Source organism: Taudactylus pleione, unplaced genomic scaffold (genome assembly GCF_031769625.1).
Source record: "Taudactylus pleione unplaced genomic scaffold, aTauple2 ptg000615l, whole genome shotgun sequence".
NCBI classification, from domain to species: domain Eukaryota; kingdom Metazoa; phylum Chordata; class Amphibia; order Anura; family Myobatrachidae; genus Taudactylus; species Taudactylus pleione.
In genome coordinates, this window is record NW_028285017.1 from 6,404,058 (window position 1) to 6,548,236 (window position 144,179).

At 43.5% G+C, this 144,179-nt stretch overlaps 2 protein-coding genes across 5 annotated transcripts; one reads left to right on the top strand and one right to left on the bottom strand.

Moving 5' to 3' along the window:
• Window positions 1-34,249: 34,249 nt before the first annotated feature.
• On the bottom strand, window positions 34,250-87,702 carry AP4B1 (adaptor related protein complex 4 subunit beta 1). Of its 2 annotated transcripts, none has more exons than XM_088454440.1 (11): window positions 87,451-87,702; window positions 80,665-80,862; window positions 75,882-76,106; window positions 69,856-69,986; window positions 50,355-50,502; window positions 48,769-49,265; window positions 45,276-45,359; window positions 43,214-43,317; window positions 42,757-42,964; window positions 37,937-38,206; window positions 34,250-36,466 (listed from the first exon to the last, which is right to left on the bottom strand). In XM_088454440.1, exons 2-11 carry the CDS (start codon window positions 80,775-80,777, stop codon window positions 36,048-36,050), a joined length of 2,199 nt encoding a protein of 732 aa, XP_088310566.1. In that variant the 5' UTR covers window positions 80,778-80,862; window positions 87,451-87,702; the 3' UTR covers window positions 34,250-36,047. The 2 variants fall into 2 exon arrangements, with proteins under 2 accessions (XP_088310566.1, XP_088310567.1); XM_088454441.1 differs by lacking the exon at window positions 87,451-87,702 and adding an exon at window positions 84,404-84,520.
• Window positions 86,609-115,917, top strand: LOC148479698 (5' exonuclease Apollo-like). 3 transcript variants are annotated; one of them, XM_088454443.1, is made up of 6 exons: window positions 86,609-86,710; window positions 103,171-103,387; window positions 106,263-106,428; window positions 107,153-107,332; window positions 111,759-112,811; window positions 115,752-115,917. In XM_088454443.1, exons 2-6 carry the CDS (start codon window positions 103,199-103,201, stop codon window positions 115,850-115,852), a joined length of 1,689 nt encoding a protein of 562 aa, XP_088310569.1. In that variant the 5' UTR covers window positions 86,609-86,710; window positions 103,171-103,198; the 3' UTR covers window positions 115,853-115,917. The 3 variants fall into 3 exon arrangements, with proteins under 3 accessions (XP_088310569.1, XP_088310568.1, XP_088310570.1); XM_088454442.1 differs by lacking the exon at window positions 86,609-86,710 and adding an exon at window positions 87,397-87,500; XM_088454444.1 differs by lacking the exons at window positions 86,609-86,710; window positions 115,752-115,917 and adding an exon at window positions 87,397-87,500 and having other exon boundaries at window positions 111,759-113,378.
• Window positions 115,918-144,179: the final 28,262 nt, after the last annotated feature.

Below are 144,179 nucleotides of genomic sequence, written 5' to 3' on the forward strand. Positions count from 1 at the left end.
ATGTCAAGATTCGCTGCTGTACTGCTGTCCCACCGATGCTGCTTTCCCCAGTGGTGATTCTCTGTAATGTTCTAACCTGGTTTATTATGCTGTTTGGTGATCTTTCAAGTTAGGACGAAATGCGTAGGGTTGGGGTGCCACTTATAACGTCCATGTTTATGTTCAGCCAGGGAATCCAAAAATCAAAGGGATAATCACAAGGCTATCGCTATACCTTCATGTTGGCGTTATCAACGACACCTCCTTTTATACATGTGATGTAAGCAATTGCTTTTTACGTTAATTTTTAACATTTAGTCAAGAATCACATTTTTCTGATGAACTAATATTTGGCCATTGGCCACATTGTTGGGTGATTTCTTTGGTGAGTGGGTATGTTCACAGAACCAAATGGACATCTCACACATTGAATAAGAACCTTGGTGGCCAAATCAGCAGAATTCTTCAATGCTAATATTTGCTGAGAATTTTCAGTGGCATCTCCATTGTGGGTTTTTGTATTGGTATTAAATTGTACAAAGCATTCCATTTGTTAGTGCCCTCTAAGTATTGTGTTTGGATATAGATACATATATACATCCACAATAATGTTCGCCACTCCACAGGTCACTGCGGATCAAATACCTTGCTCCTGGTGCTCTCCTTGGTGGGTATGCACCCCCTCAATACAGCTGAGCAAATAGGTGGCACTCCAGAGACTTCTACTTTTGTTAACAAGTGTGCTTTATTGTTTCTTTTGAAACAATAAAGCACGCCAGTTCACAAAGGTAGAAGTCTCTGGAGTGCCGTCTATTTGCCAGGCTATATATATATATATATATATATATATATATACATATATATATATATATATATATATATATATATATATATATATATAAATTTCTATATCTATATCATCCAGGATACAAACATATACAGTATATGCATATGTATATATATATATTCAGCCTTAATATAAGGGCACGACTGTGTCTTTATAATATATATATATATATTTCACCCAGGATATCTCACCATTTAACTGTGTTACACTATGGTATTTTGTATATGTTTACATATCGCTTCTACAAATCAATTGAGAGAGAGATTATAATTGACAGAAATGTCAATGGTGACCTTAAAATTCTGTTTACCAAGTGCATTTGAATGAAGTACTTCACTGGGGATATATCTGAAGAATTAGAATGGGTGGTGTGCCATATCATGAAACTATTATATTCTTCAGATCTTCTCACTGAGGGTATTCCAATATATTACACCATTGCTTATATTGTTGTTTTTAACATATCCTCTTCTTGGAAAAATTCTAAAGGGAAAAAGGACCCATGATGTCGCATTCAACAATCTATAAAGTGAAGTTGTCTCTTTTTCTATGGTATATTGCATGTTCAGGGCCCAATGTTACACCTACAGTATCTATTTGTTTTTTTGTTTACATATTGTGTTCTGGGGTGGAATAGTGGCTATGGCACATTGCGAAGTGCTGAGGCCTGTCACATTACTACTTTTATACTTAGTATGGAATGTTAAATAATGGATGAGTGCAATGCGCTTGTGGTGTAAAAGCAGCTCAGTATTATTGATAGTATATAAAAATGAGAATGAGCGCTATATGGATAAATTAGGCATAATAAACGTGTAACATAAAATAATCATAAATGATATTGATGTTTATAGTCTTTTGACTAATGTGGGAGGAAAGTCAGGACCCGGTCTGGGTGATGGTCCGGCTATGCCCGTACTCCCTGTCCCTACCTTACCGCCGATCTTCTTAGGGGTTACCTCCGTCGGGGACTTCCCTTTGCTTCTTTGGCGGGGACTTTTTGCGGGCAGTCAGCTGTGCCGCGGCGCTGGTTGATGACATCTAGCGCCCGGCGCCAGATGTAATACTCGAGTCCTGTTAGGCGTTTGTCAGAATTGAATGTACTGCTTCCTCTTTCCTCCTTGCTTCTACGCGTTTCAGACCATCTAGGTCCTTTCTCAAGAATGGGAGAGACCTCTCCCACAGCTCTTTAAATAGGTAAAACTTTATTGGTAATTAGTTTAAAAACCGGATGTGCCTCAGGTTTTGGCGTCAAGCACATGTTCCTGGGCCAAATAAACAAATAAAAATTTTTTATTTTTTTTTATTTTTTTTAAATTGTTTAGAAATGTTAAAACCATTTATTATGCTTAAATTATGTGTGACTGTATGTGTTATAAAATGGATTTGAGTTCTATATCTATGTTTAAACCATTCGGTTCCAATGTGTTTAAAAGAAAGATCCATTTTGTTTCTGTTCTCTTCAAGAGGTTTACCACATCTTCTCCTCTCCAATGGGGTAATATCTTCTGTATTGCCATAAATTTTAGCCCTTTGGGGTCTTTGTTGTGATGGTTGAGAAAGTGGGCCGATAGACTGTGGGTGGTAAGGCCCCTTCTTATATTGTAGATATGTTCTGATATCCTTATTTTCAGTTTACGTTTTGTTTGTCCTACATACTGGATCCCACAGGGGCATTGGAGTAAATATATAACTCCTTCACTCTCGCATGATATCATTTCTTTTATTTTGTACTCTTTTTTGGTAATTGAGGATGTAAATATCTGTGTTGGTTTCGTACTTGAATTTTGGTTCTTACAACCCATGCATTTTGTACAGACGTGGAAACCTTTTTGCCCTATATTTATTGATGTTTCAGATTTCGGTAAGAAGCTCTGTGTCAAATGCTGCTTTAAATTTTTTGCTTTTTTGTATATTATACGTGGTTTCTTTGTTATTATTGTTTTAATATCATTATCCAAAGATAGTATGTTCCAGTGCTTCTGGAGAATGTTTTCTATTATTGCATGGTTTCCATTAAATTGGGTGATAAAAGAAATTGGTCCGTGATCTTCTTTGTTCTTTTGTTTATATGTGATGAGTTCTCTTCTTTCTAATTTAGATATTTTTTCTATTTCCTGTTGGAGAAAACTCTCTTTATATCCTTTTTGTATGAATCTTTCTTTCATCTCTGTAGTCTGGTGTTGGTAAGTGAAGTTCTCGGTACAATTCCTTTTTATGCGTCTGAATTGTCCTCCTGGAATATTATGAATCCATTTCCTATGATGGTTGCTTTCGATTGGTAGGATATTATTCCCGTTAACTTCTTTTATGTGATTACGAATATGAATATGGTTATCTATGTCTTTAATAAAAATTTCCAAGTCCAATAGATGATAGACGTCATCAACCAGCGCCGTGGCACAGCCGACTGCCCACAACAAGTCCCCGCCAAAGAGTCTTTACTTTGTGTAGTTGTAAACTCCAGATTGTATTTATTGTTTCCCATGTGTAGAATGAATTGTTGTAATTCTTCATTTGAACCGTTCCAAATAAAAAACAGGTCGTCTATATATCTACGCCAGCATATCAATTTGTCTAAAAAGAGATTATTTGTCCATTTATTATTGTCTTCCCAGTACGCTACAAATAGATTAGCGTAACTCGGTGCAAATGAAGTCCCCATGGAGGTTCCCTTGATTTGTAAAAAGAATTCATCACTGTTCCAAAAATAATTGTGCGTAAGAATAAAATCAATGTTTTCCATTATAAAATTAATTTGTTTGTTTGGGATGTTTGTCTGTGTGGAAAGATAAAATCTCGTAGCCTCACATCCATCTTGGTGATTAATTACCGTATATAAGGATTTAATGTCACTTGTGCAGAGTAGATAAGTGTCTTTCCATTCTATTGTTTGTAATACTTGAAGAATGTTTGTTGTATCTTTTAAATAGCTCCTTTGCATACTAATTCTTGTAAATAGGCGTCAACATATCTTGACAGGTTTGCAGTCAGGGACCCTATACCTGACACGATAGGTCTTCCAGGTGAATTCTCCAATCTCATATGGATTTTGGGTAAGTGGTAGAAGGTTGGGATACGTGGATGTTCTGCATAGATGTAATCGTATTCTCTCTTCATCAGGATTCCCATTTGCAAACCTTCCTCAAGATGCTCCTGTAGTTGTCTATTAAATTTTTTGGTAGGATCGTTCATTAACCTACTGTAAGTTTCTGTATCTGAGAGGAGATTATCCGCTTCTTTTTTATAGTCTTCCACATTCATTATTACGATGCCGCCGCCTTTGTCTGTGGCTTTGATTACGATGGTTTTGTCATTTTTTAATTCTTTCAAACTTTGTTTCTCTTTCATTGTTAAATTTAATGGGATTTTTGTTTTTTCTGGAAGTTTTGATATTTCCTCTTCAATCAGACGCTGGAATGTCATTATATGCGGTCCTTTAATATGGTTTGGATAAAATGTAGATGTGGGTTTGTGATTCGTATGTATATATTCTTGATGAGAGGGAATAATTTCTTTCATAATTGGATTTTTTTGGAAATACTTTTTAATACATAATTTACGAATTAGTTTTTGAGTGTCGATGTACAAATCAAACTTGTTGAGTCTGGATTCAGGAGCGAACTTAAGTCCTTTTCTCAATAAACTTATTTGATCTACTGTGAGTTCTTTCCTGCTTAAGTTGTATACTGTTTCTTTTTGTTTTTCGTTTGTTATTTCTATTTTCTTTTTTCTCTTACCCCCTCTTGTTCCTCTTGTGCGGAAATATTGCGTCTTTTTGTCTGTGTTTGTTTCCTGTAATCTGGGGTTTTTTCTGAGCCCCAAATTTCGGCTAAAAAATCCTCGCCTGAGTCGTAGTCACTTCCAAAGTTTTCTGCATGATTTCTTTTTTGTGGTTTTTTTCTTCTTAATGTATGATCTTCTCTGTCTTTTTCTTCTATGATTTGTAGCAATGTTTTAAAGCTTGTATGTTCTTCTTTCTTACCCAAAATCCATAAGAGATTGGAGAATCCACCTGGAAGACCTATCGTGTCAGGTATAGGGTCCCTGACTGTAAACCTGTCAAGATATGTTGACTCCTATTTACAAGAATTAGTATGCAAGCAAAGGAGCTATTTAAAAGATACAACAAACATTCTTCAAGTATTACAAACAATAGAATGGAAAGACACTTATCTACTCTGCACAAGTGACATTAAATCGTTATATACGGTAATTAATCACCAAGATGGATGTGAGGCTACGAGATTTTATCTTTCCACACAGACAAACATCCCAAACAAACAAATTAATTTTATAATGGAAAACATTGATTTTATTCTTACGCACAATTATTTTTGGAACAGTGATGAATTCTTTTTACAAATCAAGGGAACCGCCATGGGGACTTCATTTGCACCCAGTTACGCTAATCTATTTGTAGCGTACTGGGAAGACAATAATATATGGACAAATAATCCCTTTTTAGACAAATTGATATGCTGGCGTAGATATATAGACGACCTGTTTTTTATTTGGAACGGTTCAAATGAAGAATTACAACAATTCATTCTACACATGGGAAACAATAAATACAATCTGGAGTTTACAACTACACAAAGTAAAGACTCAGTTATTTATTTGGACTTGAAAATTTTTATTAAAGACATAGATAACCATATTCATACTCGTAATCACATAAAAGAAGTTAACGGGAATAATATCCTACCAATCGAAAGCAACCATCATAGGAAATGGATTCATAATATTCCAGGAGGACAATTCAGATGCATAAAAAGGAATTGTACCGAGAACTTCACTTACCAACACCAGACTACAGAGATGAAAGAAAGATTCATACAAAAAGGATATAAAGAGAGTTTTCTCCAACAGGAAATAGAAAAAATATCTAAATTAGAAAGAAGAGAACTCATCACATATAAACAAAAGAACAAAGAAGATCACGGACCAATTTCTTTTATCACCCAATTTAATGGAAACCATGCAATAATAGAAAACATTCTCCAGAAGCACTGGAACATACTATCTTTGGATAATGATATTAAAACAATAATAACAAAGAAACCACGTATAATATACAAAAAAGCGAAAAATTTAAAACCGAAATCTGAAACGTCAATAAATATAGGGCAAAAAGGTTTCCACTTCTGTACAAAATGCATGGGTTGTAAGAACCAAAATTCAAGTACGAAACCAACACAGATATTTACATCCTCAATTACCAAAAAAGAGTACAAAATAAAAGAAATGATATCATGCGAGAGTGAAGGAGTTATATATTTACTCCAATGCCCCTGTGGGATCCAGTATGTAGGACAAACAAAATGTAAACTGAAAATAAGGATATCAGAACATATCTACAATATAAGAAGGGGCCTTACCACCCACAGTCTATCGGCCCACTTTCTCAACCATCACAACAAAGACCCCAAAGGGCTAAAATTTATGGGAATACAGAAGATATTACCCCATTGGAGAGGAGAAGATGTGGTAAACCTCTTGAAGAGAACAGAAACAAAATGGATCTTTCTTTTAAACACATTGGAACCGAATGGTTTAAACATAGATATAGAACTCAAATCCTTTTTATAACACATACAGTCACACATAATTTAAGCATAATAAACGGTTTTAACATTTCTAAACAATTTAAAAAAAATATTTGTTTATTTGGCCCAGGAACATGTGCTTGACGCCAAAACCTGAGGCACATCCGTTTTTTAAACTAATTACCAATAAAGTTTTACCTATTTAAAGAGCTGTGGGAGAGGTCTCTCCCATTCTTGAGAAAGGACCTAGATGGTCTGAAACGCGTAGAAGCAAGGAGGAAAGAGGAAGCAGTACATTCAATTCTGACAAACGCCTAACAGGACTCGAGTATTACATCTGGCGCCGGGCGCTAGACGTCATCAACCAGCGCCGCGGCACAGCTGACTGCCCACAAAAAGTCCCCGCCAAAGAAGCAAAGGGAAGTCCCCGACGGAGGTAACCCCTAAGAAGATCGGCGGTAAGGTAGGGACAGCTAGTACGGGCATAGGCGGATCATCACTCGGACCGGGTCCTGACTTTCCTCCCACATTAGTCAAAAGACTATAAACATCAATATCATTTATGATTATTTTATGTTACACGTTTATTATGCCTAATTTATCCATATAGCGCTCATTCTCATTTTTATTAGTATGGAATGTGCAGGGATTATAGGTGAGTGTGCGTGAATGTGAGTGTGCATGTATGCTTTAATAAAACTTTACTTTCACGGCGTGTGTGTCTTGTAGTTATTTCAATATTTGTTTTGCAGGTACCAGCAGGCCCTTAATTCCCCGCAAGCTGGAACTTGTTGTTCTACAAGTACCAGCATGCGGGGGAGGCTTGCTGGGACTTGTAGTTCTCCAGCAAAAGACAATATTATTACATCTATCTTTTGCACTTCACTTTAACACAATCAACCCAGCATCCACCAGCCAGGGGTGCCGGGGATAGCCCCAGACTATCAGCCCAGGCCTGGGGTGCCCTGGTATTGGGGGGTGTCCACCTCTCAAGGGATCTCCGGCCTGGGCTGACTAGCAGTCAGGTGTTATGCTTTGGCCGGTGAAAGGGTTACACATTTCTTCCCCTGAATTTTAAGAACCAGGACCAACTCTACAGAGACCGGTGATGGTTCTTAAAATACAGGAGACCTCTATGCATTTTAACCCCTGTATTTTAAGAACCAGAACAGGCTCTACAGAGCACATCATTTTTATTTTATTTTTTAATGTTTACTTTTTTTAAACACACAGAAACACGCATGGATCTCATGGATATGTGCATGTCTCTGTGTAACTCGGACCTGCTCAGACTAGACGCGCTAGCCTGAAGCTGGTCTTTTTTCCCTGAGTTTTCAGACAGTAATATACTCACAACGGCAAAACATCTGGATGCGTGTTTTGCCATTGCAAGTTGCAGGGATGTGAGAAACATGAGACTTTGCATGTTCTCGCATAGTATTACATCTGCAATTTAGATAAAATTTGCGAGTTTAGCACTAAACTCATACATTTGACTAAATTGTAGCCCATTACATCTGGCCCCAGGTGTATAAGGACACATCCATATATATTTATTATAATTTTGCGGGGTTACTATCTCTTGTTTCTAGCATTGCAGGTTTTTTCCACCGCCTATCTTCCTCCAATCTCTCTCCCTTTTTCTCCCATCTCTTTCTCACCCTGTTCCGCCCATCTCTCTCTTTTCAGATCTTCTCTCAAAATTGAACCAAGTGATGTCACCAGTGTCTGTTATCGTCACAGAGGGGTGCAGGCCGCACAAGGGTGTCACGCGCTGAGGGGTGACACCAAGGTGCAGACTCCCCCTCAGTGACAGGAGCCGAGTGCCGCACTGTAGTATTAAGTGCAGCACTCAGCTTCTGACATTAGGTCCCCCTTTCCGTGTGGCCACGCCTCCTGCCCATGAGACCATGCTCCCTTTCTGGTGGAGCGCGGCATCGCCACGCAAATACCGTCCCCCCCGCACCGGGTGACACCGTGGGGAGGGACGCCACTGCCTGAAAAATTATACTTTTTGGAATTTACACTTGTTTTTACTACAGTACATGTAACATTTAAGGCCTTCTAGCACTTCAAGACGACTGCTTCACTTATTTCCGATTTTCTCTATTTCTCCTAAAATACTGCATATTTTACCTCCACTAATTATAAGTCAAGTTTTTGACTGTCCTGATTATGTCTCACTTTTGTGCTGCTACGAAAAATTTTAACTTTACATTTCTTGCAAAATTTGTGAACCTAGGGCCTGAATCAGCATGGTATCGCAATTGCAACCGCTTACGCAGATCGACCAATTGTTGCATACTGCGCGTGCACGGTGCTCACACTGCGATTACGCACGCAGTCAGGAATCCATCGCAGAGTGAGTGACAGGCCATGAGGGTTTGAGGGTGATGATGGGGGATTGGTTGCAGAAACAAAGGCGTGCCTGTCCATTTGAACGCCGTTGCATGGGCGTGCATAAATTAGTCACTGCGTTTGTCTATGCAGCTTGAGTACTCACTGCGTGTGACGAGACTTGCAATTTCTGCGATGGGTGAGACCTTCTCTAATTGTGCGTGACGGGCCGATGTGCTGCGATGTCACCGATGTATACGCAGCACTGTGAGGTATTATGGATGTGAGAGAGCAGTTAGTGGGCACCTCTATGCTGGCTGAGCTGTTGCAGACATTAGCATATTTCCGCAGCATCATTACATGCGATTATGCAGCTGCGATCGCAATTGTGATCCATGCTGAATCAGGCCCCTAGTCCACATTCTGCAATGAACGCTTATGATCTGCCCAAGTACTCAGTGGTGTATCTATAATGGGTGCAGGGTTGGCAGTGCATACAGACCCTTGGCTCCAGTGTCCGAATACCCTGAAGCCATGTTCTCTAATGCTAAAGGTGCCCATACATAGTGCGATGCACTGTGTATGGCGCCTACCGATCCATGACAATCGTGCGGTCACCGCTGACAGCACGATATGCCGGCTCCCCCCTCCTCCATCTGAATGGGAACGTACATTGCATCCCAGACCAGATGAACCTGCGGAAAGATCTGGGGATGCGATGCACGATCCCGCGGGAGCATGTAGCACGATATCAGGTACGATATCATGCCCATACACAGCACGATAGAGCACCTATATCGTGCCGATCCGTCGGATAGGCACATATATCGGCCGTGTATGGCCAGCTTAAGTTCTCCTGAGTCCCGCAGCGGCACACTGCACAAATCACATAGAAAATGGCATAGAGGCCATTTTCCTGGTGATTTGCACATGCACAGTAGAAAAATCAACTTAGCTGTGGGGGCCCCCTTCAAGCCACACAGAGCCAAGCCTACTCCCCTTAAAAAAAAAAGGCCCACACAAAGCCACATTCCCTCCCTCCCTTCCCCCACCCAGGCAACATGAAGATAAGGGCAAACACACACATTAACTAAGGGTGAGCGGGTTCGGATTTCTGAAATCTGAACCCCCCCGAGCCACCCCGATCCGAGGCTGATCCGAGTCAGGCTCGACTTTTCCCGCCTGACTCGGTTCTGAAACCGAGGCAAAACGTCATCATCCCGCCTTCCGGGTCTCGCGGGTTTTGGATTCTATATAAGGTACCAGCGTCGACGCCATTTTCTCACTCGGCTGTGGACAGTGAAGAGGGAGGGTGGGAATTAGGGCTGGCTGGGCTGTGTAGTGTAGTGTAGTGTTGTGCTGTGCTGCTGTTGTTCATAGGGGCTGTGTCCACTCCTCCAAAGTCCATAGGGGCTGGTTGTGTTGTGCTGTGCTGCTGTTGTCCATAGGGGCTGTGTCCACTCCTCCAAAGTCCATAGGGGCTGGCTGTGTTGTGCTGTGCTGCTGTTGTCCATAGGGGCTGTGTCCACTCCTCCAAAGTCCATAGGGGCTGGCTGGACTGTGTTGTGCAGTCAGTTGTCCATAGGGGCTGTGTCCACTCCAAAGTCCTGTGCAGTGTCCCAGTCCTAAAGAGGTGCTGTAGTGTTGTCCAGAGGGTGCTCTGTCCATCATGGGTGCTCCCCCCAAGTGCAAAAAAAATAAATATTTTTTCTGTGTTTGTGAATTGTGTGCGCAGTAGCCGCACCTGCATCAACAAAGTAGTACCAAGCGTGTGCCTGTGTCATAAGTAAAGGGCTGGCTGGCTTGACCGTTAAAGGGTGCTGTAACCTCCAAAGTGCACTCCAAACAAAATAAAAATATATTTTCTGTGTTTGTGAATTGTGTGCACTGTGGCTGCACGTGCATCAACAAAGGAGCAGCGCCAAGCGTGCGTCTGTCTGTTAAAGGGTGGTGTAACCCCCAAAGTGCGCTCCACAAAAAAAAAAAATTATTCTTTTTTTTCTGTCTTTGTGAATTGTGTGGGCTGTAGCTGCACGTGCATCAACAAAGGAGCAGCGCCAAGTGTGCGCCTGTGTCCCATAAGTAAAGAGCCGGCTGGCTCATTTCTTAAAGGGTGGTGTAACCCACAAAGTGCACTAGTCTCCAACAAAAATAAAAAATTATTTTCTGTGTTTGTGTGCGCCTTAGCCGCACGCATACATCAATATAACATAAATGGAGGACAAAACTTTCTCCGATAAAAATAAAATAGGGAAAGATCAAGAACCACTTCCGCCTAGTGCTGAAGCTACTGCCACTAGTCATGACATAGACGATAACATGCCATCAACGTCGTCTGCCAAGGCCGATGCCCAATATCATAGTAGAGTGCACATACAATCCCAAATGACAAAGTTCAGGAAAATGACCTTAAAAAAAACATTTAAATCATCTGAAGAGAAATGTAAACTTGCCAATATGCCATTTACGACACGGAGTGGCAAGGAACGGCTAAGGTCTTTCTCTATGTTCATGACTAGTGGTTCAGCTTCATATGACGATGGAAGCCCTCCTCCCGCTAAAAAAATCAAACGAGTTAAGCTTGCAAAAGCACAGCGAAGAACTGTGCGTTCTAAGAAGATATCAAAAATCCCCAAGGAGAGTCCAAGTGTGGTGGCAGTTGCGATGCCTGACCTTCCCAGCACTGGACGGGAAGAGGTGGCTCTTTCCACCATTTGCACGCCCCCTGCAAGTGCTGAAAGGAGCACCCACAGTCCACTTGCTGATATGCAAATTGAAGATGTCACTGTTGAAGTACAACAGGATGAGGATATTGGTGTAGCTGGCGCTGAGGAGGAAGTTGGCGAGGAGGATTCTGATGGTGATGTGGTTTGTTTAAATCAGGCTCCGGGGGAGACAGTTGTTGTCCGTGGGATGAAAAAGCCCATCACGGTCATGCCTGGGCAGAAGACCAAACATTCCACCTCTTTGGTCTGGCAATATTTCTATCCAAATCTGGACAACAACTGTCTTGCCATATGTACCATATGTAAAGGTGAAATAAGTAGCGGTAGGGACGTTAACAACCTAGGAACATCCTCCCTTATACGGCACCTGCAGCGCGTTCATAAAAAGTTACTGTCAAGTTCAGAAACTTTGGCTAAGACCGTAAGCAGTCCAGGGACACCTAAATCCCGTTGTCCTGTTGTATCCAAGCGCCTGCAAACCACACCGTCAACTCCCTCCTCGTCAATTTCCTCCTTAGTCAGGATCTTGCCTCCGTAGAGCCAGTTTGTGCAGGGACAGATTAATTGCCAGCTTCTTTTGTGGGGGCCCAAACGAACCAATCATTTCAGCCACAGATGTGTGTCAGACCTTGGCGCTGAAATGATTGGTTTGTTAAAGTGTGCATGTCCTGTTTATACAACATAAGGGTGGGTGGGAGGGCCCAAGGACAATTCCATCTTGCACCTCTTTTTTTTCTTTGCATTATGTACAGTTTGGGGCCTAGTTTTTCAAACTGCCATCCTGTCTGCCACTGCAGTGTCACTCCTAGATGGGTCACGTGTTTGTGCCGCCCACTCGTGTCGCTTAGCATAGTCATCCAGCTACCTCGGTGCAACCTTTTGGACATAAAAACACTATTGTGAGGTGTGAGGTGTTCAGAATAGACTGGAAATGAGTGGAAATTAAGGTTATTGAGGTTAATAATAGCATAGGAGCAAAAAAACCCACAAATTCTGTGATTTTAGCTGTTTTTATGCTTTTTTTAAAAAAAATACAGATCCAAAACACAAAACCCAGAACCCAAAACACGGAAGGGTGGTTTTGGCAAAACCAATCCAGATCCAAAACACGAAGAAAGATCCAGATCCAAAACCAAAACACAAAACACGAAAAGTGGCTGGTGCACACCCCTAACACTAACACATATATACACAGTATGCACACTAACTCAAATGCACAATATCACTTACATACATACATACACACACACTAAAACAGTACACTACACATACAGACTGTACTTACACTTGATGCAGCAGCAGCTGCTGCTGGCCTGTTGCAGAACTATACAGGTTGCAAAAGGACCCGGGCACCATGGCTCTGTGCTGCTGCATGCAGTCTGTCAAACAGCCGTGGCTCCAGAGCTTCTACCCTGTTCTCAGCAGGGTCACATCGACCCTGTGTGGGGACCCCTCTGTGTGTGTTGGCCCAGGAACGACCGCCCCTGTCACCCCCCCTTAATCCGGCCTTGAGCAGAGGCCGCAGGGAGGGGGGCGGGACCCACGGCCAGAAGCAGATGATGGTCATTCAGTGTGTATGAACGACCATCATCTGCAGATATACAGAATACAGTATATGTGCAGTGTGTACTGTGCCCACCTTAACACACACATTTGTAGTACAAATCACCATGTCACCTGGTAAGCCCTTTGGAAGGGATTACAAAACCAGGGAATGGGTTCTCTCTTCACTATAGTTTCTCTTTTTACTAAAAAATCAATACAGTACTGTATTGATTATTTAGTGAAGAGAGAATCAAACTATACCCTGGTTTTGTTATTATTCCTTCCCATCGTAGAGACAATCTACCAGGTGACATGGTGATTTGTAAATTGTACCCCCTTTTCTTTATTTTTAATTGAACATATAATATATATAGCCAGCGGCCAGCACTGCAGCCCGCTTTCTGATCAGCAGCACCTCCCGCCTGTCCCCGCAGGCCGCCCGCGGTCCTCACCTCAGGCTCTCGCTGATTAGATCAGCCCTCTTGATAAGGACCCTACGGTCTTCAACCTCACACATCAATGGCAGTCACTGCCCAGCCCTGTATCACCGTCGGTGATTCACCAGCTCCCAAGCACCCGTGGCCTGCTTGACAGGCTCTCTGGCAGCAGCTCAGGCACATCAGTCATAAGTAAGTACTGGGGTTAGGGGGAGGGTTAGGCACTAGGGGAAGGGTTAGGCTGCCGGGGGTTGGAGGATAAGTTTAGGGTGCAGGGAGGGAGGGTTAGGTTTAGGCACTAGGGGAGAGGTTAGGTTTAGGCACCAGGGAGAGAGTATTAGGGGTAGGGATTAGGAGTACAGATTGAGTCTCCCATACCCAAATTGCTTGGGACCAGGGGTATTTTGGATATCGGCATATTCCGTATTTTGAAATAATTGCATATAATAATGAAATATCTTGGGAAAGGGACACAAATCTAAACACAGAATGCATTTATGGGTCATATACACCTTATACACACAGCCTGCAGGTAATTATATACAATATTTTCAATAATTTTGTGGGTCAAACAAAGTTTGTGTACATACATGAAATTAATTTATATTTCATATACACCTTATACACAAAGCCTGAAGGTAATTGTATACAATATGTTTAATAATTTGTGCTTTAAACAAGGTTTATGAACATTGAACCATCAATAAGCAAAGGTTTCACTCTCTCAGTCATGCTAAAAAAATTCTGTATTTCGGAATATTCCATATTTCTGAATATTTGGATATGGGAGACTCAACCTGTACTTACCTTTAGGCGTCAGCATTGTCACCTGGTCAGGATGCCTGCATCAGGATTCTGACCGCCGGGATCCCGAGTGCCAGCATCCCATACCCAACCCCTTGCTTAGGCACTGACCAAATATAACAGGGTAGTGCCACTGTGTGCGTATAAGTAACTTTCCTTTCGGTGTGACTGGGAGATGTAGCACAGCAGACCATATATTTAAGACACAAATATTCTATAGATCCTGCTTGTTATTAAATGTAGCATGGTGAAACGAATATGGAATATTGCAGACAACACTTGGCTTTTTTTAATTATTGGAAATAGAAACTAATTTAACCTGAAACAGCACAGTGATGTTTTCCAGGAACAAAACTGAAACTGTTGTATTAATGTGTTATAGCAGAACCAACACCAAAAACATCCAATATAATGAAGGTAAGAAAATAATCACTTTTACTTTAAAAAAATATTATTGTTGTAATATGTAGAACTTTCGTTTATGTATCCGAGGTGTAGAAATAAGGATGTTGCATTATTCACATTGAAAATAACTGGAAGTGAGAAAAAACTGGTTTGAAGTTGTTGGTTCATCTTTACAAAGCAATGTAAGGGCCCCAGCTGGGGAGGGGAACCGCAAACACTGAACACTTTTACATGAACTTTGTAGTTAGTATCATAGTAGATGTGTTTATAATATCATATAACAAAATCAGCAGGGTTTTAAGTATTTCCTTTAATTAAAAGCTGCAATAAAATATACAAAATACGTTATAAATAGATAAAGCACAAAATCATAATGAATGGCTGACAATAATGAAACTCTTCTCTCCCTTCCTGAAGGCAATTACAGAGAAACATCTATCCCTCATTTCCTAATTCAAGTCTTGGCAGTAACAATGTATCCTCATACTGTATTTCATTACTCAGCCGCTGATGTAGGTAGACAAGGATTTCTAAAATAATGGATTTCACATTTGTTTCTTACTAGTTCTTTTTCTGAGCTCTCGGTTGCCTTGTCATATCCCTGTATGTCACAGAGAAAAGACAGAACATTTTTATATCTAAGAAACTGAAACCTTCAAGAGTGATTGAGAACGACAGCAAGTCATGGAGTAATTATCATTAGCACAAAGCATAGGCGGTCGTTCTGAATAAACATTCATGATCACGCATCCTGTATAATGGGAGAGTCATAATGCCGGCAAAGAAAATCTAGACAATCATTAGGTTGACACCAAAATGTTGAATTTCATGTCGACACCCAAAATGTCAACACAGATAGTAGGTTAACTTGGTTATTACTTATTCGGTCAACAGATAAAATGACGACATAGTCAAAATGTCGAGAACAAAAAAAGAAATTTCAGTCACCGCTACAGTCATTTATTTTTACATCATATTCAAATAATTAAAATAAAATATATTAAGTAAAATGTTACATAAAATCATTCTCAAACTCTGCTAGAGAACTATGTAGAGACTAATTGTCTGAGCAATATGTGCCACACCATGGAGTAAAAATTGCTGTGACCACTGCTATAAGCCACGTCACAGTAGCGCAGAGCCCTTTTGTAGTTGCAATAAATGAAAGATAAGTAAAATAACTTTCATTCACTTTGTCTTACTGTATGTTGTGTGTGTGTATATATATATATATATATATATATATATACAGATGTGTTCACATACATCTTACTTCCTTGCGCGTTAAACAGCCGTTCTAGTCGTGCCATGCCATGGCATGACTTGGTAGCTCCAAGTGTCTTTTTGCATTCAAATGCAACTTATTCAGTATGTTTCTTCTGATTAAAATGATAAGTGGCATGCCTATATTGTGTGTGCGACTGCGGGTGTATCTGCATATGAAATGTTACGTTACAGTGTCAGTGCCACTGACACTTGGCGCTACCGAGTGGCACAGTACTCCCGCGTTATATTTAACTTGACTTGTAGCGCACGAAGGCAAGATGTATGTATAAAGCAACTGTATTCTATTGAACTATAATAGGTGTATTCAGTGTGTAAAATGGTCCTGTGAAATATATCAAAATGCATGGCTGACCCTATGCCCTGTAGATGACCTAAGTCTGTGCTGCAGAGGGGCTGATGGGTAGAATGAGGTTTACAACCGCTGAGCCCTATGAAACCAACCCAGACTAGGAAAGTGGCATATAACCATCTATGTCCAGACTGACAGAGCTTGTGTTCTGCTGCAAGCTCTCCCAAAAGAGTGGGTGTTATGCAGGGGCCAGGAGATAACCGTTTTATGAGGGCTATGCCTAAGCCTATGTAAAGCCAGAGCATGACAAGATAGTCACAAAGATTTGTGGTATGTTAATAAACCTGCATCCCATCTCCTGGGTAGCAGCTACAGAACACTTCAAATAAACCCTCTGCAAACATGTGAAAAACTGGCCTGTGCTATTCTTACAAAAGAAGGGATGTGAGTCACAAAATTCATTAACATTTGGTACTGAGAGAGTTAACCAGAAGGTGGGCGCTAGGAAACCCCTACATAGTGTCGAAGTCAAATAATTGGATATGATCGCTTGCAATTATTATCTGACGATCTAGTCGTCGATGGTCTGATAAAGAATAAATCAGACGCTACTTTGTGTCGGCGCAATCCAATGCGCACAAATGTGAACCCACCACACACATACACTGATTCACATAACGCACACACATAGACTTATATGCATACACATAGACGCTCGTGTGTGTATCCACATGCGTACACAGACGCTCACATGCGTATTCACATACATATGAACATTTATTATCTCAATGCACAGACGCACATATGTGAACGCATATGTATAAAATGGTTCCTATCCACAATAAGTAATAACTAGAGTTATTAAAGGTCTTTTTAACAAGTAATTATGATGAAATGTGTACGTAAATAAGATCTAAGGTTTAGAATATAGTGGACATGTCATGTTTGGTATCATACTAAATCCCTGTTTATTTGCAGACTCCAGTTCCTATCGGCAAAGGAGTTGCATCTCGCATCCCCTAGTTATGGATGATAGGGATTTATTGCATAGAATGTTATAATCTGTATGCAGTGTTGTAGCTAGATTTAACCAGTTGTTCGACGGGAATCTACACAATGTAACCGTTTGAGGACTAAGCCATTGCCCTGATGACACCGTATGAATCGACCAATGACCAGCGTATCCAGAAGCAAGAACCAATGGAAACCTGTAAACTAGTTCTTTTGTTAACGTCGAACTCTGTAAGGTATATAAGTGGTGTTCCGGTCCCAGTGTTCAGCCATTTTCTTGGATGACCGCAGGCGTCTGGATTGATGACTGTATACTGGGACCAGTGGGCACGCCTATGTATTGGCTTCTACTATTTTATTGCTTTTTACTCTAAGTGTTAAATCTTTTATCGTGTTACTTTTCCATTACATAAATAACTTTTTGTGCTTTGTAACTACACGATTGGACTGGAAAGCAATTCTTTCTTAAGCAACTTGCAGCGCTAAATAGCGACTAGCGACTATTAGGAATCAATAGATGGGGCTGTGAAGTCACGCTACCGGAAATTACTCAATGCTACCGGATTTCGATTCCTCAACAAAGGGTGGACGCGTCACATACGGGTAAGAATGCAATGTGTTTTAAGCCTGTTTTGTACTCAGTGTTGTGAAATCGAATATCCGTTTTTTGGGTGATCTAAGAAGCGCTGATTAGGACCTAGGGACAAGAGAGAAAAGTCAGTTTCTTGTATTGTCATTTTTGTGCTGCAAATAGGCAATTCGCAAATAGCATATGCGTCTTCTCGGTATTGCTGCCACATGGTTAAACAATTGTTTTGATAGATAGTCTTATATCATTGTCTTAGAACACCTCTGAATAGGTATTGCCAAGGTGAAAGTATTTTTCTGGCCAGAAAACAAAGGTATATGAGTGTGAATGTATGCTTGATTGTGAATGTATGCTTGATGTGATAAAGGGAAGGAAAAACGGAGAAGGTTTTTCCTCACTGTCAGTACGAGGCAGGAGAGACCCGGTAGAGTGTCTGAAGAGGTGCAACGACTACCAAGTAGGTATACAATAACAGGTATACTGGCAGTGGAAACAGGGATTGCTGTTTCCGGCGAAAACCGGAAGGGGGTTTTCGGTAGGCACACCTGATGGTAATCGCAAAGATTATTTATAAGTGAGTATCTATAAGTTGGGCGATTGGACCGCACTTTTGCGTACACACTGCATAGTTGTGTATAAAACTGTGATTATGAAAGGGTTGTGCTGGAAGGCAGAGAACATCATAGGCTGTTTTCTGTTCCTCATTGTGTAAAACTGGCAAAACGAGTAGCGGTTGGTTGAGCACAGTGGGAGGAAGCGAGTGACAAAGCTTGTGAATTTGTCCCGGTGGCAGAAAATAGCATAGGCTATTTTTCTGTTCCTCATTGTATAGAACTGATAAAACGCTTATCGGTCGGTTTGTGCACAGTGGGTGGAAGTGAGTGGATGCAGCTTGTTTAATTCGTCCACCGGTCAAAACCTCTAGCGAAAGTAGCCAAGTGTTGTCCCAGATGGGTGCTAAGCAGTCGCTAGGGAGGGTCGAGGAGATGCTGCTAATGGATGGGCCTGCCGGTTTGGCAAGGTAAATAATGAATGTGAAATATGGTGCGTACGCGACCATATACTGCGACAAATGGGTCAAATTGACCAAAGGATGTATGAAACCCTTTCCCAAAGTTGGCAGTTTCGATTTGGAGGTATTGAATAATGTTAAAGATAACATGTTTAGTAAAGTCTCTGAAGAAAAGAGTGAAATATAATGATTGTTTAAAGTTATGGCAGCGTGAAGGGAACATGTGGCACAGTGGTGTATGCATGTCGCAAAGCAGCGTACTCACACCGCTAGGCAGTGTGCACACACCGCAAAGTAGCGTGTTCACGCCGCAAAATAGCAAGCACATGTGGCATAGTAGCACGCCACAAAACAGCATACTCATGCCGCAAAGCAAGGCTCTGCCCGGTAGCATACACACACTGCAAGGTAGCGTCACGGTGCACAAAGCAGAGAGCGCATGCGCAGCTCCACCGCCCTATGCGGTCGCAGGTGCAAATACACCCGATACTAAAAATAATAAAAAAATTGTAACAAGTAACTTATACCCTGTTTTAAGTCACCTACAGGAAAATGGAATTATAGAAGATGATGAACCCACTGTAATTTCAGCCCTTGCCCAAGCTGTTAATCTGTTAGATATTCCACAGAGAGAAGGAAAGGCAATGATCCAAATAGCAGCTGAAATTGGGGAGACGAGTGCAGAGCGTAGTAGGAGAGGGAATGCCCTTAGTACCGAAACAGTAAGCCCGGTAATTGATCCTGAAGATGGTGATGAGGTAGGTGTACATTCTGTCCCTACCATAGCAGTTCCCAATGGGAAACCGGACAAAGAAGGTGTAGTTGCCATCAGGAATGTAGCAATGCATTGTCCATGGACGAGAGCAGAATTACATTCAATTTTGTCAGACTTCCCAGACCTTAGGAAAGAGTTAGCCAAATGTCAGAAATTTATTAAAGATTTCGGTAATGCTCACGAACCAACTAATAAGGATTGGTGAGTGGTGTTAAGGGCCTGTCTTCCTTCCAATACTGATGCACAAAAGTTTATTACCAATGGTGTATTGGAGGAGGATGAATCCTTAACAGATGAGGATAATCAGGTGAATATCAAGCATATAATCACACAATTGGCTATATACTTTCCAGTGGTAGTGAACTGGAGCAAAATTTTCACTATTAAACAAAAAGATAGTGAGTCTGCAGCAGATTATTTTGCCCGAGCGCTGCTAGCAATAACACAGTACACTGGGATAGCAGATATAAAGGATGATGTACACCACCGGGAAGTAGCTGTAACGGTGCTAATGGATGGTCTCAAAGACAATCTAAATACCAGGGTGCAAACCTCTCTACCTAACTGGAGAGGAATTACTGTAGATGCACTCAGAGAGTCAGCCATAGAACATGACAAAAACATTTGCAGGAAGAAAGAGGCCCAGAGTGAGAAATTAATGGCAGTGAGCATTCAAGCTCTAGAGGGATCATATACACAGCCACAACCTTACAACACATACCAGCAACAGAATTATACAGTAAGGTGTTTTAATTGTAATAAAGAATCTCATTTAAGAAGGGAACACCTAGGTACATGCAGAGAGGACACTCACAAAACTCACGAAAGTTCCAACAGTTACCTGCCCACATAGTGACCACAAACGCTTTACTGGAGAATGATAGTCAGTGCTAGGGGTCAAGTCATACCTGTAGTCTACAGCCAGTTAGGTTAACTGAGAATACTAGGGAAGAACCTACAATGACAGTTGATATATCTGGTATTAAACACACTTTTCTCATAGATACAGGGGCGACCAGATCAGTGATAAATTCTCCATTTAATTTACAGGTTACTAACAAAACCATAGCAACAATGGAAGTAATGGGGAGGGTACAGCATTACCCTTTAACCAGATCTGCAGAAGTTACTATCGGGGCGCTGTAAACCAAGCATTCCTTTCTCCTGGCAGCGGCGGCTCCTACTAACCTGCTGGGAAGGGATTTGCTGTGTAAAATGGGATGTGTTATATACTGTACCCCTGATGGTATATACCTAGAAATACCAGAAAAGTTTGCGCATGAGGTACAGGATATCTTAGATACACAACAAAGGTTAATGTTACACTCTGTTGTTCTAGAAGAAATTCCATCCCAGGTAAAATAAATGTTGGTTCCCTCTGGACCAAAGATGGACAAGACACTGTATTAATGGCAAATGTATCTCCTGTAATGATAAATTTGAAGAATGGTAGGCAGGCTCCAAAAATCCCTCAGTACCCTTTAAAGCCAGAGGTGGAGCTAGGGGTTTATCCCATAAATGAAAGGTTACTGCAATAAAGGATTTTAATTCGTACAGCTAGTCCAGCCAATAGTCCCATTTTCCAGTGAAGAAGGCTGGGGAGAGGGGCTATAGACTAGTACAGGATCTTAGGAGTGTTAAAAAAGTTGCAGAAAGCCAATTCCCCATAGTGCCCAATCCAGCTGTCATCCTCATGCAGATTCCACCGTCGGCAACTCATTTCACTGTTATTGATCTATGTTCTGTATTCTTCTCTGTTCCTCTTCACCCTGGCTGTCAATATCTATTTGCATTCTCCTACAGAGGGGTACAATATACATGGACATGATTGCCCCAGGGTTTCATAGATAGCCCCAGTATTTTCTCTCAGGCCTTACACGACTGTTTGCAATCTTTTCAACCAAGCAATGGGTCTGTCTTAATTCAATATGTAGATGATTTGTTGTTGTGCTCTGATTCATTTATGTCATGTATAAATGATACTAAACTGTTGTTACTTCATCTTGCACAAACAGGGCACAAGGTTGCAAAGGGCAAATTACAGCCATGCCAGACTAAGGTTAAATACTTGGGACTCTGTCTAACCCAAGGGCTAAGACAGTTGACGACTGACAGAATACAGGCCATACAGACCGTGACACTGCTGCAAAACCAATAGCAAATCCGTACCTTCTTGGGCATGTGTGGATACTGCAGAACTTGGATCCCAGGTTTTTCTATTTTGGCATTACCATTGCAGGAATTGGTGTCATCCTCAAAACCCGACCGTGTCACACACACTGAGGAAACAGAGCAGGCTTTCCTTAACCTTAAGGATAGTCTGACAAGAGCACCTGCCCTGGGAATACCAGATTATGAAAAACCCTTTGAGTTATTTTGTACAGAAACTGATGGCTGCGCAGCAGGTGTCCTCACACAAAAACATGGTGACGCTAGCAGACCTGTGGCATACTACAGTGCACAACTGGACACTGTAGATAGATCACTCCCAACGTGTTTAAGAAGTGTAGCCACAACTGCTCTTCTGGTAAATAAGAGCAAGGATGTAATATTAGGGCATGATACAATTTTCTATACACCGCATGCAGTATCTCTTCAGCTAGGTTCACAAAATGGAAACTAGCTCTAATGGCACCTGCAAACATCACCATTAAATGGTGCAATACATTAAATCCAGCAACGTACTTACCATATGTGCCTCGAGAAGCACAAAGGGTGGAGGAAGGTGAGTCTCTGGTTGAAGGTGAGTTTTGCAGGTATACTGACACACATGATTGTATGGAATATTTGAATCAGACCTTTATGGCAAGACCAGATAAATGTGATACACCATTAGAAAATGTAGATTTGACATTGTACATGGATGGGAGTTGTCATAGACAAACTGACACAGGAGAACTATGCACAGGTTATGCTGTTGTAGATGATGAAGATGTTGTAGAAGCTGCACCACTTGGTTCACCTCACTCAGCACAGGTGGCTGAACTGGCGGCATTAAGGAGAGCATGTGAACTGGCAGAAGGTAAATCCGCTAACATCTACACTGACTCCAGGTACGCCTTCGGGGTAGTGCATGATTTTGGGGCTCTTTGGCATCTGAGAAATTTTATGACAGCAGCAGGTACACCAGTCACACAATCACACCACATAAAAGGACTCTTGACAGCAATCCAGCTACCAAAGGCAGTAGCTGTCATCAAATGTAAAGCCCACACATGTAAAGAAGACCCGGTGTCAATGGGCAACAACAGAGCAGATGAAGCTGCCAAATGGGCAGCAGGGTTACGCATAAACTTAACAACTGATAGAGTGATGGTCTTCCAGTCAATAGACACACAGAAATTAATTGAGATGCAAACTTTGTGCTCCCTACAGAAAAAGGCAGTCTGGAGATTGAAAGGATGTGTTCAGGAGTCCTCTGGACTCTGGAGAGATGGACTAGGTAGGCTGTTGCTCCCAAGGCATATTACCCAAGCTTGGCTGAGGCAGCGCATGGTCTGACTCACCTGGGCAAAGGAGGTATGTGCAAGTTGGTCAGAGCATATTGATGTGCACCAGGCTTTTCTTCTCAAGCCGGAACAATAGCAATGACCTGTCTGACTTGTTTGAGGAAAAATGTCGGGAAGACAATCCCCACCGAGCCATCCCATATCCCTCTGACAGACGGTTCTTTTCAGGTAATGCAAATTGATTTCATTCAATTACCACCCTGCAGGAATCTCAAGTCTGTATTAGTTTGTACTGATGTATTTTCTAACTGGGTAGAGGCATATCCAGCTGCCACTAATACTGCTGTTTTTACTGCTAAAGAGATTGTTCAGGAATTTGTATGCAGATATGGTATCCCTAGAATCATAGAAAGTGATAGGAGTACTCATTTCACTGGTGATATCTTCCAGAACATGTGTAAGCTTATGGGTATCAATAGTAGACTTCACACCCCCTACCGACCGCAAGCCAGCGCCAAGGTGGAGAGGGTAAATGGTACTATTAAGAACAAACTGAGTAAAATCATGGCTGAAACTGGATTAGGACGGCCAGAAGCCTTACCGCTAGTCCTCCATAGCATTAAGAACCACTCCTAGACCTCCTCTTAATCTGTCCCCCTTTGAGATACTGTTTGGGAGGCAACCTCATTTGATTATAAGTCCACAGGATGATTTGAAGAGTAATAATGAGGTTACTGTGAAATATCTTATAAAAATGAGTAAACAGCTGAACCAGCAGCAACAGAAATTGAAAATGTAGTTACCCGATATGCCAGAAACAAACTGTCATGATGCTGAACCTGGAGAATATGTTATGATCCGAAATTTCTTATGCTCAGGTTGTTTGACAGATCGGTGGGAAGGTTCATATCAGGTGTTGATGACAAGTACGACATCCTTGAAAGTAGCAGAGATAGATACCTGGGTCCATTCCACTCACTGCAGAAAGGTCAACTATCCGAAGGAGGTACAAGGCGGAGTCAAGGCAGATAACATGGACCTGTCTATTGCGAGCCTATTCTGGGAGAGCTAGAGACTGCAGTGGAACACCTGAGCTATAGAAATTTTGCAGACCACTATTCCAGCAATGGAGTGGCGGGCTGGGTTTGTGTTTTTGCTTCCTTCCAGGGTTCTCATCATCCTCATTTGTTTCGGGATTTCCTGTTTCTGTGATGGAAGACAGATGACGGAAAGGGAAGCTGTTGGTGATGTCGATGGAGTAGGTTCGGGAGAGAGAGCGATAAAACAATCAGGGCGGTATATGGTCAAATTCAGTATAGGAATTGCTAAGAGATCTGTTATCCAAGAAACTCAGAGACAGTGTGAGGGGTTATTGTCTGAGGAATATTGTATTTTTGAGTACTGTGGATCCCTAGTTAATGAGAAATGTATCCAACGATGCCAGTCCAAGAGTAACCTGTATTTGGGCAGGCATCCTTTAGAGGATTACCATTCCTTAGTGGGTAAGGTCTTAAACCAGACTGAATGTTGGGTGTGCTCACAAGTACCTCAAGGTATAGTAACTCGGGATTAGTGCCATACCCATTAAAGTTAGCAGAGGTACTTGAATTACATGGGGGAAGAATGGTGGACAAGAAATGTTATATATCTAGACCCCCTAGTCTTAAGCTCCACCAGTACCACGTAGATAGATTCCTGGTATGCTTAAATCTCACAAATAACAGAAAACCAAGAAATTGGGAGGTGACCAGGAACAATCAGACAATGACCTTTTCACACAGACTGATAGTGAGCCTATTGATTCTGAACTTGTACGCAGTATTATTGCAAGTGGGAGATATTTCTGGTATCGGTACACGCGTAGTTACAACAAATTAGTGGTTGGCAGAGTAGCATTAGGATACTGTGCAAATGTTATACAGCCAGAAACGTGTACCAGTCAAATGAGAGAAATAGGAGTAGGATCCTTTGTTAGAATAATGTGTTTGTACAAGTGGCTCTCTCTGAGTTCTGAAGGTTTATGTTATCTTTGAAGGTTGGTACCAGAAATTATGACCCTTACACATGATGAAATGATTGGTATCCATTAAAACCACACCACCTCCATACATACACACACAGTATGAGCCTCATGACAAAAGAAATATGATCCATGGTGAAGAACATATAGCCACACAGTTGATTAGTGAAACTGGTTTCCAAATTTTGGTAGCGTTAGATTTCACCAGGATCACTCGGGGAACTTTAAATTTTAGATATATTCAAGACCTGGCTAAATTAATATACAACATCACCGAGATGTATGATGACACTTTCAAGTATACTGGTAAGGAGCTACAGGCTTATAAACAGGAATTGGTACAACATAGGCTACTGTTACACTACCTAACAGCTGTTACTGGTGGATATTGTGTGACTTTGGCCACCCAATTTGGTGTCAAGTGTTGCACGTACATCACCAATAATACTGATGACCCCAAAGAGGTGATAGACCGGAAAATGGATGAAATCATACAACTGAAGTGGGAGATTCGGAAGGATCATAATACTTCCTTGTATGAGACAGAGGTAAAGGTAGAGAAATGGTTCTCTTGGTTAAACCCTGTAAAATGATTCACCGGTCTGGGAGAGTGGTACAGGAGATGGTTGCTAGTATAGGTAAGCTTCTTATTCTTATACTTGTTGTCATCTTAGTAATTGGTGTATGTGTCAGATGTGTTCTTACTGTGGTAAAATGTGGAAAATGTAACCTCAAGGTAAATCGTGAAAATGAGATCATGATGGTGGTGGTATAGGTACTAAGGTTAATGAAGAACTGCATTACAATCCTTAAATTGAATGTACTATCAGATAATAATATGTGAATAGGCTAAGTCATGTATAATAGTGATTATTGTAAATGTTCCATACAACATCATATATAATGTAGTCTCAATTCCCCCAAACTTCCTTTATAGGTTTGATGAGATCCCACATCCTACCAATGATCCCCTATAGATCCACAGAAGGCATATAAGGGTTGTTTTACCCTTCCTGAAATGCATTATTGACGGTTCAATTACCAATTTGAGTCATACTGTTTAGAACATTGAATAATAAATTATTATGCATGACTGGGAAAGGTTAAGAATAGAAGGTGATAGTTTTATATTTGCTATCGAAGTCAAATAATTGGATGATCACTTGCAATTATTATCTGACGATCTAGTCGTCTATGGTCTGATAAAGAGTAAATCAGACGCTACTTTGCGTCGGCGCAATCCAATGTGCACAAATGCGAATTCACCACACACATACAATGATTCACATAACGTGCACACATAGACTTATATGCATACACATAGACGCTCATGTGTGTATCCACATTCGTACACATAGACGCTCACATGCGTATTCACATACGGTACATATGAACATTTCCTATCTCAATGCACAGACGCACATATGCGAACGCATATGTATAAAATAGTTCCTATCCACAATAAGTAATAACTAGAGTTATTAAAGGTCTTTTTAACAAGTAATTATGATGAAATGTGTACGTAAATTAGATCTAAGGTTTAGAATATAGTAGACATGTCATGTTTGGTATCATACTAAATCCCTGTTTATTCGCAGACTTCCGTTCCTATCAGCAAAGGAGTCGCATCTTGAGTCCGCTAGTTATGGATGATAGGGATTTATTGCATAGAATGTTATAATCTATAACAACCAGTTGTTCGGCGGGAATCTATACAATGTAACCGTTTGAGGACTGAGCCATGCCCCTGATGACACCGTATGAATCGACCAATGACCAGAGTATCCAGAAGCAAGGACCAATGGAAACCTGTAAACTAGTTCTTCTGTTAACGTCGAACTCTGTAAGGCATATAAGCGGTGTTTTGGTCCCTAAATAACGTTTTGTGCTTTGGAACCACACGATTGGACTTTAAAGCAATTCTTTCTTAAGCGACTTGCAGCGCTAAATAGCGACTAGCGACTATTAGGAATCAATAATAGCATAAAGAGGAATCTCTGTCAGGAATTGTTGTTCAGTCTTTTGGAGAAGTCTGTGCAGACTAGATTGGTCCATTCTTCATAAGTGTCTTCTCACAGCAGTACTTTTCATATTTCGTTCTATTTTTATTCCTATTCATTTTTTTTTTACTTATTCTGCATATTAATCTGTGTACTCTTTATGTAATCATTTTTGTATTTGACTCATTGGAGTAATTTTGTACTCAGATTAAACCCTTAGGGGAATATTCTATTAGCCCCAATAAATTATTGGGGGAGAAAAAGAGAGGTAGCAGCTATTGAATTGGGCTCCCTTTTTCTCCTAGTACCTATGTTACCACCCGTTAATTAATGGGTTAACGGGGTTATCGTGCATAAACACCAAGAATCTGTAAAAAGGTCACGGATTTCAGCATTAAGTGGCTGTTATCCCGTTAACAGCACACTTATCGGGAGAGGAGGGTGGTTCGGGTCTCATGAAACCCAAAAAGAAATCCCTGTTAAGTGAGGCTAATTGAATAGCCCCCAGGAGATCAATTAGCGTGCAGTAATTTACCACGGCTAATTGAACCCCCCCTATATCTTACCGTGCATTTTGAAGTTCTTTCAAGGTACCTATATGCCTGTAGGATTGCAAGATCTATGCTACGTACATACAGATGTGTCTGTACACATCTTTTCTGCAGTCACGCTAAAAAGACTCTCTCGGAGTGTCAGGTCCTGTGAGACTCTGCTAGCACCAGGCGTCATTGTTGCGTATTTTTTTGCGAAAATGCTTCTAAGTCACAATACGATGCAACTGAGACGCACCAGCAGACTGTGCTGATTAATTTGATACATGACAATTGTATATCTGTGTGCAACTGAGTCTCTGAATCTGTATATGAAATGCTACAATGTAGAAGCCGTAGCTTTTTTCATATCAAGTTCCGCTGTGTTTCATATAGGTGCACATACTGTAGATATACAAGTGTCTCATATCAAATTAAATCAGCACAGGCTGCTGGTGCGTTGTAGTTGCATCACATTGGAATTAGGCGCATTTTCGGCAAAAAATGCACCCAAAGCTACCAGCGCAGCACGGGACCAGGCAGTTCACTCATGCCAGGCAAGTCACACTGTGTGGCGTATTGAGCCTTGAGGCACATCTGTAGGTCCTAGTGATTAGTTATTCCAGCAAGTTCCTGGTTTCTCCAGTGCTTCAATGTTTCCTACATCCAGTTCCAGCATTCCTTATTCAGTCTTGGCCTGTATTGGTTTCGCCATGTCTTGACCTGCTTATTGATTTCCCTTGAACTGTGTCTTGCTTCATCTGAGCCTCATTGTATACCGACTTTTGCCTGGGTCTTGTCCAGCTCCTGGATTTCCCTTGAACAGAGCCGAAACTAGGATATCTGTCACCTGGTGCAAGGCAGCAATTTTGCGCCCCCTCCCTTCCCGTACCTGGATTTTGTCCTTGCTCCTCCATAAGGCAGTGCACTAGTCAAACGTCCCTGGTATAGTGACACATACATGCTTGTTGCCAGGGGGTTCCATGCTCGTTGACAGGGGTTTCATGCTCGTTGCCAGGAGGTTTCATGCTCGTTTCCATGGGGTTTCATGCTCGTTGCCATGGAATTTCATGCTCGTTGCCAGGGGGTTTCATGCTCATTGTCAGGGGGTTTCAAGGGAGAAGATGCAGCTTTCAGCACCTTCTACCAGCACTTGTGCTGGCCTAACAGACACTAGAGGTGTCTCCTCCTTGGTGGTGGCCATTTTTGGATGGCCGTTTTCAGCAGAGTCCATGCGGACGGCTAGACCACATGGAATCTGCTGAAAATGGGCATCCAAAAATGGCCACCGCCAAGGAGGAGACAGACACTAGAGGTCCAGTAAGGACCTCTAGCATTTGTCTCCTCCTTGGCGGCGGCCATTTTTTAATGGCCGTTTTCTGAATCTGCAGCCCCCAAGCCACCGTGAGTCAGCCCTTTTTCACCCCCTGCATTTTGGCACCCGGTGCACGTGCACCTCTAGCCCCCCCCTAGTTGCGCCCCTGCCTTGAACCATACCTTGACTTATCTCAGTCTCCTTGTGTACTGACTCCTGCTTCTGTCCTGATCTGTTTGGGAATCCTATTCATTATAACAAGGAGAAAAGGTACTTTAAACTTAATTTGTGACAGATTTATGACAGTAACCTTCTGCAACCAACGAAGAAATGTACAAATGATCCTGCAAAAACATTGGGTTGTCTTTATCACGGATACAGATTTGGCTGAGATGTTCGGTGACTGTACAAACATCAGTTGGAGGAAGTCACCAAGCCTAGAGACAGACTAGTGCATAGCCATTTTACAGCTGGGTACACACTAAATTATATATTGTACGATATATTGTACCGTCATGAATCGAAATGACATATCATATACATCGTATAGTGTGTAAGCTTGATTGCGCGTTCACAACAGTCTTTCATCACATCGTCCCATCTCCTGTGCTGTAAGGCAGGTGGGTTAATATGACTGACGACACATCGCGCTGTAGTACACCGGATCATGCAGAGTGAACATTGGGCCTGATTCAGACCCACTCGCGAGCGGCTGTCCGCTCGCAAGTGGGTCGATGGTGTGCACTGAGCATGCACACGACGGAGGGAGCTCCGTCGTGCGCATGCGCCAGACGCGACGAGCGAAGGACTTTCCTTCGCTCGTTGTGTCTGATCAAAGGGGGCGTGCTGTCGATGTTGATTGACAGCATGCCCCCTTTGGTGGGCATGCCTCCCAGACAGGGGCGTTCCCAAGGGAACGCCTACCGTCAGAAGCCGGCCCACTGACATCACTAGTGATGTCAGTGGGAGTGATTTTGGCTCTGATAGAGCCAAAATCACTCTGGGCCTTGCGGTTGAGAAACTCAACCGCAGGCTCCGGCTCGCAGTGGCGATGGTCGCGATGGTCAAGACCATCGCGACCATCAACCTGCACGCTCGTATAGGCTGTGGGTGGTGACCCACAGCTATACGAGCGTCCAGGAGGACGCTCCATTTTTATGGAGGACGGTCCTCATTCTGAGCGTGCGCTCTGCTCAGAGCGTCCGGCTCTGAATGAGGGCCATTGTCTCGTTACATTGCATCATTTCGATGGCTGGGCCACACAACGTATAGTGGGCTTGATTCAGAGATTACGCTAATACAATCGCAGTTGCGATTTCTCATGGACCGCAATTGAGAAAATATGCTAATACTCCAAAGCCTACCTAAACATAGGGACGCCAACTGCTTTCTTCTCATATCTGTACGACGTACAACAGCGTAAACATCATGGGGGTGATGCCGGCTTCTCGATCACTGCTGGCCAGCAGTGATTGGGACATACAGGAGGATGAGCTGAGGGTGTAGAGGAACCAGCAGGTTGTTCTGACATAGGTGGCTGCAGGAAGATTAGCTTCCCGCAGCCGCCTAGTGGTCATTTCTGACTGGTCGCATCAGATGCGACCATGTCAGGGAGAGCCCAGTCTGGTCGCATCTGATGCAACCATGCCAAGCAAGTGGTAAAAGGTAGCAGTACTGTATAAGAGTTATAAATTCCCCAGGAGTTTTTACTCAGCTCATCATCTTGTTTTACTTTCTCACAGGTGCATTAAGTGGTAGCTTTACTGGTATGACACATCCAGTTTCAGCACTGGGGCACAATCAGTTTAATTAGGGGTTCTCTTTGGTTTTGTTTAATAACATGGGTAACGGGATTGGGGTAGATTATATGTTTATTTTAAATTAAAATGCTTAGGTTACTGGAACTATATGTTACAGCAGACCCTAGGTGCCAAGGCAATGTAGCCTTAGAAGTGTCAGCATGCTCTTGCAGCCATGGCCATGCTGGAACTAATAATTTTACCAAGATATTTAGTTCCACACAATTAATGTTTAAGAGTGTTTTACTCATTACCACAATGACCCAAACAGCCTCAGTGTGACTGAAAAGAGCTCTAGCACTACCCAACACATGACTGGATTTCCTTTGGTAAGGTGGGGAACTTTTATGCAGATCTGATTCCTCTAGGGAATTCTGCACTGTCCTAACCAAACTGGGGCTGGTGTATATTATAATAAGGGGATCCCATGCTGTGAGTCTCGCAGTTATAGTGGGGGAGACGTATGAGCGGGCGCTATGGGGGTTTAGTGGCATCAGCGCGTATCACGTTATGTGCGCTGATACCGCTTCTCCCCATGTACTAATGTGGGGTTGGGTGGTAGACACCCCGTCATTATCGACACTATCTCCAAGATATCGCACCAATATGCTAGGCAATGTATGAACGTCAGTGGCACCGACCATCCCGACAGCGGCGGCGATCGTTTTCAACAGCTGCAGCTGTCATTGCCCTAACACCACAACAGGGACAGCACTGTCCCTGGCTGCGGCGGCTGCCGGGCTACATGTGAGATCTCCCGAGACTTGCGAGATCTCGCGCAAGCCCATTGGAGCCAGCTAGGAGGTGAGACACAGCGCATCAGTACTAGGCTAATGCGCTGTGGGCTCTGGCAGGGAACGCTCCCCCACTCCGGCAGACTAGCATCTCATCGGTAAATAGGCAAAGCAGGAAAAGTTATAGCTGCACAATGTGTGCCGCTATAATACCCCTCCCCCAGTGTGACTAGCCCAGTCTAGCAATAGTCTGGTGCTGGTGGCTTTTGTTTCTCTCCCGGCATATGAACTATACAGATGTGGCCTGTGTCAGGGCTCAGCCGGGGATTGGCGCCCGCTTACCGCACCGCCGGCTTCCCCTCTCATCCTGGGTGGTCGGTCGGCCTGCGCGACGGCGGGGGAAAAGCTGAGTATTCTCCCCGCATGCTGTGGCTTCCTGGAGGGCTGGTGTCCGGCATCGCAAATCCGGACATGGGCGCCGCCATGACAGTCGGCCCATGTGACTGGATCCTTCTCCCTGATAGGCCCGTTTTCAGCTGATGCTGTGCACCTGTCTAAGGGTTCCCCTGGGTATAAAACTGTTCCACAGGTTATGGGAAATTGCCTGAACACCGGTTGTCTCCTAGCGTGCTTTAGTGAGTTCCCGGTCCAGGTTCCTATTCACCCGTACAGCAGCAGTGTTACCACCTTTACCTGTGTGCCTATATGTCTCTGGTGAATACCCGTGCAGCAGTGTTACCACCTTTACCTGTGTGCCTATACGTCTCTGGTGAATACCCGTGCAGCAGTGTTACCACCTTTACCTGTGTGCCTATACGTCTCTGGTGAATACCCGTGCAGCAGTGTTACCACCTTTACCTGTGTGCCTATACGTCTTGGGTGAATACCCGTGCAGCAGTGTTACCACCTTTACCTGTGTGCCTATACGTCTCTGGTGAATACCCGTGCAGCAGTGTTACCATCCCCACCTGTGTGCCTTACGTCTCCAGTGAACATCCGTGCTACAACGTATACCACCTCTACCCGTGTGCCTTCTATCTCTGGTGACGTCTCAAGTAAATGTGAGTTGCTTCCCACTTGAAATCCTTATTGACATTTGATCCTCGTGTCAAGGTGTTTTCTATACAGTGTTTTAAGGGACTGTTTGGTGCCTAAGCAGGCATATCCTCGCTGGGCCACGGGTGTAGTGTCTCTATCCCTGCAGGGCTTGGGTACCTGGTCAAAGGACCGCGCCCTGCTCACGGGGTGTAGCTAAGCCCATATCCCAATTGGGGGGGTCACTGGCGAACACCATCCTGTGGGTTAGACTCCGCACCTTTGCCCAGGTCTCGCCAACACTCAAGACCTGTGGATGAGGAGAACATACATCCAGGCCCCTCGTCTCCGCTTCTTTCCCCAACTTAGGCCCACCACGTCCTCTTCTCCAGTCTCGGACGTGACAGCCTGCTACATCTTTGCTCATGGCGCAGCATTCTGGATTCTCGGCCGCGGCATGTCAATATGCGTTAAGGTGTGGCCTACTGTATGCCGCAAAAGGCTACACACCATGCAGTACAGTTTATCCGCTGGGAGGCGAATGCTCCACGGATGAATACTACAGTACTGAATGCAATACTGTAGTGGTGGACGGTGATCCGTGAGAGGCTTACAATCACGTTCAGACAGTGTAAACAGTCACTTCTCCAGGTGTTTGAAATGATCACTTTGTATCAAGATTGAACCACTATGGACATTACAGTATACTTATTACAGGCCATCCGTACTGTATACTGTCACTACATGGTGTAGGGCAGGGGTGGGGAACCTTTTTTCTGCCAAGGGCCATTTTTATATATAGAACATTATTCACAGGCCTGGTGCAGTCCACGTCCCCTCTGTGTGGCATCACACGGGGGCAGGGCCACAATCGCCGGTGATTACAGAAATGCCTGTAGCTGTAAGGGCAGCGTTGTGACCGTCTGAAGCATCCTAAGGACGCTCCAGGTGGCACTGCTGCATAGATTCTGGCTGCAGTGTGCCATTCTAGGCACCCTGCTAGCCAGATGAGGCTAGCAGAAAAAAGCTCTGAGGGCCAGACCAAATGATAGAGGGCCTTATAAGGCCCCCGAGCAGGAGGTTCCCCATTCCTGGTGTAGGTTATGTCACCTAGCTGTTTTACACTCTAAACCGCTATAGACACTGTATCGTACACGTTACAGGGGCGTCTATACTGTACAGTAAACTGTCCTTACATGATGTAAAAAGCATGGGAAATTTATCATAAAAACAGATCTTTTCAGGTTCAATACTCTTAAAAACACTCTGTTGTACAGTATGTCACCCAGCTACATTACACTCTAAATCACTATTGATGTTTGGTTGCCCCCCAGCCATTGCTGCTGGCATTGGCAAGTGTGTATACCAGACTGTTCGTCGTAACGATATCGGTACACACTAGACATAGTCTAGTGTGTACCGGCCTTTAGAGCGCCAAGCACCAGCACGGCGCCACTAGCATGGCACGCTACATTGCGTATGGAGCAAAGATGTAGCAGGACACATCTGTACACACTGGTGCTGGTTGTTCTTTTAGATGTAAGGTGGCTTTTTTGTCCTTTTCACTTATTCATATAAACGGGAATTGAGCTTAAAGAATTACTTTCGCAGTCTATCAAGTGCTACTCCTGGAACTACATGCAAAACAGTAATGCTGGCAGCTAAGTTAGAATGTAGCAATGGGAAACTAACTCGAGAATTGAACTACTCAGTAACATCATGACACAACAGTTGTATACCTGTTTAATACAAGACAACTTATATTTCAGGTCTAAATATTATTTCAGCTTATAAGAAACTATGAAGTGAGAAACACCTGTATCAGTGATGTAAAATGTATACAAAGTGGGACAGTTCATATTGACATGTATCTTTTCATAGTGGCCAAAATTATACATTTCCAAAGGCTATTGATGAGTAAACAAATGTACAATAGATTGTGTGCAGACATTGTATATATACATACTTACATATATACATATAATGTACATATTATAAATCTTTATGCCAATATTCACTGCATGAAAATTAAGCAAACAGGCCACAGCCCATTCTGACATTAGAAGAACTGTATACTTTGCTATCTGTAACTACTGCTACAGGCAATGTCACCCTCACTGTCAGTGGATGCACCTCGTCACTGCTATATTCTTTAAACTCGCATTGGTCTCTCTGGCAGCATGCAAGCAAATCACATCAGTATTCAAATGGCTCTTGGATATCTGAGCCATGACCTGTAGCATATATTACCTTTCAGGTCTGAGGTCTGAAAATTAGCTAGATGTATTGTGCTGGGCTGGACCCTTAGCTGCTGTTACCAAAAGCGCAGGTTACCACTATTTATTAGTGTTTTAGTATTGTGCTGGGAGTAAGGATGATATTACAATGTTAATGAATGATATCATTAATATATAGACATTCTTACAGTATTTCAAAGTTCCCCATCACATATAAAAGCAAAAGGCTCATGGTCATGAAACCTCTTTATTACTCACACTATTCTTATAATTTACAATAGGGGGTACATTATTCTAAATATGTTATACATATTCATACAATATTGGAATACTGCAAATAACCATATACGATAGACCATGTACTTATGACAATTCTGTGGAATATTTTATACAAAACACAGAATTATATATATAGGGAAAGAGAACTCTGATAAGAACATTTTTCCAACAATTCCCTGGGCACAAGTGGCAAATATGCAGGCTAAGACCTTGGCAGAACCATCATTCTCTGGGTACTCGTCATCACTGTAACTCTACCTGCAGTGCATGGAGAACATTGATTCCAGATAGGCCTGTAGTCAAAGTGTTATCCAATCAGCTTTACAGGAACACTGATCCATTTCGGGAAGGAACATTTTCTAGATGCTGTTGCCTGTAGAACATGGGCAGTTTATAGGTGGGGAATCTGGTGCAACAACAATACACAACTTTTTCCATTTGCTATACAAACTAAATAAGGCTTAGCTTCGATGCCACAAAACATTGGTCACAAAACAGGGGGAGCAGTAGCTTCTAATTGGTCTGCTGAGACACTCTGGCCTTGTCTTTACGTACAGCTCTAGCACAGAACCCCGAAGGAACTCTGTGCCAGGGATGCCCCCACAAAGCTGGTCCTATGTAGAATAGTGGTAGCAGGATTACTTTCCACCAGTTTTATCAGCTTTAGGGTGCATGAGTTTATTAAATAAAATTATCCTGGAGCAACTTTCGTTATTCATGATGTTCATGTATATAAGATAGGATCAGATAATTCAATAGTTCCGTATTTTTTCCTCAAATTGCTTTGTCTAAATTATCTAGTGCAAGTACTTTAAAAAGTGTCAGCATTTCATGTCCCATCATCTCCAGTTGAAACCTTTTTTTTCCTACATTTGTGTGTTGGTCGCTCTATTACGTATTATAGTAATTTGCTTACAGCACAATAACTTCACACATACATGAAACTTTAGGCCACACAGCATAAATATAATACTGCATTGTGCATGTCATTCTGACACCTGCATCTTCTGACAGTAAGAAAGTAACAGCCACTGGATATCCTGGTAGCCTGTGCTATTCACCTGGACAGTTCCAAAACTGTTGATATTGTATTCTTCAAAAGTGATACAAAGTTGTCAAGTACATCTGTATTGTCTGTGCCTTGTTTCACTGTAGTCTTTAGGGAAAGTGAGTCTGTACATAGCATTAACTCTACAAGAAAAATATTTTCTTCAGTGTCTTGTGCATAAAGATAGGATTTCCAGGGCTGTGTACCAGCTTTGCTTTTAGCAATGGTGTAAATGTTCAGCACATGAAGGGAACCTTGTAGGAGGTCTGGCTCTACCTCTTTCTTCCATTGGATATCAAAGCTATCTTCTGTAGCTGAACAAATCCATGTTTTCTCAAACAGCTCAGGGGTGATTGCAGTGTTATTACTCAGTGTGATCGGCACAGGGGGCTCTTGTGATACTTCCAAGTCCACTGATGAAGTTAGGTCTATTGTGAAACAAAGCATATGAAAATAAGTGACATAGTTTTGCTTAGCAACATAATGCAGCAAACACCTCAGAGGGATATCATTAACCACTTTGCTGTGGAGTCCCACTTGGTATCCGCATGTATACTAAAACTGCAGATGACAAGTGGGACTCGTCATCTGCTGTGAGGAAACAAGATTTTTCTTACCTTTCCCACTGGTCCAGATTACCGCTCTTTCAAATGATGTGGTTATTGTCTGGTGATCAAATGCAATCTGACAATGTTAGCCTGCGCTATGGGGGGTGGGCACTTTCATTCCCCTTATTGATATACAGGTATTATAATTATTATAATATAATGACACCAGCACACTGTGTGGGCACCCATATTTGAAAGAGGGGAATCCGCTATTTCAAATAATGTGGCCCACTAGTAGCTTTTGTCTGGTGATTGCTTGTGACAACCAGACAATATTATCCTGCTCTACCGTATATGGGTGAGAGGGCACTAGGTACCCTATCACGCCCATAATTACATCCATTAACAGCTAACCTGTGATCACCAGACAATATCGCCCAGCGCTATGAAAAAAAAAAATGTTTCCATAGAGGGGGAAGGGAAAATCGTGCCCTATCTCTCCCATGCAGGACCACACACACACATGGCGGCAACCTAACATGAAAGAGGGGAGTCTCCTCCTTTAAACGATGAGCCCCCCTTAGTAGTTATTGTCTGTATATAACTGACTATAACTGAAGCAGTATACAAATTAATTACTTTTCCACAGATGATGGAAGGGGGGTGTCTAAAGCTTATATCTCCCCTCATTTAATGTGGTAGGTTGTCTAGTTTATAAAATGGTAGGCCTTGTTGGACTACCATATTCTTCTTACATAGAGTAAGCCCATAACGAGACAGCAGAATTGTAAAATAAGAATTAATTTGCCTTTCAACAGCAGATTTTGTCAAAACCTACACATAGAATCCTGCATTTTATTATTTTGGAAAGGTGGATTATTGGTGAAACAAAACTACAAAGTATGTCGCTGTGGTGTTTATAAGACGAAAAAATTTCATATTTGCTTTTGGTTGCTTTTCTTGAAGTTTTAAATACAAAAACGCTATTTTGGCCATTTGGTTTTGACATTTAGAATGTGTAAAAAAACTACTACTATTTTCTGAATATACAAAGTCTTATAAATAAAACCCCATGGTATAATTTGTGTGGGTGCCGCTTAAAAAAATCATTGATATTGATGCTGGAATGTGACTAGTGCAGATGTGTAAGAATTACCTCAGCACAAGGGTTAGAAAACCCTCAGCAGCACAGGGGCTAAATCAACTGTATTGGGAAATTCAGACCTATAGTGGCCTAAAGCTCAAATAACTTTAATCCTATGAGGCGTATATTAGAGAGTACAAATTTAAAAAGTACAGAGGTTACCAAAATATTTAATAAAAAAGATTTTGATAAAGCAATTATCCTACCTGCTACAAGCTGTTTTGTAACAAAGGGTAGTTCATTTTTCACTGAACTGGCAGTAATAGATTTGCAACGTTTGTTTTCATATAACGGAGCCAATGTGTTAAAATCCATAACCCAGCTATTAATTGGCTGTTTTGTGTGATCTACCAAGACTCCCAATGACGTGTCCGATTTTGGACTATTAAGCACTCTCTGCACCTCCTTTGTTCCAGCCGATAAGAGTCTGTAATATAGAAGACCCCGATCTCGTATAGCCATGTTCATTTCTTCTTCTATGGAAAAAAGTACAGAAATAATATTGAGAATTAAATAAAAATGTAATATAAAGTGAAAGAAACAAGCTTTCAAAAGGAATTAAATGAACATGATGTCACCATGCACTTTCATGTGACAGGGAAGCCATCCGTGCAACCTGACTACATGGCTTTTGAGATGAAAAGATTAAGGGCTTAGGATGAGTAAAGGCATGTTTTTCCCCAAACACTCTGCAATAAGCCAGTAAAAAAGTCAGCTCTCTACATGTAAATAAAACACAAAAGAGTCTGCTAAGGCATCCCATAGCAGAGACGTCTTGATGTGGCAGGTGGCTTATATAATTGCAAATGTGTGTGACGGCGCCTTCTGCATATTTTCATGTAGAGTACTTACTTTTTTACTGGCTTATTACAGTTAATTTCTTTGTGTCTTTTCTTGTCTTGATTAACTGCCACAGTTTAAGCAACTATGTATACTAGGGATGTGCGCCGACCCCCGTGTTTTGGTTTTGGATCTGTATCTCCTTGTTTTGGATCTGGATTTGGTTTTGGATCTGGATTTTTAAAAAAAATTGATAAAAACTGCTAAAATTACAAAATGTGGGCTTTTTTTTGTTCCTACAGTATTAGTGACCTCAATAACATTAATTTCCACTCGTTTCCAGTCCATTTCGACCATCTCACAGCTTACAATATTGTTTTCATCCGATTTAGGCCCAAAATTTACACCAAGCTAGCTGGCTGTCTAAGCTAAGCGGGAGCAGTGGGAGGCACAAATACGTGGCAGTTCAACTTCCAATATGGCACATAAGGAAACATATGTTTTCATTAATCAAGAGGCCTGAGTAAGATGGAGTATGTATGTAGTTGAAGGCAGGGACAGGAAGGGTTGATTGGTAGTATACTTTAATTTATTTTTTTAATTCCGAAGCAAATTTATGAGAGGAGGGGAGAGCATGGGTGAACAATAGCCAGCAGTGTCAACGAACAATAATAGCGCAGCTAAGTTGCTAACACACACACAAAAAAATTAAAAAAATATATATTTTTTTATTTTTTGAGGAATGATAATTTTATTTCACTTTTATTTTTTTTACACTGGAGGAAAAGCACCCCTGGACGAGGCAGCAGCCCCTTGATGAACAACACAGCACCCCTTTATGGACATTTTTTTTTTTTTTTTAGGAATGATAATTATTCATTTTAACTTTTATTTTTTTTACACTCTGGAAGAACACCCCTGGATTGACAAGAGCACCCCCCCTGGACAACACAGCACCCCTTTATGAACTGCAGCCCTAACCCCTTGATGGACAGGACAACACAGCAGTAGCCCTTTATGTCTTTATGTACTGCAGCCCCTGCCCCTGATTGACAGGACACCAGAGACACAGCAGCACCCCTTTATGTGCTGATTACTGAAGCCCCCCTTTATGTACTACAGCCCCGGCCCCCTTATGGATATCACAGCAGCAGCCTGCAGCCCCAGCCCCCGACAGGACGACACAGTGACACAGCAGCAAATGAAGAGACAGAGCAGAACGTCTGTCCTGTACACTCTCCACAGCCGGAGTGAAAATGGCGCCAATCACAGGGACCTTTTGTCGAAACCGAATAATTGGGTAAGACAGAATCTGTTTGGCAATCAGGAAAACCTGCACGACGCCATCTTGTGAATGGCAGCAAGATTCCATTTTAGAAAAGAAAGCTTACACAAGCGCCATTTTGTCAAAAATACATAGTACACAATCCACAGTGCAAAATTGATAAAAGTAGCAATTTTGCTACTCACAACGCAAAGTTGCTAAAAAGTAACACGAACAGCTTTTTAATAATCTTCCCCAACACATACCGACAGTTTTCAGCACACATAAAAATGACTTCCCAACATGATAAAATCTCACAGCACTATTTTGTAAAAAAAATAGATAGTCAGCCTTCCCTCAAACGCATGCAGACAGTGTTTAACACATAAACACTAACTTATTAGCATTTGGAATCCTATACAAAGCCCATCCTGGAGAAAATCCCTATACCATAACACGACACAATATACCGTGGTGCTATGAACATTTTTACATAAGAATATATGAGCTTTGGCAATTGTAATGTAGCCTAGCTATGGAGCTACACAATTGAGTCCATCCCCACAACCAAAACAAGCAGAATAAAGAGTGAGGCTCCGACTGCACTGCTGGAGCCTCCACCCTGTATGAGAACTAAATTCACTGTATAAACACATTTTGCAATTGCAGTTTAAAAACATCAGAAAAATGCATGTGTGCTTGTGTATATATATATATATATATATATGTATGTATGTGTGTGCATGTGGCCCATCATGCATGGACTTACGTGTATAATATCACACAAAGACTTATATTTGAAAAGTAGCAAAATTCCCTGCAACTCATACACACAATGTTAAACAGAACACAGTCAGCTTTTTAGTGATCCTTCCCAAAATCATACTGGCATGGCCACACACACACATAGATGCCCTTCCAGCTTAGTGCTGCTCGCTGAGTGCCCCACCGACCCTCAGATGCACAATGCAATTCAGTGCTGTTTCTCCCCGCATACATACATTTAAAAGCAATGGTCCCGTAACGCAAAAAGGATAATTATTACTTGGTTTAGTCGCAATGCTAGCATATAAAGAAATGAATGTTTTCTGTAACTATGGCTTAGTAAATGACAATTGGACCGTGTTTGGTGCCGTACTGATCTACTTTGTTCCCACAGCGTTCCGGTGGCATCGGTGAGAAGATCAGAACATGCGGCTATGAAATATGAATGTTAGAGAGAATAACTTCTTGAAATGTTGTATGCCATAGTTAGATTAGATTTATTATGCAGCGGGAAGGTGAACACAATCAGGCTGTTAGAGGCTGGGTTGTGTCTTTACACTGACCTATGAATTGTACCGTAACGGAAGAAGCAAGAAGAGGAACCAATGAGAACCTGCCAACGTATTCTATTGTATTGCTTATCCCAGTACGGGTATATATGTGAGTGCTCTGAAACAAGATGCCAGTCTGCGGTGTTCCTGTTATGCTGTTCGACGGAGGTCTCATTATTGATGCCGGTATCTGGTCCCAGAGCGCACGCGTATGTATTGACTCTACCTTATGACCTAATGTTTGTACAATTTATTTTGCGCTCATTGTTAGATCATAGCGTGGTAACATCTGTACTTTTACCTGAATAATAATCTTTAGCGCTTTGGACCATTATTCAGCTGTCTTAGAGTTTTATTAATGGTATAATTAGAACACAGCGCTAATTAGCGACATCTTGTGGTTTTAGAAGGTATAGGCAGGTTTTGTCTTAGAGGTTCTAGGCAGGTGAATCTTAGAGGTTTATAGGCAGGAAGGTACTAAAGGTTTATTTACGATTCAACACTTTACAATCCAAAACCCACGAGAATCCGACACGTTTTGCCTTGTTTTCGGATCCGAGTCAAATGGGAAAACCCAAGCCGGACTTGCATCTCGGCTCAGATACACGAAGTTCGGGTGGGTCTGGTTCCCGGAGAACCGGACCCGCTCATCTCTACTGTAAACCAATAAATTGATGGAGCAACTTGCATTTTGTAAATCATTGTTTTAAGAGGCATATATGGGATCAGTACCTCCTCCTAAGTTAGCTCTCAATTTAAAAACATATGACTGCATAACACAACACAGGGGCTCTTATTGTTTAGCGTTAGGACCACCCTTAGCAGAGACACATTGACGTTGCAGGTGGCTTATCATATATTTGCAAATGTGTGTGGCAGAGTCTTCTGCATTTTATTTACATGTTGAATTAAGTCTTTTATACTGGCTTATTAAAGTGTGCTAAAGGATAACTTTTTGTACCTTTTCTTGAATGAATATAATTGCGTCTGGTTAGCTCCTGCATGGAGCAGTAGTTAAAGTGCCTGGTTTAGTACGTGCGGCCTCAAAATAGCAGTAGTGGATGCAAAAATAAAGCACAGAATTCATACACAGTAAAGTATATGTTTTTACTAAGTTCAAATCAATAAACACATCAATCACCTTCCCCTTTAAAAGATAATTTGGAAATGTGATTTATTGTTGCAGAACGATTGCTAATCTCACTGTAATAAAATGAATAAATTGCAGTATCAACATTAATAAAGTATTACTAAAGTATTAGCAGACGTTGAATGGATTTAGATGAACTCAGCCAATCAGAAGCATCACCATCATAAGTTCATGTATTGTACCAGGGATGAGCCATTCCTGTACCTTGTGACCACTTGCAAGCCCCCTCCAACTCCCAGCCCATCCACTTTAGTGCAAGGAGTCATAAGCTCAAAATACTTCTTGTTCAGCAATGGTACAGATGTGAAGTATTTGGTGTGGATGTGCAGCTTAAAGGTGTATTTTATGGGGGTGGCGGTGTGGGGGGGATTACATACAACTCTACAAGAGACCCATAATCTTTACAATATACTGAAGTTCAGAGTAGAGGGGTTGATCCACAGCAACAACAGCAGAGACACAGGGCATTGTAATACGATGAATAACAGTATCATCTATAAGAAGAACAGTACTTACCAATACAATAATAAATAAGACGCCCCAGCATGTCCTGACACTCTGCAGGACGGGAGAGGAACAGCCGTACAAGAGCAGTAAGCAGCTCTAACTTTACTGTTGGGGAGGTCTCTGTCTTAACATTATCAACATAGTCTTCCAAGACATAAGGTGCATTAGGAATGAGCTCTCCGTGCATCCCCAGAATCCATATTAATGCCTGCTTTCCCTATGGATAAATTACATCTGCTCACATTACACAATAAGCAATCATCAGCAGGTTCAGAAACCATACACAAAGTTTTGATATTCAAACACTGCTTATGTATGCACTGGATTGTGTTTGGCTATTTTAAGACGAGAGATGATTACAACTATTTATAAATATGTAAAACCAGGATTTTATTTATATACTGTATATATGAAATAGGCAAAAAGCCTTTTCTGTCCTGGACCGTGGAATTACATTATACCTTACCTCATTATCCTGAACTTTGTCTTCACAACCAGGAAGGCTCTGGCACACTGACTTTGTGCACTGAGGACATAGCCAAACGAGGTCCCGGAAAGTCTGTATGACAGCTGTAACACACAAGAGCTTATCTTATTCCCAAGTATTTTTCCTTGAAGTAAAGCTCAAATTTATATTATTATGAAGTTAACTTTTTGTCTATTGCAAAAGCTTAAAGGGCAAGTGAAATGTTACTAGTTTATACTACATAACTTCACATAGCCAAACTAATACACTGAAGTGCCAAAAGTCATGGGCTAGCAGTATGTAAAGGTAATGGTAGGTTGCGTCACCTCACTGTGATGTCTTGGAAATGTCCAGACCTGCATCAGTTGTAATCTGACATCTTGTGAGTCTGTTTGAACCCCAGCTATTCTGCTCATGACATGGCGACATGAATTATCGGAGTTTGAACAGGGCTTGATGGTTGGTGCCCAATGGATGGGACATTCCATTTCCAAAGTTGTGCGGACATTCAAAATTCCACGATTTATGGTGCGACATGTGTACTGGGAATACCTCATGGAAGACATTACCACCCGCCTTGGACAGTGCACTGGCCGTCCACGGGTGGTTAAAGATCGTGATCAGCAGCGTCTTGCAAGAATATTCACAGACGAGCGACACTGGCTCAAATCACAGCCACATTCAATGCAGGAGGTACTAGATGCATATCCAGCAGGTCAGTGCAGCATTCTTTAGCTTCCATGGGATATGGAAGCAGAAGACCTACCAGAGTACCCCTATTCACACATACCAGACACAGCACCTCACCTCGGCTCGTGATGTCGCTAAATGGACCCTGCAAGACTGTCAACATGTGACTTGGCCCGATGAGTCTCATTTCAGTTGCGTCATCGATTACAAGTTGTCCAGAATTGGTTTAAGGAGCATTCTGGAGAGTTCTGACAAATTGTGTGCCTACCACGTTTGCCCGACATGAACCTAATCGAGCATTTATGGGACGTGGTGGAGAGGTCCATGCACACCCAAGATCCTGCCCCTACAAATATCAGGGAGCTGTGGGTAGCTATCCAAATGGCATGGATCAGCATCTCTCCAGAGGTCTTCCATCCACTCGTGGAATCGATGCCACGTTGAGTTGCTGCACTTTGCCGGGCTTGAGGGGATCCTACACAATACTAGGCATCTATCCCATGACTTTTGGCACTTCAGTGTATAACCCATCTTCTATATTCCTTCAATGATCTAGTTACATACACCAGTTACTACCTAAGAAAGGTTTGAGTCCTATACCATTCACAGCCCCCTGATGTGTCATCACTGACTTGTATAAAAATTGCCAGTGCCCAATTCACATCATCATTCATCTAGTGTAAAGAAATTTACACTGTGCAAAAAGTGATTCAAGGAGACAGATGAAAAACATCATTGTATAGTAATGGAAGTATTAAAAGGATAACTAAAAAAAATGCATCTGTGGGCTTGATTAAATTAATTGTGGGTGTTAGTAGGTAAATGATGGGTAAAATTGTCGACTTTCTGGCTGCCCCCTACAGGAGGGCTCATCCAAGTCAGTGATGCGTGGTGGGGGGGCGGGGGCTTGGCAGTGTGGAACTGATGCTGCACTTTTGTCATTATGGCCTGTCTCCCCCTCCCCATTTAGTGCCGCAATGACAGGCATTGTGAAGTGGGAGGCTAAGCCATTATGATGTGATTCACCCCAAATTGCATCATCAGCCACACACTTCATTCGAGAAGTGGGCAACCGGGGATGGCCTCCAGGAGACTTGTTCACTCTTCCGGCCATGCGGGAGAGCCACCCAAGATTCTGGAGTCTCCTGGACGTCCCGGGACAGAGGACAAGTATGATCATGGGAAGTTCAGAACCCACTTTGGAATTTGAAATGTTGGATGGCATGTTTAAAGGTGAAGCGTGGTAGAGAATATCGCTACAAGAGAAATCACAAAACACATCTCTTAGCTTGTACTCAAGTATAAAAAAGTCACTTTTTCATTGTATTTTTTCCAATTTTAAAACACACTGTTTGCAAAGTCAGGGACGTACCTGACGTAATATGCTCTTGTTTAAACTCAAGCAATCCAGCTAATATTTTCACACACTGGTCACTGTATGTTCTCGCAATGCGGCCTATAAATCAAAAAGTATAACGATACATGCATTACAAAAACAAGTATATACAACTAACAGCCCTCATGAGCAGTATTATTACCCTTTCTTTCTACAGCGCCAAATTTCATCGTTGTACAATGAGTTCATTCACATTGACCCCTGTCTCAAGTTTACAATCGAACTTCTGTACCTTAGGTACACACACTTAAGGCCTCCCCACAAATTCCATGTAGACAGATAGCAAAACCATAGCTCCTGTGCTACAGGGCAGCAATACTAACCACCGTGGTACCTTGTTAGAAGCATCACCATGATTTCAACTTGAGACACCATTAGTAAATTTACCCCGTAGATGTCTACACAGGCCCATAGTGACGCCATATAGAGAGGCTAATATTAAGTACCGTCTTAACGATGAAACTGTAAAGCATACTAGACAGTTACTAGTTTGTTAATTAAAAAACACTGAACTATCACGTTAAACTCTAGCATGAGTTCAGGTTTGACAGAGTATTATTATTGTTAATATTTTCAGAATCTGGAGTGTGAGAGGAAACCAGAGCACCAGGAGGAAACCATGTAAACTTGAGAGATCAGACAAACTCTACACAGAGAGGGTCATTAATTGTAGCTTTCCCGCTAGGCTGGTTTAGTGGGGCGCAGTGCCCTGCCCGATTTCAAAAGGACAGAATGCGCCTTGCCCTTATGGCGGCACCCTGCTAAAACAAACCCTGGGTGCCGTCCCCACCCACCGGGGGGCAAATAGTGGTGCAACGCTCACCCCCGGTGAATAGATGCCATGAGGTAAGAGCTAGGGGGCAGCACAGCATGTCCTGTATTAAATACACAACCTCTTTTCTCGTGGATGTTTGTCCATGCAAGATGACGTTTAGCCTCTTTCTGAGTTCCGTTTATTTGGAGGGAAAAATCCGAACTCAGCGTGCAAACTCGAACCTATCCGAGCCTGCACATCCCTATTTTACACCAGAGCAAAAACCTGAGTTTTTGCTGGGTCTACCTCGGTCGCAGCTCAGTGTACAAGGTTCCATGAAAATAAGTGACCCGGCAATCCAACCCAGGTAGCTACCAGGGTTGGACCCAGGATGGACCTGGGTAATGGTGCAGTGTAAAAGGTGCAACCCGGGTTATCCAACCTGGGTCATGCCTAAAATGAGCTGATTGGTGGTTGTGGATCAGTCACCTCCCACTTTTTACAACGTCACAAGTTTAGCAGGGCAGACCCAGGTTCAGTGTGAACGGGGCTGACCTGAAAATAACCCAGATCGATGGTGCTGTGTAAACGGTGTCTGACCTGGGTTGGATCCATGTCTAATACCCCTTTTCCACCAAAATTCCGGGTCTGACCCGGAGTTGGAACAGAGTTCCTATACGGATCAGACCCGGAATTTAGCCAGCGCCGACTCGGGATATCCCGAGTCGGCGCCACTCACACCAGAGTCGGGTCTGCATAGACCCGGATTTCCCGGCGTGAAAGTGGACGCTTGCAGATGACGTGATCTCCAAACGCCAATGAAGCTGGACCAATCGGCCGGCTTGCAGCGCACTCTAGGTCATCGTGACCCGGAGTGCGCTGTTCTCATAGCAGGGTTTCACGGGCTACGCCCGTGTTAAACCCTGTTATTTACCTGGGTTGGATTGCCGGGTCACTCGACCCAGCGATCCAACTCTCTTCCCTTTTACACCAGGGAGCTGCCCGGGTTAACCCTGCAATAACCCGGGTTTTAGCTCCCGTGTAAAAGGGGTATTAGTATGAGGTATAGCTCATGACATGCTGAGGCAGTAATTCTAACTGCTAGGTCACCATAAACATCTAATAATGCAGGTTTTTTTTAAAAAAAAATACAAAGTCACTAACAATTTTGCACACTTAGGGCCTGATTCAGCAAGGATCGCTATTGCGTACGCAACTGCGAATTCATACAGAACGTAGCTACGAATGTATGCTAATGCCTGCCATAGCCCATCCGGCATAAAGATGCCCACTGCTGCTTTCTCATATCTATATTACCTTGCACTCCTGCGTATACATCGTTACTATCAACAGACATCGGTCCATCACACACAATTTACACCAGGTCTGACCAACCGCAGAAAAAGTCTTCTCTCTCACATTGAGTACTCAAGCTGCGTATGCAATCGCAGTAGCTAATTTATGCACTCCCCAATGGACAGACACTCCTGCGTTTCTACGACCACTCTAACATCACCACCCCAAAACGCTCACAGCCTGTCAATTACTCTGCGATGAATTTCTCTTTGCGTGCAGTGTGATCGCAGCCCACGCGCAGTTGTGAAGAAATCGACCGATGTGCGCACGTAATTGCAACTGCGTACACTGCTGAATCAGGCCCTTAATCTGTCATCTGCATTATCTTCTAAGAAATCAAAGTGCCACAAAATTCTAAGGTTATTCGATACTGAAAAAGAAAAACTCATTGTAATACTGGAAAATGCACATACTGTATATGAAAAGGTTCCCATACAATATCAGGAGTCACAGATATAGCTGGTATGTACTACAGCACTTTGGCGAAACATACTAAACTTTAAATGTAAACACATTAAGGAACACATCACATTTCCTAAATAAAATAGTATTTTAGCTCTTAGATTAGTAATTATCCCCATCCTAACCTGCACTCAATCAATTTAATATTTACTTAGAAGTCCACTGCACCATCCTGAACTTGTTATATCCTTAATCAATTGTTAATCAACACATTAGTTCTGTTTATGCAAAAAAACTACCTGGGTAACCAGTATAATGTGTAGGAGGAATATTTTCTTAACTCAAAGCCTTGATTATCAGCGGGATTTACCCCTGGCTTTAAAAACAGCAATAGCAATAAATGCAAACCAAGCCTGATCTAGAATTCATTACTATTGTGGTTTTAAATTCATTGGTCAAAGACACTAAAAAGTGTTAAGTAAATAAACCTCTATGATTTAGCAATTGACAAGAACTATGACACAGTGGTTAGCATGGTTGCCTCACATGAGCCCAGTCCATGGGTTCGACTCTAATGAGGGCACTATCCATGTGGAGTGTTCTTCGTGTGTTTCCATTTAAGCCTCAGGTTTCCTATCAAGGTCCAAAAACACACTGGTAGGCTTATTGATTGCTGACAAAAATTGATCCAAGTGTGTGTGTGTCATTAATATATAGTTCAAGCACTTTTATCTGTTATCGTTTCCTTTACAGTATAAGCCTTAGCAAGCTAGGCCTTGTCACCTGCAGTTTTTACAGTGTTTATTAATTACTACAATTTAAATAAGAGATAATAAAAATACTATATTCTGCTTATGACATTGTCATTTAACACTGTATTTATAACAGCATGTACCAAAAAGTAAAACAAAATAAATTGTTAAACTCTTAAAAAAAATGTTTTGTTAGTATAATTACCAATTGCAAAAATTGCAGTGTGGGCAGGTTGTACTGATACATCTGTGCAGCACACTCGGAGTTCCTCTAGTACATTATGGACGTTTTCATCATTGACTAGTTCACACAGGATGTCAATCTTCTGGTTCTTAATATAGTGAGGATCATTATACGAACAGAAAAACTTTTTGTAATAGCTGCTAAAGTGCTCTTGTAAGCTGCAAAGGATCTCTCGAACATGACACAATGCTGCAAAACACATCTCTCTACTCTCCGACGTACAAGCTGCAAGCAGTGGACTTTTCAGTCGAACAAGGACATCTGTCTGGACATGAGAAAACTCTTTTGCTAGAACCAAGAAGAGTTTGGTGGCTCCCATGACCACGCTGATGTGAGTGCTCTTCAGATGGTTATCCAGTATGTTCAGGATGTCAAAAATCTCCTCTTCGCTTTGTGGTTTATATCGCAGAAGAAATGTTAGGACTTCAGTTTGTCCCCACTGATCCAAATCAGCCAACCTAAACAATATATAGTTGAATTAATGACTGAAAAGCTATAGTGAATTGTGTATAACTTTTTTTTTCCATGGAGTGTTTCTTTAAATCACAATCCAACAGCTGAAACATCACTCATCAAAAATGTAACAAAAAAAATAATCAATTAAATTAGAATTGGTGTATACAGAATGGCAATTAACAAGACATATACATATACCACAACCTCCAACAGTCTAGTTAATCAGTGTGTGACTGGCCTACTGGACCTGGGAACTCAGTAAGTCCCACTGCATGAGTGCTCCGCCCCCTTTCCCTAGGAAGTGGGGCCCAGGGTGTGCCTCCTTCCCTTCCCCTCAGCACCTACAGAAAACTTCCATGAAGCAGATAAGAGTTTACCTTAAGCTGGGCACACACTAGGTTGACGGGTAAAAATATAAATTTTCAATCATTAATGGAGTTCTTGACAAAATATCAATTAACACCAAATATAAACTAATCACAAACATTTTAGTAATATTAATTGTACGACAGTATAACAACAGTTGTATTTATGAAAAAAAATATTTTCTAACTGGAAACTCTGGATCATACTTGCCTACTCACCCGGGAAGATGGAGAGCCTCCCGAAAGTTGGTTGACGCTCCCGGCCCCTGGAAGAATGGGCAGGCCACCTGCCCGCACCCCTCCGCCGTTTTTTCGCTTCCCGTCTCTCGCTGGCATCCGCTCCCTTTTGTAAATAGGTGGCCAGGGGGAGCCAACGACGCGAATCGCTCTGAAACACGTCATCGTGGCCCGATCCCAGCTGCACAATGCCGGTAATCTGCCGGTAATCTCTGCATTGTGTAGCGGGGCTGTGGCCGCGATCGCGAAGTCCCGCCCCGCACCCAAATACGCGTCACTACCCCCTGCTGTGCCGATCTGGCTGCCTCCTTCCGGAAGAGGCAGCCAGATTGTCGGCAACTCTGCTTTGGATGCAATTCTTCAATGTCATAAGAATATAGGGTGCATAGCCATTTAGATATAACACTGCCAAAGACCAATTACTAAACCTTAATTACACTGTATTTCTAGCATGGCTGGTTTGAGAATGAGACAGTGAGGATAGAGAACCTGTTAAGCAGATGATGAGCGATGGGCTTGTTGATCACAACTCCACCTTCTCCTTTCAATATTTCTTCTAAGGCGCGTAAACAGTTTACTAAGACAATAGGGTCGGGGTCTCGTAGTAGGCTATACAGCTCATTAACAATGGCTCCATCTGAATAGAAAAAGATTAACATATGAATACATTAAAGATTTTGAAATTTTAAATATCATATTTTATTTTCTCCAAATTTTTGCAAAACATACGAGCAATTGTAACTCAAAGGCAGCAAATGTTATGATTTTCCCTATGATCATTTCATCTGAATCAAGAAATAGTAATACCGACTTTTGCTGAATCAAGAAAGAGAACGGATCAGGGTCAGTTGTCTGTTATATATGGTTAGAGTACTAAGGCCCTCATTGAGAGCCGTACGCTCTGAGCAGAGCGCATGCTCTGAATGAGGGCCGCCCTCCATAAAAATGGAGCGTCCTCCTGGACGCTCGTATAGCTGTGGGTCACCACCCACAGCCTATACGAGCGTGCAGTTTGATGGCCGCGACCATCGCGACCATCGAAACTGCGAGCCGGAGCCTGCGGTTGAGGTTTTCAACCGCAAGCCCCGGAGTGATTTTGGCTCTATCAGAGCCAAAATCACTCCCACTGACATCACTAGTGATGTCAGTGGGCCGGCTTCTGACGGGAGGCGTTCCCGTGGGAACGCCCCCGTCAGGGAGGCACGCCCACCAAAGGGGGCGTGCTGTCAATCAACATCGACAGCACGCCCCCTTTGATCAGACACAACGAGCGAAGGACTTTCCTTCGCTCGTCGCGTCTGGCGCATGCGCACGACGGAGCTCCCTCCGTCGTGCGCATGCTCAGTGCAGAACATCGACCCACTTGCGAGCGGACAGCCGCTCGCGAGTGGGTCTGAATCAGGGCCTAAGAATTTATCTGGAGAGAGGGCGACCAGTATACGTAGACTGACAGTTAACCTATTCTTTATGATGCAACTAACACTGGGCATATATTGTCAGATAAAATGTCTGTCAGACCGACTACATTTTATCTGACAAGCTAAACCCAGCAGATATTTCAGTGTATGGTTATGCTATATCTGAGTAACTTCCCTGGGGAGGAAATATTTCCCCATTCCTCTCCTGTGAAGGAACAGGAGAAGTGTTGGGCGGTCAGCGGCAGCAGTGCAGACACAGACCAATGATAGGATCAGTCAGGCATGTTGGAAGATTTATGCTCAACCATCCGATCATCGCTGATTGGTTGTGGATATTTACATAATTATTGGCTCAACAATTACATAATGCATGCCTGGTTTAAAAAAAAGGTTAGCCAGACTATAGCTAGATGCATTAGGGCCATAATGCAGAAGGCATTTGAGGGAGCCAAATGGCCTATCCCAGTTAGGATCTTAGTTCATTCCACTTTACTTGGATGAAAATTCGCAGGTGGCACGGTATGGAGCTTCTGTGCAGCAGTAATGTAGAGCAGCTACATGGTCCTTGGTTCTTACAGTCACCAAATTTTACAGATTTCATGTCTTTGCATCCAGGGATGCTTCTATTGGATGGATATGATTGCGTTCAACCAAGGCTGAACATACCCTCCTCTAGGGGAAGCTTTTGTACATCCCTATGGCCAAGAGTGTGACCCAGATGGAGGAAGGAGAAAAATTAGAGTTATGGTAAGAGCTTACCTTTGTTAACTCTCTTTCTTCGAAGTCCATAGGGTCCACAGGGAGACCTTGGCGTGCAGGTAAAGGAAATGAATGGGGGCACCACACAGTTAAAAATATTCAGCTCCCAGGATGCACTGGTCCACTCTCCCTATACCCCGCCCCCGAGGCACCTCAGTTTCATTGGTGCCCGACCGGAGTCGGTTCACCATTACGCAGGGGGTGCTTAGGCAGCCCTTAATCTTGTTATTTTTATGATTTATTTAGTTAGTTTGACTTCTACTAGAGCGCATGCAGCAGCAGACTGTCCGTGGGACGTCTGCGCTGCCACGCCGTCACCCCTCTGGAGCCGCGATGCCAGTACTGATCTGGGGATCTCGGCGGGCATTCCAAGGGTCAGCGCTAGCCAAGGCCCCCGCGGAGGACCCAGACTGCAGCCAGACATAAGGGGAAGGTAAGGTTTTTTAATTTTTGGTTCTTACCATTAAATCTTTTTCCTTATATCCATTTGGAGGGACACTACGGTAACTCCCTTATTTGGTTGTGCATGTGAAAAGGATGCAATCCTGTCCTCATTTTTTTCTTCAACATAATCCTTGGGGCTTTTTAAATTCAAATTAAGGAAGGGATGGAGGGGAGTAGCTTACATACAAAAAATATGAGATATGGTAAGAACTTACCCTTGTTATCTCTATTTCTACGAAGTCCATAGGGTTCCACAGGATACCTTGGGGTATAGGTGATGACGTCAGGCATCGGGCACCATAGAGTTATGTTTCAGCCTCCCAGGATGCACTAGGGTCCCCCTCCTATACCCCGCCCCCGAGCCAAGGCATCTCAGTCAGGTACCAAGCCATAGGCCGGAGGAGGAGAAGGAAGAGAGAGAAGAAAGATCTGGACACACACAAGAATCACATTCTCACCAGAGGGAGACAGAAAAACCGGTGACCAGAGCAAAGCCCATCTGCAGCACAGGTGCGACAGGGCGGGAGTCCTGTGGAACACTATGGACTTCGTAGAAATAGAGATAACAAGGGTAAGTTCTTACCATATCTCATATTTTCTACTTCAGGGTCCATAGGGTATTCACAGGATACCTTGGGGATGTCCCAAAGCAGTATCCTTTAAGGGTGGGGACGCTCCTGTGCTGAAAGGAGAATCCGCCACCCGAAGGAAGCATCCTGAGAGGCGAAGGTGTCAAACCTGTAATACCTCACGAAGGTATGGACAGAGGACCATGTAGCAGCCTTGCAGATCTGAACTGCAGAGGCACCACGTCGAGCTGCCCACGAAGGACCCACAGACCTAGTGGAATGAGCCTTCACAGAAGGAGGAATCGGCAGACCTTCATGAAGATAAGCTTCAGAAATAGCCATACGGATCCAGGCTGCCAAATTTTGCTTTGAAGCAGGCCAACCCTTTTTACGGAAGCCATAGAGGACAAACAAGGCGTCCGACTTCCTAAACGAAGAAGTGCGGTCAACATAAGTCCTTAAGGCCCGCACAACATCCAAAGTGGCCTCACCCACTGAAAGGCCCGGTGAGTTAAAGGCCGGAACAACTATTTCCTCGTTAACATGAAACTGGGAAACAACCTTGGGAAGAAATTCAGGACGAATGCGTAGCACTGCCCTGTTCCCATGAAAAATCAAGAAAGGGGGTCTACAAGAGAGAGCCCCTATATCAGAAACACGTCTGGCCGAAGCTATGGCCAGAAGGAAAACTGTCTTCGCTGTTAGCCATTTAAGATCCACTGAGCCCAGTGGTTCAAACGGCGGTCCCTGGAGAGCCCTCAGGACCACAGCCAAGTCCCAAGGTGCCACAGGTGGAACAAATGGCGGCTGAATTCGCAGAACACCTTGCATAAAGGTGCGCACATCAGGGATTGAAGCAATCCTATGGTGAAACCAGACAGACAGGGCCGAAACCTGCACCTTCAAAGAAGCAAGGCGAAGCCCATGGTCTAGTCCCGCTTGTAGGAAGGCGAGTACCCGAGACAGACGAAACTCCCGCGGTGCATAACCTCTCGGTCGACACCACTGGAAGAACGTATGCCACACGCGATGGTATATTCTCGCGGAAGATGGTTTCCGAGCTCGCAACATGGTACGCACCACAGAGCTGGAAAACCCCCGGGACCTCAGCATGGCCGTCTCAACAGCCACGCCGTCAAAGACAGCCGAGTCAGGTCCGGGTGAAGACAAGGACCCTGAGACAGAAGGTCCGGTCGTAGCAGCAACCACAGAGGACTGTCCACGGACAGAACCTGAAGGTCTGAGAACCAGTGCCGTCTGGGCCACGCGGGAGCTATCAACAGGAGCGTCCCTCCTTCCTGTTTGAATTTCCGGATTACCCGTGGAAGAAGGGAGACCGGAGGGAACAGGTATGCGAACAGGAACGTCCACCGGACGGACAGAGCATCCACCAGAGACGCCCCTTCGTCTCTTGTGCGAGACCCATACACTGGCAACTTGTTGTTGTGCCGGGACGCCATGAGGTCGATCTCTGGAAGACCCCACCTGTCCACCAGCAGTTGAAAAACGTCCGGGTGCAGGGACCATTCCCCCGGATGAACATCCTGGCGACTTAGAAAGTCCGCCTCCCAATTTAGCACTCCCGGGATGAAGACCGCTGATATGGCCGGAAGATTGCGCTCCGCCCAAACCAGGATCCGAGAGACCTCTACGAGAGCCGCGCGACTGCGGGTTCCTCCTTGCATGTTTATGTAGGCCACGGTGGTAGCGTTGTCCGACTGGACCTGCACCGGGTGACCCTGGAGAAACCGATGTGCCTGCTGGAGAGCATTGAAGACCGCTCGGAGTTCCAAGATATTTATTGGAAGCTCCGCTTCTGTCGGCGTCCACCTGCCCTGGAACAAGTGTGGACCCGAAACTGCTCCCCAGTCCCGAAGACTGGCGTCCGTTGTCAACAGGACCCAATTTGGAACGCAGAACGGACGTCCCTTGTTGAGGTGGGTCGTCTGTAACCACCACGCAAGGGACAGGCGAACCTACGGGGTGATCACAATCGTCTGGGACTTCAGAGACTGAGGCAGCCCGTTCCACTTGGACAGGATCAGGTACTGCAGAGGTCTGGAGTGAAACTGGGCGTATTCCACCATGTCGAACACCGACACCATGGAGCCCAGTAACCTCATCGCCGAGTGTAGGGACACCCGGCGGCTGTGCAGACAACTGCGCACCCTTGACTGTAAAGCAGAGATCTTGTCCTCCGTCACGAAGATCCTTTGCTGTCCCGAGTCCAATAAGGCTCCAAGATGCAGAATCCTCCGAGACGGGATTAGAGTGGACTTCTGCCAGTTGATTAGCCAGCCGTGCCGTTGCAGCAGTGCAATGGTCAGGTCCAAGTGGCATAACAGGAGCTCTGGAGATCCTGCCACCAATAACAGGTCGTCCAAGTACGGCAACATGCGGACTCCCTGCAGCCGCAGAGAAGCCGCCATGACCGCCATCACCTTGGTGAAAACACGTGGTGCTGTCGCCAGGCCAAAAGGTAACGCCCGAAACTGGAAGTGGTCGCTGCAGATTGCAAACCTGAGGAACTGTTGATGACGCAAAAGAATAGGGACATGCAGGTAAGCGTCCTGCATGTCCAATGACACCATGTAGTCCCCAGGTTCCAGCGCCAGAATGATGGACCGTAGGGTCTCCATCCGAAACTTCGGAACCCGCAAAGACTTGTTGAGTGCTTTGAGGTTGAGAATCGGACGATACGACCCATTGGGTTTCTGTACCAAAAAAAGATTTGAATAGAAACCCTGGCCCCTCTGAGAGAATGGAACAGGCACTATAACTCCAGCCTGGAGCATAGTGTGCAATACCTTCCGCAGCTCCGTAGCCTTGTTCCGGTCTGATGGTAGACCCGTGGTGAAGAATCGAGCCGGAAGGAGAGGGCGTATCCGTGGGAAACCACCTCCAGAACCCAAGTGTCTGTCGTAGTGGCCGACCAACACTGGGCGAACTGCAGCAGGCGGCCTCACACCCTGGGATCCCCCAAAGGGAGGCCCGGACCGTCAGGCCGCAGGCTTGTCATCTGGCTTGGGGGCCGGACGTCTGGTACTCCATGCCTGCTTCCGGGGCTTGGCCGATTTCTTAGGGCCAGCCTGTCGAGGAAACGACTGTGGTTTGGGCCTGCCCTGGGCCCTAGATGACCGAAAGGACGATGGTCCAGAACCAGAAGGAGCAGCGGCCGACGGGAGACAAGCCGATTTGGCTGCCGCCAGCGTGGCCACAATCTTATCCAGATCCGGACCGAAGAGAACTTCTCCGGTAAACGGCAACGCCTCCAGACCCTTTTTGGAATCTGCGTCCGCCTTCCAGGATCGCAGCCACAAGGTGCGACAAGCAGCCACCGCTGCTGAAGAAATTCTAGACACCAGAGTACTAATGTCTAGGGCCGCCTCGTTGATATAAGTGGCCGAATCACGGAGATTACCAATTAACTCCGCCTGTTCGGCCGGACAGTCGGAATCAAAAGAAGCCTCTAATGAATCCGCCCAGCGCTCCATCGCTCTGGCAACCCAGCAAATGGCCATAGCCGGCCGTGCTGCCCCCCCCCCGCAAGGGAATAAGCGGACTTCAGGCAGATCTCCACCTTGCGGTCCGTAGCATCCTTAAGGGAGGACATAGATGGCATCGGCAATGTGGCACTACGGACAAGACGGGTCACGTGAGAATCCACCTGTGGAGGGGATTCCCACTTTGCAAAATAATTATCCGCGAACGGATAAGCCACCGCCAGGCGTCTCTGCGGCTGGTATCTTTTGCCAGGCTGTTTCCACGCCTCCTCTAAATGGTCCACCAACTGACCCGAAAGAGGAAAGACTGTGGCATCGCCCTTCACATCTTTGAAAAAGGCATACTTAGATTTAGCCGCTGGGGGAACTTTGTCCTCAATCACCAAGGCTGTGCGGACCGCCCGAATAAGTCCAGGAATATATACTTTGGACTTAGCATCAGCGTCCTTAGTATGGAGAGGTTCCTGATCGTAAGGATCCAGAATCTCCCCATCATCAGACATCCCCTCGTCATCCTCATAAGGAGCCGACAGAGACGCCACCGGCCGTTTATGCGGCCGCATCACAGACTCCCCTTGCAACACATCCGACAAGTGCTGTACAGAACTCGTCAGGGAGTTAACCCACGCTGGCTCCTGAGAAACCGGGAGCGGGGAAATAGGGAGACTGTGGGGTACCACCAATTGTCGTGGGAAACCCTGCATGGGTGACGACACCACTGACTGCTGGGATAAACCCATCGGTGTAAACGCGGGCTGCAGAGCTAACTGGCCCACTAAGACTGTAAGCGCCTGAGCGAAACAAGCCCAGGGCGGCTCCTGTACCGGTGCTGTAACCGCAAGAGGCCGCGCCATGGACAAACACTGCCGGCAAAGGACCTCCGCGCTACCCTCCCCCTCCGCTAACGGTACTTTACATGTAGTACACTGTAGCCGGAGGGGAAAATCACTTTCGGACATGATGGCACCACGTATGTGACCTCTCTCACCAATTATATCTTAAATAGGCGAGAGACCACCCTGCAGCACCGCATCGCAAGGGCTTAGCAGAAAGAACAGGGACAGTAATAAAGCTGACAGTTTAGAGAAAAGTTACAGGCAGCAGCGCTAGCACAGTCACATACAATGCAAAGAAAATCAATTCCTGCACTAACAGCGCTGATCACTCAACTACGCAGACACAGGGCCTGGTAGGACACAGCGCTGCATACACAGACCTGACCACAGCGGAGGAGAGGTATGCGGGGGGACCCAGACCACGATGCTTCCTTCCAGGCTTCCAGCAGCGTTCACCATGCGTTCTGGAGAAGATGGCCGCCGAGGAGCAGAGAGGAGGCTGGCCTGGGGAGGAGCGCTGCCACAGGACCAGTCGGCAGCGTGCAGAGAGGGCTGTGTGCAGCGGGGGAGGCGCCGGCTGTGAGACAGGGAAGGCGCGCTCCCCTGGCATGCATTTAACCCCTGGGACGCCGCAGCGCTACCGCTCTGCTGCGGTCCGCTGTCCCAGGGGGTAGTGGAAAGCGCAGGTTGGTCGCCTGGCTCCACGCTGCAGCCAGTCCCCAGGGAGCCCCCTGCCTGGGGACTTAGGACCATGTGACCAGCGGGGACCCACTGCGGGACCCCGCTGCTTACCTTTGTCCCCCTTGGATCCGGCCATGGTCCGGAACATCTGGGGTCACCGCTAGCTGTGACCCCAGATGCTCACCAGCATCCCCGGATCGGTACCGGCGTTCTGGTACCGGCGGGGGTGTAGGGAAGACAGCATGGACGTCAGGACTGACTGTCCATGCTGTACATCCAGATGTGCAGCCACAGCTGCATTGAAGAAAGCTTCAGGGGCTCTTCTAGCCCCCACTCCGACAGGTGCACCCGACTCCGGCCGGGCACCAAACTAAACTGAGGTGCCTTGGCTCGGGGGCGGGGTATAGGAGGGGGACCTTAGTGCATCCTGGGAGGCTGAAAAGCTTAACTCTATGGTGCCCAGCGACTGACGTCACACCTATACCCCAAGGTATCCTGTGGATACCCTATGGACCCTGAAGTAGAAATAATGTATTTGCACCTCTTGTATTGCAACATGGCTTGTCCAGGTACACCGTGACGTGTTCTTTACTATACTTGTTCAGGACCAGTAAGTTTGTGTGTGACCTCATTTCAGTTCACAAATGTAGTGCTTGTTAGCCGACCTATGGGCAGCTCCTTCCGGGGGCGAAGATAGACAGGTCAGCACTGCAGGGGGCATGGAGCTGCAGAAGTGGGCAGTGCTGGGGGTATGGTGGCACACTCATGTAATTTTGGCCCAGCCATCACTTGACAATGCCAATTCGTGTCATCAGCTGCCTGTACCGCCTACTCCATTCGGGAGGTGAGCGGTTACGGCCGGCTCCGGGAGACTTGCCCACTCTTCCAGGCAGCCGGGAGCACCACCCGATTTACGGGAACCTCTCAGCCATTCTGGGACAGTAAAGTAGTGACTTTAGAAACAAGAGGAACAGATTTCTGGTCTAGACAGTATGCACTGATTTAGTGCAAATAAATTCTATCTATTGCGATTATCTGCTGGGTTACAGCGAGTCTTGTTTTAATTATATGTTGCCTTTACGCAAGCTACACCTTTGTTGCATTTTTTTAAATTGTTGGATATAGGCCCTCATTCAGAGGCGGTTGCAAGAAGCGATCGCTCTCTCTGAATGTGCGGTCTCCTGGTCGCTAGCTAAGCTTTGGGTTACCACCCACAGCTTAGCGACCGACCAGGGTGATAGTCGCGATGGTGAACACCAACGCGACCATCGGGGCTTGCGACGAGACCCTAAGGTTGGGTCTCGGCAACCGCAAGCCCCAGGGAGCTTCCTGCTCTGATCGAGCAGGAAACTCCCCACTGACATCACTGATGATGTCAGTGCGGCCGCCCACAAAACGGTAGGCGTTCCTTAAGGAACGCCTCAGTTTTGGAAACCACCCCCCTGTCCCGCCTACAAAACGGGGCGAGCTGTTGATCAACATCGACAGCCACCCCTTTTGTAGAGAGCTCCGGAGTGAGAGTGTTTCTACCGGGCTGCCTGATCAGCAGTGATCGGTTGCACGGCAGACACTGTGGGAGGGTGCAAGGGTGCAGGGAGGCCGGGAGGTCCCTCTGAGATTGGCTGCTGCTGGAAGATAATCTCCCAGCAGCTGCCCACTGGGGGTTTCTGACTGGTCGCATCAGATGCGACCATGTCAGGGAAAGCCCATCCTCTGCATCTGATGCGACCATGTCAGGGTAAGCCCATCCTCCACATCAGATGCGACCATGTCAGGGAAAGCCCATCCTCTGCATCTGATGCGACCATGCCAGGCAAGTGGATAAAGCTTTCGAAATCGAAAAGTTTATTAAAGGGATACAAGAGGTCATTAATGGTGCACAAAATGCTGCGGTATGACAAACAGCTAACTTCCTGCATTGTATAATGTAATGCAGCTTTTTTTACTTAATCATATCATATAAAGATTAGGATGGCCAGGATATGTAAATGTGTGTTCAGGAAAATGGGCAGATCTGGAAAGAATTTGTCAGTAATGGAATGCGGGATATCTGCAATAAGACGCAAAGCTGAATAAATGAGATTTCATTTTGTGGGATGAGATTGTAAAGCAATATTCAAAGAAGGAAGCACATACAGTATGAGAAGGCATTCCACATTTAACAATTCACCAACAGGTTGTATGATGTGGAAGCAGTTGACTTTTACATCTTAATTATGGCAATTGGTACTTGTGATTGTATTGAGAAAAAAAATCTGTGGGCATTCTAATTCATATGTGCAAATTGTCATGACCAGGGTTTTGCGGCGTGGAGGTTTGCGGTCCTTACCGGTGAGGGCGCTGTGGTGCGGTCCTTCTGGCAAGGGAGCTGGCGCATGTTCTCTGCGCTCCTGAACCAGACCTTAGCTCCGGTGTTGCCTCGGCTCCTTGCCGGTCCCTGGCTCCCTGCAAACCTGCACCACTCTACGCTGCCTTGGTCCCTGCTGTGGATCAAGTCCTGCTCCTTCTACCTACCCACTCCTCCCTGAACCTGAAGTTCCCAAACCTACCCATTCCTTCCTGAACCTGTAGTTCCCAATTACCTACTCCAGCCTGCACCTGAGTTTTCAGCAACTATTACAGCATTTCCAGATTACCTAGTTTAGCCATCATCTCAGCAATACCTGCAACTATTACAGCATTTCTGGATTACCCTGTTTAGCCATCATCTCAGCATTACCTGCTTTCCCTTTCAGCAACTATTACAGCATTTCCGGATTACTCTGTTTAGTCATCAACTCAGCATTACCTGCTTTCCCTTTCAGCAACTATTACAGCATTTCCAGATTACTCTGTTTAGCCATCATCTCAGCATTACCTTCTTTCCCTTTCAGCAACTATTACAGCATTTCTGGATTACCCTGTTTAGCCATCATCTCAGCATTACCTGCTTTCCCTTTCAGCAACTATTACAGCATTTCCGGATTACCCTGTTTAGCCATCATCTCAGCATTACCTGCTTTCCCTTTCAGCAGCTATTACAGCATTTCCGGATGTTACAATGTGTACATAAAAATCAACATATAGTATAATAATCACTAAATATAGAATATTAATTCCTTATACAGCTAAAACCAAAATATATAAATGAAATGTGATAATTTTCCCAGAGCTTAGAGGTAACACAGAAACCAGCTCACAATACAAGCTAATTAGCAGTTGTTTACATATAGCCACAGTTCACAGATAGCTAGCCTCACACAGGAAAGCTTAGAACAATAGCCCAAGTTTAAAGTGAACAGTAGTTCCAGTTGATCAATAGGATATTCCCTTTCTGACCACACCTCACAGGTAAGGGGGAGGAGTATGGCATTCACACTGTGGACACATGCTTGCAAGGACACAGCAGACACACACTTGCAGAGAGATACGAAGGACAGCAGACTTCTCCCCAGAAGACTGCCAAGATGGAACTAAATACACCTGGAATATGGCTAAGTAAACTGTACAGTGGTTAGCCTATATGATATTTATAATTAGTTTGATTTAACCTGTTCTTAGCTTATATAGATTGTATGTAATAAGTTTGTAGTTTGGTAAGGGAATTCATAAGTCTGTGTTAGTTACAGTGTGTTAAATGGAGACTGTAGCTCGTTCATACGATCCACCATGTGCTTTAACAATAGCACTGTCTGAGAGAGATAGGTTTAGTGTGTGTTGTATTCTCGTGGTCTGACTGTAACATTGTGTAGTTAAGATTAAGATGGAAATTGGGTAAAATATTGCAATCTGTAGATATATAATTGTTTGATATCAGCTGGTGATAAAGGAACCCGTAATTCGGTAGCGGTCAATTACATTGTAATAAGTTTATAAGTAATGTACACTGTTTAGTAGTTTATACTTTCTGAAACATTATATAATGGAATCTGGTTGAAATATTGTAGTATGGAATGTGAATATTTCAGGTTGAATTCGGCTACTGGTTGTGGTTCCATGGGAGTTGCGGATTGCTAGCCATATTGTGATAGTATTGTGAAGTTATGTACTGTCATAGTTTGGGGATTTTATAGTTCAAATAGATTTGGTATAAGTAATAATTACCATGTGAAAGGTAGTCTGCAGTTTGTTAAAGATGACTACCTCCATGCAGTGTCGGACTGGGGCATAAATGGCCCACAGGGGAATGCAATGGCAGGGGCCCGCCGAAGGGGCGTGGCCAGCCTTTTGTAGGTGTGGCCATCAATTGGAGTGGTGTGGTCATCCCCATTAAATAATATCAATAATCTGTGACACTTAATTTAATACCAATAATCCCTGCCCCCTTTATAAAAATATCAATAATCGGTGACCCTTTTATTATAGTAGCCAGGGGCAGATTGGGATAGAAAACCTACTTAGGAAGTTTATGGACTCAGTGGGGGCAGGATCCCTCCTGATAGGGCCTGATTCTGTGATTCTGTCGGACGCAGTTGTGCCTTCCTTGAGCATTTTGCTGTAGTTATGTCTGCGACTTTATGCGAATGCCGCTACAATGCCCTTCCCTGGTGAATATCCACACATCAGAATATGTAAGGACTGAGACGCCCAATTACAGTGTGTACAGACGCTGCAATCGTGCATGTTTAGACACCACCATCAGTCGCACCACTGAAACTTTCACCCTATGGTAGGTACAGATCATCCATCTGAGTATGGACTTCAGTGTGAGCAATTCAGCATCTCTACGCAACCACTTTCAATAGCACGCCCGTGTCACTCCAATAACACGCCGATGTCTCTCCCATAACGCGCCCGCGTCACTCCCATAACGCGCCCGCGTCACTCCCATAACGCGCCCGCGTCACTCCAATAACTCGCCCATACTACGTGACATCTGCATCTGATTAGCCAACTGCCTAGTAAGACCCAACAAATTTCTAATACACTTCTGGGTGCATCTGTCCGAATTTGTACTGCAACTTTGTATGAGCACCATCGGGACGCAAGCACTGATTAAAAATCACATAAAAAGAAAACACTTTAGTCTCCACAGGAAAAAAAACAAACACATCGGCCTCAATAAGAAGAAAATAAAACACAATGGCCCCGAACAGGTTAAAAAAATAAAACACATTGTCCCACATAGGAAAAAAAACTAACATTAGCCGCTGGCAGGAAAAAAACAAAACGCATTGGTGTGGACACTGTGGGGAATAATATTAATACTGGGGACAGGAAAGGTGTGGGGAGAGAGGTCCTCACACACTGCTACAGCTGCAGCAGGCAAGGGAGACAGAGCAGCCACGCAGAGCTGAAGAGAGAGGGAAGGAGGCTATCAGGGATATTCAATATGGATCGTAAACCTCGCTGTCGAAGTTTACGTTGCATATCGGAAAGTTTCCTGGGATAAAGTATCGGGCGCGCGCCCGCTTTATCCCCGTATTCAATATGAAAACTACGAAAACGGGACTCGGCGAATTTTTTTTTAATTTACCTGGAATAAATTGCAGGACCCCACTAAAACTGTAAAAACATGGGGGATCACTATGGGTACCCCCGTTTTAACCTGCAAATGAAAGTCGGGGTTTTAAATAGCTGCGGCAGGTGTTTTTTTCCCGACATTGAAGAAGTGATGCAGAAGAGCACTTAGGTTATTTTTTTCGTTTTTTTAAGTGGTTAAATCAAATTTGGGGTACATGAAAATGGGTACTAGCATATTTTCAAGTCCCTAAAGTCTTTTTTTAAAAATTCTGCAAATATGCACCTGCCGCTAATAGCCTATTCTAGAAAACACCTACGAAAAGTCTTTGAAATTGAATACGGTGTAAAACCAAAACCTGCGAAAATGACATCATCGGTGCGAAAACATCGCAAAAACTGAGTTTTCGCTCCATATTGAATACCCCCGTTAGGCTCACATATTGAACTCTTCCCTATTGGCTACCCTACTTCCAGGTGCTGTCCTGTACTGTCCCGGGGTAGGCTAGTTAGCCTATCACCCTTAGTCAGAGCCACATTATGCAGCAGCTGCTCCCGGCTAGCGGCACCAGGAAGTGCTAGATATCTGGAGCATATGACTGCTTCCAGTTTGTGTTCCATAGTGGAACGCAAGTACTGGAAGTGCGGCTCCAGCCAACAGTGTGAGCCAAACCGAGCCAGGCCTGCCTGGCCGCAGTCAGTGACAGTGTGTGCCGGTCCAGCCGAGGGGGACTATGGGACTGGCCTTGCGGGAACTTACCTGCTGACCCAATCTGCCCCTCATACTAGCAATTACTGGTACCTCTTTTATTAGACTAACAATAATAATAGTTTACATATACACACACACATATATATATATATATATGCTGTGTGTGTATGTGTATATATATATATATATATACACACACACATACATAGTGTACACATACATAGTGTACATAAACAATCCTATACATAGAATACATTTATCTATGCATACACAAATACCAATACATAGAATACCTATACATACATAGACCTGGTATACACATACATGCATGCTTACACACATACATTACATATACATAGTATACACATGTATACATATACATAGAATACATACATACATAAATACATTACATATACATAGTATACACATACATACATTTACAGTGTAAATTATGTATACATAGTACACAGACTAGGATGCTGGCAGGGAGAGGGTTACAAGACAAGAGGGGTCTGTTACATTCCAGAGATAAGGCTTCCAGGCATTGGAATGCAGAGAAAAGGGACACGTGTAGGTATGTGTACTGGGTGGTTACACTTACTAACGTTTTTAATGTCCATCTATATTACCTGCAGCCATTTACTGGAGACAGGAAACAATCCATGCTGCATAGTATACAGCAGTCCCCAGCCAACCTCACACCCACAGTAGTGACTGTCAAACTGCAGGTAACTCTGTGCAGGGAGAAGGATTACACCGCAGCCGCACTTGGAGAGAGAGGAGAGGGGGGGGGGGGCGTGTCTAGGAGAGACAAACATACCTTATTGGTGGCTGGTCCTGGAGGAGGGGCAGCAACTAACACCAGCCGGGTCTCTGCAGTCATGACTATAAAAAAACTCCTTGTGAGCAGCACGGGATGCCCGGCCACAGAGGATGTGAGACAGCCCAGTGTAGTGGGGGCGGAGCGATCAGCAGCTGGGTCAGTTAACATAACAGCCTTGCAGAGCCTGCTATAATAAACCCTGCCAATGACCTGCGCTAGGCCCCACCCTCTCGCAAAAGAGGGTGTGGCAATGAAACAGCGGGGCCCACCGGGGATATCCCCGAATCCCCGGCACCCCAGTCCAAGCCTTCCTCCATGTGGTGTGAACAAAGGAAATTCCATGTGCTCCACATTTCCCCATTGAATCATGTGCTTGATTCAATGGAAGTTGTGAATTACTAGTCTTGTGATCATAGTTATAACTTTACCCAGTTTTGGTATTGTATAGTTCAGATAGGTTTATTGTAGTTATTATAATTATGATCATGAATGGATATATGATTTACAGAAGTTACAACATTATGTGAGTTTTGTGACATTCAGAATGGAGTTTGTGATCAGAGACCATGCGGTTTGAACAATAGGACATGTGCCCCAAACCCCCCCCCCCCCCCACACATAATCTCACACAGCAGCCATTTTCTCTCTCTCTCTCTCTCTCTCTCTATTTTGTCTAGTATTGTTAAGTTTAAACACTGTTTTATGAAGATTGATTTGATGAATATAAAAACATTTTACTTATAACATTTTGTGTGCATCGTTATCTTTATGAAAGGAAATTATCCAAATGATTTAAAAGGTATATAATTCTGGTTAAACACGTTGCGAGTTTATATATTTATGTTACGTATAACCTGATGTTAGCTATATGAAAAATAGAATATTTGCTTCAGATATATTGGGATTAAACAAGCTGGCAATGGCCTGTGTGTACAACAAGAAAGAAGGAAAAACACCCCTCATCACCGGATTACCCTGTTTAGCCATCATCTCAGCATTACCTGATTTCCCTTTCAGCTATTATCACAGTATTCCCGCATTCCCTACACTGCTATTACCAATGACTTACTGGACTTTTCCTTCAGCTCCACAGTTACTTCAGTTAATCAAGACTTTATTTTAGTTCTGTCACTGATCTGGACATTCATTCATTGCATCACTATTGTTCCTTCAGTCACAGATGTTAATCAGTGTTATTCTTGTACATGTCTACTAATACTTACATTAAACAACCTACTTTTCACTTTAAATCTGTTCCGGTGTCTGATCCTGTTACCACTCCGAGTCAACAACAAACACAGATCCTAACAGTTTACACTGGCCCAATGGACTCGACCACGGGACAAGAATCCAGAATGGATTTAATTCAGAGCATATCAACCCGCTTGGAGAGTGTGGAGACTATGCAGCGACAGATGGCACAGTTTGTGCAAGACATTGCACTCCATCTGGATACTGTACAAGCTACATCAACTGCTCCTAGTATGCTTGCAGCTACTCCTATCCCCACTCCTGTGATTTCTGCCTCTGGAGCTGCTCCTCGTTTGTATCTTCCCACACCTGATAAGTTTGATGGCAGTCCAAAACTGTGTCCTGGATTTCTCAACCAGTGCGATGTGCACTTTACTTTGCAACCCTCTAATTTTCCTGCTCCTAAAACCAAAGTGGCTTACATTGTACCCTTGTTATTCAGCTCTGCCCTAGAATGGTTTCTCCGCTCTGGGAGCGTTCAGATCCGCTTCTGGATAATTACCCTGAGTTTCTACCAACATTCAGGAGGATTTTTGAGGAGCCTGGAAGAACTTCTTCTGCTTCCTCCAGTATTATGAAGTTAAAACAAGAAACCCGTTCTGTCAGCCAGTACGTCATTCAGTTTCAGACGTTGGCATCTGAGCTCAAATGGAACGAAGAAGCCTTAACATTGGCCTTATGGCAAGACCTATCAGATCGTTTAAAGGATGATCTAGTGACTCGTGAATTACCCTCTAGTCTTAGTGATCTCATTTCCCTTTGTAATAAAATTGATATACGCTTTAGAGAGCGCCAAGATGAAAAGCACAGAGCTAAGCATATCCCTTCCCCTACCGTCCCACTCTCTCCCTTTCCGAGGAAGAACCCATGCAGGTAAATCATACCCGTCTTTCTAACGTAGAACGACAGAGACGCTTTAAGGAGAACCTTTGCCTATACTGTGGAGACTCAGGTCACCTGGTGGCTTTCTGTGTACCCGCATATCGGGAACGTCCCGTTTCTAGCTAGTTCTGGGTGCACTCAGTTAGGAACAATTTTTCCATCCTCTAAACGTATTGACTCTGTCTTGTCCATAGCCTTAGACATTTATTCTAGCCCTGTGTTTGTGTCTGCCCTTTGGATTCGGGGGCAGCAGGGAATTTCATGTCGTCTCGTTTGGCAGATAAATAACAAATTCCCTGCAGCACCTTGGATCATACTGTCTCCTTGACATCTATTTATGGTAAATCTCTTTGTAATGGAACTGTGTCCGAGAAAACTCAACCTGTTTTAGTTCGTTTTGGAGCCTTCCATGTTGAACACATCAGTTTTTTTTTATCATACCCAAGGCTTCCCATGAAGTCATACTCGGATACCCGTGGCTGCGTAAGCACAACCCCAGAATTGATTGGAACACTATGCAGGTTCAGTCATGGAGTGTGGAATGTCAAGAGTCTTGCCTTCCGAAGACCGACGCCTTGTCACGGTCACTATCCCCTGATAATGGTCCAGAAACACTGCGGATTACACCCATGCTTGGGTCAAAAGTTTTGGCAACCATACAACTGCAACCACCTGTTGGGAAATCCTTTGTAGCCCCAGGAGGGGTGACTCCAAGGCCTAAACCCCAGAGGATGTCTCTCGGATCTCAACCTCAAAGGAGGTCTCCAGATCCTCAAGCCTCAACCCCAGAGGATGTCTCTAAGGTTCTCCAGAGCCTCAGCCACATAGGGGATTTCCGGGTGTTCAGCCCCAGGAAGGGGTTTTCAGTTCCATACCTCGAGAGGAAGTTTAGTTTCAAGTCTCGTACCCCAGGAGAGGGTTTCAGGTTCCAGTTCCTGTTGGACCAAAGCTGAGAATGTTCACGCTTCCAGACTTGTCAACAAATTCAACTTGGCTCACCCTGAAAAGCTTAGAAGGTGTCCTGAGGCCACCCGTAAGGAGGGGGGTACTGTCACAACCAGGGTTTCGCGGCATGGAGGTTTGCGGTCCTTACCGGTGAGGGCGCTGTGGCACGATCCTTCTGGCAAGGGAGATGGGCAGTGGGTATGCGCAAGGGTCTGCCAGCGTTGGGCCATCTTGGCAAGGGTAAGTCTAGCAGTGTCTCAGCACCACAGGTACATGGGCGTTTCCATCTTGCCTCAGGTCATGTGACATAGTGGACTATCCTGATGCGTCACATGATCTCTCCAGCCACTCACGCTGTGCTGCTGGGTACTTAAGGGGGTTTAGAGCTCCCTGTAGTTGCCAGTGCAATGTGTTTCAGCATCAGCTATGAGAGAGTTCTCTGCGCTCCTGAACCAGACCTTAGCTCCGTTGTTGCCTCGGCTCCTTGCCGGTCCCTGCAAACCTGCACCACTCTACCCTGCATTGCTCCCTGCTGTGGATCAAGTCCTGCTCCTTCTACCTACCCACTCCTCCCTGAACCGGATTACCCTGTTTAGCCATCATCTCAGCATTGCCTGCTTTCCCTTTCAGCAACTATTATAGCATTTCCGAATTACCCTGTTTAGCCATCATCTCAGCATTACCTGATTTCCCTTTGAGCTATTATTACAGTATTCCCAGATTCCCTACCCTGCTATTACCAATGACTTACTGGACTTTTCCTTCAGCTCCACAGTTACTTCAGTTAATCAAGACTTTATTTTAATTCTGTCACTGATCTGGACATTCATTCATTGCATCACTATTGTTCCTTCAGTCACAGATGTTAATCAGTATTATTCTTGTACATGTCTACTAGTACTTACATTAAACAAAATACTTTTCACTTTAAATCTGTTCTGGTGTCTGCTCCTGTTACCACCCCAGGTCCACAACAAACACAGGCCCTGATTCAGAACCGGTCGCTCTGACAGAGCGCTCGCTCTGAATCAGGGCCGGGCATTTTTTATTTGAACGGCCTCATGGCTGCTCGCATAGCTGTGGGTGACCACCCATAGCTATAGCGAGCGGCCAAGAAGATGGTCGCGATGGTCAAGACCATCGTGACCATCGGGCTTGCGACGAGACCCTTGTGGTAGGGTCTCGTTGCCGCAAGCCCCAGAGAGATTTCGGCTCAAACAGAGACGAAATCTCTCCCACTGACATCACTCGTGATGTCAGTGGGGCCGGCCCCGGCCCCAGACGGAGGCGTTCACATGGGAACGCCTCCGTTTGGGCAGCCGCTCCCCCGGCCCGCCCACCAAAGGGGGCGTGCTGTCACTCAACATCGACAGCTCGCCCCCTTTGTTGCGAGACCCGGAGTGACGGAGTGCCCGTCGCTATCCGGGTCTCGCGCATGCGCTCTGGGCCACCATCGACCCGGTTGCGAGCGCTCAGCGCTTGCAACTGGGTCTGAATCAGGCCCCCAGATCCTAACACAAATAAGATACTGTAGTTCAACATTTAGGGGGCAAGTAATTTAAATGTGATAGCCGCATAATGCCATTCTAGCACTGTACATTGCGGAAAGCAACATAGCTAGTTTTTCTTCGCACCCCATAGAAGTTTTAGAATATAACTTAGCAGCCTTAAAATAGTGTTCTGGTAAGGTCAGTAAGTGATTGTACGGTTTTATTGTACAGAACTCACCAACTTCTACATCCCCGTGTTGTCTGTGCATTTTAGCACATCCCAACACTGCAACTCTCCTCACATAGGAAGCTTTGTCTCTCAATCCATTTTGGACGGGCTGTTGTATGTATTCCTGGATGCCTGGCATTCTGGGAAAGAATACATGAAGAATGAAGCAAAATGAGTAGGAAGGAAATTTAATGACAAATTAAGTTATACATTCAGTACACTACACTACCAGTCAAATTTTTCCAGTTTTTATTGAAATTTAAGAAATTCAGGCCCAGTGAATAGCCTGAAATTTTACAAAGAAAAGTCATAAACTGCTGGTTAAAAGCAAAAAAAGTTCAGGTTAGCAAAGACTGAAAAATTATGTAAATTTAGAGCTATAGAAAAATGCCTTTTCAGTGAACAAGTAATGGGTTAACTTACAGTTGTTCTGCAGACATGAAAAATGAAAGAGACTTGCCTTGGCCATAAAGCACCACCAGTGGAGCACTAAAGATTGGAAGAAGGTCTTATCGACCAATGAATCAACATTCTAAATCTCTGGTTCATCACGCAGGGTTTTAGTATGACATTGAATAGGCGAGAAAATTGTTTCTCAGCATATAGGGTTTATTTAGTAAGAGCGCGACTTTAAATGTCCCAAACTTAAAGAGGGTAATCGTCTTAATGAAAAAATACCCCATGTTTTGTTCTTAAAAGCAGTGCCGTTTTAAATTACAGAAAAAGTCAGCAAATATCCATAGGTTATTCTAATATGTGGAACCTGATGGTTTGCGTACATCTCCAATTTTTGAGAGTCTACGCATGTGCAGGACCCATTGATTGTCAGGCTATGGCATTTGGGGGTCGGATACAAGGACCATTCTCCAAAACCGGGCGTGTCACTCCCATTTTCAAGGCATGCCGAGCCCAGGGTCTGTTTCACCGGACACAGACTTCCTGGACCCAACTGTCCAGTTCAGACTGCGTACATTTCAGTTTACAGATGTTCGCGATGGTTATGAGGCAGCATCTACAGACGCTGCACTTGGATCTCAGATGCATGCAGGAGATGTCTATTTCCTACAGACACCTCCTGCTGCATTTGCATTTTAGACAGTAACTTTCATGAGTTAAAATTTTAGATTAATATTTCTTTAAACAAAATGATTCTACAGATGTATCCTGCTACATCTTTGCTCCATATGCCATGTAGTGCGCCCTGCTAATCGTGCTGTGCCGTGGCGTATTGAGTCACATTGTAACATACTGAAGTGCTGGAAAAGCCGGAGAGTGCAATACAACTTCCTGTCCACCAGATGTCGCTTTTCCTAAACTGCACTGCACATGCTTAAAAAAAAGACAATTCAATGTCTGTAGTACGGCCCGCTGATTGGCTGACTGAACCTTTCATTAGGTACGCTATAGTTGTCATGGATCGATAGCTGTAATTGAGTGTGTAATAAAGGATTAAATCTTTCGGTGTGCGAGTCCTGAGTACACTTTTGAAAAACAAGTTATAAATGTGTTTTGCCATCATTATTACAGTATATTATGCTAGATACAGGTATCAGCAAGATAACACCTCATTTTAGATAAGTCAGTGCCAGTCCATGCGACATTGTTCTACAGCAGTGGTGTCAAACTCGGGCCCTCCAGCTGCAGTGGAACTACACATCCCAATGTCAGCACAGTTTTGCTATTAGGGCATGCTAAAACTGTGACAGGGCATGCTGGAATACGTAGTCCCACAAAATCTGAAGGGCCCGAGTTTGACACCACTGTTCTACAGTGATTTGCGGCACTCACGCTGTGATAACATGCCTTAGAAATTAACAGTTGGGTTTGAAGGGCACTGTATGAAACCATCACTGAACTACAAGTCTCAGCCCAGAAAGGGGTATCTTTAAATTACAAACTGCCTGTGCGTTTTATGCAGCACACTTGCGGCAATGAGAGCACTACTGTGCCACTAGGAGTTTGTACAATATTTTGCTAATCAATACACATCAGTAAGTTCCTTCACTGCGGCACTGTAGAAACTGGTGTGTGGCGCTCACACAGTGATAGCATTGTCTTAGAATTTAGTAGTGGGGTCTGAGCAGTGGTGTATAAAACCATCACTTAACTACAAGTCTCAGCCCAGAAACAGGTGTCTGTGGATTACAAACTGACTTTCTACAGTGACGCATTGACAGGCACTTACTGATGTGTACTGACTAGTGACATGTTGTACAAACTGCAAGCTGCACAGCAGTGCTGACATTGCCGCAAGTGTTTGGCATAAAACACACAGGCAGTTTGTAATCCACAGACACCTCTTTCTGGGCTGAGACTTGTAGCTCAGTGATGGTTTTATACACCACTGCTCAGACCCCACTACTAAATTCTAAGATATGCCATCACTGTGTGAGCGACGCACATCACTTTGTAGAGTAGACGGTTCAAATCCCGACATCTGCAGCCTGACATGGGTTAAAATCCCGACTCCACTAAGGTAAGTATAAACTAACCTAACCCCCCCAACCCTAACCCTCCCCAAAGGGTGCCTACCCCTAACCTCCCCCCCCAGTGCCTAACCCTAACCCCCCTTCCCCACTGCCTAAACCTAAGTCTCCCGGGGGGGTACCTAACCCTAATCCCCCCCCGGGGGAGCCTAACAATAACCCCCCCTTCCCCTAGCCTAAACCTAACCTCCCGGGTAGTTGGCCTAACACAAAGTCCACCTGGGAGCCCCCTAACCTAACCCAAACCCCCCCCCCCGCGGCTGTCCGCACCCGGGTTACCTTCGATCGGTAAGCCGGGTGTCGGGCTCCCAGCGTAGGTAAAATGACAGGTGTCGGGATTTTGATGTCTGTCATTTAACCCTTGCCGAGATTAGACAGTCGGGATTCCGTCCGTCAGCTTCCCTGTACAGTGCCGCAGTGACCTGAAGTTACTGATGTGTACCGACTAGCAGCATGTTGTACAAGCTCCAAGCTGCACAGCAGTGCCGACATTGCCGCAAGTGTGTGGCATAAAACGCACAGGCAGTTTGTAATCCAGAGACACCTCTTCCTGGGCTGAGATTGGCCCGCCTGTCAGGGCGTACTGTTCTATTGTATTCTGTAGTGCAGTGGTGTCAAACTCGGGCCCTTCAGCTTTTGTGGGACTACATATCCCAGCATGCCCTGCCACAGTCTTAGCATGCCCTACTAGCAAAACTGTCACTTTGTACAGTAGGCGGTTCAAATCCCGACATCTGCAGCCCGACATGGGTGAAAATCCCGACTTCACTAAGGTAAGTATAAACTAACCTAACCCCCCCCAACCCTAACCCTCCCCAAAGGGTGCTGGGATGTGTAGTTCCACTGCAGCTGGAGGGCCCGAGTTTGACACCAATGCTGTAGTGCTATATCCATCCACTGCTGTGTTATTCACCACTGTGGTTTTAATCAGTGGAGAACTGGCCACCCAGTGGTGAAGCTGTGTATTGCATGCTGTGGATATTGTCGTCTTACTGCACCACGCCGAGCTATTCCCATGCCGCGATTAGGAAGCCTGTATGGCGCGCTATGAGCAAAGATGTAGCAGGACACTGTATGATTTATTTTCATCTCCAATTGTTTCTTTATTTTATGGTTCAATTTTAGATGACATTAACCTGAGTAAATTTCAATAAAAACTGGAAAAATTTGCTAAAACCTTTTGACAGAAAGTCTATTTATACAGTAACACCATTAGAAGACAAAGTGGACTGTAGCAACAATTCATGGATTGTTAACTCTTTTTCAGATTACCAACCTAAACCTCAATATCTTGCTGGGGAGATGCATAATAATATTTGCGTTTTTTGCTGTTACATTGCAGTGTGACTGCTTAGCGTAATTGCACTTCAGTTATAGAACACCAGAATGTATGTACTTTTCAATGGCTGAAGCTTCCATTGTTAGAACTGCGCTTAATGGCCAGGTCAATCAGAAATAATATGTATGTGATCTGTAATGGACCAATGTTGAATGCTTTGTTTGCTTTCTGCGTTATGCAGTGTGTGAACCATATGGCATTCCTGATTAACTCCAGGCTTTGTCTGTTGTGTGTATTTATTCATTGCAATTTTTTTGGTCCTGGACAAAGCTAGACAATACTACGGGAGCATAAATCTGAGAGCTTACTTGAGATATGACAAGAGGGCAAGCTGAATTTACGATTGTTTCCTAAAGAGTAGCAATACACATATCAAGGTTCATACAATGCACTTGTACAATGTGAATTATGACACTACACTCAAGTGAGAACTGTTTTCATTATGTGGGAAACAATACCTGCACTTCTCCACCATAAATGTTATGGTATTGATTAATCTTGATTGTTCGCAGCCGGATAGGGGTAGAGTAATGTAAAGTAAACTGAAACACTTATGTACTAGAGCAGCGTTTCTGCATTTCAGTGTCTTACACACCTTCAACAGTTCATGTTTTGAGGGTTTCTGTCACTTGAAATATGCTGAATAATATTACTGACCCAACCAAGTAAACTAATGGGTATATTTACCTAAAAGCATTTTTTTCAAACTGACCAGACACATCGAGCAGCCGATTGGTAAGTGTGTATCGCCAAATCAGCTATTAGGGTACACAAGGACTGGAAAGATGCAGTTTTAAAGTGTCGCAAATTGCAACAACAGTAGTGATTAAAGATTGGAAATTAACGCGTAGGACCATAGGCCCATGTTTATTAGCCAGTAATATTCTTGTTATCTCTCGTTACTAATCTTAAATGGTGGTCCAACCAATCAGATTTTAACTGTCATGTATGAGTGATAACAAGAATATAACTCGTTGATAAATTGGACTAGATTTATCGATATTATGAAAAACTATTTACTGAGTACTCAGGGATTGCAAATTACGCGCTACAGTCACTTGGGGACCCGATTTTAAAAACTAAGCGGTTCTTGCAGGACCCGCTATGTGCAGCACCGCCACAGCCAATTGCTGTTGGCGGCATCTACTCAACCAATAGCCGCCGGCGTCTCCTCAACTAGTTCCCTCCCCTCCAGCCCTCACCCAATCTCTAACCACGGACATCGGCCGGCCCACCACCCCGTCCCGGCCCCACCCACTCCCCAGGAGCAGCAGCAGCAATGTCCGTGAACCGCCAAGCCCCGCCCACTGCAAAGGAGCAGCAGCAGCAAGGCAGTGCCTCTAGCCCTGCAACCCCACCCCTAGGCTGAACTCGGAGTAGGTGAGAGTCAGGAGCGGAGCACAGCACGTCGACCAAAGGAAGTCCGGGTAACACACCCCTGGGCACACAACAGCAGTGGCACCACGTCATTCCCCACGCTGAGAAGATTGTTGAACAGACCTATGGTAGGAAGCTCAGTACAGCTGTCTGCACAGCACTCCTCTTTCTGCTTCAGTCACACAATACTCCTCTCTCTCACTAATTCCCCTTTACTTTCTGACTGCTTTCTCCCCTTGCTCCCTCCCTACCTACAGCACTGCCTGGCCCTAGCCCCCTCCTTGCCCCCAGTACTGCCCTAGCTGCTATCTACCTTTGCCCACTCCAGACCCCCAGTACTGCATGCCCCTAACCTCCTTGCCCCCAAGTAACTTTCTATCATTGCTCCCTCCCTACCCCTAGCACTGCCTGCCCCTAGCCCCCTCCTTGCCCCCCAGCACTGTCATAACTGCTGTCTGCACCTACCCCTCCCTACCCGTGGCACTGCATGCCCTTACTCCCCTCTACCCCCAGCTCTACCCAACTTTTCCCTGCCTATTCTCCCAGCTCTACCCCAACTGATACCTGCTCTCAGCACTGTCCCAGCTGCTGCTTGCCCTCACCCACCATAAAATGTGATGGGACCCAGAAACTGTGACGTAGAACCCCAATTTTTTAAAGGGAGGGGTCCATGGGACCCACAATTTTTGTCGCTTAGCGCGATCACTGAGTACTAAGTACAAACAGAACAGTCAGACTGGAGTGGTTGTACGCCAGATGCTCACAGTATAGGAGAATACTCCTGAATCTATATTTTCATAAGGAGAGCTAGGTATCTGCAATAATATACTAACCTGAGGTTACACATACTCCGCAGGGCCAGTCCTCTCACCATAGGGTTGGGGTCCGAGCAGTCTTTACATAGAGTGTTTATAGTTAGCAAAGCCAAGTCAGGTTTATGAGGAGCATATGTACACATGTATAAGTAAACCAGCTTCTTTTGCACAATATCTACAGTAGCACTGGCCTTAACCATCTCCATGAAGACACTAGATACATCCACTCCTTGAGTCATGTGCCTTTAAGAGAAACAAAATGCAGCATATAGTTTAGTGACAAAACAAAGGTAAGTTACAAATTGCACAAAATAAAAATAAAAATGAATGACCTGCATGAAAAATTAAACACCTGAAATGGCACAATGGAAATTTCTAAAAGCTGTACACACAATAATTTTATTTTAATGATTACATTTTTCAGTAAAAAAAGACAGACATTGCAGCTATATGTAGTGAAACTAATACTTCTCTGTCTACAAAGGACATGATTCTGAGTCCCACAAAAAGCAATTCCAGAGCGATCAGAGATCCACTGGAGCATTCACCTGCAATTTGAGTAGGATGCATCAGTAAGACTGCGCCCCTCCCACAGTTGTGAGAGCAGCGTCATTACTAGTATCTGCATTTGCGTGAGCCCCATCCTTAGTGTAGGACACCTGACTGAAGTCGGACCCATCTCTACATTCTGTCCCTTTTTTTACTTGTCTGGGGATGCTTAAATGTAAAGGCCACGCTGTACCATTGTAATGTGTATATACACATAAGCAGCATAAAATCACAGGCTCATTATTGCTTCGTTTAATGCGTACCCCCGTAGTGAATTGAGCTAAATTACTGTGATGTCAGAACCTGTGCTCACACTGGACAATTGAATTGTCGTGGCCGTATTTCTCCTCTCTCACTTACTATATAATTTTCTATCCTATTTAGTTAAACATTATCTTGTTCTATGCTCTGTTTCCATCTACTGGGTCTCCATGTTACATATATGTTGCACCTGCATGTTCTTTATATATGGGACTAACTCTTAAGATGTATTTTATTCTGTTGCCTTAATACCAAGTGATTAAAGTAGTTTAGACTTCACCCATCATGGCTGCTCTCAACCTATATTTTTTCCGTGATACAAGGAAAATGGATCCTTAATGCACATTTTGGATCGAAAAAAACCTTTTCTTGAGTATGTATAAAGAATATCACCAGTAACGTGTATAAGTGCACTGCTGCATGGTTTTTAAGCAATATTATTTTTATTCAGCACACTGCCTACTAAATGTATTGCATTAAACATTATGTATACAGTATATCCCAGTACACTGCACAGTATGTGTTTTAGGCAGTGTAAAATGTCATAATTTTGTATTGAAAATTACTTTTTTTTTATGAATATGTTTATTTATTTGCAGAAAGAATACCATAGAGACTAACCTAGAGATCAAGAGCACGGAAGATGATGCCTGTCTATCCCAACATCTTCTATCAAGTCTATTATAACATTGTCTCACTATCATCACTGAGAATCAAACATCACACATCACTGAGAATCAATTCATATTTTTAAGTTGTTGTTACAAAACTCGTCTATATATTCATGTTAAAATGCTGAAATGTCCATCTGTACGAGAACTTTTTCTAACCTGTATGTATGTGGGCAGCAGAGTGGCGCAATGGTTAGCTTGCTGCCTCACAGCGCTGAGGTCTAGACTTTGGGGTAAATTTACTAAGATGGGAGTTCTATTTAAGAAGTGATGTTGCCCATAGCAACCAATCAGATTCTACTTCTCATTTATCTAGCATCTTCTAGAAGATAATACCTGGATTCTGATTAGTTGCTATGGGCAACATCACTTCTTAAATACAACTCCCATCTTAGTAAATTTACCCCTTTGATTCCCACCAAGACTCTATCTGTGTACAGTTATGTATGGTCTCTGAGGGTTTCCTCCCACAATCCAAAATCATAGTAATAACCGGTTACCGGTTTTCTACCGTATTCAATATAAAATACTTTTACCTTCACATAAGGCTATTAACCAAACCACTCCAATATACATCCCTACTTACAGTCCACACATAACCTTACATATTTTCTCTTTCTTCACTTTCACATCATCCTAACCCTAGGCCAACATTCCTGTGTGACTGGGTCATACTGCCCACCTAGAACCTCTGCAATCTGGCTGGACCAATATGCAATATGTAGCAACTATCCTTGCGTATCAATACCTATTTCCCTATAGATTGTAAGCTTGCGAGCAGGGCCCTCTTACCTTTATGTCTGTCTGTTATTACCCAGTTTTGTTCTATTAATGTCCCAATAGTAAAGCGCAACGGAATATATAAAAGAAAATGTTAATAAATAAATAAAATAAATAATATCGATATCTCAAATGGCTTCTGACAAAAAATGAATACTAGTATTTGTGTGGTCAGGACTGATGTGAATAACTTTGTCGCAAGATTCACATATATATGTTTAATGCTACCAATGTTATTTATTATAATATGTTCATTTTATATTTTGTTATATAATCAATAAATATTTTAGCACAACATGGAATAAACATCATTTTAATAAATGGATTTTTGAAGACTTCCCGACAAACTGACTATTTTTTTTATTTAGAAATGGGCTTGAGTGGCAGCTAGGGGTCACTGGGGCGTTTGCATGTGAGAGAAGCCCCCATGGGTGTGTGGTAGGCAAGTAGTCAGAGTTGTGATCTATTCTGAGTTGTGCCTATGCTGCTCTCGTGGCTAGATGGTTGGGGGAAATGCTGTCTCATAGATGCTTCTGACTCAGGATACGGGAGGATATTCCCATAGGACTTCCGATCGCTGGAAGCATCCAGAGTAGTTACTTCTTATGTGAAACTCAGACTCCGGCCCATAATAATTTGGGTGACAATGGGATATTTGCACATAGAGGAAGTCTCGTGGGCTAATCAGATGTGAACATTCATGCAAATGCAAAACTGTTGAACTAAATCTTAGAGATAGGAACCATAGGTATATCCACTGCACTGGAGCCTAAATATTTCCAATGTAATGATTACCTAGCCTTCCCAAGGACACACCAAAATGTAACAAAAAGTATATTATATTAATCCGAGAGTCCTATGGGGAGGGGTGCTACCAAAGATGTTGTATAGATATGTATCACTAAGCAAGGGATAGGGAAAGTGGCAAAAAGAAATCTTTTTAATCGGTGCACAAGGGTAATTTGTCAAATATTAAAATTTTACTTTTATTATACTGCTGAATAAAATTATACTCCATATTCCATAAATCATCTGTTACGCATGAGAAGCAAGCAAAATAAAAACAAGAAAGAGAATAGAATGTGCAAAGAAATAAATATGTGTTCTAAAACTTATTCAGCTGGTGCTTATTACTGTTCGTATTCCAAATATTATTTTCTGCTGCACTTTAGTCCATGATTATTTCACACAAAGATTATATGTTTTACAGAGATCCGGTTTGGCTGCTGCACCAATATTGACTTTAGTACTTTCTAATTCCAAAATATGATGTAACTCCACACAAATTCAGAGCTTTTATGGTATGAAAACCACCATTATTATAGCAACCTGGTCTCTATTGCCAACTATGTATTCCTATTCAAAGCTTCTAATTCTTATAATAATATAGGATAGTTACATAGGGTTCACAATATATCATAACGTTGCAAACACATGACATTCACTGTGTCTGATAGTTTGCACTACAATGGTTTTTATTCATCAATCTGAGATCATATTTCCAAATATTGATAGAGCCATATATATAATAATATTGTTAAATCACAATATCGGCTAAAATGCTGTTCCTTCATTACTATTTAATGTGAATGGTGACTGATGTATACTTCAACCTCATCTTAGGGTAAATTCCCCCTGTAGCGTGTTGAAGTTAGCAGTCACATTCAGCGACATCTCCATTCATTGCAGTCAATGGTAGAACATATATATATATCTGCCAGTTTATTTGGGATGTTACATCTATAGCACTAGCGGGATTGCCGTATCATGAATGGTGTGGGTAAACGAGTCACTAATCTCAGGGTATATCCCCCGGTGTCACTAGTTTCTAGCACCAGCCGTCACCGCCGGCGTTACACATAATGTTAATCATTCTGGTCTGCTAAAGACGTAGATATAGTTGCGCACAGCGTCACCGAGTGCATCAATATCGGTGTGGCATTTTATGCATATATTCTTATAAGGTAATGAACATAGCACCAGCGAAATGCCGACTCGCGTTTCGCTATCAGAATTGCTTTCGCACAGGCCAATCATGGACTAAAGTGCAGCAGAAAACAATATTTGGAATACGAACAGTAATAAGCACCAGCTGAATAAGTTTTAAAACACATTTATTTCTTTGCACATTCTATTCTCTGTCTTGTTTTTATTTCGCTTGCTTCTCATGCGTAACAGATGATTTATGGAATATGGAGAATAATTTTATTCAGCAATATAATAAAAGTTACATTTTAATATTTGACAAAATACCCTTGTGCACCGATTAAAAAGATTTCTAAATCTTAGAGATGGCAGAACAGTTTATTTTTTGTGTGAGCAACATTTTAGTCAATCTTTAGGTAATCCAGGTGGTTTTGGCTTGGTAAACCCTCGATACACAAATGCCCAGGTAGGTCTGGTCATGACAAATGTATACATATAACTTGTCTGATACAATTTGCCAACCACAGTCTCTTAAGTGGATTTACATAACAATAGATAACTGGTCTAAAACATAGTGCAGTGCAACTAGTTGCAGTCCCTGGACTTTTTCTTACCTGATCACCTTGTGGATGACATTCCTGTATCTGAGGCGGTCTGCCTGGATATGAGGATTAGATAAGGCTCTTTTAAGCTCTTTCACAGCATCTTCTGACCCCAGGTATGGCATTGTAAAGACTGTGGATAGTCACAGCCTGGAAATAACTTTATACAGAATCTAGAAGCCAGCAGAGTATTTGTAATTTTGCAAGAGTCTGAAAATCAAAATCAAAAGTGTTAATATTAAAATGCAATATTAAAAATATATAGAGCACAATACATATACATTTAGACAAGCAGCACAAAAAGCATGATAGAGCAGGTGGATTGTCAGATGTTAAGATTTATTATGAAATCTCTGGTCTAAAATAGACAATTGGTCACATTAATTAAGTATAGAAGTCAAAAAATATTTTTATGCACTAACGATAAATACATTTGCTTGGACATCGAATTAAGGAAATCCAAGAGCACTATCCACTAATTGACACTACGGGCCCGATTCAGAGATGTAAGATAAAGACGCAGCTGCCGTGCTAAAATATGCTAATGCTGAAGGAGGTGTCTGAAGTCAAAAGACGCCCACTATCGGCATCTCACTACCGTCATCTCACTACTGGCATCTCAGATCGGTTGCAGCATCGGCCATCGGAGTGAACCTAAGGCTACTAAGAATGGCCGCCTCATCACGACTGCCGAGGGCAGTAAATCTGCATAGGAGAATGCAGACACTGGCCTCTGCACGACACGAAAATGGGGCAGAGACCCCCCTCCCTGTTTTTAAGAATGAGACCATCGCTGCCTTGTCCCAAAACGTATGCAGTCTGTCAATCAGGCTGCTACATCCAGGGCACTGTGACCGGAGCTGCAGACCCATCGCTGGGCATGAGCACTGCGGCTCCGGCACAAACCCAGTTCAAATAAAATAAAATTGTCCAACTGCATAAATATGGCCCTAGCGTCCACCTTTGTATCATTCCCTACATTCAAAGCAGTGGAGATGGACTGCAGGTCTGTTATATGTCTAACACTTTTCTTTTTGTGAAAGCTGCAGATGGCGGAATTGAAGTCAATGATCCATTTAGGCATTCAAATCAAACATTTCCTCAATAAGCTGCTAAACAGATGGGTTACAGGAATTTAACCCCTTTGAACTTTTACATTAAGATTCCATCAAATTAGTTTAAACCACTAAAACTCACAAAAAAAACCATGAAGAGATTTTAAACTGCACTTTTAATGATTCAGAGGTAGAGGCTAATTGAAAGCCAGTTGTTCGGACAATATCTTTCATCTGTTTTAAATACTTATAATAGCAGCATTTTTCAATTTTTATTTAAAAAGAAACAAAAACAAAGTCTGCAGACAAATAATGAATTGTGAGTTTGAAAATATACACGAAGTCCCTAGTGGTTCGCAATACAAAATATTGTCTGGAACAATTTGTGTAATGCTGAATTGTATCTGCCAGTGTATGCCCAGCATTAGTATCATTTATAATACAGACAAATATGTTGACTTTTTGGGGGATTGAATACTTTTGCAAACCACTGTATATACAAGGACTGATATGATTTTCCAAGACAGGTAAGCACACATAACCTACCTAACACAACATTTATCCAATAAGCTGGTCAGATCACGACCCTTTAGCAGTTGAGTTCAATGGCTTCTCTGCCTTCTGTGACACATCTTCCTGCTGTGTGACTGAGATACTTTTACAAGATCCCAATGATATCATCCTGAATCAGCCGCAAAGCATTAGCAATGATTCTTTGGGGCGCTCATAAAGCAGTTATTAGAACAGCCATCACCTCAACAATATAAAAATATTCAGAATCTGACAATGAAACGTCAAAAATTACAAATCTACAACAGCTATACCAGAGGTGTCCAAGCTACGGCCAGCCACCTGCATGGCTGTAGATCAGCACTCAGCTGCAGTGGACGTTATTTTGCTACATAAAGTTCCATTACCTGCATCATATCCTATTGTTATGCTCGTTACAAGATTCATTTCAAGTAAGCCTTGAACTGGAGGGACTCTGGGCCTGATTCACTACGGATCGCTATTGCGATCGCAGCTCCTCCTCGTACATCCGTAAGACCTCACAATCCTGCATATACATCGGACCCTCACGTAGAATTACAGCAGGTCTACACTTATTCAGAAGTTGCAACTGTCATAGCACACAGTGAGTACTCAAGCTGCGTATGCAGTCGTAGTGGCTAATTTATGCACGTCCAGGAAACAGCGTTCTAACAGACAGGCACATCTGCATTTCTCCAACTACAAACCCGGTCACCACCCCCAAACGCTGATGTCCCGTCCCTCGATCTTCAATGGCTTTGTATCTGCGTAAGATATCTCAGTGCGATCGCAATGCTAAGTCACGAACGCACAGTACACACCATCGGCCGATCTGCGTACGCTTTTGCAATTGCGATTTGTAATTAATCAGGCCCTCTGTTCCCCACTTATTTGATATACATCTCAGTTTATATTGTGCGTTTTTTGTTTTCTAGCAATTTTATCGAGGATAATACACAATTTTGCTCAATTTTCTTTATTTTACATATTTCTCTGTAAGGGGCAAGGACAATTATAGATCTGAATAGGAACCCATTAATGACTTTTTCACAGAGGCAGTGGAAGGACATATTCCTACTAAGAGGATCTTCGATCTGGATATGCATATACCATTTAAATTATATAGGAAGTTTCTTCATTTTGAACCAGCGTGTATTATCTGTACCTCATTTTTCTGTTTGTCCTGTGTCTACTTGCTAATTGTAGTATTAGCTAGAGTTTAACATAGAGGCTGCACAAGTTGTAGCACTCTCATTAACCACTTACCTGGCATAATCACATAGGATTCCCTGTGACCATGCCTGTTGCTGCATCCCCCTGGTGATTATAGAGGAGACCCGTTCTACACATGTGCAAAACGGATCCCCTCCTTCTCCAGCCCCCTAGCAGTGATGTCGGCGGCATCCTTGGCAAAATCGCACCCCAGAATGTTGTGCAAACGGCACTCTGGTATGCATGCGCCAAAAACAAAAACTGCATAGATGGGAACTTGGGGCCTGATTCAGACCCGCTCGCAAGCGGGTCGATGGCCGGGCAGTGTGCACGCGCGAGCCCCGCGGCGAGCGAGAAAGCACTCGCTGCGGGACTCACTACAAGACGGGGCGGCTGACGATGTTGATCGGCAGCTCGCCCCGTTTTGTACGCGTGGAGGGGGGGTGGCTGGCCAAACAGAGGCGTTCCCGAAGGAATGCCTGCCGTTTGGGGGCGGCCCTACTGACATCACAAGTGATGTCAGTAGTGAGCAGGAAGCTCACTGGGGCTTGCGGGAAAGAGATCCTACCACAAGAGTCTCGTCGCAAGCCCGGTGGTCCCTCGCAAAAGCTGTGGGTGGTCACCCACAGCTTAGCGAGCGGCCTGAAGGCCGGCTACAAAAAAAAAAAAAACGCCCTGATTCAGAGCAAGCGCTCTGAAAGGCCTTTGTTCCCCTTCGAGCAAGTGCAGAGATCACCAGCAGCAGGGGGGGGGGGGACTGATGATCAGTCTCCTCTGACCCACGCTCAGCTGTGCTCTGCTTTAGGAAGGAGGGAAAGGGGCAAGAAGGAAGGGTATTGCCGGGTGAGGGAGGGATAGAGGGTGATGTTTGGCAACTTGGGGGGAGGGGTGATACCCACAAAACATTTGAAGCGATATATAGATGTTTTATATTGTAATTCATGCATACTTACCTTTTGGGCGAAGCAATCCTCTGATCTTCCGTGTTGTCGGAATGGAAGTGGTGTCTGCACATGCGTCGGCATCTGTTAGCAGGTCCTTTCTCCCCATTGCCGGCATCTGACATCTGGTTCTGACTGCGCATGTGCCGGCGCCTGAGACTAGCAGATCACATCAGACCTACTGCAAAGGACACTGGTCAAGATAGTGGGCGGAGCAAGTGCTGGGTGATGGGCAGAAAACAGGGAAGTATTCAACTTCCCTGCTCTTTTCGTTTGGCAGCAGATTACGCCATCCCGAGATGGCGTAATCTGTACACAGCAGTGGAACGGAAAGCTAAACTTTCCGTTCTTCTATGAATCGCTCTCCCCATACTACTGTATGGGAAAGCGATCCAGCCTCGGATTGGGGCCGCTGCTGGAAAAGTCATTAACTTCTGCACAGTAGCCTTTTTCTTGAAAAGAACATAGCAGTGAAATGCCCTGTTTTCAGTTAAACAGAGCTTTTCTGTACGTTAAGAATGAACCAATTTATCTCTCTCCACTTTAACTCTGTCTGAAGTGATTAACCCTATAATGCCAACTGACCTGTGTCATATTATCTTATTATCTGCGTGTTATTTGATGTATCAGTCTTCACAAGGATAAAGGCAAGCCATTTTTATCCACAAGGTCTTGAAACCAAAATGACTGAATGGATATGCTTTCCCCTGTCCACCTCCAACAGTGCTTACATTGGGCACGTGAGCATCAGAACTGGACCAAGGAAAAATGGAATAAGGTGGCCATCTCTTATGAATCACCTTTTGTTTTACATGTGGATGGCCGGGTGGGTGTGCGTCATTTACCTGGGGAAGTGATGGCACCAGGACGTACTATGGGAAAAAGGCAATCCGGTGGAGGTAGGAATGGCCATCGATGGTTAGAAACCATAGATGGTTGCCCGCAGATGGTTTTAGGCGACCATAGATGGCGGAGATGAGGACCTGATGTTTTTGTTTTTATTTCTTCCCACACTTGCACTGCAGAGCTACTAGGCTGTCAGGCAGTAGCCCTGCACCAAGGCCGGTAGGAACCATCAATGGTACGCCATTGCATGGTGTCATACCATCAATGGTTCCATCAGTATTTTTCCATCGATGGAGGGCACATCGATGGCCATCCCTAGGCGGAGGCAGTGTGATATTCTGGGAAATGTTCTACTGGGAAACCTTGGGTCCTGGCATCAGGGGTGTAGCAAGGGTGGCTCCAGTGGAGCACCTTCTCCAGGCGCCTGCTTTGGCCAGGGTGCTGGAGATCAGCAATCCGATGAAGGGCAGAGCACCTGCTGAGCGTGAAACACAAGAGATCAGTGCCTCCAGACAGGGGGCATGGTGTGGACAGAGCAGCACTTGTGGCTCGGCCCAACCACGCCCGCAGAATGGAAGCATTGATCTCTTTATGTGCTTTAGGCTCAGCTCATCAGCAGGTGATTCCCACCCCCCAGTCGAATGGCTGATCTCTGACGCCCTGCAACAGTAGGGAGGGGGGAAGTAGATCTGATTAAGGGGGAATATCTGTGTGTGTGAAATGAGGGGAGCTTTGTTAATTGGAAGAGCTGAGTGTGTATGAGTGTATGTGGGGGTTGGTCTGTGTGAAGAGGGGAGATCTTTGTGAGGGACAGGTGTGTGTGAAGGGGGGGGACCTCATACCCTCCAACATTTTTCAGCAAGAACTCGGTACAGGGGCGTGGCCAAAGATTAAAGGGCCGTGTCCACGGGGGGTTTTGAGGCAGCTGGCGCTGGCGGGTTTCAAACTTGCAGTATAAGTGTAATACTGCAACTGAGTGAGGAATAGATCTGAGTGAGGGGGAAGCGCTGTGTGTGTGAGGGGAGGCTGAGTTAAAGAGGAGAGCTGTGTAAGGGGGAGAGCTGTGGCGGGGTCTGAATGAGGGTGGATAGTTGTGTGTGTTTGAGGGGAGGAGATATGTGTGAGAAGAGGGAAGATCTGAGTGAGTGGGGAGAGCTGTGTGAGAAATGTATTTATATATACATTAATATGGATTCCCAAGGCAATATTTTGCATAGGGCCCTGTGGGATCTTGATCCAGCTCTACAGTAGGGAGGAAGGTGGAGCCACGGGCAACAACAAAGAGGGAGGAGGCGGTCCCCTCCCATCATCACCCCCTGCTGCTCCTCTTTTCCTCCTCTGAGGTGGGTCCCACCTACCACCCTGGCCCTGACTTCAGCCGGCCAGGTTTGCACTGAGGAGAGAACATGGAGGCTGTGTCCCTGCTCCTGAGAACCTGGGTTGCGGCACCCGTGACTGGGAGAAGCCTGAGCGGTGAGTGTGGTGAGGTCACGCCTGACTGCTCTGACACCAAATGCCAATAAGGGGCACTACTGTGGCATAATGTGTAAAAGGAACACTACTGTGGCATAACTTAAATAAGGGGCACTATCGTTATGCATAAAATGAAAGAGGGGCAATACAGTGCCATGTGAACTATGGACTGTGTGCTTTATTTTAATTGGTGGAAGTAGTTTAGTGGGTTGGACTATATCTAGCCCTCTATGTCCCAGTTTGATACTGCCCCATATATTTATTTTTATTTCCCTTTAATTTGCCCTACGCCCCCTACCTACATTTCCCTTTAATTTGCCCTACGTCCCCTACCTACACAGATGCTCTGGGCTCCATGGCTACACCCCTGCCTGGCATTCATAACCAGATCCCACCTGCTCAGCACGGAGTAATAGCAGCAGCACTTTATCTACAGTCACCTACTACCGCAGAGACCATGGTGCTACCCTCTCACTGTAACTTGCGTGCAGCGGCTGAGATCATGGCGGGATACACAGGGACAGTGTTGCTGTGTCAAAAATGATGAACATATAGCACGTCCCTGACACGGCAACACTGTCCCTGTCTATCCCGCCATGATCTCAGCCCAGACGCAAGTAGTATAGCAGCGAGGCGAGGGGTTAAACATTTTGGCGGGAACACCTACCAGCAGGGTCCGCCCCATCCCGCCCCCATCGTCTACAACCAGCACACATCACGGAACAGGTCAAATGTCTTACCGGCAGCGGTGGCGCTGACACATCGGCACAGGCTCCGTGCTTCCGGGATGGTAAGGCCAAAGCAGCGGAGCGCTGCACGTACTGATCTCCTGGCGTACAGCGCATGCGTGACACGTCCTGCACAGGCTGTGCAAGTCTCTGTGTGTTTCCGTCCCGGTTATAACTATAACTTAAGCAGACAGCGGCTAAAGACGGATACCCAGTGTGTCCGCTGCCTCTCCTCCCTGTGCCAGGCTCACTCTATGGGCTGATGCTCGGCATATCCACTTATATATTACTTCCAATACAATATTTCCTACATCCAAGTCTTCAGCGGACCAATCACCGTTTGTGCTCTACTCTGGTGTTACTACAGCACCGTGTTATATCCTAGCTGGCAGTAATATCCAGATTCCAGCTGTTTGTATATCATCTCATGCTGTATTACAGCGTAGGGGTGAACATTGATCAGCGATGTTTAACCATCGATGATTTTCTGGCGACGTTAGTGTTTTCACTATTCGATGACGCCGTTCTGATGTTTGCAGCCTTCGGATGATAATGATTCGTGTGTGTTCCGATTGTTACATTGCTATCATGCTGTGTGACAGGCAGGGCTGGATGTATGGGAGATATACTGTAGCAGGGAGGGAAGTCATGCAACAACTGAGCTCTGATGTGTACAAAGTTGCTGCTATGATGTGCCAGTCGGATTCTACTCCGCCGTCGAGCTGTGCTGCGTGGGTATTGCGTATATGCGTAAAACCTTGCAATGGATTTAACATTGAATGCTTTTGATGTGATGGCTAGCTATCATTGCATCGTGACTTTTGATGGCGGACAGGGGCGTATCTACCCATTGGCCAGGATGGCACTCGCCAGGGGCGCAGACCAAAGGGGGGGGCGCAGCCCGTCAGTGCCACCAGTAGCCAAGGGGTGGACAAGTCCCTCAGCCCCACAAGTGTAGGGCAGACCGCAGTGAGAGCGGTCTGCCCTACACAGTCTACAAACAGACAGCCGCCAGCGGCGGCTGTGTGTTTGTAATAACAGCCAGCTAATGAGAGTCAGACAGACTCTCATTCGCTGCTGCGTCGTCCGCGGAGGGAGCCGGCTGGAGCTCACTCATGAGCTCCATGTTCCGGCTCCCCCCGCAACATGTGACGGGAGAGACGTCATACGTCATGACGTCTCTCCCATGCAGGAGAAGAACGGGCCGAGACTCGGACAGCGGCGGTCGTGTCAGGAGCGGGGACCAGCTAAGTAGAATAAATTTTTTGTTCTGTGTGTGTGTGGATAAGCCTGCCACTACGGGGGGGGCGCTACAGAGGCACTTTATGGGGGGGGTGCCCGCTACTGTATGGGGGTGGCCACTACTGGGAGCACTGTATAGGGGTGGCTACTACTGGAAGCACTGTATAGGGGGTCTACAACTGGGGGCACTGTTTAGGGGGGGCTACTACTGGGGGCACTGTTTAGGGGGGGCTACTACTGGGGGCAATGTATAGGGGGGACTACTACTGTGGGCACTGTATAGGGGGACTACTGCTGGGTACTATTACTGGGGGCACTGTATAGGGACCTACTACTGGGGTCTACTACTGTTGGCACTGTATAGGGGGGACTACTACTTGGGGCAATGCAGCATAGGGGGGATTACTACTGGGGGCACTATATAGGGGGGCTACTGCTGGGGGCAGTGCAGCATAGGGGGGATTACTACTGTGTGTACTGTATAGGGAAGGCTACTACTGGGGGCAATGCAGCATAGGGGGTATTACTACTGGGGGCACTGCATAAGGGGGGTAGGGGGGCGCCAGTACATTACATTGCCAGGGGCAATTGGATCCCTAGATACACCCTTGATGGCGGATGCCCACCCCAAAGTTCAATAATGGGCTTCAATGTCCATCCCTAAAGCCCCGTACACACTGGACGATTTATTTGAACGATATATTGTTCAAATCGTCCAGTGTGTATGCACTTACCGACGAAAGATGCGCGCTCCCGCAGGTTGTTAACGATATCCCCAGTCGTCTGTACATGCAGTCCAATTTGGGGATATTGTTAGTGATGCCATGCTGCCGAATGCAGCATGGCAATGCCCCCTGCCATTGTTTGTCGTTGCTGGCATCGGCAAGTGTGTATGCAATTGCCGATGCCGGGCTCGTCGCATCCGACATCGCTCCATACACACATCGTCCAGTGTGTACGGGGCTTTATGCAGTGCAGCATTGCCCAGTGGGTGGAGTGTGTGACTGAACACTAAGGAAACTTCTAATTTTGTATCTTCTCATAGTTCCCTTCACACAGTACTAACTCTCTAGTGTGGAGTAAGGTGTATGAACACCAGTACTAGAGGTGCTGTATTTAAGAAATAAGCTGCATACACACACAACGATTTTTTGAACGATATAACTATAACAACGTCGTTATCGTTCGATCATTGAAAAAATCGTTCAGTTTCTGAGTTATAACGATGAGCGATTATCGTTCATGGGCGTTCCCATTTGTAGTTCTTTCTGACTGACAACTGATTGATTTTCATTAAGGGAAGTTACAAAAATCATTTGTAGTTCAAAAAATCGTTCATTACACTTTAAAAAATCTGACAGATAAGCTGACAGAAAATCATTCATAAAATCGTTGGTAACAAAATCTTTGTGTATGCAGCTTTAATGATGAGTTGCATTTCTGTGTCCCATATTTGACAGACTAGAACCTGTCTTGGGCCAGGAACTACTTTTGAAGGCAAGAGAATAAAAATGCACAGACAAAAACTGATCCACCACACAACGGGCCTGGTTCTGAGTTGGATGCGTGCGTGACTGTGTCTGTGTCTTTTGCCTGTCGCTCATCTATGACTATGCAAATTCACTACAAATACCTTCCATGGTGTGCATCTGAATGTGTAAGGACTGAGACTCCCAACGTTCAGCGTTCGTAGGTGCAGATTTTCCGTATGAGTATGGACCCCTATGTGAGCAATTAAGCGTCTGTAGAAAAACACTTCAGCGTTGTGGCCGTGACAATCCCATAACGCACCCATAAGAAGGACCATCTCCGCATGTCTAAATAGCCACCTCCAAGGAACAACATCTACATTTTTTTAGGTCATTATCCATGCATCTAAAATCACAACAGTGACTGTATGAACACAATCATGATACACGCGTGGTATTACTTGGATGCATGTGCAGTAAAGAAAAAAAAAACAACTGTCTGACTTGGGCATGCCACTTTGCATCAGGCCCAAAATTAGATCATTTATTCTGGATCAAAGTGTGTTTGTGTGGATTCAAACTTTTCTGTATCTTTAGTGTGGATCTGACTTTTTTTTTTTATTTTGTGTCTTTAGTAAGGATCCAGCATGTGCCTTGGAGTACATGTATATGTTGCCTTATGACAATTTTTGATATCGGGCCAAAAAAGCTACTCAAGTACTGTGCATCTGTCTCCCATCTCTACCATTTGCAACCCTGACTTCCTATACCCTACAGTAGTGGCTCCCAAACTTTCTCGAATCACCGTTCCCTAGAGTATCAGAATTTTTTTTCACAGCACCCCTAGGCCAAAAGTTGCTTATTGAAAAATTCAGAAAATAAATGAAGTAAACAGTGCTTATATGACATCCTTAGTTACAGTTATGTAGTGGTAGACAGGCCAGCGCTACTGTTTGTCCACATTTTATGATAGGCAAAACCAGAGCTAGTGACTGCCAATTACATTGACCATAAATAATTTGTTTTGGTCCTGGACCACCAACCCGTGGCACCTCTGCAAGTGCCCTGCCCCACCGAGTTTGGGAACCACTACACTACAGGATCCAATTCAAACTCCCTCACATATTATTGGAGGAAGCCAGTAGAAATACAGGAAGAACATACATGTTCTGCAAATATGTAAAAACGTGCAGTGAAATGTCTCTGGTCCAGGAGGAACTAATGCCGAAAGAACCAGGCACTTTAAAAGTAATTGCCTTTAAAACCTGACTTTCATCTTCTGAGCATTTTGTAAACTGAAATGCAAAGATGCTGTGATCATGAAGTTGTGCTGTATAAGGAATGGGATAATTTTGCTCTAGGTCTGCTACACCAGGGTGCACGAAATTGCAAAGAAAGGGCCGAATTTAATTCATTGCGTAGATGAATAGCTGTGGGAGGGAGCTCCTGCAGCTATTCAATACGCGCTGTTTGGACAGGCTAAACTATTTCTTCTCGCACCCCTGCTGAGGATGCGAGGAGAAATCTGACAAAAGTGCCGGGTGCGCAGCTGTTTGCCGGCTTAGCGCGGCGCTAACAGCTACGTGGCTGGCACTTTAGTTAGAGAATGCCAGTTCTCACGACTAGACACCCAGGAACCGGCATTCTCTCACTTATCCAGTTGTCGACCAGGCAAACAGTGCGGTGTATTGAATTGCTGCGTGAGCTCCCTCCCGCAGCTATTCATAATCTCCATAATCGCATTGAATTGAATTCGGCCCAAAGACATTTTCTGTTTGATGTTTTATCAGTATGCACGTCACAAGGATTGTTTTAGCCAGGGGTAAATAAAATATTAATTCTCCCTGAGCTAATTCCTAATCCCGTGCTGTTTTTTTGGAATACTGCAGGAGGAAAAAGGTGGACATTGGTAAAGTTTGCAATTCCCCAAAACCTTGCTATGCCTCAGCGGACGCTAAGAAACGAGGGTGGTAATCCTAATACATAGCATTCCATATACCAATGCAATTTCTCACATTTGAACACTCTGGGCGGAATTCAATTGATTTCTGCCACCATCGCGCTCGACGTAGCTATTCAATTCTTGCTCCTGTCGGGCACGATCAGCTGACAGCACTACATTTCAGCTCGCAGCCCCACCACTTTGGGTGGGATCAGCACAAAGATCTAGAACAATTGCATAGCGGCCCGCAAACTCCTGTCACTTTAGACGGGAGATGCGGGCCGCGAAAACAATTGAATTCCGCCCTCTGACCCTAAAGCTGGGTACACACTACTCAATTTGTCGTACAGTCATGGTACCTGCGACCACTCTGCATGATTAGCCTGTACACACAATTTATCTTATGATACTTGTCTGGTCCCATCTTCCGCTCTGCTCTATCGAGCGAGTCATGTCATCTATTAGGAGGTTTTAACATCATCGGTCCAGATTTGGGTTAACTCAAGAAATTCTCTCCCTAGTAGTGCAAATATCCAATGTCTTAGAACAAAAAAAAAAAATTCTACTAATTCCCTTTGCTCTCAAATTAAGAATAAGCTTAACACCCTTGTTGCTCGCAAAGCCAGTAAGGGATGAATTCAATTACAGGTGTTCACTTTGGACGGGTGAAAAAGGGAGGTAGCCTCGGGCTTTATCGCATGCGGCTATTCAATTTAGTCTTTCACCGAAGACCCTGTTTAACAAGTATTCAAAAGGGGCGTTAAGTGTAGTTAATGAGTGTTAACTCATACAGTCCTTGAAGAGTTCACAGACCTATGTGTTAACTGGGTGTTTTCTTTCCCATTAAATGCACACTTACCTGGGATATCTTTTCCGGTCTCAGGAGACCTGACCAGAAATCCCAGTTAACTCTGGCTAATTGAATATGTGCCGGTGATCAATTAGTACCTATTAACTTAACGGGGCTAAATGAATCCTCTCCAAATATTAGGAAGCTGCAGCAAGGCTTTTTTGATAAAGCTGACCCCATGTTCACCAATAAATGAATGCAAAAGAGGGCTCCCTGATTGATAAACACTGAAACATCGGAATAGTGGGTTGAAAACATATGTCCCTAAAGGAGTATGCAAATTTCAAAGCTTTTACAGTTCTCTATATAATCTATCTGCCCTCTACATCAGCAGTGGACCCGTACGATCTCAGGGGGTCATTCAGACCCGCTCGCGAGCGCAGGACGCTCGCAAGCGGGTCGATGTTGCCCTACTGCGCATGCGCGAGATCCGTCGAGCGATGGGCTCTCCGTCGCTCCAGGTCTCGCACCAAAGGGGGCGTGCTGTCGATGCTGAGTGACAGCACGCCCCCTTTGGTGGGTGTGCCGGGGGCGTGGCTGCCAGACGGAGGCGTTCCCATGGGAACGCCTACCGTCTGAAGCCGGCCCCACTGACATCATAGTGATGTCAGTGGGAGTGATTTTGGCTCTGATAGAGCCAAAATCACTCCAGGGCTTGCGGCAGCGAGACCCTACCGCAGGGTCTCCGTCGCAAGCGCGATGGTCTTGACCATCACCATGGACGCTCGCTATAGCTGTGGGTGGTAACCCACAGCTATGCGAGCGTCCACAAGGCCGCTCCATTTTCATGTAGGAGGGCCCTGGTTCAGAGCGAGCGCTCTGGTCAGAGCGTCCGGCTCTGAATCAGGCCCTCTGCTCTTTCCTAGAACAAACTCCTCCAGTTCTGAGTCATACAGTAGCTTTCTCTGTGAATTGCTAATATTAATCAAGAGGATTTACTTGTAGCTATTAAAGGCCCTAAATCTTCTGCTCCCAGCCCTGTTGGTTTCAGTGAGTCCCTAATATTAAAAACGTTTTAAATAAGGTCCTTTGACTCAGCATCCATTTTAGCCAACATTGTGGTGATCCTGGAGCCAGGAAGAGATCCCACCAAACGTTCTAATTACAAGCTGAAATCACTCCTCAATGTTGACCTGAAAATATATGCTAAAATACTTCCTAATAAATTGGGCCCTCTATTCTCCTCACTGATTCACCCAAATCAAGTTGGATTAAAGCCCCTATACACAATCAACTGATTGTCGCAATTCTGCGAGCCCAAATGATGGGGTTGGAGGATCGTGAAATCCGACATGTTGGATTTCACTTATTAGCCGATTACGATCAAAATATGATCAAACTTTGTAAATTGGTGACTTGTAGAATTTCACAGATCGGCGAACAAAGATGGTCGTCATTTCCGACTGGTGAATCGGCCAATCTGTCGGGAGCTGTATGGGCCCCTATAGTTGCAGAACAGCAGTCCCCAGATGACCGGAAACGGACCATCACATTCATTATCTCCTAATTATGGCTCTGCATCTCCTTTTCATTCATGTTTGGAGTGCTTAGGTTGGTGGACCTCTCTGAGAGATTATTAGTTTGGGTATTGGCCCTATAATGTTTGTTATTCGCAGCAGTATCTGTAATTGTGACACCTGCTCCTTCATGATTAATATTGGTATGACCCACGGTTGCCTCTGCTTCCCTCTCCTATTAGAGCTAATTATTGAAACCTTTTGCAACGAAAATATGTGGATAATCGGGAGATTATTGGTGTTAATGGGGAAGTGAATATGTATGTGGGGTGTTTGAAATAGTACCAAAATTATTATTTATAAAGTGTAATTTAATGAATTATAGCAACAATATTACAAACTGAGATATCGTGAAATGCATATAACTGAACTATGTAATCAATGGAAAACGCCCATTACGCTGCAGAATGGACAAATGATATATTTAAAAAAAAAAAAAAGCTCCTTATAGGTGCTCATATAAATGTTAGGACTCCGTCAGATTGAAATACGGCACTCCGTCCAAGTCCCTCTCCGTGAAATGTCCAAATTAATATGATGGTCCCACCTTAAGAGGAAATCCTACATCTGCACAAAGCTATCACAACACTCCCTCTGCCCTCAAAGCTTGTCGTGATGCTGTGGGCACAGTGTGATGTTAAATCCCTTTTGCTGCCAGCTCCTCCGAGATGCAAATGGAGTAGTGGCGATCATATATCAGCTATATAGGGGTATTCAATATGGAGAGAAAACTCAGTTTCGCAAGTTCGAAAAGTCTTTGAAGAAAAACGGGGATAACTTTTCACCACTGAATAGATGGCGAAAAAAAGTGCAGAATTGGGGTTTAGGGGTGCAGGCTTAAAAAAAAAATAGCCTGCACCCTTCAGAATGACCCCTTGAAACGATCTGTGTAAAGAAAAAATCGGGACACCCCAAAAAAAGTAGGGATGTGCAGGCTCGGATAGGTTCGAGTTTGCACGTTGAGTTCAGATTTTTCCCTCTTCCGTTTTTTTGGAGGGAAAAATCCGAACTCAACGTGCAAACTCGAACCTATCCGAGCCTGCACATCCCTAAAAATAAAAAAGCACTTTGAATTTGGGGGCCAAAAAAAAAATGTTGGGAAAAAGTTCAAAAATAGCAAACTTGACTCTGGGGGGGTCCCCGAATATGCCCCAGGTGTTTTTTTTTCTTTGCAGCTGCTGGCGGCAGGTGGGTTTTTCAAGTCACTTTAGCAACTTTAAAATATGCTGACCCCCATTTTCAAGTACCCCAAATTTGCTGGGCATAGTTATTTTCCCCACAAAAAAATTCTAAATGCTCATCTGCATAATTTCTTCAAAATCGCATTTATGCACTTGCCGCGGCTATTAGAAACCCCGACTTCCTTCAGTAGTTAAAAATGGGGGTACCCATAGTGATCCCCCATGTCTAGACATCTTTAGGGGGTCCCTAGAATATTTCCCAAAAATTCCCGTTTTTATTGAACCTGTAAAAAAAAGTAGCAAAAATTTTACAAAAAAAATGACATAAGGTCAAACATCCCCCAACCCCCCCCCCCCAAAAAAAGTCAAACCAGCCCCAGGCTTGCCAGCTAGTGGTGGTTTCTAAAAATACGGGGAACAAAATGTGTAGGGTTCCACCGTATTTTAGAAACCAACACCAGGCTGCAGGGACTAGTGCTGGTTTTAAATATAGGGGGCAAAAAAGACGTGGGGTACCCCCTATATTTAAGACCAGCACCAGACCCAACTGACTGGGGTGAAATGCCACAGACCGGAGACCCAATCACCGGGGCTCCAGGTCTAAAGCATTACACCCCTAGTCGGTCAGCGCAAGCTGGTGATGTCGGGAGTTGGGGACCTCCCAAAAAAGGGTCCCCCCTCTCCTGAGCACCGCAGGCTTACGCTGAAGCCTGGGGCTCATCCCCATACCCCTGGAGCGGTGGGTATGGGGGTAATAGGGGGGGCCAAATAATGTCACACTATTGTACTTTACAGTGGAACTACAAGTGCCAGCATGCCTGCCATTTTGCACTTGTGGAACTACAAGTGCCAGCAGACATGCAGCACCTGTAATTTCACTGTAAAATAAATAGTTAAAAAAAGACAAAACACACACACCGTGTCCAGTATAAGTTTATTACACACACCTACCCATTCACACATACTTACCTATACTAGATGTTCTGTCCTCTTCTCCAGTAGGATTTCCCAAAAACATGGTTCTGCAAGAAAGATTTCATACTCTCCTACATCCAGCACTGGTCTCCGCAGTAATCCATGGGTGTTTAAAAACAAAAAAAATGAGTTACCCGATCCACGGAACACAGCTATCTGTATGTGTGTTGCTACACATACAGATAGCTCCCGAATGTCAGCTATCGGCACTTCACGGGCCTTGCAGTCCCGTGAGCCAATCAGCGGCAGCGCTGACTGTAGAGCGCCTGCTGATTGGCTCCAGCAACTGACAGTTCCCACGTGGGCGAGTCACACCACGTGGGAACTGTCAGTTGCTGGAGCCAATCAGCGGGCGCTCTTCAGTGAGCGCTGCTGCTGATTGGCTCACGGGACTGCAAGGCCCGTGAAGTGCCGATAGCTGACATTCGGGAGCTATCTGTATGTGTAGCAACACACATACAGATAGCTGTGTTCCGTGGATCGGGTAACTCATTTTTTTTGTTTTTAAACACCCATGGATTACTGCGGAGACCAGTGCTGGATGTAGGTGAGTATGAAATATTTCTTGCAGAGCCATGTTTTTGGGAAATCCTACTGGAGAAGAGGACAGAACATCTGGTATAGGTAATTATGTGTGAATGGGTAGGTGTGTGTAATAAACTTATACTGGAAACTGTGTGTGTGTTTTGTCTTTTTTTAACTATATTCCCCCATGTGTAGACATGGGGGATCACTATGGGTACCCCCATTTTTATCTTCTGAAGGAAGTCGGGGTTTCTAATAGCCGCGGCAGGGAAAAAGACCCAGCAAAGCTATTTGAAAACCCGACTTTATTTTGCAGGCTAAAACAGGGGTACCCATAGTGATCCCCCATGTCTGGATATCTTTAGGGGGGTCCCAGGCATATTTCCCGAAAATTCCCATTTTTATTCCTTAATGGGGTCAAGGGTAATTTTTAAAAAAACAGGGATAATTTTTCAAATCACTACAGCAAGTGAAAAAAAGTGCAGAATTGGGGTTTGGGGGTGCAGGCTTTTAAAAAAATAGCCTGTACTTTTGGGAATGTCCCCTTAAAAGGAAATGTTCAAAAAAAATTGTTTTTAAAAAAAAAAAAAAGAAAAACAATTGTTGTGAAAATATAAAAAAAGGAAAAAAAAAACTGCCAAACTAACGAAATTAATTCTGGTGGGGTCCCCAAGTATGTGGCAGGTGTTTTTTTCATTGAGCAAACTAGCGGCAGGTGCATTTTTGCAGAATTTTTAAAAAATAACTTTAGGGACTTAAAAATATGCTAGTACCCATTTTCATGTACCCCAAATTTGATGGGACCACTTTTAAAAAAAAAAAAAAAAAAAGCTAAATGCTCTTCTGCATCACTTCTTCAAAGTCAGGAAAAAAACACCTGCCGCGGCTATTTAAAAACCCCAACTTTCTTCTGCAGGCAAAAATGGGGGTACCCATAGTGAACCCTGAGGTCTGGACATCTTTAGGGGGGGTCCTACAATTATTTCCAAAAAATTCCCATTTGTTTTCGCCAATCCAAGTATCGCCGGGTCCCGTTTTCATCGATTTTATTTTGAATATGGGAATAAGCGGGGGCGCGCGCGATACTTTTTCGCCCGCAAAAGCTCCGATGTGCGGCTAAATTTACGACGGCCATGTTAAAGTTTCATATTGAATACCCCTCACAGTGTTTCCTTTAGTGAAGAGAGAGACCGCAGAACTCGATCTTTAGATCTAGTAGTTATTATAGTACAGTGCAGTGTGGTCGCACTCCATACTGATAGAGAATTGTGCAGTTGATCTCAGGTGCATGAGTTGTGTGCTAGAGTGATCTCCTTCACACGTTACCCTGGGTATAAACACTCCCAGTTTCATGAGAATGTAGGGATTTTTTTTTCTTTTTTGGTGCTATTTTAAGTAAGCAACCCACATATATTTTTTGTTCTTGTTTGGTTGCAGTAGGTGGCAGAACCTACTGTGAGAGTTGCCAATTTGAATTATTTGTTATTAGTTGGTTGATAGATGCACCTCCATTTTTCATAATTGCTAATGGAGGAGCCAGGGAAAGTAGTTTTGTATGCGGACAGTGTTTTACTGACCGTAGGGGACCCCTCCTAACCCGCTTCCACATCATCTTAAGGATATTTCTTTATATGGCCAATTATTTGGTTACAAAATTGGTCCTCCGAAGACCAAGGTCATTGCCCTTGAACAGATGTTCTCTGTAATTGTTACTTGCAAAAGATTAAGGGCCTGACTCTGTCAGACACATCTTGTAATTTTCCACTGCGCATGTGTCATAAGAGACTTCTGCAGTAGCCAGTAGCTCTTTCCATGTCAGCTTGCATGGACGGAGCTTAACGTGAAATAGATGTAACTGGGAGAGAGTGTTGGCGGCTTGTAGCCTGCCGTCTGTACTTCAGGTATGCGGGAGCAGCTGTGACTAATATTCCTGGTGCACCCAGCATAGGCAAGGAGCAAGTCCTGATATTAATGATGACTGCTCCAATGGGTAAATAGTGGGTGGCATTACTCGGACGCATGGAGAAGCACATGTACTCGCGTAGATGGGTGGATACTAGCAGTAGCAACATTGGCCGCAAATGTGTCCAACTCTGACAGGCCCTAAATATTTTGAACTCCTACAAATTCTGTTTCATACGTTTTTAATTTTGTTAAGAACACAATAAAAAATGCAATTCTGCATCATCAGTGGAGAATATTTGTTTTTTTGTCCTTGTAAATAGAAACAAGTTAAATTCCCTGCTCAATTTTACTGCTAAAGTCTACAAATTGTTGCTGCAAATGTCATTTCCTGTAACATAATGTAAAAATGAGTTGGATGCTTGTTAGGTCATTTAGAATTCCTGGGGTTTTATAGGTTATTTTGTAGGCAGAGAAAAGAAGACTCTTTGGGGGCACTCTTATCAAGTATTAGGATTAATTATTAAATTTTTATTTGTATTATAGTCAAATAAATGGTACCCAACACATGACATACAGACACTAAAGTGTACTAATCAGTACACATTGACTTGAATTACTTCTGTAAAGAGATTCAATATGCAAGTTGCAATAATGACAATGACTCGTCAATTACTCTGGGTCACAGTGAATTATTTCAGCTTAAATTTTGCATCAGCGACAATATGAAGTAAGTTTTGACAGGATACCATTTCCAAAGTAATTGATCACCTCATATTTAGATGCACCAAATATCCGCGTGGTGTCACACCTCTAGTTTAGTATAACATTGAAGTCCAACCTGAACCCAGGTGGATAAAAATAGTATAGAGTGTGTGCCTATGATAATTAAGAAATGGAATGACCTATAGAGATGATATTTAAAAGCCACTATTATCATTTGTCTGAAAGAAATTCCCACCTCAAATGCATACAGTATTACATTATTAACTACCAGAAGACAAAGTAGTACAGCATAAATCCAACATAAGACAGGACAGTTTAATGTGCACAGCTCTCAGTATTAGGGATAGGATATGATATGAAACAATTAGGAAAATACTGCAGGATAGAAAGTCAACAATATTACATTTGATATGACATTGTATCAAACTGTAGCTGAGAAAATGATACGTGTTGCTTGGGAAATAAATTGTAACAATTATAGCTCCTAAGAGCATATGGCTATTTACCCCTATTACTGTTAGAAATGAATCAGGTTAATATATTCCAATATATATCAGTGTCACCTAAAAAAAAAATATATATTATTTATACAAATAGGCATATATTCAGAAAAATTCTGTATGCAGTATATCAAAAACCTCCAAAAAGGCAAGAAGGCCGGAGGGTGTGCAAACCATTATCTAAACATTTAAAACACATTTGAAATATAGAAGGTGATCGGGAAAGTATAGAAAAAGGGGCCCAGATATTGTCCCCTTGCTTCTGCTGTCTACGCGTCTTGTGTAAAACAGAGGACATGGGATGAGAGAGCGGGGTTGGCAGCTGGTAGGAAGGAAGAGAAAGGAGCACTTCTGTTGTCAGCATGCACAGACCGTGTCTATCCTGATATCCTGGACATTGCAGGACAGGCACGGTCAGCTGGCTGATGAGAGAGTGCAGGAAGATTACCTGAGGTAGGGAGTCTGGAGAGACTTCCTCTTAGAACTGGCCATCTAAGGTAGCTGCTTGAGAAGCAGTGCAGGTGACACAACTCCTGTAGTACACCTTGTACTAAGTAGTGATCAGGTTCCTGAGATCAATTAGTGTAGAATGTGCAGAGCGTCTATTGCCGTTGGTGCAGATGCGGGTGGCTGTTATCCAGACAGGTACCCCAGTAAGTTCAGATCAGCAGCTGAATATGTGTACAGCGTGCCTTATTCCTCGGACTTGTACACTTGTACATCTGGTAAGTGGTGTGTGAGCCCGAGCGGCTAAGGAGGACGGGCGTTATTGATGCTGTTCTGTGAGCGGGCGGCTCGGGACTACAGGGAGAGTCTCACAAACTAGACAATTTCTAGTGTGTACCGACCTCGTTAGCGACAGGACCCGGCGGGGGGGGCGGTAATCGGCAAGTACATACACATTTGCAGGGCCATGCTGCCAAATGCATTGCTAACTATTTCGCCCATCGGACCTGCATGCAGGTCTGAACGGCGATGTCGCTGAGGATGCGCGGGAGCACGCATCATCAGCGACATAGCAAGTACACACTAGACGATGTGCCCGATATGTCGCCCGATCCGGACGGATCTGACTACCTATAGTCTAGTGCAGTGGTTCTCGAACTCTGTCCTCAGGACCTCACACAGGTCACGTTTTCCAGGTCACCCAGCAGCTGCACAGGTGTATTCATTACTCACTGACACATTTTAAAAGATCCACAGGTGCTGATAATTATTTCACTTGCATTCAGTGAGGAGACCTGGAAAACATGCACTGTTTGAGAACCAGTGTGTACACGGCATAACCCCTTCACAGTTGATGACAGGTTGTTCTGGTCCTTGGAACAAAATGTTCTCTACACAGATGTTTATATTAACTTGGGATATATTTACATAAAGTCAATATTTTTTCTTAAATAAGAAATTCTAGATTTTCTAACTTCTATAATCTAATTAGTGATCTATACAATGGTAATGCAGGTCTTTACATCACTTACATTTATCCCACTTTTCAAGCATCCCAGGATTTTATTCATGTTTGTAGGTACTGCTACTCTGCTTTCTGTTGCCTAGCGTTTCTAAGCTCCTTTCCTGCTCCTTTTTCCCAATTGTGTTAAATGGTAATTACCATGGCCTCAGTGCATAACCACAAATTTATGTACCTTACACTTCATCTGCTATCTCGTAGTCTGTTTGCCATTTATCTAAAACTTTCTGTAGGCAACTACTTTCCTGCTTAATAATAACCCTACAGTACATGTGGCCAAATCAGAGAGGCGTGGCCACATCACCTCAGCAGCACTGCATTGGTGAACAATTTCCCCCTCAGCAGCTAACATGGGTCCCTCCAACGGCTATGGGTAATCGGGCAGAAATAAATCTCTTCTCAAACTCAGTCCAGCATAAAATCAATGAACAGGAAATGTTACTTTTTATGTAGATTACTTGTGTGACTTAGCTTACAGGACTTGATTCAGAGGAGCAATTTGCACCTTGGTAAAACCAGGTTGTCAGATTTAAATACACTGTCGAGTAATGGTGCATACACACTGTCAGATCAACGATTTGAGTGATTTCAGACAGTGTTAAAATGTTTGAAATCTGACTGCAAACACATCAGATGTCAGATATCGTTATTTGGCAAACGGGAACGCACATTGTTAATCGTTGCAGTCACACGTCAGATTTTCTTTCAGATATGAACGAATTTTAAAATCATTCTCGTTCAAATCTGACAGAAAATTTGACCGTGTATATGCACCATAACATGTCTGTTAGACCGACAGACATTTTATCTGACAAGCTGAAATCCATCAGATCTTGTGGCCATACACCGTGAGATATTGGCCACGATATCTGTGTTCATCCCTTGGGGAGCAAACGTTTCCACATTCCTCCCCTATGAAGGAACGGGAAATGTCGGACCTACACTACCAGATCAGGCCAGCCAATTATTTGATCTATCGGACATTCTGGACTATTTAGCATGTCTGATGAACAGATTAGAAATTCGGTACTATTTATCAGCCCGATTAGCTCATGCAACATGGTTTGTTCCAGGTGCAAATTCATTAATTTCTTGTTTTGTTCCTAACATTGAATCGGGCCCACATTGTGCAGAAAGATGTTTTTAATCACACTGTAGATGCAACATATTGTCATTTGTACCAAAAAATCATTCAGAATTTTCATATTCAGACATCGGCTATGGTTGTTCTTAGAAGCCTACAGGAACTGAACATCTTAGTGCAACCGTGTACTTAGTGAAAATGTTGTGTTATACATTCTGTACTCCTGATGACCTATATTCAAGATAACATGTATACATTTTACTTTCATACATATTTAATTCATTTAGGCCTCAATTACTCTTTAAAAGCATAAATAACAATTACCAAAATCCTTTTTTTCCTACTTCTTAGGCCCTTGTCTGCTAACTGGAGGTAGAAGATGAATGGGGCTTTTATTCCAAACACCCCTATTGCAGTGGATTTTTGGCAGATTCGGAGATGCAGCAACATCAGACTGTTCTTTCTGTCCCATATGCACAGTGACCATACATCGGGTTTATCTTCTACATGGTCACATCCATTGTACTGTTCACCTGTCACAGCCAAGATCCTTAAACATAAGTTGCAGGTACAGTATAGTATGAAATAATGTAGAGGTCGCTGGAGTAGAAAAGAGGGAATAAAATAGATAGGGCAAGCACTTATGTGATTATTTATTAAACAAGTGTAATCAAATATCCTAAGTAAGAACGAGTCCCAATAGTTTATTTACATAGGATTGCCCATCTTGTGACCAATGCAGTTTTCCTCACCCCTGTTTTCAGCACGTCTGATAGCAGCATGCTGCCTGATAAATAATGTGTGTTTGCAAAAGAGCATGTAACACTGCAGATATTTCAGATTGATTGTAGCTCTTGCACAGTGTGTGTGTGTGTGTGTGTGTGTGTGTGTGTTTGTGTTTGTAGCTTCACCCATTTATAAGGATCAGTTTGTTCCAACCTTCGAAGACTCCTCTCATCAATTTTCCTCTTTCCGCCATGTCCAGGGAGGTTCTTCAGTTCCACGAGTAGCAAACTTCTTAATAACATTCCGCACTGATGAAACAGGGATGCCAAGGTCTTTAGCCTTCTGCCATTTAGAGATCTTGTGTTTAGTGGTAATAGCACTTCTAATGCACTTGGACAACTCTCATATCTTCACCATTGTGATAAAGTAACAGGGAATAAATAGTGGCCATTTAAAGCTATGATTTATTGGTTACTTGAAGTCATGTGAACACCGACAATGTATCACCATTGAGTCTAATCTAGCTTTTTCATTTATTTTTTTTTAATCCTCCCATTGCTTGGTGGCATTAAAAAATAACTGGGTGGGGCCAGTGTAATTGTTACAACTCACAGTGTGGGTTCCACTCTGGTTCTCAGAAGATCCAGGCAGCTTCCAGACTTCCCTTCCACGTGATTGGTTGCTGGTCCTATTTCTAGGCTTTGGACTCTCACCGCCATGCCGGCTATAGATCAATCCTCCCACATCTCATATGACTATGTTGTGACTCTGTGGTTCCAGCGTGCTGCTTCCTCAGTTACCTGCTCTGTGGAATATCCTCTGGCATGCTAGCTACCTGGAGAGGCCTCCAGAGCTTGATCTACACCTTGGTGCTTCTGCTTTCATTCAGCTATACACATTCATCATATGTTTAGTGTGTGAGTATAACACACTCTCTGACTAAACCTGCATGTATAATTATACCAGCTGTACCTTCATTAAGTCTGAACTCACTTTGCAAGTTTGAAATCCCACCTTACTGCTGCAGTTGCTGCTTTCATTTCATCTGTGCACGTCCTGCATGTGTTTAGTGACTGAGTTTTGCACACCATTACTAAAAAACCTGCATGTATAATTATACCAGCTGTAGCTTCATCAAATCTGAACTCCTTTTTGAAATTTGAAATCCCACCTTACTGCTGCAGTTGTTACTTTCATTTCATCTGTGCACATCCTGCATAAGCTTAGTGACTGAGTTGTACACACCATTACCCAACCCGCATGTATATTTATACCAGCAGTATCTTCACCAAGTCTGAACTCACTTTGTAAGTTTGTACCACATTTTACTGCTGCAGTTGTTACTTATTTCATTTGTACACATTCTGCATATGCTTAGTGACTGAGTTATACACATCATTTCTTTACCTGCATGTATTTCTGAATCAGCTGCATCTTTGTCGAGTCTGGACTACTTTACTAGCTCCTTCTGGGAGTTCAACATACTTGCACTTTCAGCTTCATACTGCAGGAACGCACTCCTGTTCCGTGACTCTGTTTCTTTTGGCTCACTAGCCGCAACCCGGCCGGTGCCGCATCAGTTGACACTGAAGGTCCTAAATCTTAACTGGCGCAATCACCATTTCACTCTTCTCACCAGCCGCAACTCAGCCGGTGCCGCATCAAATGATTTTCTATTTTCGGGACCTTTGTTTCATGTACTCTGTTGCTAACTAACACTCCTTGAATTGTTGGGATCCTACCTTATTTATGTTTTACTGCATGTGTGTTCTGTTTGTTCATTTATGCCTGTGTTACTCTATACTCATTAAACCTTTATTGGGTTCCAATCACCCTGTGTCTCTGTAAAGCTTTACTCGGTCTACATACCAGGTAGATCGTAACAGTAATCTGGTTGAACTCACATATAATTAATAAAGAATTTTGCAGATATTGCCCACTTGCTGATTAGAAACAGATATAATGGGTGTCCAGTAAAGCTGCATACAAACTGTACGATCTGTACAACCAACGACTTGAAAGAAATCTTTCAAAGATATCGTTCAGTGAAGTCATCCTGCCACATCTCTGAACAGGCAGAGTTGACAATATCGTGCAAATTGGCCTGCATGTACGGATTATCATAGATATCATTATTGTTCATGCGGGAACACGCATCGTTGGTCGTTCAGTGCATAAAAATGAACGATATATCGTTTATCATTCATAGATATCGTACCGTGTTTACGCGCCTTAATACATGCTGAGACACAGTACACATTTGCACTTTCTGCATCGTTCCCGCCGTCCAAACCGTGCTCTGTCTCTTAAAGACGGGGGAGGGATCTCTGTTACTGTAACGGAAGTGCAGCGCGACTCTGAGGTTGCTGTCAGACGGTTGGAGCAGGATGGTGCTAGGTGCCATGTAAACAAAACAAACAAAAAAAAAAGCCAGTTGGAGCGCTCGTGAGATGGCCGAACAATGAAAAGACTGGTAGAGCCTGATTTCCCCAACTAAAGCTATTTACAGTGTGGCTGTGAGCATTGGTGATTCTGTGTGTGTGCACCAAAGGGTGGACCAATAGCCAAAACGATATTACAATATTAAGCTTCTTTAAAATATTTTCAATTTTGTGTTTGGTAGGATTGTTGCAAATTCCTTTCTGAATGCCTTCTCATGTTCCCAAATTATATCCATTTATTATTAGACTAGGACAATAATAACTTGTCTCTCCAAGGTTAAGAGTAAATGGATCAATCCATTGGAAGTTGGAGTGTGCCACATGCTGCCATTGGATGAGTGTGGCATTGAGACCGTGTCTGTTACTCTAATAGATGCCAACCATTGCCCTGGCTCTGTTATGTTCCTGTTTGAGGGTTACTTTGGTACTGTCCTATATACAGGTAAATCTGATTTGATGACTATATGAACCAGTTTATCAGAGGAGTATTCTTGTTTTGTCATTGAATACCAACCTCTGCCCGTGCTCCCTTTCATGTGTGTTATGGGCATATCAGCAAATACTGATGGATGGTTGCAGTACTGCCATTTTAAAAAAATTTAAATGAAAAACATTGAGCCTCATTTACAGTTAAACACCTAAATAGGCCTTAAATGTGTAGAATGCATCTGTACACTTGTGCTTTTACAACTTTTCAAGATGTTTTATTGTTGTTTGAGTTTTGTATTAAGATAGATCGAACTTGAAACTTAGCGTATAAATTCATTCGGAGCATAAATATGCCAGTCATCCTCCTCTTCAGCAACTTATATCTATTATAGATGTGTCCAGGGATGATGTTTATAATGTCTGCTGTATATCTTTCATTATAAATTTGTACTTTATTCTTATTTGCTTCCTCCCATCCCTAAAATCCTTAAACAATGTAATTTAGCCTTTGCTGGTTTCCACAAAACCTTGGGGGCAACAAGCATGCTGTACCCCTTCTAATGTGGAAACCAGCATCAAGCAACTAGCCCAGCACATGATCTTTTAGTTTGTATTTCATATTTGTGACAAGTACAACATGCTGGCCCAATTTTAAATAATTAAAAAAAAATAATGTAACCAGTTTTGTCAGTAATTACTGATCACACATATTCAATGATTTGCATTATTCAACTTAGGTGATTTCCGCTATAGCCCCCTTATGCTAACACATCCACCGCTAAGGAACAAGAAGGTTGATGTTCTGTACCTGGATAATACAAACTGTGACCCTGAACGTAAGTTACCCTCTCGACAAGAAGCAACAAAGCAAATTAAAGAAATAATTAATGACCACCCATCCCATGACATAGTGATTGGTAAGTAGTTGGACCAGGGTTTTGGGTTTTTTTTCAGTTGTACTCAAAGGAGATGTCTAGAATTGTGCAAGTAAACACTTACTTTCCAGGTGTCCGTACAGGAGACTCTGCTTATTGAGACTCTGCTTGTCTAACATACTGTAAGCCTTGAACACTGACAGATTTTCTTGACAGGAGATTCCGACATTGGATAGCTAAGAAGGCGAGACTCGCCCAAGTGTCTGCAACTTGTGCCAGGGGCAATCTCCTTTTTTTTTTTTTAATACAATTTCATTAAAAGTGTTTTCTTTGAGCTATATACAGTAGAGGGAAGTTTAATTTGTAGTGTAAAGTGAAATCTAGGTTAAAAACCTCTCCAAGGGCCTGATTCATTGTTGGGAATATACCATGTTGCAATGCAGGAGGTTTACAGACAGACAGATGTAGATCTAGATAGAGATACACTATCGTTCAAAAGTTTGGGCTCAACCAGAAAATGTTGTGTTTTACATTTTTATCTGAAATAATAATTTTGTCCTTCAAACTTTTTGCTTTCGTCAAAGAATGCTCCTTTTGAAGCAATTGCAGACCTTTGGCATTCTAGCTGTTAATTTGTTGAGGTAATCTGAAGAAATTTCACCCCACGCTTCCTGAAGCACTTCCCACAAGTTGGATTGGATTGATTGACACTTCTTGCGTACCATACGTTGAAGCTGCTCCCACAACAGCTCAATGGGGTTGAAATCTAGTGACTGCGCTGGCCACTCCATTACAGACAGAATACCAGCTGCCTGCTTCTTCCCTAAATAGTTCTTGCATAATTTGGAGGTGTGCTTTGGGTCATTGTCCTGTTGGAGGAGGAAATTGGCTCCAATCAAGCGCTGTCCACAGGGTATGGCGTTGCAAAATGGAGTGATAGCCTTCTTTATTGAAAATCCCTTTTACCTTGTACAAATCTCCCACTTTACCAGCACCAAAGCCGCCCCAATCAGACCATCACATTACCTCCACCATGCTTGACAGATGGCGTCAGGCACTCTTCCAGCATCTTTTCACTTGTTCTGCATCTCACAAATGTTCATCTGTGTGATCCAAACACCTCAAACTTCGATTCGTCTGTCCATAACACTTTTTTCCAATCTTCCTCTGTCCAATGTCTGTGTTCTTTTGCCCGTAGTAATCTTTTCCTTTTATTGGCCAGTCTCAAATATGGCTTTTTCTCTTGCCACTCTGCCTAGCAGGCCAGCATCCCGGAGTCGCCTCTTCACTGTAGACATTTTGCAGGTACCATGTAATGAAGCTGCCAGTTGAGGACTTGTGAGGCTTCTATTTCTCAAACTAGAGACTCTAATGTACTTGTCTTCTTGCACAGTTGTGCACCGGGGCCTCCCGCTTCTCTTTCTACTCTGGTTAGAGCCTGTTTGTGCTGTTCTCTGAAGGGAGTAGTATACACAGTTGTAGGAAATGTTCAGTTTCTTGGCAATTTCTCGCATGGAATAGCCTTCATTTCTAAGAACAAGAATAGACTGTCGAGTTTTCACATGAAAGTTCTCTTTTTCTGGCTATTTGGAGAGTATAATCGAACCCACAAATGTGATGCTCCAGTTACTCACTCAACTAGCTCAAAGGAAGGCCAGTTTATGGCTTCTCTAACTAGTAAACCCATTTTCAGCTGTGCTAACATAATTGTACAAGGGTTTTCTAATTATCCATTAGTCTATTAACACGCTTAGCAAACACAATGTACCATTAGAACACTGGAGTGATGGTTGCTGGATATGGGCCTCTATACTCCTATGTAGATATTCCTTTAAAAACCAGACGTTTGCAGCTAGTATAGTCAATTACCACATTAACAATGTATAGAGTATTTGTGATTAATTTAATGTTATCTTCATTGAAAAAAACAATGCTTTTCTTTAAAAAATTAGGACTTTTCTAAGTGACCCCAAACTTTTGAACGGCAGGTATATGTACTGATCTATCGAATATGGGTGATTGTTTTTTTTTTTTTGTTTTGTTTTTTTGGGGAGGCTAGCATGAATAAAAATGTACTGCTTTTATATGTAATGAACAAATACTGGTCAGCTTGGTTTTTCACTTAAATTTAGAATTAAGCTAGGACATACCAATTCCCAGCTATGAATCTTCCCGCAAGGCAACATAGACTTACCAAGGTGCAAATTGCTTTTTGTTTTTTACTCTGCATCAAATCCTGAATGAACTGAAACAAATACTGTTCTGGTAGTCCATGAGAGTGCTTCAGTGTCTTAAATGTCTGTCTCTGACCACACTGACCTCTAATACCCCTTTTACACCTCTACCCGGGTCGCAGCTCAGTGTAAAAGGGTACCTGAAAAATAACCCAGGTCAAGTGACCCAGCAATCCAACCCAGGTAGCTACCAGGGTTGGACCCAGGATGGACCCGGGTAATGGTGCAGTGTAAACGGTGCAACCCGGGTTATCTGACCTGGGTCATGCCTAAAATGAGCTGATTGGTGGTTGTGGGGCAGTCACCTCCCACTTTTTATGACCTCACAGGTTTAGCAGGGCAGACCTGAGTTCAGTGTGCACAGGGCTGACCTGGGAGTAACCCAGATCGAAGGTGCAGTGTAAATGGGTTTGACCTGGGTCTGACCAGGGTTGCAACCATCTCCAAAAACCCAGGTCGGACCTGGGTTTTTGGTGGAAAAGAGGTATAAGTATGTCTGCCTATGTATACTATACACACTCAGTGGCCACTTTATTAGGTGCAGCTGGATGTGGTCCCCCAGAACACCTTGGACTATTCATGGCATGGATTCAGGAAGGTACTTTAAACATTCCTTAGAGCAGTGCCTCTCAAATATAATCCTCAGGATACACTAACAGTTCATGTTTTCCCATCACAGAATCAGCAGTGGAATAATTAGAACGGTCTGTGCATCTTTTAAAATGTCAGTCAGTGACAATACACTTGTGCTGATTTGAGAAGCACTGCATTAGCGTCTGGTCCATGTTGACACTATAGCATCATGCAGTCTCTGCACATCCATGCTAACGGGCTCTAAGAAGCTCTCATTTCTCTACATCTCAAAGTTGGTGTATTAGATTAAGATCTGATGGCTGTGGAGGCTGCTGTAGCCTATCGACTTCAATCTTCAGTGTGCTGTATGTTGATAGAGGCTTTTCTGCATACTAGTGTAATAATTCATACAAACGCTGGAGATTGTTTTACAAAAGGACTTGCTGCCACGTAATTGGATAGTTGATACTTGCATTAACAAGCAGGTGTACTTAAATGGCCACTGTGTATGTATAATTTTTTATTTGCATGGTTGTAGTAATTGCATACATATTTTCCAAATTGATCCTGAATGAATACTTTTTATATACGGATGTCCCTCTACACTATTGCTGCAGTTGTGCCAATCAGCCCTGCTTGGTGTGCCAGGTCCCGACTGACTTGTTTTGCTTCGAGCCTCTTTTTTTTTTTTTTTCACAAGAAAATGCTTCTTTGCAGCAAACGAAAAACACTTGTCCCATTCATACAGCTCCCCTGTATGAGTTCGGTATGAAAACCCGGCACTCGGGATGCCTGCTGTCAGAAGACCAACGGCGTCATCCCGATGCTGAGAATACCGACAGGGGAGAGGTAAGCACCCTAACCTTCCCTCTTTAACCCCCTGACCCTCTTGTTGTGGTGCCTAACCCCCCCCCCCCCTACCGTAGCCTCTCCTAACTCCTCCCTGTCCATAGGCATGCCGGCTGTTGGGATCCCTGCACGTCTCCCCTCTTGCCGGGATTCTGGCGCCGGTGTCTTGCCCCTGGTTCGGGCGCCAGAATTTCATCACCTGGCATGCCTATGGTCAGTGCTTTTACTACACACCCCGCCCTGTATACCTGTCCCACATCAATTAACCCAATTTCCTGCACTTTTTTATACTTTGCACCCCAAATATGACATGTTGTTATTATTGACCAAATGGAGCTAATAAAAAAAAAAAAAAAAAATTTTTGCCTAATTAGTCATTTAAGTAGGGTGTCCCAGTGGTTCTGAACCGTCCTGACATTTTTACTTTGAAATTGGGGAAAATCCCTACTTTTCACCTGCTCAGTAGTTGGTGCACTTTGCAAACATTAGTTTTCATGTCAAAATTTGCACCCGTGAATACCGTGGCTAATAAGATATAAATTTGCACGATAAGCCGCTATTTCAAGAAAAATAAGTTATCACACCTAACTTATCCCACCTGCCAAGATTTTTCATGGCAAAAAGATGCTTGGCACTTGCAAAGTCACACGAGACCTGGCAGCTCACTCGCTCCGCATGGCGTACTGAGGCTTAGTGTATAAGGACACATCTGCATTAATATACTTGTTAATCTTACATTAGTTACTGTGCTCAGCACTTCAATAATTAATGGGTAATGCATTAATATTTGTGGATAATTTTATAACTTGCAGGACTCTACACTCTTGGAAAGGAATCTCTTCTAGTGGACTTAGCAGAGACTTTTAATTCTTGGGTGGTTGTTAGTCCCCAGAGACTGGAATTATTCACTGTTTTAGAGCTTGAAGATGTTTTTACAACACTGGATGGAGCTGGGAGAATCCGTGCGGTGGAGCAGTCTGAGGTCAATTACGCTAACATGGCTAAATGGAACTGTATCCATCCAACCATTGCTATTCTTCCCACCAGTCGCAAAGTAAAAGTCTGGCACAGAGATATCTATGTGGTTCCATACTCGGATCATTCTTCATATGATGAACTAACTGAGTTTGTTTCACAATTAAAGCCTTGTTCCATTATCCCTGTGGTGAAATCACAAGATTGTATGTCTCATTTAAAGCAGTACTTAAATCTTGAGGCAGCAAAAATTTGCGTGAAGATTCCTAATTCAGTTAAAGCATTTATGAAAAGACAGGACTTAACAAGTGAAGCGTGCACTAAAAAACCCAAGCTTGCGCGGAAGAATACACCTCGAGGGGTTGAATTTGATTCCCCTGAAAAGCTTTTGAGCTCATCACAGTCAGCAGTGCATTGTAGAGATAAACAGGAGAGCACCCCAAATTCTGCAGGCGATGGGATTCGCTTGGAAAAAGACAATATTGACAATTCATTCTCTGCTTCAGAACATGGCCGAGCATCAAAGCCTCTGACTGAGTCAACTTTGCTTGTATCAAACAAAAATAGGACTCCGATTGATTCTCCGTTTTCTGACCAAACTCGACAATCCTGCGATAATGAGTTTGAGATGCCTTCTGCAATCTTGTCCTCCAAAGACATGAACTTCACTGTTCTATCAAACTCTTCTTTTGTATATAAAGAGACAAGGACACCTCTTAGCCCTGATATCACTCTTTCTTCTATAAATTCTCCACATATGTCTCTCTCTATTACCAGGCCAGATGGGCTTTCCATATTGCCCTTTCAGAACCGAAAGAAATTTAACGCAAGGCACTTTCATCATCAAGTTGAGAGATATTTAGAACAGTGCATTCACAGACTGAACCATGGTAATGTCATTTAAAACCATTTTGTGTTTAAAGTTTGAAACCATTGTAAGAAAAAAATAGAAAACCTTAAGGGTTGCAAGAACAATGGTGATAAAAAAGTGAGACTCTAAAACAGTCCTGTTGCTTGAGTCAGCTGTGACCAGATTTATTTCTTACTTCTACCTAAAACTAGGTACACACGTAACAATGTGTACCCAGCCCTCTGTCTCGTGCGGCAGGGTGATGGCATCAACAAGCGCATACACACTTGCCGATGTTGGCAGCGACAGTGCAACAGCGGGGGCCATGCTGCATTCGGGAGCGTGCATCGTCAGCGACATGGCGGGTACACACTGGCCGATGTGGACGATATATTGTCCGATCGGACGACCTATCGTCTAGTGTGTACCCGCCATTACTTAAAATCCTCTCCAATTTGACAGCTTAAAAGAGCTGCTCTACCTGCCTGCTCATTTTTAAAGGATATGTTCACATTTTTATGTACTTTTTCATTGTATGCCACTGAAGTTTCAGTGTGTGTTTATTGACAATGGAAGACTTTGTCTAGCTATTAAAGTATATTATAACGTGTATGTGTATATGTATGTATGTGTGTGTATATATATATATATATATATATATATATATATATATAATATATATATATATGCGAGTGCAATCTGCATATAGTAGAGAGAAAGAGGGCAGTTTCTGTAGAGTGCAGAGAACAAGAGTCAGACTGAAATAGGTGAAGCAGGGAATGGGGAGAAAAGAAAGCTGGTAAGCCAGCTGTAGACAATCTGCTCAAGGAACATGGAGGCAAAGGGAAGGACAGAGTTGTGGTTGTAATATAAGAGCGTGTTTGAGTCAATGGTGTGTGTGTTTTGTTTTTTTGTTTGTTTTTTGTGTGTTTTTCTTTAATAATGGGAGAGACCAGGGCTCCCAATATGCAGAATGATGGCGCTCTTCCTGCCATATCTTATTTATTTTCCCTACAGGCTCTGACAATTCAGAAGTTTTAAACTCCCAACAGTTTTAAATCCCTAACTGGGATGCTGAGAGATCTAAGGCTCTGTACTTGGCAGTCTGCATATATTTGATATTAAAAACTAACAACGCATGGTTTGGACTGCCAATCTGACAAGAGTCAGGGGCTAGAAGTATTTACAGCACTGGATGGGGAGTTCTGTTAGATGGGTAGAAGGGGGGGGGGGGGTGTTAATAAAAAATTTTATTTTCTGGCGGAATTGGCCTTTGGGTTACATTGCTAGTCTTAATCTAACCCAAATCCTTCTCAAAATTCTAAACTCATCATACGCGTAAACTATTCCCACATATTTACGCCATCCACCTTCTCTGAAACATGTACATTCAGTGTACTTGGTGGTGCCCAACTAGGGGCCAACCGTGTATACACAGAACAGCAGATGCATGATACAGGGCCGTGGCTACACATGTGACTGCATGTATTGAATCATTAGAAATGTTTCAGGGAAGAATGTAACAGAGGTGTATCCATTCAACCTACAGTCTGGCATCCATTTAGAGATGCTGCCACTCTTATATAGTATGATTTAAATCTTGCTGTGTTGTTGGTTTTCTCCATGTATATTTAATTGCTAAATGGAAAATATAAACAATTCTAATGCTCTGACCTGAAGCTGCAGGTGTGTAGGGTTGTCAAACCCTCTGAAGTATAGTGGTAAAAAAATGGGTGGGACACCTACGCTGTTAGATAACGAAACACATTAAATATACAACAATGATGGACAGTAGATAGAAATAAAAAGGATTAATGCATCAATACAAGTAAGTAAACATATAAAAGCGCTCTCAATGAGCTGGAGAATTGCTCTAAAAAATGCACAGAACTTGATATAAATATCATACAGATGGTATTAAGATCCACTTGATCCGCTCCTAGTGTGGGGTTACTATAGTCATTGGTAATTAGGACTGACTCGCATTTGAATGGTAGATTGTATTAAAGCAGCAGAACTTTACCAATAATGGATATGTAGTTCCTGGGGAGATCCTCTGGCATCCAGCCCATCAAGGATGGTGTTGAAGCACAAATGTTGAAGGTATCCACCAAAAAGCTGCATATAGTTCCAAGATTGAGAGAAATAGTCCAATAATGTCCAAGGTAACACTGGAGCCCGGAAAGACAGTCATTATAGTAGAAGTTGTAGAAATTCTGTAGATATCATGAATAGTTTTATAGACTGGTGTATTATTAAAATAAAAAAACAAAAGCAAACGTAACTAATGCAGGAAATAGTCATTGTAATCTATTTGCTATTACCAAGTTTGCATATGGATACAGGATATTCCAAAGTAGCCCTATTTAGAGCAGGAGAAATTGCACTGATATCGCTGTTTTTGAGATGCTTTGTTTCTGGTGCAGTTTTCTAGTTGTTGATTGATATTTGCTCCAGATGCATCTATTTGCTCAATTTTATGTTTGCATGTACCTTTAAAAAGTGTGTAACTTCAAAATACAGATGTGGAAATGGAAGCAAGCAGTAGGCCAGTGGTTCTCAAACTCGGTCCTCAGGACCCCACACAGTGCATGTTATCCATGTCACCTAGCAGGAGCACAGGTGTGCTCATTACTCAATGACACATTTTAAAAGATTCACAGATGGAACTAATTATTTCACTTGTGATTCTGTTAGAAGACCTGGAAAACATGCAATGTTTGTTTGTGGTCCTGAGGACCGAGCCTGAGAACCTGTGCAGTAGACAAACGTAAGACTGTGTATATGCAATAGGACAGCTTTACATAACTACATCCCCTTGTATGGCAGCTGGAGATTGAGCCTAAATAAAAGTACAGACTTAAGATGGCCACTCCAGTCATTTGTCTTAAATTACAAATTGCTTTAAAAGTCTACAAGTAACAATGACATCCAATAGGAGTTACAATGTAACATAGTTTTAATACTTTTTCTTTTACAGGTGCTGCCATTCAGAAGAACACATGTACTGCTCAAGGTTCCACTGAGGAAATAGGGGTTTACCCCATATTTAAACTGCAAATAAGTAGTTCTTCGTTTTAGATCATTGTACAATGAATTGTAAGTTTGTTTCTAGTTTTTATTCTATTAAAATGTATGTATTTTTAGTGGGTCTTTGTGTTGATGTTTTTTGCACATTATCTATCTAAAGTTTTTGTAGTGTGGGATGTATTACACTCAGTGGGGCTGATGTAGAGTTGAATACAAGGCTGTATGCGAAGCGTATATTTTGTGTTTTCATTGTGTTCTGCACAGCGCTGGCCCGACCATTACGCACCGTACGCCGACGTGTAAGGCGCCATGCTCTGTGCAGGGAGCAGCGCATAAATCTCCACCTACCTGTCCTGTGTCCTGGTCGCTGTGAAGTGAGAGAAAAGGATGGGGAGCGGAAGAGGAGGCTTACTTGATGTAAACAGGTCTGCCCACCCCTAGGTATGCACACTCTGGAACTAAGTGTATGCAACTATGGGCATTGCAGAGTGATACTGAAACCGAAGGCATATCCACTTGCCAGTGTAGGAGCATAACTGAGCTGTAACTGGGCATTCTCATACAGTCTCAAGTTGAAATAGTGTGTTGACTGAATGGCTATGCAGAGTTGTGTGTAGGGGTAAATGAGCCAGCATACAGATGTGTCCCACATACTTCTATCCTTCATGTGCTACAAGTCACGTTACATAAAGCGTGAACGCTGTGTAACTTTGTAGCGCCAAGTGGCTTTTCGTGCTACCATCTCCCTTAAAAAGCATAATTTGTAAAGCAAATAGGACGGACAAGCAGCTTCTGCTGATTAAAATGATATGCAGCATGCCTATATTCTGTGTGCATCTGCATGCGAAATGCTACGTTACAATGTCGGCAGCTGTGACATCATAACGTAGCAACGTAGCATTTCGCATGCAGATGCACACAGAATATAGGCATGCTGCATATCATTTTAATCAGCAGAAGCTGTGTATGCGTCCTATTCGCATCACTTTGTGAAATAAGACTCATTTTAACGGAAAAAGTTGCACGAAAAGACAACATTACTGAGTCATGTCCTGGCGCGACTAGAAGGGCTGTTTAATGCACAAGGACGCTTTATGTATGTGGACACATCTGTACGTGCAGCCAGATACAACCAGCTAATAAGCACAAGAAAAGGGTTTTTTTAATTGGATTTTTTGATGGTGCAAAACATTCATTATCTGGTTTTATTTAAATTAAAATACTTAAACTATAATACACCCGATTTCAATATTCCTTATCATGTATCAATGAAAGTAACAAAAATTTAAAAAAATGAAATCTTATATGCATGATCAGTGAAGAAAGCACCCTTTGGCTTGAAAGATTAACTCTATCTATTTGAACAGCGGTTTGGCATCAATTTACCTTACAAATTGCGTTACAAAGTGCTGACATTTTGTGACCAACTCTTCAATATTGCCATGTATTTGTACCAGCCTTCAGGCATCTGCCCTTGATAAAACTACTATCAGATGTGTACAGTGGCTGCTCCAGAGGTGAGGCTGCAGCGCAGTCCAAAATCCAAATAGGGGAGTCACACCAACTGCCAGTGAGTCCCAGCCATCTATGTCTAGCAGCATTTGAAGTGGCAGTTGGTATAGTTTCTCTATTTGAGTTTTGGAGTGATCTGCAGCCTCACCTCTGGAGCCGCCACTGGACGTATAAGTGTCTCGGTGTGGGACTACATCTATTTGCAATTTCACAAATGCACTCTTAGTGTAATAAGGCCCAAAATACCCACTTTTGAAATTGAATAATAAGTGTACTCCGCTATATAATCCTGTGATTCACTTTTGAGCTGTAAAGTAATGGGGCCCATACATCAGCAATCACAAAAAAATATTATTTATATAAATTGCTAATATATTTTTCATCCAAAGATCAGATCGACAAATCATGTAAGTGCCCATTTTACTAGTAAACTACTAGTAACGGTCTGCAAATCAGCTGATTATTACCATACACTAGCAAACTACAGCACCGATTGCTTGGTAAAATCCAACATGTTATGTTAGATAACCTGATTCACTGATTCTGATCACTTTTTGTCCGGAATCGGAAATCGGTGAAACCCCATACACTGCCAATACTTTTTACACAATCCTCTGCAAAACGCAGAATTGTTCCAATTGATTGATGGGCCCTATAAGCTTACAAGGGGATGTAGTTATACAGACATCCAAATCCTGATGCCGGAAATGCCAGCCCGAATGAGGTAAGTCCGGGGTGCCCGTAGCCGCTGTTTGTATTCTGACAGTTGGCATCCCGACAGTCGTCATTACATACCCAGTCCGCTTTCAAGCACTGGAACATGCCTATATCTTAACAGATTCTGAGATATTTGGTATTATGTTTACACTCTGAGTTGTATGCAAGCTAGTATACTGTTATCAGTGGCATTCAAGAAGAGACTGCTGTGTGCCCCCAATGGGATAACTGGCAAGAAATCTGTGTTTGTATAGTAAGTTTATCTTCCCTCAAGATCACAACTTTTATCTCAAGTTTTTACCACTCTGAGTTGGTCCTGAAGTGTGTGTGTGTGTAATATATATATATATAATGTGACTGTTAATAGGTATTTCATTAAGTAAGTCATCTTACTATTAATACTAGAGATGTGTCCTCATACATCTAGCCTCCTTGCACGTTAAACAGCCCTTCTAATCATGCCATGCCGTGGAGTGGGTCAGTAGCACTGAGTGTATTTTTGTGCGACTTTTTACCTTCAAATGCGTCTTATTCACACAGTGATGCAAATAGCTAGTACAAGCTCCTTCTGCTGATTAAAATGATATGCAGCATACTGTACCTATGTTCTCTATGCATCTGCGGGTGTATCTGCATGCGAAACGCTACGTTAGTGTTACAACCGCTAACACTGTAACGTAGCATTTCACATGCAGATACACCCGCACTCGCTCAGAGAACATAGGCATGCGGCATATCATTTTAATCAGCAGAAGTAGCTTGTACTAGCTATTTGCATCAGGGGCCAATCTAGCAGCGGTGCAGTCAGTGCCTTGCACCGGGGCCTGTTGTGGAGCAGGGGCCCATGGCCACCTGCATCTGACAGTGCCGCTGCTACCCGCTGACCCGTTCCCTTTTTAAGTAATTGGATGGAGCCAGAGCTGGCCGCTCAGGCTCCACCATGACACGCAGTAACACCCGCCGTCCTTGTGTTGACACGGCGCGTGTGACGTCATGATGTTGCGCGCGCCCCTGGAGAGACGCTGATCGAGAGGAGCGGCACCGTGGAAGAAGCGGTCTCTGTCAAGAAGAAGCCGTACGGAAGGTAAGTGACAGAGTAACGTTAGTGGTAAAACAAATCCTGGACGGGCAGCGGGAGGGGGTTGCGGGCAGCGGACGGACGGACCACCACCAAGTGTGACAACTGACAAATAAGGCTGGGCCGCGCAACGGGTGGGGGTTATTTCTGTGGTGGTGAAAAAAAAAAATAGGCTGGGGTCGGGCATTGTGGGCAACTCTGTTGCGGTGGCCTGTGGTGGTGAAAATAAAAAGGCTGGGTAGCAAGGGGGGGAAACAGTATTGTGGTGCGTGGTGGTGGAAAAAAAAATAGGCTGGGTAGCGAGGGAGGGGGGTTGTTGCGGCAGAGACTGGACGTATTGACGGTTATGACTAGAATAGAGGGCTGCAGGGGACCTGTGACGTCACACCCACGTGACCCGCATGAAAGGAGGAGGGGCGGGGATGCTAATAAGGGACCAAAATTGTCCACTTGCGGGCTCGCCACGCTTCGGGCACGGTGGCTCGCTACGCTCGCCACAAATATTTATTCCCCCTCTGTGCTCTCATGGATGGTAACGCAGGAGCGGTCCAGCAGCGGTCATGTGGTGGATACGTCACAGAGGTCCTTTCTGCACATAGGATCTAGTGGAGTGAAGTGGGGAAAAACAAAAGGCTGTACTGTACACATGCTTGAAAGGAAGTAAACATTGCAACAAGGTCCTAACGTCTCTTGTTTTTCTTCTGTGGGTTTGTGTCAGATGTGGGGGTGCCAGGAATGGGGAGGGCCCAAAGCATATTCTTGCACCTGCGCCCACCACTCTCTAGTTCCGCCACTGATTTGCATCACTGTGTGAATAAGACACATTTAAAGGTAAAAAGTCGCACGAAAGATGCTCAGTGCTACTGAGGCATATGGAGCTCCCGCGTTGTGTGGCGCGACTTGTAGCGCATGGAGGATAGATGTATGTGGACATCATCTGTATGCTTCCAAAGTTCATGTAGCAACTCTCAAATACCATGATATGGGTGTTTATATCAAAATGATTCAATTTTTGTAAAATGTATGGATATTAGGAATCACAAAGGTCAGGGTGCAGTGGCCAGTTCAACAATCAAATAGTCCAGAATGGGGACAGTGTGGGGTTGAACTCTGGATGCCAATATGTTAATAATGCGATTTAAAAAAAAAAATTTATCAGTGTCAGCTTTACAACTTTAAACATGATGTTTTACCATCATGGTTGAAGTTGTAAAGCTGAAACTGTTAAATTACATTTTTAACATGTCGGCATACTGGATTGGACCTCAATGTCCCTGTCTCCGGTGTCGACCATTTGATTGTTGAATTTGCGTAGCCAAACCCCCATAGGAGTTCCCTGATATAAAAGCATGAGTCTGTAGGTTGAGTTGTTTTCTAGCATGGCACATTTATACCTTTTATAAAGTACACAATTTTATTTTTTAGTGAAATGAGTGATTGACACACAAAAGAAAACCTAGCAGGCATAACTAAACTTTTTGCTATTTTTAGTTAAAATTTTTACTGAATTTTTTTTCTTCAAAACATTTTATTGAAGCAGTTTAAATATATGTAATAGCTGAAGAACCCGGCGTTGCCTGGGTTTAAATCTTCAAGTGTTATTAAGTGATGTTGTCCAAATCCATCCAGTGGAAGTCCCAGAACAGGCTCCCTCGGTCACATTTCTGTCCGGCGCACTCTGCCGTGAGGGCTGACTATGACCCCAATCACTCCATTAAGCATCCCAGACAAAGTGTCACCTCCCTGTGAAATTTTCATCCAAATCCATCCAGTGAAAGGCCCAGTATAGGCTCCCCTGGTCAAAGTTCTGCCCAGTGTACACCAACGGGAGGTTCGACCAGGACCTCAACCCCCTAGTTTTTTTTCTGAGATCCAGTGTTACCACTCGGAAGTTTTCATCCAAATCCATCCAGTGAAAGGCCCAGTATAGGCTCTTCGGGTCAGAGTTCTACCCAGCGTACACCAAAGGGAGGTCCGACCGGGACCCTAACCCCCTAAAACCTGTCCAGGATCAAACTGGACCACCTCGCGTTGGTTTCATCCCAATCGGTGCAGGTGTGTACGAATGTGTAAGCGGCCAGACAAACCCACAGACTACTGACTTTTATATATAAGGTTTGTCGCTTTGTTGCTATGTGGTCTAATAGTTTACTCTTTCAATACTAAATAATTAAGATATTCACCAACAAATAAATATATATATATATATATATATATATAATATATATACACACACACACACACGAGAAATTCATAATTGTCATGTAGCAAAGAAAAAAAACAGAATCAGGCCCATGTTTTGTTTACTTTTACGGTAATTTACTCTATGCGCCACAAGGTGGCAGCATTGATTAAAAACATTACAGAATTACTTTTTGTCTTTTAGAAACATTTTCTGTTACAAAGAGCAAGTTTATACAGAGTAAATGTAAATATTTATCCATTTAAAATTCCATCATCTGCAGATGTACATCATGTTGCGTATTCTGAGTCTGGTGTGGAAATATAGAAATCCGATTACTTTCTTTTATTTTCGGGAAGGCTGGAGGTGGACACGAATGTGACAAGCCCATGGAAAGTTATGGCTTTACTCATTTTCTTCCTTAGACTTTTATCCTAGTTTATTGGTTTGGTTTTGGAAAGTGAGGTGGGGATTGCTGATGTTCGAAGAACATATATTGTAGTAACATGTTCACCTATGACTGTTAATGTCTCCCAAAGGATTATGACTGATATCTGCTTTTAAAGTAATATTCTATAAAGCATGTAAGAAGTGACATATGCCTTGTCCTTGTAATATGAGTAGCTTGGTGGGCTGGTATTAACATAAGTTGTCTTGCATTGCATATGATATACAAGATCTACTACAGAGGGTAGGTAACCTGTGGCACTCCAGCTGCTGTTAAACTACACATCCCAGCATACTTCGCCACATTTTTAGTTTGCTTAAACAGCAAAGCTTATGGCAGGGCCTCCTGGGATGTGTAGTTCTATAGCAGCTGGAGTGCCACAGGTTGCCTTCCCTTAATCTGCCATAACCACAGAAGTAAACAAATAGAATAACAATATTTTTTTACCACCAATATTATGATAATCTTTCGTAATTTAATAGAATTAAGGCTGGTTGGTTATATAGAATAAAGTTATGAAATGTAGGTTTATAAAGAGGATACATTTTTGTATAAAATATACAACTGGAGAATGTTTCCATTAGTTTAATGATTGCATCTATTGTTTTAATTTTCTGTAATAACATCTTTTGTTTGAAGTTTGAAATTTTTTTTATTTTTTACCTTTTTTTTTTTTTTTATTTTATTGTTGCAATTATTTTTTTCAGCAAACGGGCTTCCCCCATATCAACTGCATTGTTTAATGTGTTCCTGGCTGGAAGAGTCTGCACATGATCAGATGTGATCTTCACTCCCCTCTCCTACAGGCCCTAAACTGGATCGCCTTCCCCTTAAGAAACTAATTTAAACTAGGCATGAGTGGGTTCGGATTTACTCTGTTCTTATCGCCACATTACCGCAAGTTCGGATTAGTTCGGATTTATTTTATTGGCTATCCAAAACACGATAGCCGATAAAATGCCGTTATGAGAACCGAGTAAATCCGAACCCGCTCATCTCTAATTTAAACACACTGTTTACAATGCCCTCACCCAATCCTTTCCTATTTACATCTCTGACCGTCTCTCCCTTCACACTCCTGCTCGCCCACTTCGCTCCACAAATTAATGTCACCTCTTCTGCCAACTGATTACTTCCTCCCTCTCCCACCGCCAAGGTCTTAGACCATGCTGGTCCCTACCTCTGGAACTCTCCCTGTCAGACTTTCCACCCCTCTACAAAACAGATGGGCTGTCAAGACCCAATTCTTTATCGGAGCTTTCCAGCTCTCATCCTAGCCCACTGCTCCTTGAATACTGTCTCTCCTCTCTTTAAAGCAGTGTCCAATTGTTTAATTGCAAAATCCTGATTTTAATTGATTTGCACTGAAGTCACTTAGATCAAAGTGACTTCAGTGCGAATCAATTAAAATCAGAATAATACAGGTACCTTGGGCCAAACATTTATCTTGAAAAATTCCCCAAAGGAGGGACAAAACTCTATGATCCAGACCAAGTCACCAGCTGTTTTTAAGAACCCCACTGTCTGTTTAACCCAGTCGGGGTATTATTATTATTTTTTTCCCTTTCATATGACCCGGATTGCTCGGTGTAAGAGAAACAAGCCAGTCTCCTGCGAAACACCTGCAGCCGCTCTTCACACGGACATACAAGCCCGCAAGTATGAGAACCTAACACTACACCGCTGGGTTGTGAGAAGTTGGCCCCCTATAGGAGGAGTGCAGTGCGCTGATTCCAGGCCTATGCTAGTGCTCCCGCCGCCCAGTCCTCCCATCACTTTTCCAACTATTAACATCAGAGGTGTGCACCCTGTCCTGGATAAAAAGCCATTGCAGAGAACTTTCCAACGCCGCTCCTATTCTATACAGAATAGTGCAGCGGCTGGTCAGCATTCAATACTTTGTTTCATACAATGTAGCTGTGAAACATAGGCTGATGTAATGAAAAATACAAACACTCATTATCCGTGGATCCCGATCACAGTACATTTCTCTAGAATAAACAAGAACTTTTTTTCTTTGAAATCAAACAAACACATACTCTAAAGGAACTTTGATTGCTATTATTACTATAAAAGTCCCCATTGTTAAACTCATTATAACAAAGTCAAAAGACTCTATTCACTCATTATTTTCATATTATATATTCTTTATTGTGGTTTTATGTGTATTGTTTTATCTGCTTAAATATGCTGCTGTTATTATTGTAAATGTTCTACGTGATTGTATACTTATTTAGCAATAAATTGGTATTGTTATATTCAGTCATTCCTCTACGAATTTATTACATTTACTATATCTACTAAATTATTTAATTCTGTTTAGCTATATGTTTCTCTGGCGCAGTCTTTCCCAAAAAAAAACCTTTTCTATTGATTGTCATTTATTCTTTAGACATACTGGTATACAGTATGTACAAAGGCCAGGGATAAAAAGCTACAGACAAAGTACTAAATACAGTATGAGTTCTATTACCTCCCAGAAGATCAATATTACACAGACATGTCTGGTTAAGCAAACAAAAGTAGTATACAATATAGAGCTGTGGTTTAGGCATTAATGAGCTGGGGTGGGTCGGAGCTGGTAACACTGAATGCCACCCTGAATGGTTTTGTTTCTAACACACTATCTTCAATGTTTTTCACTATTGTTCTTCACAGTGCTTAAATGACAAAGGACTATTATGTGTTCTGCAGCAAGAATTAAATATTGCAAAGGGAAGAATGATTATGATTACATTGGGGAAAAAATGACTACTACACAATTGACAATGCAAAATGGGAGGGGTGGGGAATCATGACATGAAGCTTGGTTGTTGGGGAAAAACTAATTATAGAGATGGGTGTAATGGAATAACACAAATTGGAAAGTTGATAGCATGCAATTAAAGTAGGTAACCAATAAAGATTTTAATAGACATGGCAGACAAATCCACCGTCAACACTCTTTTTTTTATGAAATAGGATTAATTATTCAATGTGCTGCGAAGCTTTGTTCTCTACTTCCCATCACCGGTGTTTCTGTACAGTAGATTGTTATGATCAGTAGAGGGCCAGCTACACCCTGGAGGCAAGCTCTACTTGGCCCATTAACCTACTATACAGCAGCATTTCAAACACATTTTAGTAGGCTGTATTTGGTAAGAATGCAGAGCTGGAAACTCATAAGTTGTCAGTCTTGTCCTCCTAATGGATAATTATAATTGTTAAAATGATTTCTGCACTGATACCAGGTAAATAGTGCAGTCATTACAAATAGAACCTGTGTGACTATTAGTTACACTAATTTTAGCATATGTATGTAACCTGCAACGTGTACAGCAATATGGAAAACATACTGTAATGCAATATGCACCTTTACTGCAGACTGGTTCCATGTGTATAACTACGGATGAATAGCCCTTTTGCTGGCCAAAATGGGTGTTTTTCTGATGACAGGGCTAATTCTTGCGTCACTCTGTACATGATAGGCTTCTGTCGGCGGTATGATTTGAATTTAAAGAATAAATATTTATATGTATTAGCGGATATGTGAGCTTTAAATTCCACTGTGCATGAATGCACAAGCCGGTCACCTGCATTTCAAACAAACCTCTTAACTAGAAGAAACAGGACCGCTTCTTAGTAAGGACAGCATGTGGCTATCTTAGTATGCGCATACCTCCAGCCCTAACAACAGAGCCGCCAGCTGTTTACTTAATAGCAATACATCCTGATGCCAAGCATCACCCCGACCCTCTTCCCCTGGGTCTAACTCTGGGAGACTGTTACATTTTTATTTTGCTATAAATATATATTATATATATATATATATATATATATATATATATATATTAGTACCAGCATACTCTGCAATACTTTACGATTGAGAAGAAATACTAATAAAAGAACTGGGTATTACCAAACAGACCAAGAAACAGCAATACAGAATTATACTGCGCTAATACTCAGATTCCAATCAAATATTAAATGTCCCAATACAAGTCTGTTAGTATTATTAAAGAGTGTACTATGGAGCTCATTCAGACCCTCTCGTTAGATGTGAACGCTCGTTCCATGCGTATGCAAATCCAGCGCACGCCCAGCAAGACAGGTGATCGCATGGCAAGGCATTAGCACGCCCACTTTGTCTTGGCGTGCGATCAGTTTGTGTATGTAGACGCCCACCAGCCATTCATAAGACGCCCACTTGCGCACGTCATCTCCAGTGCTTGAAACTATTGGTACATCGAGCACCATCGGATGAGAACGCAGCGCTTGAGGTTGACCGTACCCCGCCGCTATCACTGCGATCACGTCAGTGTGTATTTCAACCAGGTGACGTGTGCAATGATGCCTGTTAATTATGCACGCCTCTGTAACGGCGATGGAACATTCAGGCACGCCTGCGTTCGCACCTCCACTCCCCCGTTTCTAGTGGCCTGGTCCTGTCCCCACCCACAAACGGCCTCTCCTGTTACTCATTCTGCTGGGCTGTCTATGCTGGGCGAGCGTACGATTCCCGATCTCTCGCTGTGGTTCGCGCACGTGAATTGCGATGCATGCGCAGAAAGCGACAATCGGCCAGCTACGAGCGAACGCATCCTAGTGAAAGGGTCTGAATCAGCTCCTATATTCCCACAGGGCTTTATAGGTGTATTCACTAAATCTTTACACAAGGTGGCTGCCTCCTATGTAAACCTGCTGTTTGCCAGTTATTAAATCAGCATATATAGTAAAAAGTAGAAGGTTTAAATAAATGTAAAATGAATAGTGACTTAGGGCCTCATTCACAGTGGACATAAACGTGAGTTACAGAAATTTATTTTCAACTGCAAGTTTTACTTTTTTGTGTGCATGCACATGTTTTTTGCACTGCACATCCTTTTTCAGCCAGAAACGTCACTTGCGACAGTAAGGGTGTTTTGTAGGTTGTAGTTGCAAATTGCTGGCCGCCAAACAGAAACAATCGCGTTTGCTTGGAGGGGCCTGACTTTAGTGTTCTAAAACCCTGGTGTAAGTTGCACACTGTGGGCCTGATTCAGACCCGCTCACTATCTGCGTACGCTCGCTGGATGCGTATGCAAATTTGTCAAAGTGATGTCACTGTAAGCAGACGCTCGCCAAGGCATAAGCACGCCCACCATGTCTTAACGAGCGGCCACTTTGTCTGAGCGCACGCCCAATCGCACAGGCAGAGCCACCCACCAGAACACGTCATCTCCAGGAAGTGTATTAAAACATTGGTACATCGAGCAGCATCGGATGCTAACGCAGTGCTTGCGGTTGCTTTACCCTACCGCAAGCATTGCGAGGAAATCAGTGTAAAAAAAAAGGCAAGTGACGTGTACTATGACGCTGCCTGTTAATTATGCACGCCTCTAAAACGGCGTTGAAACACTCAGGTACGTCTGCGTTTGCATCTCCTACCCCCCGTTATTAGTGTCCTACCCCTGTTACCACCCACAAACAGCCTCTCCTGTCACTCATTACCCTGGGCTGCCTTTGCAGGGTGCGCAAGAGGGTTGCGATCGCAGTGTGTAGTTTGCGCATGCGCAGAACGAAGCGTGCGCGTACACAGAACATTGGGCTGCTGGCGAACGCACAGTGCGAGCGAGCAGCTCTGAATCAGGCCCTGTGTCTGATTGGACAAAAAGCAGGGGCAATTTTTTGAATGAGTATATTTGAATACTAAGGGAAATAACTATATTTTGCCATATATAAGTTTAGGGCCAACATTACGAATTTTGTTCCCTGGTTTCATAGATCAACCCTTTGTAAACCTGCTACCCTCCATTGCTTGTAATCAATGTAAAATTGAAAATGTTTTCAAACAATTGATGTTAGTTTTGGATCGGTGACTAATGTTATAGCCATACTGTAGTGTAGTATATTTCTATCATTCCTTGAATTGGGAGCTTGCTTGGCACTTGTAAGGTTATTGACGATAGAAAGCTATTATCCATGGCACTCTAGTGTTGTGTTATCGGTTTCACAGATATGGGAGACAGCAAGCAAGGAGCATGGGGCAGTGGGTTAGGATGAGAGCTGGATGGCTTTGAAGACGCCTTAATATTCGCATTAACTACTGTACTGTTTGCTGTTTTGTTAGGCTATGTCACCAGAATATACATTGCATTGCCCACAACTAAAAAATGTTTAGCATCAATTATATTATTTTTAGTTCTAAATAAAATAGATGAGGTGTACCAAAGAAAGAAGAAACAAGAAGGGCTTGTTGTTGGGGCACTCTTAACTCAAAAGCTATATAAAATATAACCTTTAATAATAATTATTACAATTATGCAGATCTCCTTGTTAAGCCGGAATAAATTTGAATGGATATGGCGAAAATATTCAGAAATGTTCCGGGTGATCAATCTCCTACAACATTGTATTAAAATTCTAAGTATCGTATTCATACAATGTGACAATTATGTAAGAAGATATTGGGGTACCTCTTTACCGAGGCGAAGCAGGAAGCACTACCGATGAGATGTAAGAACATCTCATCGGCCGGAGAGGTGGAGCGTTAACTCCCCCCTCCGGCGCTACCCGTTAGAGACAGCAGCGTATCAGCCTAGTGCTGATGCGCTGTGTCTCTGTCCCGGCTGGCTCCACTGAGCAAGTATCGCGAGATCCCCGCGTGGAGCTGGCAGCCGCCGCAGCAGGGACAGCGCTGTCCCTGCTGTGGGGATAGGCTAGCGCCAGGCTGTAGCTGTCGATAAGGCCAGCTACAGCCGGCCGAATGGTCAGACGATCTGACCATTCGTACATAGCCCAGGCTATCGGTGCTGCTATCTTGTAGATAGCGCATAGCGCCCCTGTCATTTACCGCCCAGACCCCCGATCATACACCGGGGAGAAGCGTTATCAGTGCACATAACGTGTGCTGATACCGTTTCTGGGCTTCATACATCTTCCACAATGCCCATAGTAACCCTGAGGTTAACAGACTCTTAAGTATTACTATATGAGCACTATGCTGTGTTAACACTCTGTCCCAATCCACCTCTTGTATGTTAAAACCTACAGCACCTGGTATTCCAAGGTGGTCAACCATCCAAGTACTAACCAGGCCCAAAACTGTATAGCTTCCAAGATCAGACAAACCCAGTATGGTATGGCTGTAGGTGTATCACTATTCGATAGTCTGGATGCCCTGGTGTACACTTTCTTTAAATAAATAATACAAAATTCAAAGAAAGTATTGCAGAAGCGTACTTTAATTGTATCACAGGTAAGTCATAATCACTGTGTTCTAGTCAAAATATCACATATGTATAACAAAGTGGACTCCTCATTGGAGACAGTCCTACAAACACTATTGCTATGTGTACACCAGGGCATCCAGACTCTTTCGAATAGTGATACACCTACAGCCATACCATACTGGATATGCCCAATCTCGTGTGATCTTGTTTCTTTGGTACATGTTATACTCTGGGCTTTGGGAGCGCCACCAGCAACGTGTTATGGTACACTATAAGTATTGAGATATAATATGGTTGGTTTGTATTCATTTGGTAGACAATATGAGGTTCTGTGCTGTACCCTCCCCTTTTTGTTTAAATTTTAAAATAGATGAGGACAAGGATTCAGCAGTACTTTATTTGCATACCACTAGTGATGGCATTGCTTTATTTCTCTTACAATGTACATATCTGGGTGGGGTTATTTCAGCCCCTTTACCCTTTTTCCTGTTCACATTGTTACTTATTGCTCAATTGTAATCTTTCATTGTCTGACCAGCTTTGAGTATGTGACTAGAGTGAATGTGCAACCTCACCATCTCCCTGTGGAAACGTATCCTATCAGTACTGCTGTCTTCTCATCCTCGTACTTCTGTAATTAGTCAGTCTCCTAGCTGTAATTACAGATCAAGTTTGCTATCACTAGTGCTAGGTATATGGTCCTCACTGTGTGGCTAAATAAATATTTGTTATAGAAGATGATCTAGATTCAAACATTTCAGGATCATCTGAACATCCATCATGGGCCGTTTATAATCTCGTGTTTAACTCATCGCTACAAAAGTACTGCTTTGGTTCTAGTGAAGTTCTCACTTTTTGGGGGAGTTATTTTCTTTTCTTCAGCCAGGTCATCAATCTTTCTAAAGTAATTAACAGTCCATGCAATAAACCTGATATAGGGGCTTCCCAAAACAATAAAACAATAATAGCACGAGGCAGAGCACTGTAACAAATATACCAGTTGTGATAGCAAGAATTGCCTGAGTATCTGAACACGTTATGTCACAAATCACAAATAATGGCATTCACAGACCTTTTCCACTACAGTGAGCCTGGGACAATGAGTTCCAGAAGGGCTATAAGCTTCCTTTTATAAGGCTATAAACACATGGCATTTGCTGATTGGCTTCTTTGGGTTCCATTCACTGTGATTGATGAATATTGCAGGAATGTAGACTAATCTGTAAATAAATATTGTTGTATCGTTGAAATTCAAAATAAACCTAGAATCAGACATATTGATTCAACCTTCACTAATCAACATCTGTAATTATAAAAGCAAATGTGCAAATACTTGGATCAAACATAATTTTGCTCATTCTTTAAATAGGCCTGACACATTTTAATATTAACTGGCCAAGAAATAAGACATGTATACTAATTTCTACAATTCCAAGTACAGTAATGGGTTCTATTATGACAAATATTTGGGATTTTGAGGTTTTCTACTAATACCCCTTTTACACCGGAGCTAAAACCCGGGTTTTTGAAGGGTTAACCCGGGCAGCTCCCTGGTGTAAAAGGGCAGAGGGTTGGATCGCCGGGTCGAGTGACCCGGCAATCCAACCCAGGTAACTAGCAGGGTTTAACACGGGCGTAGCCCATGAAACCCTGCTATGGGAACAGCGCACTCCGGGTCACGATGACCTGGAGTGCGCTGCTAGCCGGCCGATTGGTCCGGCTTCAGTGGAGCTTGGAGATGACGTCATCTCCAAGCGTCCACTTTCACTCCGCAAAAGACGGGTCTATGCAGACCCGACTGCGGTGTGAGCGGCGCTGACTCGGGAATATCCCGAGTCAGCGCCGGCAAAATTCCGGGTCTGATCCGGATAGGAACTTTGTTCCAACTCCGGGTCAGACCCGGAATTTAGGTGGAAAAGGGGTATTAATGTAACATTTCCCCGTTTTCCACAAACTGCCTCTGCATTGCCCTGTTCATTCAATTACTTATTATCAGTACTCCTCACGGTAACCGGAATATGAAACATTCAGTCACATGTATTGATTACTGTTTATATGAAATTATCATCAGGCAGATGCAATTATTTTCTCTTTTTCCTTTTTCTGACTTTTTGGAGCCATCTTAATAATAGATTTATGGACACGAGATCCCATAACTGTACATAAATATGATCACTAAGTAATTGCTCAGGAATATAATTAGCACTATCTTCAGAAGTTATTCTTTATATTACAAGAATTAATGAATTGAAGTAGTAATTAGTGCTGGATACCACCACAGGCAATGTATTACCTGTCCCTTATGGGTAACAACCACATTTGTTTATAGGAATTCTTTCTGGGAAATCTTATACCACACTCCCCTTTCCATTAAGGAGCTGTCTAATATTCCCCCTTACTGAAGTAAACCGTGAATCACCTGGAGCCACAAAAGATCCCTTATCAGTTGTCCACATTGTGTTGCAGATAAAAGGGGCCTTTCTTTAGTGTTAATGGGTGATGAACTGCAGCTGACTGAAAATAGATTCCACTGGGTGATGTTTTGCAAGAGTGCTAATTAAAGGTACACTCTCACACATACTTTTGAGCACAATGGCTACATCCAAGGGTGTAACTATGGCCACAGCAGTCTGTGCAAGTTAAAAACATGCCTTAAAGTACATATGGCTTCAATATTATTAGGCTGGTATATAATTTGGAAAATAATGAGGATAAATGACTGTATATAGATATTTGAGACTGATATGCTAGAATAGCTCTAGTCTCGCACCTATTGGATACTGATTGGGAAAGGAGAAGATACAGTGCTATATCAGTGCAGGTGGTCAGCTTTAAGCTGGCCACAAATCTAAAGATTATCTGTCCAACCAGCCAACTAGTTGATTGGTTGGAATGAAAATCTGGTAAGGAATGGGAGTAACTGATGATCAGCAATTTGCTCCCAAATGCCAGAAAACAGATGAAAATGGTCGGTAGACAAGTTTGTTAAATGTTTGATCTAAACAATTTGTTCAAACAACAGTTTTTGTCCATTTTCCGGCTTTTGGGAGCAAATTGCTGATTGTCATTTGCTTTCATACCGTACCAGATTTTCATTCCAACCAATCAACTAGTTGGCTGGTTGGACAGATAATCTTTAGATGTGTGACCAGCTTTAGGCAACAGATCAGAGTGACAGGATATGTGTAAGTAAAATATGATATACATAAAATGACATTTGTCTTATACAAACTGTCATGAGCAAGGTCATCTCTACCTGGTCTCATGTCTGAACATCGACAACCTCATATGTACAAAGACGATATTCTATTATCATTTATTGCGTTTGCTTGTGAAAAATTATTTTCAACTTCTCCTTTCCGAATTTTCTTTTTAATTCTCCACAATTGGCCTGTGGGGATACTATGCTGCAGATAATTATGTGTGAACCTCCCTTTGAAAGGCTTTTGTGCTGATCTTTTGCTCATTTTTGACAGAGTGGGTGATGTTAATATAATATGTGAAAGATAGAGATGGACGGTGAAATATAAATTAAAACTGATTATGTCTTATCAACTGCCTGGAGTTATAAATTAGCACAGTACCTGTATGCATAATAATCCCTACACAGACCTTGATTGTTATTTTGCTGCTTAACTATTAAGTGTACCTGGTCCTCACAGCTCTATTATTGTAAACCCATTTGGACAGGGTCACCTTTTAGCTTCTGTTTTTCGGATTGTAACTCATTTCTTTGTATTAGCATATAGCACTGTGTAATATGTTTGCGATTTATACATAAAAGATAATTATAATATCTCTGTGTGGCCGTGTACTTAGCACTTGGCACTTAACATAAAATGTAGCTTAATATGACATTAAAATTGCTGCTAATATAGTGGTTACCACCACCCTTCTATGTTGAACTTGGAACCAGGTCATCACTTACAGCTACGAGTTCAATTCAGTATCCGGACACCCATCAACAACAAAAAAACAAACCATGTAATATGAACAGTGCTCACATTACACAATACACCTGTAATATCATCATGCTTCACAACATTGGTCCTGGTTCAAAAGCGCCATATGGCAAAATAACAGTACAGTCCCCTGACATCAGGATGGTCCAGTCTAGATTGGCACAGTCGGGAGGTAAAGATTATTGTAACAGAAATATTTTTTTTTTGTATTTACTCAGGGAAGAACTATTCAAGTCTACTAGCATTACCAGTAATTTAACAATGCTGAGATACAGAAGATAACTAGATTATCTACCTTATATGACCATTCCTCTCTGGAGGCAATTATCTGGTCCCCTGGGGGGAAAAGACAGTAAACTAATACATTAATAAATATTTGCTTGACGATAGTATGCGAAGAATAAGTTGAATTCCTGTTGTGCCTATTTTTCCTTATATAATAGTTTTGCAGTGGACCTGCGCACTCAGTGTAAATGGTAAGGGCCACTGATTTGTGTGCTGCTGCACTTATGGATGTCTGACTTCATCCGTTATGAGTACAACATTAAAGGGTTCAAGTGCTGCGCACAACCTATATCTTCTTAGAACTGGGAGGGCTAGAGATATAATAAATGTACATGTAGCCAAGAGCTCTACCTGACCACTCTAATACTCATATACAATGTGTAGAAAGTGATGCTGGACACAATGAATATAGATATATTAGTTTACTTTAACTCTGAAAATACATGCAATAATGTGCAACAATATATATATAAAAAATATCAATAGCAACTGCGAATCAATACAATATGGTAGGTGCACAATCCACTGTGTACCTTACTGTACACCCTGTGGTGGTCCGTACAAACTCAATATGAGAGATCACCCGATGATCTTATGATATAGTAGCAATTGAAGGGGTTAATCCCATGTGCCAACCTGATACCTGTAACACACCTCTAATAATGTGGATGTATTAGTGTCTATGGAATATGAGAATGAGAAACAGCGGCGTCCCGCTATTCTCAATAGGAGATACCTCAATGGAGCGTCCAAACGTCCTGTTTGTTGGTAGTGTACGTTGCCCGGGGTGATGCTGCGATGGTATGGTGGTGGCTGGCTTCGGCTGGCAACGGGGATCACTCTGCGCTGCGGTGCTCTGGACTATGCATACACGGACACTATCCCTGTTCCCAGAGTTAGGTCCGTGCGCGTGTCTGAGTATGCCAGCAGGTAGTGAGAGGGGGTGAACAACGGTCCTAGCTCTGGAGAGCCGGGGGCTGCGTACACTCCTCTCAACAGAGGATACTTACCCGGATGTGCTCTCAGCTCTCTGCCTTGTGGATCTTCCTGTAGGCTGCGTGGGTGCGTTGGCGCGTTTAATGTGGTCTCCTAGCAACGGCGTTCTCGTGATGAGGTGTTCAATGTACAGGTGGATACAGGTCCCGGGGCACTCGAAGTGAAGGGATAAGTTCTGGATGTTCTGTCTCCAACGCGTTTCGACCTAGTTGGCCTTCCTCTGGGAGTATAGTATATCACTATCATGTCACTGTTGGATCTTTTATACAGTCCCGCTCCCTGTGATTGGCAAGTCTGATGATGTCATCGTCTTACTTGATAGGTCTGTGGTTGTCATGGTGATTGTTACCATGGATGTGTTTAACACAGACAAATTCTGCTTTGTCCTTACTTAATAAAAGGCGTGTATTACAGCCTTATATAATTATGAGAAATTTCTTAAAAAATATATATAAATATAGACCACCTTAATGTTTAATAGACATAGGGATCCCTGTTGTAGATAGATGACACAAAAAAATAAATAAAATATACGATATATATTAAATGATGATCTTGAAATATTCTGGTCAGATCCAGGAATTAATTGAATCTGTATATCTATTGTTGGCATAACTTAGAAAAGCTCATTATAATAGAAAGGAATTGTTCTAGACCAACAGATTTCCTCAAACAAAGTGAAGAATTATCAAAACAATTCATGGAGAAAAGCTATGCACCAATATTAGTTAAACAATCATTGGAAGCAGTACATACCTGCAACAGAGAGGATATATTGGTAAAGAGGTTAAATCAAATATGAATGACAAAGTCGCTTTCATTACACAGTACTCCAAACAAAGTAAACAATTAGAGAAAATTCTGAGAAGACACTGGCAGCTACTACAGGAAGATGACACTTTGGTCAATTCTCTATCCACCAAACCAAGAGTGATATATAGGAAAGCACCAGACATCAAGTCTAAATTGGTAAAAAATCATATTCCTCCAAGTCAACTGCAACAAACCACGTTAAGTACATTATCCAAAGGTTTTTTCCACTGCAGTTCATGTTCCGGTTGCACTGGTACTAAGACCATCAGCACGAAACCCAATAACACATTTAGATCATGCAGTACAGTGGAAACATACAAGATTAAAGAAACACTTACATGTAACCACAACAATGTCATATATCTATTACAATGTACTTGCCCAAAACAATATGTGGGGAGAACTACGAGACCTTTGAAAACTAGGATTGCAGAACATATCAGGGACGCCGCTGTTTCTCATTCTCATATTCCATAGATACTAATACATCCACATTATTAGAGGTGTGTTACAGGTATCAGGTTGGCACATGGGATTAACCCCTTCAATTGCTACTATATCATAAGATCAACGGGTGATCTCTCATATTGAGTTTGTACGGACCACCACAGGGTGTACAGTAAGGTACACAGTGGATTGTGCACCTACCATATTGTATTGATTCGCAGTTGCTATTGATATTTTTTATATATATATATTGTTGCACATTATTGCATGTATTTTCAGAGTTAAAGTAAACTATTATATCTATATTCATTGTGTCCAGCATCACTTTCTACACATTGTATATGAGTATTAGAGTGGTCAGGTAGAGCTCTTGGCTACATGTACATTTATTATATCTCTATCCCTCCCAGTTCTAAGAAGATATAGGTTTTGCGCAGCACTTGAACCCTTTAATTTTTCCTTATATAATGATTATAAATGAAAAAAATGCTTTTTTCATTAATGAACTAAAAGAAAGCTGTATGTGCTCTGAAAAGCGATAATAACAAATATATTGTGGTATGTTATAACTGACAAACATTATATAAAATAGGTCCTGAAAACCTTCTGGTAATGAAAGAGATATACTGTATAGAAAAACAAATAGAGGCCCATTTGGCTGGTGAGGCTCCTCTATCACCTGAAGGAAGTGAGAAGCAAAAAGTAGTAGTGTCATTTCCATCACAAATTCCATTCCATGCCTTGTGAAAGTGCCATTTTTCTCCCATTGACTTAATTGCTCCGTTAAGAATATTTTAATGTAGCATGGTTTACAAAGGTTCCAACAAAATGAATGGAGCAATGACACATTGGATTGCCAAATGGGAAAAGTATATCTGCTGAATTTACTGAGGCAGAGAAGAGGTGCTGCAAGGTTGTCTGCGACAATGGCTTCAGATTGTGATAAACAATATGGCTTTACTTTACTTTAGAAGAATCATGGAATCATCCACTAACATTTACTTTTTTGAATAAAGTTTCTATTACTTAATTTTCAGGTAAAGCTGATTAGATTGTAAGCTCTTCAAGATACTACAATGTTTATCAGGTTTGTTTATTTATTGTCTGCAATAAGGCCCCCATACATTTGCATTAGACTGGGGGCAATTACCCGATCCTCGGAAGGCGGAATCAGGCCGTCGGTGAAATCCAACATGTTGGATTTCCCTGATTTGCTGATCTCAACCAAAATATGATCATGGTCAGCAAATCTGGGATTTTTTTCCATGAAGAATTTCACCCCATTTCCCGACAGATTATCAATAGCTGGCGATTTGCATTTCCGACTAGCGGATCTGCGGTTCCTGTCCAATCAGGGAAACGGCCGGCAGATGTATGGGTTCTTTAGTCTAAAATTAATGAATGTATGCTTAATTACTATAGTACTAGGAGGACTCCCTTAATTATCAAATTAAAAGCCTGGACCCCATGTAATCTAAAAATGATTAGACTATAAAATCTGCCCATGCTTCCTTTTAGTTTTCAAATAAAGTAAAACTGTTCTAAGAACTTGATCCCTCTTATTTTCCCATAATTCAGACTCCTAAGGCATCCAGATTACTAGGACAAGTATTGTGAGAAAGATTTCTGGGGGAAGGGAATGAGTGCCCTCAGAGAACTAGGACACAGGGGAGTCCTCTGAAGTAATCAGCCATGTGAATGGTAATTTAACCACTGGGTCGTTGTTATTGGAGTCTATGGCTATTATTAAATGTTATCTTTGAAGAGATATCAACATTACAGCTCCCACTCACACTAATAAATTAGAATATAAAGATGTTTTCCATTTACAACATTTTATCTTGGGCATTTACAAACACTTAAATTAAACACACAAACAAAACCATGGCCATATAGTCTATTTTCCCTTAAAACATATAAAGTGTTACCATTCTTTTATATTTTCAATACAGTAGCTACCTAATATATAACTATTTAAGTAGTTTCTAGTTTTGTCTTTCTCCTCTTTCCTCTTTATTGACCACATTTGGCCAAAGCCTGTAGTATTACATGCAGATGATTTTACACTGGTATTTCATACCTTTAAAGGACCAATAAAACTAAAAGAGAAGTTGATTTTATATGAAGAGACATCTTATAACATTCACAAATATATACCCAAAGGATGACAGAAATCTACCTGAAGTTATCTGTATACTTGTTTGCAGAAGTTTAGGCAAATACTATGTGTCATCTAAGTGAACAGAACCTCGTGTAAGCTCTACGTACATAACACAACATCTTTCTGACAATTTTAATGTAAATTTTCAGTTGCTAATTATCATATTGAAAATAATATTTAAATATGGCATTTGCAAAAGTGTCCTAACATTTACCTAGTTCTGTTCATCTTTTTACATTGATCTCCCAACAGATTTAACTTAGACTAAACTGAATATTGAGGCTACATGATTAATCGGAGAGGAGCTGTCACCTTTGAAACAAATTATCTTTTGTTTACTCAATGATATTCAAAGCTTAAAAAATGTTCCCTTCCACCTTTGGAAAATTGGAGAGATTAGCATTCTAATCGTCACGCCTAGCATGCTAATCGCTAATTAGGTTCCCCACTGTCACCCAACTGCTCTACATCAGAAAAGATGAAGCATTTGAAAACCATTTTTTGACAACCATTAAATCTGAGGTTTTATTTACTAAGCGTCGGGTTCTAAAACCCGGCACTTCCGTTTGTGTTAATGCCTGAAATGTAAAAGGGCAATGATTTTACTCGCAGAACACGGCTACTAAAAGCATTGCCCTTTTTTGCCCTTTTAAATATCTGGCATAAAGACGATTGGAAGTGCTGAGTTTTAGAACCCGCCGATTAGTAAATAAACCCCTTAGGGTAAATCCTATATGTTTTGGGATTGTCTACAGCGGCAGAGGAAATTTTATGTGGGTAAAAGAACCAATGGAATAAATTAAATATTAAGCACACCTAACTAACTAAAGGCCTTATTCAGACCCGGTCGCAAGCGCTGAGCGCTCGCAACTGTGTCGATGTTTGCCCACTGGGCATGCGCATGTCGGAGCCGGCCCCGACGTGCGCATGTGCGACACCCTGCTAGCGACGGCCGCTCCGTCGCTACGGGTCTTGCACCAAAGGGGGCGAGCTGTCGATGGGGATTGACAGCTTGCCCCGTTTGGGAGGCGGGCAGGGGGGGTGGCCGGCCAAACAGAGGCGTTCCTGTTTGGGGGTGGCCCCATTGACATCAGCAATGATGTCAGTGGGGAGCTTCCTGCTCGATCACAGCAGGAATCTCCCTGGGGCTTGCGCTTGCCGAGACCCAACCTTAGGGTCTCGTCGCAAGCCCCGATGGTCGCGATGGTCCTGACCATCGCGACCATCAACCTGGTAGCTTGCTAGAGCTGTGGGTGGTAACCCACAGCTTAGCTAGTGACCAGGAGGCCGCACTTCACACCACAAGCGGCCGCCCTCATTCAGAGCGACCGCTTGTATCTAGCGATCGACTCTGAATGAGGGCCAAAGTCTGGAAAGAGGTTGATTATTCAGCATGGCAATAATCCTATTCGTGTCTCAGAATTAGACCTCAGAGGGCCTGGTTCAGATTTGTAAGTAACAAATTGTAAAATTACTGCGCTCTAATATTTATGTTGGGACATAGGAATAACACATAAATGATCAGATTTGTAAGTAAACTTGATGTTTTAGCAAACTCCTATGTTTAATGATCAGTGCATGTGCCGATCACTGTCTGTGATGGTGGTCGCAGTCCCTCCCTAAGCAGCAGCTTGATTGACATTCCTTTTGTAAAAATGTAACAAGCTGACTGGTCGATATTTAACTGTAGTTCCTGTGTATTATACACCTAGGACCTGATTCAGACCCGCTCGCTAGCAAGTGGCCGCTCGTTGCAGTCGATGTCCACTAATGTGCGCATGCGTGTAGTTCGCAGTGCGCATGCGCAAACTAGTATGAGCGATCGGATTTATCTTGCTCGCCCTGCAAAGACAGCCCAGTGGAATGAGTGACAGGAGTGGCCGTTTGTGGGTGGTAACAGGAGCAGGGCAGTAGTAACGGGGGAGTGGAATTGCGGACGCAGGCGTGCCAGAGTGTTTTCTCGCCGTTTGTGGGGTGTACATAATTAACAGACAGGGTCATAGTACATGTCACCTGGTTGAATTATACACTGAAGTGCTTGCAGTAGGGTACAGTCAACTGCAAGCGCTGCGGTCAGATCCGATAGAACTCGATTTACCGATAGTTGTATATACTTCCTGGAGATGACATACGCTAGTGAGCGGCTAAAGACAGGCTGGTGGGTGTCTATAAACAAAGTGATCGCTCACCAAGACATAGCGGGCGTGCTTATGCCTTGCCGAGCGAGCGGCTGCCTTGACGTCACTTTGCAAAATTTAAATACGCTGGGAGCGAGCGGCTGCAACTATCGAGCGGGTCTGAATGAGCTCCCTAATTAGGCAATGGCACTAATGACAAGTACTAAATACAAAGTGTTTTGGGCCAGATAGTGCATTTAATACTGTGAATTGCCTATTTGTGCACCTACCTACATAGCTAATAACATGTACCAAAAGGTAGAGAGCATATAACAGATGGTGAAACCCCTTGTACTGACATGTGAGTAGTAAAATATTGTTGGGGCTGACATCAGTGGCGTAACTACTGCCCCCGCAGCCCCCGCGGTGGCTTGGAGGTGCTGGGTAGCTTGGGGGCGACGGGTGCAGTAGTAGTAACTACGCAGGGTGCAGGGGGTGCGGTCGCACCCCCTGCACCCTCCATCTGCCGGGCACCCGCTGAGTGTGTTACCAGCGGGCGCCCGGCTCCTATTCAAACTCCCGGCGGCAGCCGGAGGACGGAGCTCCCTCCATCTTCCGGGTCCCGCAGGGCACTATGGGAGTGACGTAATGACGTCACTCCCATAGTGCCGAGGAGCAGACGCCGGTGACGGAGCTCAGGAGTGAGCTCCGTCTTCCGGGTCCCGCAGAGCACTATGGGAGTGACGTCATGACGGCACTCCCATAGTGCCGAGGAGCGGACGCCGGGGTATGGACGACAGCAGCACTGGAGCGGGGATAAAGGTAAGTGTTTGTGTTTTTTTTCTTTTGTGTGTGTGTGTGTTTGTTTGTGTGCGCGCGGAGGGGGGAGCAACTACAGGGGGCTAACTAAAGGCGGCTAACTACAGGCAGCTAACTACAGGCGGCTAACTACAGGGGGCTAACTACAGGCGGCTAACTACAGGCGGCTAACTACAGGGGGCTAACTACAGGCGGCTAACTACTAGAAGGGGCACTACAGGGGGCTAACTACTAGAAGGGGCACTACTACAGGGGGCACTACTTTAATGGGCACTACTACAGGGGGCCCTGCATAATGGGCACTACTACAGGGGGCCCTGCATAATGGGCACTACTACAGGGGGCATTGCATAAGGGGCACTACTACAGGGGGCATTGCATAAGGGGCACTACTACAGGGGACATTGCATAATGGGCACTACTACAGGGGACATTGCATAAGGGGCACTACTACAGGGGACATTGCATAAGGGGCACTACTACAGGGGGCATTGCATAATGGGCACTACTACAGGGGACATTGCATAATGGGCACTACTACAGGGGACATTGCAAAAGGGGCACTACTACAGGGGGCATTGCATAAGGGGCACTACTACAGGAGGCGTTGCATAATGGGCACTAGTATAGGGGGCATTGCATTTTTGGGCACAACTAAAGGGGGCACTGTATAAGGGGCACTAATTTGATACACAGTTTACAGGTTATAAACTATGTTCCCAATAATCTGGTTCTACACGGACATAAAAACTGTGCAACCTGTCTTGAGCTGAGGTGACGGACTGGCAGGAGCAGAAAGGAGGGTTGGTGAAGTAGATCTGTCAGGGTGGGATGTAATGGGCATTACTGTTTGGCATAATGTGTATTTGGCATTACTGTGTGCACAATGTGCTATTAGGGGCATTACTGTGTGGCATAATGTGTAAGGGGCATTACTGTGTGGCATAATGTGTTGTATGTGGCATTACAGTTTGGCATAATGTGAAATAGGGGCATTACAGCATGGCATAAATTTGTTATAAGCGCTTTACTGTATGTCATTATGTGTTATATGTGGCATTATTGTGTGGGATGTGTAAGGGGCATTGCTGTGTGGCATAATGTGTTGTAAGGGGCATTCAGGTGTGGCACACTGTGTTATAAGTGGCATTACTTAGTGTGTCATAATGTGTAAGGCACGTTGCTGCATCATGTAACCACACACCTTAAACGTAGTCTTTGGGTGTGTTTGATCTTTGGGTGGGGGGGGGGCGCCTGAAACTTTTTTGGCATGGGGGAGCAAAATTTATAGTTACGCCACTGGCTGACATGTTATATAAATCTCAAGCAATATGCTGAGCTTCACATCTTCCTAACACAATAAGGTGCAACAGATTGTCATATTTATGGGCAGAGGCGTCACTGGGTCTCGCACTGAATTAGGGCAGACACTTTTTTTTTTTTTAAACCGGCCTCCTGGCCACTCGCAAAGCTGTGGGTGACCACCCACAGCTTTTGCGAGCTGCTAGGTGATGGTTATGATTATCGTGACCATCTGGCTTGCGACGAGACCCTTGTGGTAGGGTCTTGTCTGCCGGAAGCCCCAGTGAGCTTCATGCTCGAATAGAGCAGGGAGCTCACTACTGACATCACAAGTAATATCAGTAGAGCCGCCCACAAACGGCAGGCGTTCCTTCAGGAACGCCTCCGTTTGTCCAGCCTCCTCCCCTCCCAGCCACCTCCCCTCCCAGCCTACAAAACAGGGTGAGCTGTCGATCAACATCGACAGCCGCCGCATTTGTAGCGAGCCCCGGAGCAAGTGATTTTCTCACTCGCTACGGGGCTTGCGCATGCGCGCGGCACGTGTGCTGTGCTCCACCATCGACCCGCTTGCGAGCGCATAGCGCTTGCGAGCGGGTCTGAATGAGGGCCCTGGTGCACACTCTGACTATCCCAGCAAGTTCGAAAAGAGGGCATGACCTAAAATAAAGGGCATGGCCTCACAGGGAATCCCGATGACTTCACTCCGGGGCAGCCCAGCATCACCGGAGATGCTGGGCTGCCCCCAGAGACTGGGCTGTCAGCACTGTCGACTCCTCTTCTATGACAGTAGCCGGGTGCTGCAGGAGAATGTCACACTGCGGCACCCGGCTCCTGTTACTACAGAAGAGCCAGCATTTTGGTGTCACCCCCCTTTATTACGCCACTGCATAGGGGTCTATTCATGGAGCAGTGAAAAGCCCTTTATCATTGCTAATGGCTTTTCACTATTTGAGAGCAATTCATAGAAGCATGGAAAGCTCAGCTTTCCATTTTGCTTCTCAGAAATATTTTGCCATCTCAGGATGGTGTAAAGAGGCTGGTGAGGGGAGAAAAGCAGAGAGGACTGCTGTCGCCCTGTATCCACCCTGTTCTCCCCGCCCTCTTCTTTGACTGGCCAATCAGAGGTGTCCCAGGAAGAGAGTGGCAGAGAAAAGGGTCTGCCCCTGCTCCCCTTGTGACCAGGACCCTCCACTGAGAGAGAGGTTCCTGGAAAGAATGGGGTCTATTCAGAGACATAACTATACTTTTTGGTGCCCTGTGCCAGAGAGAGCATTGGCACCCCCCCTCCCATATTTTCAATGGGGACATAAGATAGTGCACCTAAAAAAGGGCCATGGCCTCCTGGGGAAGGGCCAGGGAAGAGATAGGGGAGACCAGGAGATGCTGGGGATAAAGGAAGAGGAAGCTACAAGTGAGAATGATAATAAACAGGACAATTGACAGGCCCAAACAGCTCCCCCTACCTGCGTTGCCCTGTGCCATTGCACTGGTCACACTACCATAGTTACGGCTCTGGGTCTATTAATAAAGAACATAAAGTGGCTCATAAACATCACTATATATCGAATCACATCGATGCGATATACAGTGAAGTTTAGTAGCCATTCATGTACAGTTACCTGTCCGGCATTTTCGGGCGCTGTCCAGCCCCTCCGCGATCCCTGGACGCAGTGAGAATATAGACATATCGGGAGTCCAATATGCCTATATTCTTACTGCCCGTGTGCCGGTGTCTGAGAGCAGCAGATCAGGTCAGACCTGATGCGAAAGACGTTGGCAATAGGTGGCGGAGCAAGCGCCGGATGCCGGGCAGACAGCAGGGAAATATGCTACTTCCCTGCTCTATTCGGCTTGCGGTACAGTATATGCCATCCCCAGATGCTGAATCTGTACCGCAGGAAAGGAACAGAAAGCTGAGCTTTCCGTTCCTCTATGAATCGCACTCACCATACATAAGTATGCTGATGTGATTCATATACAAACCGGGGGTGCCGCTGCAGGAGGAGGAATACCCTTCTCCATGGTAACCCCCTGTATGTATCGCCAAAAACAGTGAAAAGTCCTGTTTTCAGCTAAACAGGACTTTTCATTGCTTTATGATTAGACCCTAATATATGTTTTTGAAGTGACCCGGAACGTGTCCTCCCGCCGCTGCTCTGTCTTGTGTATATATATTAATAAAGTGACCCGGCATCACTTCAGACTGCTTACTGCCCCCAGTTCACTCTGAGCCCGCCACTGTCGCTGCTTTCCCACTGCCCCAGGCTCGCTCTGCCCTCCCCCTCGTGGACTAACTGCGCTGCCGCTGCAATATCTACAAGGATAGTGGCTGAAACCAGGATCGCAAAT

Coding starts and splice junctions, on each gene's coding strand:
- AP4B1 (XM_088454440.1), bottom strand. CDS start 80,777: ATGCCATACCTGGGGTCAGAAGATGCTGTGAAAGAGCTTAAAAGAGCC. Junction 49,266..50,354: donor GCTCATCATCTGCTTAACAG/GTTCTCTATCCT, acceptor TATATTGTTTAG/GTTGGCTGATTTGGATCAGT. Junction 38,207..42,756: donor TCTTATTTATTATTGTATTG/GTAAGTACTGTT, acceptor TTTTTTCCATAG/AAGAAGAAATGAACATGGCT.
- LOC148479698 (XM_088454443.1), top strand. CDS start 103,199: ATGAATGGGGCTTTTATTCCAAACACCCCTATTGCAGTGGATTTTTGG. Junction 103,388..106,262: donor TCCTTAAACATAAGTTGCAG/GTACAGTATAGT, acceptor TGTCTCTCCAAG/GTTAAGAGTAAATGGATCAA. Junction 107,333..111,758: donor ATCCCATGACATAGTGATTG/GTAAGTAGTTGG, acceptor TATAACTTGCAG/GACTCTACACTCTTGGAAAG.